We start from the raw sequence: 144,179 nt of genomic DNA, 5'->3' as shown, positions 1-144,179 counted from the left end.
TCATCAAATCTGTCGCCACTTGAATATAATACTTGAGCCTTCTTGTTTCCATTCTCATCCAAGTCACAATCCCTTGTGAGGTGGGGTCCTCTACAATTCTCACATCCTACCCAAATAGCATGGATTGTTTGATCCATCTTTGTCATCCTCCTATCTAAACTATCTAGTTTGGCCATCATTGCCTCCATGTCATCGTTAACCATGTTCACTACCCGCCTACTTACTTCATTTCATGGGTTGTGATATTCTCTAGAATGGTTAGAGAACTCTTCAATCACCGGGGGTGCCTTCTTTGTGAGGGGTCCTTGCGAGTCAAGGAGCTGTCGAGTTGTAACATTGACTCCATCATAGAAGATGGAGACTTCTTGTTGGCTATTAAGGTCATGGTGTGGGCAATTCCTTAGTAGACATTTGTACCTCTCCCACGCCTCATAAAGGGACTATCCGGGTTGTTGTTCAAAGTTGGCTATAGCTTTCTATTATAGAAGGTGGGCAAAACTGGTCAATGAATTCTTCTTTCATCTTAGCCCATGTAGTGATGGATCCGGGAGGGAGTGACTTGAGCCAATCTTTTGCAGCACCCTTGAATGTATTTGGAAGCATATGAAGCAGTTGGGTTTCACGAGGCACATTTGGAACATTAAAGTAATCAGCTACATCATTGACTTCATCCAAGTGTTTATAATCATCTTCGTGGTCTTTTCCGTAAAAGGGGATCTCCTTGATTTGAGCAAGTATGTGACCCTTGAGCTCAAAAGTGGCAGTCGCGGGAATTACGGGTTGCACAAGTCCTGGGCCGGTGTCATCTCGTATCCTCTTCTTCCATTCGCCCATGGGAACTTCATCAATGTTCGCCATGGTGTTGTCAAATTCACCTTCTAGATCGCTGTCTTCTCCAAATTCGCTTTCTTCCCTTTCGGACTCGTTCACAGTGTCTTCCTTGATTGGGTCTTCGTTTGCCAAGGAAGAGTTGCTGGATGCTCCTGATTTGCTGCTCTTCTTCTTGCTGAAAACGGAGTTTAGATTCTTCAAAGGCGAGCTCTTCGAAGAAGCAGATTCTCCAACGACTTTTCCTTTATTCTTCTTTAGGGCGGACTCCGGGACTTCAAGTGGAGGGACTAAAGGCGTATTGGATCCTCGGGTCATGTAAAAACTGCAACCAAAGTAAGAAAAACGCATAAAAAGAACAAAAAGTAAATAAAAAACAAAAGTGTGAAACTGCGACGGACTCGCCGAGTAGCTTCAACTGCACTCGGCGAGTTCAAGGCAGAAACAGAAAAAAAAATTCTAATTAAAATTCTAAAACAGAAAACTATTAAAACTAAACCTAATAACTAAATTACTTAAAAATAACTTTGTGCAAGATAAATCTCACACAAAGGATCGATAAAACTAGAAATTAGTGCTAATTTTTGAACTGTTCCCCGGCAACGGTGCCAAAAACTTGATGTGTGTTTACTCAACTAGTTTTAATCCTACTTTTAATTATAAATTGACACACAAAGACAGTTCACCTATCAATTGTGGTAAAACTAAATAAGTAGGGTATCGAACTCAGGGAACGGAAAATTAATACTAAAAACTAGAATTAACTAAAAACAAGTAATATAAATTAGGGGTTTCTCTAGTTTTGCAAGACTATAAATTTAACTACAACTTGACTACTCAATGAAAAGCTGAAAACACGTAAAAACAAACTAATTCAATGATCAAAAAGGGTTTCTGTTTAGGTTCAACTCTTTTACTCCTATGGTCAATTTTATGATAATACGATAGATTAATTGTTATTGGTTACCGACTCTGGTGATTAGATTCGCAGTCACTATTACTAATCCTTTGAAAACTTACCAATTCAAGCAATGTCCAGTTGATTAAACTAATAGATTTTCTAGGTTAATTATTTTGGCTAAATAAGACTTGTAACTAGCTAATTAAATTTGGTGATTCAATTAACCTCTTGTTGATGGTGTATCACACAAGCTCACACATTAATTTACCCATTCTCTAATTAATCCTAGTTTCATGTTCATTATTCCTAGGCATATAGTATTGTGTTCACATAAATTATATGAGATAAGCAATTAAGAGATGTTCATGCTGCTTAATTACTTAGCACTTAATAGAAAACAGTTATGGTTAATACATGAGGGTCTTTAACAAGCTTAATTTAACAATATCACCAACTAACAATTAATCAAAAACAAATAAATTAAACCATAGGAGCAAAATTGTTTCCCCAAACAGAAACTAACGAAATTAGTTCATGAATTCAGTATGTGAAAGCTCAAAGACAAATTCAAATAATCCCAACATAATTCAATGCAAAAGAAAAGTGGAATATTAAACCTAAATTGCCTTAATCTCTTAAGAATGAAGGATTAGGGTTCTTCAATCGTTTTCCAGAGCTCCAAGGGTTTCTTGATCGCCAATTGTTCCACCAAAGATCTAGAGATAGTCCTCAATTCGGGGTTATGAAGTTTATTTATAGTTTTCTCAAAACAGGGGCTACTCGTCGAATAGCCAACAGACTCGCCGAGTCCCCCTTGAGGAATCCGTATACGACAAGGACTCCACGTGTCGCTTCGCGAATCTTTGTGTCGAATCGTCGAGTAGACGATCCTACTCGCCAAGTAGCTTCAGAATTAGCCTTTCTTCTTCTTTCTTTCTTTCCCAAGCTTCCTTTCATATCTCCTGCTTCCTTTTGCTTTCGAGCTTCTTTTTAGAACTGAAAACATAATTTGAACAATATTAAGTATCTTTTTTGTCCACGATATGCAGTTAATTAGCCAATAAAGGATAAAAATCAAACATAGAAATATAGCTAAAAATGCAAATATCAAACTGACTAAAACACGACGATGAAAGACGTCGGAAGAAATGACATTTGGCACCCGTAGACTTGCAAGTCCCACTGTAGCGAACAACAAGGTGTAGGATAGTCAATCCAGTATAGATCTATACGCAAACTCACGCTCTCCCTCCAGGAGATTCTGGTTACAAAAACGTGACACAACGAAATGGTCGTTGTGTCATGAAGTAGTATCTCACATTATGTTATCTGTAAATCTTGTTATAGTATACTTGATATAGTAATAGTATTCTATGTATAGTATTTCTTGTATAGTATTCTCTATTATAGTATCCTCTGTTATAGTATTCTCTGTCTAATATTCTCTGTTATAATATTCTCTGTCTAGTATTCTCTGTTATATAGTATTCTCTGTTATAGTATTCCCTGTCTAGTATTCCCTGTTATAGTATTCTCTGTCTAGTATTCTCTGTTATAGTATTCTTTGTCTAGTATTTGTATATGATAGTATTCTCCTAAACTATACCTATTATAGTTTACTAGTGATTTCTGTAATTGAATAAATGAAGGTATACCTTTGCTACCCAAAGGTGCTGAACTGATTGATAGTACTTTTACATCTATATATGTATACATAATATATAACTGATATTTAAACGACATTCAGACAAATAACCAATACTCTCAGGTCACATCCAAACAAGGAAAAGGAAATAAAGCGAGTTATTTGTCCTAAGTCCTTTAAACATTACTTATATAACTATACATATATAGACATGCATTTGACAATATATAATTTTAAAAAGAAGTTTTGTAAAACATTTGAAGAGTTTAATAATAAATGTTGATGACTTGATGTCAATTTATAAAACGATTTAAAAGCAGTTTGGTTGACAAGACAGTTTAAAATATAAGAAATCATTTGTTTGAAACACAGTTAAAGTATAAGAAATCCTTTTTTTGAAACACATTTTGAAGTATATGAAATCCTTTGTTTGAAACACAGTTTATAAATCAAATGTGATTGATTATATAACTAATATGTTTTCTATTTGTATTCCCCGTTAAAAGCATTTAAATCATTTAAAAGATAGATTAAGGGGTATGAACTCACCTGTAGTGAGTGATGAGAATGTAAGATTGGTAAAGGATGCTAAGTGTCAAGTGAAGACTTGAGCACACATGGATCCTATTTAGCATATAATGACACATATATATATGCATCTAATTAGTGTTTATAACAAATAATTATTCCAGTAAAGACACCCTAGGACATGTAAAACACTTAGATTCAAGTGTTAGAAGTACAAAGGGTTGCATCTAAGGGGTGTATGGCTACACACTAGTGTTTACAGCCAAGTGGTATGCTCCATGGGAGTTTACGGCCATAAACTCATGATGAAAGGTGCCAAATGGTGTTTTAAAGGGCTTTCAAGCATTGAGGAAGGCTTCTAGGTTCATGTCCAATCCTTAGGTGGAAGTTATGGTTCTTATGCACCAACAATTAGGGTTTACGGCCAAGGGAGATGCTCTTGGCCGTAAACACCTCATGTTCTTGGAAAAGTTTGCTTTCAAGGCCTTAATCCAAACATCCTAACTAACTAACAAGTATAGGAGGTAGATACTTACGCTTTGAAGGCAAAAGGAGGGTGTTTTCGGCCCAAAACACTTAAGTGTTCTTGAGAATCTTTGAAGATCTAGTCTTAAAGATGAAATCCAGGTATGAATCAAAGGGTAATCAAGGATAAGAGGAGTATAATCTCACAAAGTAAGTAAATCACTTACATTCTTGAAGAAAAATGAAGAACTCTTGAAGATAGTTGAGAGAAAAACCGATTTCTAGACTTTGAATTGGTAAAAGTGAAGAAAAATGGCCAAGGTTCATACTTATAGGATGGAGTTTACGACCATCATGAGTTTACGGTCGTAAACTCATGGGTCTTGGCCGTAAACTCCTCATTTGAGGTTTTATGGTTTATTTGATGGTTTACAACTTCAATTGACACTTCCTTTCACTCATTCCGTTGGTGTACTAGGCTAAGAATGCTTAAACAGACTCTAAGCAGTGCTAATAGTTAGCAGAAACAAGTTTGAATTTGATTGAAGTGAATGGTTTGTACAAGATAAAAATTTAGGGTTGTCACATCTACCCATGTTTTACCCCAACATTTTTGTAGATATAAAATACATATACAATTTAAATCATTTAAAATATGTATAAAAATCGTTCATCCAGCATAGATAGCAAGTATAAAGATAATATGCACACATAGCACATAATTTATATAAAATACTTCATATTTATGTGTAAGATGAAAATGACTATGCACTCACCTGAAAAGATGGTGATTCCTTCGACGAAACCTAGTATTATTACCACTAGATTTTAGTCTAATATTTATCGTGACTAATTATTAGTCTTATTATTATTATTATTATTATTATTATTATTATTATTATTATTATTATTATTATTATTATTATTATTATTATTATTATTGCTGTTGTTGTTGTTGTTGTTGTTGTTGTTGTTATTATTATTATTATTGTTGTTATTGTTGTTGTTGTTGTTATTATTATTATTATTACTACTACTACTATTATTACTATTACTATTACTATTACTATTATTATTATTATTATTATTATTATTATTATTATTATTATTATTATTATATAAGCGTTTAAACAACATTTTCCAACCACTATGTACAGACAAGGTCCAGACATAAAACACCGGAGGACATGACCATTTTGGCATATAGCACTTCTGAAATCCAACAACCCTATGTGGCCCTTTAAACCAGATTTCCCGTACAGCGAGTAGTTAAAAAATATTATAATGACACTTATATAACTCATAATAATAGCCCAAATAATTATTATAAGGTCCTAATAATGTTACTATAATCAATTAAAAGCTATATTAAAAATAGTGTAGGCGTAGCTTACTTACAACAGTTTTTCTTGAAAACCGGGCTTTGCTTGGAGCAGCGTTCCCGAGCCGAAAATCTCTTCTTCTCGGAGCCGTCAAGCACTCTGAGGCTTTCTTCTAGCACTAAGGGAGTTCCCTAGGGCTTAAGAGGGGGGGGGGGGTTGGGAGGTTTAGAGAGAGAGTAGAGAGAGGAAAGAATGGGAAAGGTGTGAAGAAAATGAGGGTGAGAGAGGTTATATTTATAGGGTGAAATATGGCTGAACTTGGTGCCGGTGGCAAGACTTGGGGAGAAAGCAATGGCCAAGATTGTGCCACGTCACCCATTTTCGTGCACACTTTCGACTTCTAAAATCCGTAACTTTCACATACGAGCTCCGTTTTTGACGTTCTTTATATCAACGCATAGGTAAAAATAAGATCTACAACTTTCATTTTGACTCTGTCGGCTAATTCTCGACCGATCTTAAATTTAACAGTACGAGGAGATTATACTGTTAAATGTCCATGTAAAATTCATAACTTCTACATACGGACTCCGTTTCCGTCTGTCTTTTTACCGTTGAGTTCCTATTAATGAGATCTTCAATTCTCATTTAGGTCGCATAGGCCAAAAACCGTTCTATCTAAAATTCGAGTTTCGAGTTGTGCACTGCTAAGCCAAATCTTAGAAAATTCATAACTTCCTCATACGAAGTCAGATTTGGACGTTCTTTTTATGCACGTTCTCGATTTAACGTATACTACAACTTTGGTTTAAATTACTAAGGCAAAAAAGTCATATATCGTAAATTAACTATTTACGTCACACAACGTCGTGTCGGTTTTGTCGTGAAACTTCGACAAGTCATAACTTCTTCGTTATAACTCGGATTTTGGCGTTCTTTATATGTCCGAAATCCTTGTCACGACCAATACAACTTTCTTCATCGATATTGGGTTTATCTAATGCTTTATTTTTTACGCTTATTTTTATCCTTTATTTATTATTTCATTATAAACAAGTAATAAGCACATAAATTCATATAGCTCACGTATTACTCAAATAATTCGTCTTTATTACTTCAAAAAGTGTTACAATAGTTGACCTAGACTATTACATCATCTACTACTACTTATCCCTGAAACACGGGCGTTACAATTATCTCCCCCTTAGGATTATTCTGCCCCGGAACCATGCATCAACAAACAGATGTGGATAGCGACTCATCATGTCATTCTATGTCTCCCAGGTGAGATTCGGGCCATTCGAATTTTTCTAAAATACTAGCACTAAATCGACCATCTTGTGTCGTAACTTCTTAGTCTTACGGTCAACGATTGCCTCAGGCTCTTCGATTAGCCTCTTATTCTCATCCATTCTTAACTCTGAGATTGGAATTATGTCGGGAACTTCTCCTGTAAACTTCCTCAAAAAACACACATAAAAAGTTTTATGAATACCATATAGTTCTTCGGGTAATTCAAGCTTGTAAGCTTGGTTCCCAATCCTATGAAGAACTTTGAACGGTCCAATAAACCTTTGACTCAACTTTCCTCATTTCCCAAATCTTATAGGTCCCTTCCACAGTGAGTCTTTAAGCAAAACTGAATCTCCAATTTCAAAAGTCATCGGTCGTCTTTTCTTGTCAGCATAGCTCTTCTGACGATCCTGAGCTACTAACATTCTTTCCCTAATCACCTTCAGCTTCTCAGCAGTCTCATGGACTATCTCGGGGCCCATAAACTGCTTTACTCCAGCCTCAAGCCAACAAGATGGCGTATGATACTTCTGTCCGTACAAAGCTTGATAAGGTTCCATCTTGATGCTCGAGTGGAAACTATTGTTATAGGAAAACTCTACCAGAGGTAAGTGCTCGTCCCAATTCCCTTGGAAATCTAGGGTACATGCTCTCAGCATATCTTCCAGTGTTTGTATCGTTCTTTTGCTCTGACCATCAGTCTGCGGATGGTAAGCTGTACTCAAACACAAATTCGTACCAAATTCTTCTTGTAGATTTCTCCAAACCCGTGAGGTGAAATGACTATCACGATCTGATACAATCGTTAGAGGAACACCGTGAAGTCTTACCACTTCCTTCACGTAATCATTTGCGAGCTTATCCATAGACCACCTTTCATTGACTGATATGAAGTGTGCACTTTTGGTGAAACGATCCACGACTACCCAAATCATGTCGTGACCGTTCTTCGTCCTGGACAATTTAGTCACAAAATCCATGGTGATGTCTTCCCATTTACCCATGGGTATAGGTAAAGTTTCTAAACTCCCATACGGTTTTTGATGTTGTGCCTTAACTCTTGCACAGGTTACACACTCGACAACATACTTTACAACATCGAGCTTCATCGTCGGCCACCACTAGTAGGGTTTAAGGTCCCTTTACATTTTTGTGCTGCCGGGATGAATTAAGTACATGGTCTTGTGCCCTTCTTCCATCAGAAGATCTCTTATTTAGGTACCAAAATCCGATCTTGGAATACCTTCAATCCTTGAATGTTTGTACCGAACACTAACATTTTTCCCAAACGTTATTCCTTTCGGTCATCTTTCTCTGAAGCTTCTTCTTGAGCTTTCCTGGTACTTTCCACAATCGTCGAGACAACTTCTATCCTCAACGCTCTTGGCCTTTTTCTCTCAAGGTTGACTTTTCAACTGAGAGCATCAGCAACAACATTTGCTTTACCGGGGTGGTAAAGTATCTCACAATCGTAATCCTTGAGTATCTCTAGCCAGCGTCGTTGTCTGATGTTCAATTCCTTCTGATTAAAGAGATACCAGAGACTCTTATGATCAGTGAAAAGTTTGCACTTCGTGCCATAGAGGTAATGTCTCCATATCTTCACGGCAAAAACTACCGCTGCCAACTCCAGATCATGAGTGGGGCAGTTCTTTTCACGCTCCTTCAATTGACGAGATGCGTATGCTACCACCTTTTCTCTTTGGGTCAGAACACAACCCAACCCGACTCCTGACGCATCGCTATACACTGCAAAGTCTTCAACTCCATCGGGTAGAGAAAGAATTGGTGTTTCACACAACTTCTTCTTCAGGTTCTTGAATGCTTCTTTGTGCTTCTCACTCCATGTATAAGTAACTCCTTTGTGGGTCAAAGATGTTATTGGAGCAACTATCGAAGAAAATCCTTGGATAAATCATTGGTAGTATCCAGCTAATCCCAGAAAGCTTTGAATCTCCGTGGGACTTTTCGGTCGTTCCCACTTCATCACCGCTTTGATTTTTGTTGGGTCAACCATTATCCCTTCTTGGTTAACCACATGACCCAAGAATTGGACTTCTCGAATCCAAAAATCGCATTTGGAGAACTTTGCATAAAGTTTCTCCCTCTTCAACACTTCTTATAGATGTTTGCCATGCTCCTCCTGGCTTTTCGAGTAGATGAGAATGTTCATAGCTATGAACATTATCACGAATTTGTCGAGGAATGGTTTACAAACCCTGTTCATCAAATCCATGAATGTTGCTGGAGCATTGGTTAGTCTAAACGACATAACCAAGAACTTGTAGTGTCCATATCTCGTCCTGAACGTAGTTTTCTCAATATCCAGCTCTCTCACTTTCAGCTGCTGATATCCTGACCTAAGATCGATGTTTGAGAAATAACTCGAACCTTGCAGCTGATCGAATAGGTCATTAATTCTTGGCAATGGGTACTTGCTCTTCACCATTGCCTTGTTTAATTCTCTATAATCTATTCACATTTTCATGCTTCCATCTTTCTCCTTCACGAATAACACCAGAGCTCCCCAGGGTGATGAACTTGGTCGAATAAAACCCTTGTCCAACAACTCCTAAAGTTGCGTCATAAGCTCCTTCATCTTCGTCGGTGCTAATCGGTACGATGCTTTTGCTATTGGTGTCGTCCCTGGTAACAAGTCTATTCGGAACTCTACTTGTCTATCAGACGGTAATCCGGGAAGATCTTCGGGAAAGACTTTCGGGTAATCACACACCACTGGTATATTCTACACCTCCTTCTTTTCCATCTTAGCATCGATCACAAATGCCAAATACAATGTGCATCCCTTGGACAAACATTCCCAGGCTTTCATCAGGGAGATGATTCCAGAATTCGCTCTCCATTTGTCCTCATACACCATAAATGACTCTTTTCCGAGTGGGTTCACCCTTACTATCTTCTTCCTGCAAAGAATCTCAACATCGTTGGTGCTAAGCCAATCTATTCCTAGAACGACGTCGAAACCCGTGACAACCCATAATTTTTTTAAAAAGTTTTTGCCTTGTAAAGCCCAGCAAGTCAACAAAACTGTAACGTCCCAAAAATCCATGCCAAAATTTTTTCTTTAAATCATTACCAAATCCATATTCATAAAAACATATCATAAGTCATAACATGAATTCAGAGTATCATTTCCAAAACATATTTTCATTATCAGAGTAAAACATCCCAGGCTGACTAATCAATGGTGTGTGCCATGCGATCACCTCGAGCTCTTCCCTCCGCTACCGGAAGTACCTGAAACCAAAACTGAAAAACGTACGCACGAAGCTCAGTGATTTCCCCCAACCTACCACATACCCTGCATAAACACATAATGCACATACTGGGCCACGCCCGCTATTCCGGGCCTTGCCCGCTACAACGGCCCCACCGCTCCAGGCCCCTCCTGGCTTCGAGCCCCGCTCGGATACATATATGTTTTACTTAGGCCTCGCCTGTCACTGGGCCTCTCCCGCTAACATATACTAACACATAAACATATCACAACACACAAGCTAACATATACTAATGAATCCTGTCCTGAGGCCTCGCCTATCTTGGGCCTCGCCCTTGTCCTACTACTGATGAGTCATGGAACCCCGTCCACGATCCTACTGATAGTGAGATACAGGCCCAACCCACACTCAATCTTCCTTAACTTGGGCCTCGCCCCTGTTCTGCTGCTAATGAGATGTGGAACACCGTCCACACTTAGCTATTAGTGAAATATGGGACCTCGCCCACACTCACCTCCCTACCAGGCACACACAAGTATCACACTGACAACAAGTATACTCTATCATGTAAACCATTCCTTAGGCACTCGCCCGCTATCAATGGACCTTGATCCTAAATATCATACTGGCATACAATGCCTAGGGCTAACCCGTGGGTCTTCCTACTTATATCTACATGGGCCGGCATTATGGCCTTAGACCCATTCACACAAAGGGAAAACTCACCTGCACTACTGAACTTTTGCTGATAACCCTCTGACTGCTGACCGACAATTCTCTGAACCGCTGCTCCACTAGCTCCCCGAGCTACCAATATCAATATACATAACACTTAGATCCAAACAGAACTCTAGAAGCCAACTAAGTCCACTCTTGACAGAGTCAAAGTCCTGGTCAAAGTCAACCTTCCTGACTGACCCTACTCGCCGAGTCAACCCATTGACTCGTCGAGTCCTTATACTCAGAAACACACACAATACGCCTCAACTTGCCGAGTCACCCCGTCGACTCGTCGAGTTCGACGATCTCTGAGTCCCATCCTGTCTAACTCACTGAGCACTACTAAACTCACCGATCTAAGTCTTAACCAGAAAAGGTTGAGGTTCTGCGATCCAACTCGTCATGTCCAAGAACAGACTCACCAAGTCCATGGAAATATTCAACAGACTCGCCGAGTTGTTCTTCCAACTCGTCGAGTTCCTGCCTATCTTCATCCAACTCGCCGAGTCCACCCATGTGACTCGCCGAGTAGCTTTAGTTCTTAATCCATACAGTGGCTTTTCGAGCCATGCACGGGCTCCAACTCATGGATCCATTCTTCCAAAGTATATTCCTCACGTAAAGTTGCAAACTTTACGTGAAACCAAGGAGCTATGGGCTTAAAACACTCTAGGGCTAGGGTTTGGGGCAAACATGCTTAACCAACACACTAAACACTAATACTTTATGGATCTCTGGACAAAGATACACCTAGATCTGAAGTAACAACCTCAGATCTGGACTTCTAACTCAAAAAGGCTCCTTATCATACCAAAATGGCCCCAAAACATCATCCATGAGAAGATCTAGAAGCAACAAAGGCAAGGTGACAGATTGTTACCTTCAAACTGATGCTCACAACAAAAGGGTTGGATCCTCCAGCTCCTTAGTGATGAAATCCTACAAATCTTCCTCTTGCAAAGCCCCAAACTCACTTTCTTCCTTCTCTCACTCAACTTAGGGTTTAGAATCGTGTATAGCAGCTTTTTGCCGACAAGGGGGACTAAGGAGAGGACATAAGGTCCTTTAAATAGGGTGCAAACCCTCGGATTAGGGCTTTCCTTGCTCAGACCAGACTCGCTGAGTCCACTTGCCGACTCGCTGAGTCGGTCACTTATTCCATAACTCGGATCCCGCTCCGACTCTTCGAGTTCACCTATGGACTCGACGAGTTAACCCCTTGACTTAGGGTTTTCCTTTCCTTTCTAAGTCTTTCTGATTCTGGGTGTTACAACTCTCCCCCACTTAAACTAAACTTCGTCCTCGAAGTTTCTCTACGGCCAATCTCCCTGCAATCTGCTTTCAACACTCTGCTTGGTAGACCTAACACCCGCTGACTACCTTCGCTGGCCTTCCGCCCAGTCATTCTGACTAACATTAATCCTTGCGTATAATATTCTCGGGTCAACCCTAACCCTGACCATCCTGGGAACAAAACTTACTCAACTGACAAACCTTCTGCTACTCCCCGAGTACTTATTCTGGACACCCTAGGAGCTCACTCCCTTTTCCTTGTGTGTTTTCTGGCCTCCCCAAGGCAACGTTCCATAACCAACTACTTCCTCTGACACTGTGAAGGTCCTATCCTTCACCAATTCCATTACTCCCGCTACTTCCAGTACGGGTCATTACCGCCAGTATCCACTGAACACTTCTCACTACTATAGCTTAGTGCTGAGCACCCCTCCCAACGAATGGTTCAGATAATCCTTCGAGTAAAAGATTCATCCCCGCAACGGTTAGACTCAGACGAGAGCTGCGCAATAGGGTCAAAACCTTCCCTTTGAGATTATCCAACCTGCTGTGATGTGCATGGCACCCCTCGATCAACTAACTATATTCCACCAAAGTCTACTTACCATCACTGCCACTAACTGAAAATTTCTGCCGTCCCTTATCCGCCTTCCGGATGAACTGAAGCCACCCCGGTCCCTATTGATCTATCAATATCTGGATTACCGGCTCCCACCGGTCGCTAGCCCCAACACAAACTTATAGTCGCTCCTAGCGACTTCCGAGGAAACTTAGGCTACCTATTACTACCCCTCTACTCTGCCACTCTAGCGCTACAAGTCCTGGGTCCTCGATCCCCCTAACTCGACCTTAAGGTCCTTACCAGGTCCCACCTGTGCTACCAAAACTCACGGGCCTCGCCCACGGGTCTCACCCGCTTATACTACTGAGCAACCCTGCTCTCAGGTCTCAACTATACTGCTACTCACATACGGGCCTCGCCCACGGTCTCACTTTTCTAGGGCTATGCAGGCTAGCTCCAACTATTCTCATCTACTACCCATTCCTGATCCCCACCTTGATCACTTAGGAGATAAGGGCCTCGCCCAAAATCCGCTAACTAGGAGATACAGGCCTCCGCCCACACTCCGCTAACTAAGCTGCTAGGGAATGCCACGACTTACCCGTAGCCTTGCACACCTTCCATACTCACTGGCTGCTACGACTACCCTGTAGTCTTACAACAATTCCTACCTCTGGCTCGCTGATGAAAAATGTTGCGGCTTTCTCTCCGCTCTACCATGCTCTACATGCTGTCTCTGCCACTGACTATTAACACGAAAGCATCCCATGCTAACCATTCTCAAAATTCTCCTTCCAACTTTCTCGAGTCCTACAGGCGACCCTCCAACCCGAATTCCCAACCAGATACTAACCATCTCGATTACATGAACTATTGTTGGGAAGTCTCTCAAACTCCCAACGCTGAACTCCTCAACCCATCAGTCGATGTGCTACTTTTTTTCCTTCTCAAAGGTCTTGTACTCATTTTGGTTCTGCGTGCTCTTACCCTTGTACACTCAGAGGGTTCTCCCCCACTTTGATCCTGCTTATACCTCACTGCTCAATGGTTGAGAAGAATTCCAAATCTTCACTGCTATACCGCAATCAATCCGCTGAAGAACCAAGCTTGCCATAGCTAGGGGTCTAACCGATCCATCACTCAATAACACCTTTCTGAATCCAGCGGGTCACTACTAAGTTGCACACCAGCATGCTATAGTTACTGCATCCTAAGTAACCTGCTTCCCTAAGGCACCACCCCCTAACTACCACTTTATTATCCAAGGTATGCAGATGGCATATAACTAAATCACAAGCAAGCCGCTCAATTCTAAAATACTCATACCACAAACGATGCAGATCCATAACAATATAATCATGAATAAAGAAAGCAGAAAACGGAACATACATACCTGCAACGTCCGGAGCTGCTCGCGTCTCCATGGTAGTCATCTGAAAAGCCATGCCTCCTACCGCAGGCGCCTTTGCTCGGCCCAGACGGCCGTCTGTGATGCTCAGAGTTGTAGGGGCAGGTGCTATCACCCGTCCTGCCGAAAACAAACTGGGGCATTGGGCCTTCTTGTGGCCTCACTGACTGCAGTGAAAAAATATCAGGTCTGATCCCTGTGTGGTGGTATCAGTACAATCTCTGCTAAGATGACCAGTCTGGCCGCACTTGAAGCAACCTGAATCTCCACCACTACCACTCCTACACACACCCTCGTGCGTCCTGCCGCACCTCCCGCATCGGCCGCGGCTCTGGTAATCCCTCGATCTCGAATCTGACCCCTTGGGCCTTTTGCTCGAACCTGTGGCTACCTGAACCTCATCCGGCTTCCTCTTCCAGATCTGCTCTAAGTCAATCTCTCTCTAGCTCGTGCGATCATATCCTCCAACGTTTTGCAGCTGGACCTGCTCACAAACTGCATGATGTCGTCTATCAACATCTCGTGGTATCGGGCCTTCTTCATCTCCTCATCTGTGACATACTGCGGAACAAGAAGGGACCTCTCCCTGAACTTGGTGGTGATCTCCGCCAGTCTCAGTAGTCTGCGTCAAATCCTGAAACTCCCGTGCCAACTGTTGCACCTCAATAATCAGTAAAAACTCAGCCCTAAGCTTAGCTAAGAAATCGCTCCATGACATCGCGTCCAACGCGGCATCATCACCAATGGCATGACCAACTTCCTCCCACTAATCTCTCGCTCTATCCTTCAGAAGACAGGAGGTGAGTCTGACCTTGTCCCCCTCAGGACACCGGCTCGTATGGAATGCGTTGGCAACATCGGCCAACTACCTGCTGCTAGCGATGGGGTCCCTAGCCCCATGATAATCTGGCGCTCTGCAAGCTTGAAACTCTCGGAATGTCATAGTACGCGCTCCAATCAAAGCCATTATCTCGGTACGAAAGTCTCCCAGCCTCACATCCAAGATCTCCCGTATACCCTCCTTGACCGTGCCAAATATCACAGGAGTCTGATCCAGGATACTGTGCGTAACCTCAGCTGATATCAACTCCGTCATCCGCTCCTCGAGCTGCTCGGCCCCTAAACCCGAGCTTGATCCCTCTCCGGTGCCTGATCCGCCCAGTGGTCTCTCTCGCAATGTCACCATGCTGAAAACATATCGCAATAACTATCAGAATACTCATCACTGCTAAGGGATCATACACACACACTACAAGTTTCCCGGTCTCATCTTGGCCTTTCCCGAATCGAGTACGGATCCTCTGCTTTCAGTAGTACGGGCCCATACTACCTTCCACATCTATCCGTACTTTCCTCAAGAACTGCTTCGACTCCACCAGGTCCCTTTTTTTACTACTACAGCTCCCAACACTATCCCATCCTAGGCTTACCTTAGGGAAACCTCTGACTCAACTCAAACCAGTCCTCAGCTGCTGAAGGCCTCCTTGTGATGCCAATTAGCCATCACCGAATACCATAACATATGACGAGGCTCATATAATCCTTCTAGTAAAAGACTCATCCCTATAACGGTTAGACTCAAACGAGAGCTGCGCAATAGGGCCAAATCCAACACTCTGAGATTATTCAACCCTGATCACATGTAACGTGACGTATTCACCTAATGGCTAACTCCCATCACTTAGAATCCCACAATGCACAAAGCAAGCAGCATTCAGACAAGGGAAAATCTAACCATAACATACTCAAGCAATCATAATCTCATAGCAAGAATCTGTACTAGCATGCGACATAAGATCATAAACTCAGACATAACCTAAACAGGCTATCCTACTACTGTCTAATCAGCACTATCTTGCAGCTCAAAGCACATATAACAGGCACATAAGGCATCCTCCCTAGATCCTTAGTCCTAATCTAACATGCTGTCCTACTAACTGATAATCATAATATAAACTTGTACGGGTATTTTGGGGTACTTACTTGAGTTCGGCTGATTGCATGCACCACACCTTTTTTTCTTATCAAAATTATTTTCCTTTTGAATTCTTTTTGCTTTACTAAAATTGTTTTCTTTCTCAAAACTCGTTTTACAAAACTGCTGACCGACAATTCTCTGAACCGCTGCTACACTAGCTCCCCGGGCAACCAATATCAATATACATAACACTTAGATCCAAAGAGAACTATAGAAGCCAACTAAGTTCATTCTTGACAGAGTCAAAGTCCCGGTCAAAGTCAACCTTCTTGACTGACCCTACTCGTCGAGTCAACCCGTTGAATCGTCGAGTCCTTATACTCAGAAACTCACATAATACGCCTCAACTCGCCGAGTCACCACGTCGACTCGTCAAGTTCGATGATCTCTGAGTCCCATCCTGTCCAACTCACTGAGTTACCACTCAACTCACCGATCTAAGTCTTAACCAGAAAAGGCTGAGGTTCTGCGATCCAACTCGTCGAGTCCAAGAACAGACTCGCTGAGTTGTTCTTCCAACTCGTCGGGTTCCTGACTATCTTCATCCAACTCGCCGAGTCCACCCATGTGACTCGTCGAGTAGCTTCCGTTCTTAATCCATACAGTGGCTTTTCGAGCCATGCAGGGGCTCCAACTCATAGATCCACTCCTCCAAAGTATAATCCTCACGTAAAGTTGCAAACTTTACGTGAAACCAAGGAGCTATGGGCTTAAAACACTCTAGGGCTAGGGTTTGGGGCAAACATGCTTCACCAACACTCCAAACACTGATACTTTATGGATATCTGGACCAAGATACACCTAGATCTGAAGTAGCAACCTCAGATATGGACTTCTAACTCAAAAAGGATCCTTATCATACCAAAATGGCCCCAAAACATCATCCATTAGAAGATCTAGAAGCAACAAAGGCAAGGTTACAAATTGTTACCTTCAAACTGATGCTCACAACAAAAGGGTTGGATCCTCCAGCTCCTTAGTGATGAAATCCTCCAAATCTTCCTCTTGCAAAGCCCCAAACTCACTTTCTTCCTTCTCTCACTCAACTTAGGGTTTAGAATCGTGTATAGCAGCTTCTGGCCGACAAGGGGGGACTAAGGAGAGGACATAAGGTCCTTTAAATAGGGTGCAAACCCTCGGATTAGGGATTTCCTCGCTCAGACCAGACTCGTCGAGTCCACTTGTCGACTCGCTGAGTCGGTCACTTATTCCATAACTCGGATCCCGCTCCGACTCGTCGAGTTCACCTATGGAATCGACGAGTTGACCCCTTGACTTAGGGTTTTCCTTTCCTTTCTTAGTTTTTCTGATTCTGGGTGTTACAAAAACTGAGTGCCAGACTCGTTTCTGCCATCATTTAACCTTGTTTAGAGTCCGTTTGAAGGTTCAAAGCTCCGTACATTCAAGTATTGAGCGTAGGAATGGATCGCGTACACTTCTAGCACCAAAATCGCGCCTTACACTCCAACATTAGGAGTGTACGGCTGCACACCCCTCTCCAGGCCACACACTCGCGTGTGTACGTATATAACTCTGCCTTCTTTCATCCCTTTTCATGCTCCCAAGTCTAGAACTTGATTTCTCTCTCAACCAGCATCCGATTTTCAGCCTAGATCTTCAAGAACGTAAGTGTTCTTCCCTTGATTTGTTGTTAATCTTCTTAAACTAGTTACATCCTTTGATTTCATCCATTTGAAATCATTTTTTGGCTAGATCTTCAAATCTTCATCCATTTCACCAAGAACACCAAGAAAACACACTTGTTCTTGGTGATTTTGAGCCTCCAGATCGTAGGTACTCTTTCCCTTTGCTTGAATCTTTCTTAGAACACTTGATTTAGTCCTAGAAAATTCCCAGAACTCATAATCAAATGTTGTGTGCGGCCGCATTCAAAGGTGTGGCCATACACCCCTCAAAACACCATCAAAAGTCCCCTAAAGGCTTCTATATTGTAAGTACCATTCCCTAAGCTTGTTACTTACTAGATATGATCCTTATAAAATGTCAAAACCATGTTTATCAAGGAGTGTGTGGCCGCACACACTCCATGTGGCCGTACACCCCTTTGTTTAGTGCTTATGGGCCTCCAAAGTGCCTTTCTAGCTTCACCACTTGATGAGCAATTGTCCCACAAGCATCCTTACCGTTGGAATAGACTTTTCTACACTCATTACCATGAGTGTGCGGTCGTACACTCCCTGGCCGCACACCCATGTCCATACACTCCTCAAAGTGGCCGACACTCCTTAAAGTGGCCGACACTCCTTAAAGTGGCCGTACACTCCTCAAAGTGGTCGTACACTTCCTCTTATTAAATCACATGTGATTCCAACACCTGGTCAAAGTGTTTCCTCGTCCAGGTTGCAAGTTATTAGGGTTATCGCCAATTTTTGGGCGTAGGAAGATGGATTAGTGTCTTGGCAGAGCTTAGTGGGTTTTTGTGGAATCTAGCGTTCGCAGGGCGCGAAAGTGTGTCCATGATATGAAGGGTTAGTATTATCGGGTGACTCGTGGTTGATAAGTGGTGCTATTGAGTTGAAAGGCCAATAGTTGGCTTGGAGTAGTGGCAAGGATACCACGCAAGAATAAGCCATTTTAAGAGAGATGTAGAAGTAGGGTTTGTAAGAACCTGAGTTGACTGAGTAACTGGAGTCTGCAGTGCTAGGGGTTTGTTCTGGAACGTATGTTGCAGTAGGCTTCGAGGACGAAGCCTAATTTAAGTGGGGGGAGTTGTAACATCCTGAAATTTCAGAAGTTCAATGAAGGGCCAAAAGTGTAAATAAAATAAGGGACTCGACGAGTAGGTCTTCTTATTCGCCGAGTCGGAGTGGGATTGGGTCGTAGACTAAGTAGCCAACTCGCCGAGTCAGCGGCTTGGACTCGACGAGTTGGTGCTGAAGAGAGAAAACCCTAATCCCGGGGGTTGTGCCCTATATAAAGCACATTACCCTCAGCATCTTTGCTACCCTTTTGAGATCCAAAAACCCTAGAATTGAGTGAGCCTCCATTAATAGAGATAATAGAGCTTTGGAGGAGAAAATATTGGAGAGGGGCTTGAAGATCAAGAGGCTTGCTGCAAAGGAGTGGTGTAGATCCAGGATCTACTTCAGTTGGAGCTTATATTGGAGGTGTTGGAGTTTGGAGTAGCGCTTTGGGTGTGTGCTTCCGTGGTTCGGTTCTTCATTTCAAGTGAGTTATCCTCACTGTACTCAAGGGTCTAAGGCACTAAGGCCGGCCCTTTGAATTGTTGTTTAGAGCTTGTTATGTTTATGTGATGATATGCTTGCTAGTATCCTGGTAGATAGGATGATGATATGAGGATATGCTTTGTTAGCTTAGTATCCTAGAGGAATGGATAGTTTAGTGATGGCTAGTTCTGTTGGGTCAGCACCCTGGTAGTCGAGTAGTGGTTATGAGTATAGACCTGTAGTTGGTCTTGCCTTATGTATGCTGGTAGGAGGTTACCTGTGGTATATGTGTGTTGAGCAGTAGCAGAGGGTATTCCATCCCGGTAGGATGATAGGGCCCTAGTATGTTGATTCTATAGAGTGTTATGTAGTTTCTTGTTATGTATACATGTTTGCTAGTGTAGATTGGCATTCCAACCCGATGGTTGTGGGCCATGAGTATTCCATCCCGATAGGATGATTGGACTCATAGTAGGTTGGCATTCCAACCCGATGGTTGAGGGGCCTGGGGTATTCCATCCTGAGGGATGATTGGACCCATAGTAGTAGTGGTTACTGTATGTATAGGAAGTGGGGCATTCCAACCCAATGGTTGTGGGCCAGGAGTATTCCATCCCGGTAGGATGATTGGACTCATAGTATGTTGGCATTCCAACCCGATGGTTGAGGGGCCTGGGGTATTCCATCCTGAGGGATGATTGGAGCCATAGTAGTTATTGTTGTATGTATAGGAAGTGGGGCATTCCAACCTGATGGTTGTGGGCCAGGAGTATTCCATCCCGGTAGGATGATTGGACTCATAGTATGTTGGCATTCCAACCCGATGGTTGAGGGGCCTGGGGTATTCCATCATGAGGGATGATTGGACCCATAGTAGTTATTATTTTACATATAGGTGTATGGGCATTCCAACCTGATGGTTGTGGGCCGAGAGTATTCCATCCCGATAGGATGATTGGGCTCGTAGTACGTAGGCATTCCAACCCGATAATTGAGGGCCAGGGGTTTCCAACCAGAAGGTTGATTGGAACCGTAGTATGTTGTTCTTTGCTGTATGCGTATGTTTATGTGTATGGGTACTTTGGGGGAGCTCACTAAGCTTTCGGGCTTACAGTTGTGGTTTATTGTTTCAGCTGCTTTAGGAGATCGTGGCAAGGCGAAGGTGTGATCGTACCGCTCCTCATGTTTTATGATCTATGTGATATGGTTCTGGGGGATACTCTGATGTTTAAACTATTTTGCAAACAAGATGTATGAACTTAATGGTTTTTGAATGAAATAAAATATTTTAAATTGGTTGAAATTTTTGGTCGTTACACACGCATTACCCTTTGTGGCATAGTTATGAGGAGACGGAGAACCATATGTTTACTAAGTGTTCGATAGATAAGGAAGTTATCGCTCTTATTAATATGTGGAGTCATGAGTTCCCAACTAACAAGGTTACCATCGAAGATATGTTCCAAACTATTCAGAAGAGAGATGCAGATAATAAGGATAAAAGCAATAGACTTTGAGTGATTCTATTGGCTTTCATATGGGTTTTATGGTGGTATATAAAATGTAAGATCTTCAAGGGCATGATCATGAATTGTAATTCCATTTTCTGGGAAATTAAAACCACCTCCTTTTGGTGGATAAAAAGTAGAGTTAGGAAAGATAGATTTTTGTCATGGGAAAGCTAGAACATCAGTCCCAATTTGCCTTGAATTTCCTTTAACATCTTGCTTGTGTTGCTTTAATAAATTTCTTGTTTTTCAAAAAAAAAACGTTGCTATATTATACTTATTTCACCCATGAAAGTGTCACGTAAATGGGGAGAAATGGAATAATGGGAAGGTAGTATGTTCGGCTTTGGGCATTCTATGTTTTGTGATAGAACCAAAAGTATCCCTAAGTGTCGTGTAGTGCCTTACAACCCCACATGAAAATTTAGTCCTCATTTGGTTTAGGATTTGTCACACCATGGTGTGTTCAAAATTATTTTGTAAAATTAGGTACACCTTATTGTTGAGTCTATGTTTTTTTTTATTGAACTTCACATATTTGACATGTTGGGTGTGATATTATGAATGTAGTGCCGAATTTTATGTTGGTTGGTATGTCCATTGTGGATTGTGATCTTAGCTCTTAACAAGCCATGCATACATATTGCTATTGTTATCATTTATTGTTCATAATTTTATTTAATCTTTATTATTGGTTGTAACTCCTGTAAGTTAGTGTAACGCCATGTTCTGAATCGTTACCCATTTGGGCCTTAGTCTTGAACCAAACTGGGTGATGAGTAAAATGGTCTTTTACCCCATATATGGATTGTGACATCCCCATTTTCACGGCCAGAAAATACTGATTTCGTTTATGCTTTTAAAATAAAATTAGAGTAATCTTTCAAAAAGTGTTGCGAAATTTGTCCCAAAAACTAAATATGATAAACATTTATCAAATCATTTCTTAAAGAAATGTATTTTCATTTTCCTTACAAAAATCGGGATGTCAACATCGATATAGACCAAAAGCATAAACAATATAAAATAGGCCTTACAACAATTATTTACATCTACTTGCCTATAATCCAAAATCTCTCATCATCATCCAACTATGCCCTTGTTCCTCTATCTGTAATATAGAAAACTGAGTGGGTCAGGCTTGGGAGCCTAGTGAGCATATATAGTTTCTAACCCACAATAAATAAATTTATTATGTTTAAACATCAAACAATCAACCCAAATTCTCATCCCCATTATCTTCTTTATTCTTAAAGATCTTAAGAATCATTTGTCCTTCATTCATTCATGCGTAAGGATTATCCTAAGGAATAGGCGCGAAGTCCATCGCTGCCAGGGTTCTTAAATTACAACTGGTGAACACGTAGTTTAAAACATCTGGTAAATACGTAGTTCAAAAATATCTGGTGAACACACTTAGTTCAAAAATACATACTGAACACACTTAGTTCAAAAATAATTAATGAACACACTTAGTTCAAAAACACCCAGTGAACACTTAGTTCACAATACCTAATGAACACCTAGTTTGAAAACACATAGCGAACACTTAGTTCAAAATACCTAATGAGCATATAGTTCAAAAATACCTGATGATCACATAGTTCAAAAACACCGGATGAACAAATAATTCAAAAAAAACACCTACAGATTACGAACCTGTTAACGTTCCACTGGACTATCTAGAAAAGTCTGTGGTCATCATCTATATTCTTCTAGATGACTGGAACATCGTCAACATCGAGACATCTCATCATTTTGTTTCATCACACATCAACTATTTCATCTACCCATGTTACACCCAACATATTTGTAGATAAAAATACATATACAGTATAAAACATTCATTCAATATCCATAAACAAACAACATATATACATATAGCATGTATTTTATATAAAATACTTCATATCTATGTATAAGATGAAAGTAACTATACACCCACCTAATATAACGAGTGTAAGCCTCAGATCGTAATAATTCCGATAATAACTCTTCGATCTAAAATTGCCCTCTTATTTTAAAAAAAGACAATATCATATACTCTTTCTAGAATTATGTTTTGAGTCGTATGCTTTGAAATTTGAATTCATACATGTTATGATGAAAAGAGAACTCTATTTATAGTCATGCGCAGATGCTATCCGGCAAATCAAAATTTGCTTGGTGTCTAAGGAAAATTTGAAGTTGATATGCATGAAAGCTATAATCACTACACGTAGGCTTCTATAGATATGTGTGATGCAACTATCAAGTCTCTATTTTGACCCAATAATCTACACCCACGTTTTTATATTAATAATTGATCTATATTAGTAAATATATATCTATTCCTAATCCGGTAGCTTCCGATCAATATACACTATATTCACAAAATGTATTCATACATTTCTTCAGTTATTAAAACCTTTGAAATTATATATATATATATATATATATATATATATATATATATATATATATATATATATATATATATATAATATGTATATTGTTTAACGTAATACAACTTTCCAATATGTAAATATATATCAATGAATTTTAAATTGATATTATATGTGTCCATATAACACTATATAATAAATAAGTATTTATATAACTTGTAACGCATACGAAGAACGTTTATCATATTTGAGGATTTTAGTTGTTCGATAAAACAAATATTTAATATTATTATTACCCCTTAAACGTCTAACCCTAACTCAAGGGTGTTACATGGATTATTGGATTCAGTTTGGAACCCAATTGTTAATTGGCTGTTATTTGTTTGATAGCGCGGAGAATCTAGCGGATCAACAGTAAGAGATTTATTATGGGTTCAGCTATCAAGGTGAGTCTCCTCGCTATATTATGGGTCGAAGGCACCAATGCCGGCCCATTTGGTTTATGTATATTAGGAAGACCAGGGGTGGCCCTTGGTATTTGTATAAAAGACCAGGAGGTGGCTCCTGGAAATCTGTATGCAAGGCCCGAGTTTGGACTTTGGCAGTTAATTAGGTAAGTAGTTGTAGATTGTATGCTAGTTGTCTTTGTGATGCTTGCATGGAAGACCAGGAGGTTGCTCTTGTCACTTGTCTGTAAAACCCAAGGTTTTGGACCCCGAATTGGCAAGGAAAGACCATGATACGGCTCGTGACATAATGACAAGACTATGGTTGGCACATAACACCTCTTATTGTATGCATGATATGTATGGCTCGTATGTTATGTATGGTATGTGGTATTTTGAGGAACTCACCAATCTTTGTGCTTATAGTTTGTGGTTTATGGTTTGAGGTACTTCCGGTTCAAAAGTGAAGGACCCGGCTTAATCGCAACGTATACACCCGTGTTTTCCACAATTAGTGATTTTGGGAATGAACTCTGATAATTGTTTTTATTTTGAAATACTCTAAATGTTTGAATAAAGGATAAATGTGTGTTTTGATTATGCTTTAAAAATGATATTTTACCTTCGTATTTTGGGATGTTACAGTTAGGGCTTGATTATTTGAGTAACTATAATAAAATTTATTCATTTTATTAAATAATTTAATCATCGAATAAGATAATTGTTAGTGGTGTGTGTTACAAGACTATAGAGGTCATTTTTCATTAAGCGATAAAAGTAAAGTTTATGGTAGAGGATTATTTAGGATAAATAATCTTCATAAAGTTGTAGTAATCATGATGATGATTCCAAAGATATAAGGGACGCTCAAATCAGATTTCGTATGAACAAGTTATGATTGTTTAAAGTTTTGCATTCAGTCATTTACGAATAAGTGTGTTGTAAAATACAATCATAGATAGGTTGTTTATTAGCCTAAACAATCTAAATGAAATCGTAGTAACCATAAAAGCAAAAACATGCACATGGAGAATATCAAATTTTGACTTCGTATGACGAAGTTATGATTTTTCAAAATTTCAGTGCAATAGTGTGGACACTGAAATTGAAACTAAAATTGGTTGAGTGTTATCCAAAACAAAGTAAATGAGAGTTAAAGATATGGTGAACACAATTCCATCAATATAAAATAGTCGAGAACGGAATTCGTATGAAAAAGTTATGATTTTTATATGAGTTTTAACAGTCTAATCACTTTAAAAATATAAAATCAAAAATAAAGTTAGAATTATTCAACAAAGTCTAAAACAAAGTAGAAATTGAAAGTTGTAGTACTCGATGATAGCTACATGTGGATATAAAGAACGTCAAAAACAAAGGTCGTATAAAAAATATATGATTTTTAGAAGAAAAATAAAAATTTATGTGCGCGGCACGGGTACAACGCGTACACCTTCTAGAAGAGGATACTTTGATTTTATGATTATGTTTTGGAATAATGTTTTGTATGACGTAAGGTTTATGAAAATGTTTTTTTTTTTTAAATTACCATGATTTTTGGGATTTTACGGTAACCAACCAACCCCAGAAAACTCCTAATCTCAGACGGAGACTTCGGGACTTCCCATTGCATCACTGCCTCGATCTTGGCCAGATCGACCGGAATCTCGTTCTGATTGACAATGTGTCCTAGAAACTGGACCTCTCGTAACTACAACTCACATTTGGAGAACTTGGCATAAAGCCTCTCCTGTCTCAATACCCTAATTTAAGATGCTCCTCATCCTACTCCTTAACTTGGCATAAAGCCCCTCCTGTCTCGGTACCCTAATCTAAGATGCCCCTCATGCTGCTTCCTAGTCTTGGATCAGACCAAAATGTCATCAATGAAAACAGTAACCGACCGTTCGAGCATCGACATGCATACCCAGTTCATCAAATCCATGAATATTGCATGTGCGTTGGTGAGCCCAAACGAAATCACCACGAACTCGTAATGACCATAACGAGTTCAGAACGCTTTCTTCTCCACATCCTCCTTCCGGACTCTCATCTGGTGGTAACCTGACCTCAATTCAATCTTGGAGAACCAAGATGCACCCTGTAGCTAATCAAAGAGGTCATCAATCCTAGGGCGTGGGTAACGATTCTTTACCGTCAACTTATTCAATTCCCGATAATCTATGCACATACGATGGGACCCATCATTCTTCTTCACAAACAAAATCGATACTTCCTAGGGTGAACTGCTCGGTCCGATAAACTTCTTGCCCAACAACTCCTGAAGCTGAGAGGAAAACTCCTGCATCTTTGGTGGTGCAAGGCGATATGGCGCCTGAACAAAAGTTAAAGTACAATGCTAAAAATGTGATGATTTTAAAAAATCAATGTAAAATGGAAAGTTTTTGTAAGAAGAATGTTTTAGCTGTAAGATATTTCAAAGTAAAATACATAAATGAGAAAAAAAGAAGTTTGATGTTTCAATAATGATGTTACTGAAAGAAAAGTTAAAGATAAATGCTAAAAATGGGATAATTTTTGAAAATTAAATGTAAAGGGCAGTTTTTTCAAAGTAAAATACATAGATGAGATATGAGAAGTTTTGAGATAAAATCTCTAAAGATCGACAGATTCAAACAGGTAATAGAAAACAAGAACACAAGAATGGATCAAAATATGCTTAATGATTCAAAGTCACGCCTCAGAAGAGCTCGATGAAGAATTGCAACTGTAGAGGCGTGTAGGGTTACAAGGCTATTTCCAAGATTCCAAAAACACGGTGCATGCATGCACCTTAAAAACCCTAACCCTAATAATTAAAGACGGGTGGACAAGCCCAAGCCCGTTTACATAAATTGACAATTTAATAAAACACAATAACGCAACACTAATTTCGCAACAATCTCCCCTTTTACGTCAATTGAGACGAGAGTCCATCAAGGCTATGTTCGATTCTGTATATCAAAGACTTTCGGAATAATGTTCAGCAGAACCATGTGTACCTAGATATACTATTGAATCATATCCGAGAAGCACTTCTTGTCACCCTTTATGTTGCCCTTGTATCTGTTGACGAGGTCCAAAACGTATTCAAGACACAAAGTGGTGTATAAGTGTTTGTCGTCCAAAAAGAAACAAAATTTTTGAAAGTCTGCATCATTTCGTTCCTCCAGTTGAAAGGCCACGCACCATCCGTTCTTATGTATCTTCCCAAGCTTCATCTTGTCAAAACCATCGGGGTTATCATTAGGAAGAATACTTGGTTTCCTTCGCAACACAACATCTATTTCAACATCCATCTGCCCAACCTCATAAATGTAAGAAATTATCATATGTTTGAGGTGAGCAATGATAGGTTCATACTTCTGACCATCCCTCAGCAAATAATAGTAAAGCACGATCTAATCATATGGGTTAAGGCATTGCAGATCAGCAAGAGTGAATTCGCAGACCTGACTGGACGAACCTCTCGCAACCTTAAACTTTGCATTTGGGAAGCTATCAGTTTCGATTGGACCAGTGACCTTCACTGCCGTAATCTTGCTCACACTTCACATCTCATATTGTTGCTTCATATGCTTGAGGTATAAGGAGAAGAGTAAGTGATCAACACCACTATCCGTTACAGGGGCATTCAACACTTTCACAAAGCTACGAAACTTAAAAGCTTTTGGAGTAATTGGAAGGTCTAGTTGCAAGTCTTGAGAATTTTAAAGATCAAACGACATAACCGGTTCCAACCAATACTGACTTGTCATATCAACAACTTCATTCAAGATTCGCTTCATCGTCCACACTGGAAACAAGTTGGGGGCTCATATAGAGCCCAAAGCTTGTGGAATCCTAGGAACCTACAGGCAGGAGGATCCTATTGTTAGCTCTTGTCATTTGGGATCGAAGTTGAATAGTGCACAATGTCTTCAGAAGGGTCAACCACAAGAATGGATTGTCGTGAAAGTTTCGCAAGCCCTACGCGAGGAGTTACCCAACATCATTGGGCGTGTCATTGATAGAGTGGTCACCAGGTTCGAGGAGCGAGCCTCAGTTACTCAGGCGGTTCATGGGCTGGTTGAGGTAACCTAGGAGCAGAAGATTAGTTTAGATAGGCAGTTGGGAAAGAGGAAGCAGACTTCCAGTCTGTCTCGGCGATCTGAGTAGTTGGTCGCTGCCATTGCTGGTGTCAGAGGCCTGAGGGGTCATAGTGGTTACACAAAGGGCGAAGGGGTGCATGGGGATGAGTGCAACAGGTCTAAGTGTGGCAGGTGCGGGTTACCAATGCTTAGTGGTTGGGGCAACCCAGGTTTCATCGTAGGTACTTCAACAAAAATAGGCATCCGGGGTTTCTCCAGGCGACATTGCGGGTATGTATCTTTTGCTTTCTTTCAATTTTCTCTGTATTTTGTTGATTGGAATCTTGCATCGGTTTGGGTAACTGTATCTCTGGTTTATTTCTCTACTTATGTTTGAGTTATATCTTCAAGAAATGTTATATGTCATTTGCATACCATGAATCGTTAGTGTTTTTGTAAAGGGTTGTTTCTCTTATAGCAGGTTGGGATTATTCTATGTTATCTCGGTGGTAGTCGGAATCAGTTAGGGGCATTGTGTGGAAGGTTTATGGGCATGATTCAGCGGGATAGTTGTATAATATCGACATGATCTAGTGGTTTTACCAATTATGCTTGGATTGGTTTTTGGAGTTGTTGAGGGAGGTGGTTTGTTGTTGATATTTTGGTTGGAGCATCCGTCATTTGGACTTCAAGATTTGAGTGAGATATCAGGTTAAGCATCTGGGATCATCAGCGTTACAGGGATTCAGGAAGTGTTTAGCCGGTCTTCAGGGGTTGTGCAATCTTTTTAGTTGGCTAGTGAGGGATCATTAGAAAGAATAAGTGCTGGTTGTCAGCGGATCGATGGTTGGGAAGTGAGAAGGATTGGGAATTCTTCAATTCTCGTGTGTTGTGAGAATTTAGTCGAATCAAAGTTGAGGAGAATCATCCACGGATAGAGCTGGCAAAAATCGACCTAACCCAAAATTAGCGGGTTGGGTTAAGATTTTTAACCCATTTAAGTTAAATGGGTCAACCCGTCTAACCCATTTAATTAAATAGGCTGGGTTGAGTAAAAATTATCAACCCGTTTTCAACCCACCAACCTATTTAACTTTAGTATATGATTAATTTAATATTTATTTGAATATTATCATGTATTAATCGAAGTATTAATTTATAAATTAAAATGTTATATTATTATTTGTGTTTTAAAAAATGTAATCTTAATTCTCATCTTTTTTTCTTATCCCCAAAAATACAAGCCACTCTCCAAAATCCTTTTGAAATTAAATATTTTTTATGTTATTTGATCAATTTATTCAAATTTGTAAATTGTGATTGTGTTTTTGTTGTACTTCGAAATTTTATTTATGTTTGAAACTGATTTATATAGCTTAATCATTAGTTAATGTATTTAATTTTTTGATTTCAAATAAGTAAACCTAAGTTTAACTCATTTATTTCATAGGTTGGATCGAGAACTACATAAATGGGTCAACCTGGTGGCAATCCATTTATTTATAAGGTTGGGTTGGATTGGAAATATCAACCCATTTAAATAAACAGGTTGGGTTGGGTTGATATTTTCAACCTAATTAATAAATGGGTTGACCCCGAAGCCAACCTAGGTCGACCTCTTGTCAGCTCTATTTAGGGATTCAGGAACATAAGTGGTTCTGAATCTAGGATGCGTTTTGCATCACCATCGGGGAGGAAGGCAACACAAGTCGCTATTTGGATTGAGGATTGTATGAGTTGGAAGATCGTGAAACTCACCAAACATTAAGGTCGCATTCTCTTGGTGCTAGATAGAAGGCTTTGGGGAACCAGGTTGGGATTCCAGGTGTGGCTCGAGTTCAGTGTTAGGTGTGTCAAACCCAACAAATGATAGGGGTACAATAGACTCCAACTACACTGCTTTAATGCACTAAAAAGTAGTACAAGGCAAGCAGGGTCGAACCACAGAGACACGGGATAAAAGTCTATACCTCTTTGCGCAAGATACTTTGGTCACAAAGGGGGGTTTTTTTTGCAAAATTCAAATAATGAAAATAAAAATCAACTTTGGAACGTGCAGAAAATGAAATAGATTTGTGAACAAGTTGTAAAACTGCTTCTAGTTCTAGTTCTCAATGTTGTCATTTAACCTGATTGTGACTTGATGTAATTTGTGATTACTATTCTAAGTTGGTACTGAAAGGTATTAACACGCTCTAATACCTCTCGCTTGCCAAATTATCAAACCAAAACATGCTCTTCGACTAGACCTAGCTTTACTAATTCAACCTAAACACGCTCTTAGATTGTATTGAAAAATTGCATTAAGTTTTGTACAAGCTTCCCAACAATGTTCATTTCTTCTCATACGCTCGGAAGTATGAAAACATGTGATATATGTTTTACAATAAGAAAACTTATTGCTTGTTACCAATTAGTAACGCAATAGAATGATTAGGTGCCCTAAAAGTTAATTAACTGCACAAAAATTCAATTCATGAAAGTGGCCAATCAAACACAAATCAAATTCAAGGATTCTAGTTTAAAAAAAAACATAATCACTAGAATAGAATCACGAATCAAACATCAAATCATATGCTTCAAGTCAAGCAATCAACATGTTTTGAACAAGAACTAGAAACCAGGGTTTCATAGCCACACATGGCTAAGAACAAATCAAACAAGAATAAAGATGGAATTGGAAATTTTAATGCTTACAAAAATGAAATCAAAAGTGTTTGCAATGATTAGGTCTTCTCAAAAGCTCCTAGAATTCTCCCAAAATCACCCAAGATCGCCCCTAGTTGCTCCAGAAACCGTCCCCTGCAAAAAAATGACGTCTCCTCCTGTTTTAATTTATGTTCACGTGCATGCCATGAGGTCATGCGTTTTTGGCATGGCCATGCCTTTTGCCCATGTGTTTTTGGCATGGCCCATGCTTTTTGCTAAAACACAAATAAGTCTTCATTGTTGGCTCCATCTTCGGTCAAACTTCACCACGAGTCATGTTGCTCAAGTATGAGATGATAAAGGACAAACACGACCCGTGTCGGTGTGACAAGAACCACGTTTCAAATGTAGTCCTTTACTATGATGACAATGCAACAATGACTTGGGTTATGTCTTCATGTTTTCTGCCATGGAATGACCGGTTCATCTTCTCTTCATGCTCCAAAGCTCCATGCCTCCAAGTTCCATCCTCCATGCTCCAAGCTCCACGGTCCATAATGCCTGCAAAATAAATCAAAAACGGTGAAGTACCAGGCATTCTTAATGAAATATGCAATTGCCCAAATAATTAACAAAATGCAAGAATTATGAAGTAGAATGCTATGAAATGACATAAATAACATGAAAAATAGGTGCATAAAATGCGCCTATCATTCAGCTTGGGCGTTCGGTCGAGTGTGTGCTCCACTCTGGGTGCGTTCGATTTGATAGATTAGGGTAAGGTAGTGGGCCGCAATTATGATTAGTGTAGAAGTGTTGTAAGACTGTGGGGTGGCCCGTAGCATTCACTAGTGGTCAATTGGTGTAGAGGTGTTGTAAGATTGCGGGGTGGCCCATAGCATTTACGAGTGGTCAGTTGGTGTAGAAGTGTTGTAAGACTGCGGGGTGGCCTGTAGCATTCAGTAGTGGTCAGTTAGTGTGGGAGTGTTGTAAGAGTGTGGGGTGGCCCGTAGCATTCAACGGTGAGATTATGGTAAACCTGTGTTTTGGTCGTGGTTTTCTTCGGATGGTTTAGGCCAGGATGGGTCAGGTCGCAAGGTTGTAGGAGGGCCACAATATGTTTGGAATCAGGTTATGGTAGGTCGTGGGAGACCGGGGTATGAGGAAAGACTATAGTTGGTCTTGCAGCGTTCAGTTTAGCATCGGGTTAGTGTCGAGATGGTTTGGATAGTTAGTGCCTATAAGGCTTTTTGTCGGAAGTCGCGAGGGGCTACTATGTGGGACTCTTTTTGCTCAGCAACAGGGATGAAACCTGGTATTTCAGATGACTGGCTGACGAATTAGGACCAGGGAGGTCTCGGTGGATTTTGGAAAGCAGCCGGGAGGCAACATGCTGTTTCGGGCAGTTTCAGTGTTTTGGGCGATATTAGTGATTTGGGTCTCGTGTGTGTGTGGAGTAACTGGTGGATTGGGAAATGCTAAGTCACTCGCAGTGGGATTAAATAATCTCAGAGTAATTGATTTGACCCTGTTGCACAACTCTTGTCTGAGTCTAACCGTTGTAGGAATGAATCTTCTACTCGAAGGATTATCTGAGCCTTCTTTCGAGTATAAGTGTTATGTAGCTGTTTATGGTCAGTGACTTTGTTTTCCTTTGAAGCGGTAATGTGTTCGGGGGTTGGAAGTATTTGTTTGGTATGAAACTCTATGAGGCTGGCACGATGGCGGTTCGGTGTGGGAGTTGGGCATGGAGTTGTTTCAGCATGAGCGGTATGTCAGGGAGTTAGACCCTTATAGATTCTAGTCTCAGAAAGGTAGAAGTGTGTGCAGCGGCTGAAGGTTTGGATGTCGTCCTCAGGATAAAAGTTTCGATTTTGGTTTTGGTTTTAGTTCCCTAGGGAAGATCATTTTGTGCGTAATATTTTTGTTTATAATTGTCAGGTTTGTCGTTTTGGTATGAGTGTTAATAACGAGCGATTTCGAGGACAAAATCTAATTTAAGTGGGGTAGGGTTGTAACACCCGAAATCTAAAAGGTTAACTGTGGAATTAGGCCAATGTCAAGTAGAACTCGGCGAGTTGAAGATGAAGAATCATGAGGATTTAATTGGTCTACTAGACGAGTTGAGGAGCCTTAACTCGGCGATGGTGAGTAGAGGTTGTTTTGGTCGCGAGGTTAATGAGATAACTCGACGAGTTGGGCGTTGTTTAGGAAACCCTAACTTTGGGGTTTTGCACCCTATTTAAACACCTTAAGTTCCAAGTGTTGACCTCATTTCCAACCTCCATAGCCCCTAATCCTAATCTCGACACCCTATAGCCTCCTTGAGTGTTGTGAGCTCATTGTGGGTGTGTCTTGGCGTGTTTAAGGCTCATTGAAGGAAGAGAAGCTTGGTGCAAGGTGGTGGTTCAAGTAGGAGCTTTCAGATCTTGGTTCTCTGTTTAATTTTCAGCATATTTTGGGTATATAAAGCTCTAACCTTGCTTAGTATTGGCTTAGATCTCTTCTTAGGTTTATTTGTATGCTTTTAGCCACGGATGCGTGGTTGTTGAGGAAGTAGAAGTCCAAAGTGTTTATCCTTTCCAGATCTATGATCTTCATGAGCTCTTTTGGCATAAAGGTGCCAACTTTATGATCTTAAGGGCTTCATGCATTCAGTAAGTCCTTCTTTTGGTCTCTTTTAAGCCTTTGAGCTTCTTCTAATCATGAATAAGTGTAAAGTTGGAAAGTTTACATGGCTATCTAGCCTCATATGGTCAGATCTGCATCTTGGAGTTGTGTCCTTGTAGAATAAGTGCTTAATGATTAAGTCCTTACCCTTTTAAGTTTAGGGTTTGGGTTTTGAACCCATTTTAGTGGTTCTTAGGGGGTAAAGTTGGAAACTTTACCCTTTTGAGGCAATTTCAGTTAAGGTCTGGGTTAAGAAGGCCTTAGTTTCGAAAATGTCGACTTAATGAATTAAGAGGTTGGATTTTTGGTGAACTCGGCGAGTTAAGGGGGTTTTGCTCAATCTTTGCAGTATAATGAAGAAACTCGGCGAGTTGGGCCAACTTGGGCCGTTGACTTCAACTTTTGACTTATGCCTTTGATCAAGTTTGTCCCAAGGGGTGTTTGAAACAATCTGAATTGTAAAATATAGGCTTAGGATAAGGCCCGCATGGGATTGGGCCCAATTTGGAAAATTAGGCCATTAGTGGGTTTTTATGGATTTTGTGGTTTTGAATCTTGTTGGGCCAATGGTAAAATGGTCATTTCACCCCAAGTATGGATTATGGATCATGGTTTGGAACCCAATTGCGAATTGGGTGATATTTTGGTATTGTTAGCTCAAGAAGTTGTCAGGGCAACAACTAAGGATTTCTTGTAGTGAGTTTCAGCATTCGAGGTGAGTTTCCTTATCGGGTTTAGCGGGTCGAAGGCACCAATGTCGACCCATGTTTATGTTATGCTAATAGAATATTAGCTGTCTTTGTGACTCTTGCATGTACCTGTGTTTATATACTTTTGGACTAACGTTCAATGTCGGGTGAAGACCAATGACTATTTGTATGCTGTGTATATTACATGTGTATGTGTTTATATGCTTTTCGAGCTCAGCTCGATGACCGGGAGGGGCCCACTATATGTTTATTGTATGATTAGTATGTGGTATTTTGGGGGAACTCACTAAGCTTTGTGCTTACGGATTGCAGTTTTGTTTCAGGTACTTCAGTTTTCAAATGATAGAGCACGAGACAATCGCAGCGCATACACCCGTGTTTTCTGCAATATGTAATCTTTAGGATTGAACTCTGATAATTGTATTACTTGAAATACTTTTCAATGTTTTGAACAAAGTTACAATAATGTTTTGATTATAATAAAAATGAAATTTTTACCTTGGATTTTTAGGCTGCTATAGATTCACATGTAATTTACATATGAATCTCATGTAATTCACATATAAATCACAAGTGAATCACATATGAATTACATGCGATTCACATGTAACTAACATATGAACCTCATGTAATTGACATATAGATCACATATGAATTACATGTGATTCACATGTAAATCACATGTAATTTACATATGAATCTCATGTAAGTCACATATAAATCACAAGTGAATCACATATGAATTACATATGATTCACATGTAATTCACATATGAATAACATGTAATTCACATATAAATAACAAGTAAATCACATATGAATTATATGTGATTCACATATAAATCACATATGAATTACTTATATATGCACACATGAATAGGGGAGAAAGTTGACGGAGGAAACCATAGATTTTTGCCTAACTTAAGTAATAATTTCTTGTTTTCGATTGATAACCTGTTTTACAATTATCAGTACATATTTTTTTCTTTTATTTCAACATTATCTTTTGCTATGTCAATTCCATTCCATCCTATAATCATTGGAATTTGAACATTGGACTTGATTTGTTTAAGCTTTTGAGGCATGATTCAAACTTCGGTTTCAATTCCGATATTTTGTTATTATTAGATATTTAGATTACACTATGTTATGTTGGTTTTGTTTATTATTTTAAAGAATTTAATTTGATGTTGTATTGTAGGAGGCATAGTAGCATTGGGAAATTTTGATGGCTTACACGTATGTCATCACGAGCTTGCTATCCAAGCAGCAAAAGCAGACACTCCATTCCTTATGTCATTTACTGGAATGGCTGAAGTTCTTGGCTTGGAACCTAGGTATATGATTTTACGCCTTTTTTACACGAGAGCAAGTCCCCCTCCTTTGTTTTTGTGAGTGTTCATGCATTAATAAAAAAAATTATTTTTCTTGTAGATTTGGAAAATTTTGTGGAAATTATTAAACAGGTGAAAAGTGATAAATTGAAGAACATATGGAAGTCGTGACACGAAGAAATAATAACACTATGAATCTTTGTAACATTTTTTGTTTTTTATATTTTATTTTGTATCGAATAAAATACTTATATTAATAGTGTTTATGGATTCGTAAATAAAAATGAGATTTTTTTATGATTTACTTATGAATATTATAGTATAAGAAATATATATATATATATATATATATATATATATATATATATATATATATATATATATATATATATATAACTAAAACGTTGATTGTTTTGGTTAAAAATTTTAATTTTTTTAAAAAATTCATATTTTCTAAAAAAACTTTGAAAAACCTGCATATTTTTTAAAATTTGAACCTTTTTTTTATTTTTGAAAATTTGATTTATTATTTTAACTTTTAGATATATTTATTAATATTTCCAATAACACAAAAAATTGAACATTAAATGATATTGGTGAGATGTAGACCATTCCCTTAATGAGTTAAATTATGAGTTTGGATATAAATGTAGTATTATAGTTAGAAACAGATATATACGTAATTTCAAAATTTATAAGGATATAGACGTAATATATAAAGTTTGTAAGGATATAAATGAAATTCTCCTTTTTATGCTATATTAGACTTTCAAAGTCCATAGAATAATTATTTTCCTTGCACCATAATGATTTAAAGATTCTTAACTTTTCAACTTTCAAACTAATATGTAATTATATTATTAAGTTACATATGTTATTAAATATAACACATGATCATATTAATGGTATACTTTTGGAATTGTAAATATAATTTATTTAATTTGTAAAAGTCCTTTTTTAGAGGGAAAAGTCATTTTTAGAAAAAGATAAAATGTAAAAGATGTTTGATAAATGTATTTTAAAAGCTACTTTTAAATTTTTGATACAAGAAAAAACTGATTTTTTGAAAAAGTCAGAAAAACATAACTTTTTGTAACTTTTCCAAAAAAGACTTTTGTCTCTCAAAAAGATAAGTCAAATACCTCCTAAGTAGTTATGTAATCCTTTAACAAATATAAACATACTAAATGTTAAAAAATGTATTCGAGCATGACGTAAAAAAAACAAAAAAATTATTTCAACAAAACGTCAAAAAGCTCCAATGTTTGTCCAAACAAACATCCATAAGCATGTTCATAACTAAGACTTGGGAGTTGGGAAGGACAAGAAATTACCCGGTGGAGATTCAAGTTCAGCCATGTCTTGTGGTGCTAGTTTCACAAATAAAGCTCCAATGTTTTGCTGAAGGTTTTCAATTTTAGTGGTTCCTGGTATGGGCACAACATCTTTCCCCTGGTGGTGAACCCACGCCAATGCTAGTTGTGATGGAGTGCACCCTTTGTTTACTGCAATCACACTAACTCGTTCGTACAACATTTTATTATTCTCAAGATTCTCAGGTAGGAACCTTGGTAGATTCTACAAAAAGAGCAAGTGTATATATATATATATATATATATATATATATATAAACACAAGCTCAAACTCAGTTTAATGATTTTATATTATAATTGATAAAGAATCTGATTCAATTTGTTTTATGCAGACCTGCCGAAAATCGCCCTCTGCCAAATTCTCAGCCATCTTTGAATCCTTTTATTAGTTTATCAATTCATGATCAAAACAACAAGATTCCAACACTCCACCAATCAGCAGCCTTGTCATGGCCTTTACCAAGAATAATTTCAGGTGACATGTATTCTACTGTTCCACATAAAGAATTTGATCTTGCATTTTCATCAAACTCTTTTGCTAGCCCAAAATCCGTAAGCAATGCCTAAATAAATAAACTCACATGTTTAATAAAAGAACTGTGTGTGTTTGTGAGAGAGAAAACAAAAAAAAGTACATGTCCATCCACATCAAGTAGTATATTTTCAGGCTTAAGATCCCTATGCATTATCCCATTTGCATGAAGGTGAGAAACAGCTGAAACAATCTCTGCAGCATAAATACGTGCCAAATCCTCTCTGAAACAATCATAATCATGAGTTCTTAATCAGTTTATTTTATTTTTAAAGTAACAAAAACAAATAAATAAATAAAACTCACCGAAACAGTCCATGATGATATAGCTGGAAAAAAAGATGTCCACCATTCACAAAGTCCAAAACGAGGTAAAGTCAATATTTTGTCTGAAGATTAAAAGAGTGAGCATAGACAGATACAAAAAAGGTAGTTTTGGAATTTAGAAAAAAAAAGTACCTGGAAAGAGTAACGAAGCTGGACAATAAAGGGATGATCAATCTTTGTCAAGATATCTCTCTCTGCTTTCATATACTCAGCATGATTTTTCTCCACAATCTTATCTTTTCTCACAACTTTCATTGCATATATTTCCAAACTATCTCTCTTTCTCACTTGATACACTTTACCAAAAGCCCCTTGCCCCACAACTTTCATGACTTCAAAATCTTCAAGCCCTATGGTTTTCACCTTACAACCATTTTCAGAATCTTCTTCTTCAATCTCTTTATCTATCACATCACTGAAATCCTCCAATGATTCATCCGTTTCACATATGGTTAACTTCCTTAGATTCAGCAAGTGGCTTACACATGGCGTGGGACCCACTAAAGAATGTGAACGGCTGTAAATGACCACAGGGTCATCGCTTGGAATTTCAGAATTGCCAGCTGGCAGTGGGAGAGGACCAAATGTATCAGAAAAGTCCAATTCAAGAGTATCTGATGTTTCATTGGGAGGGTTTTTTGGGAATTGGAAATAGTTCTTGGAGGATTTGAATGGCTTGTTTTCAATTAAAGCAGTTAATTGAGAAGAAACCATTGTGGAAATTGGAAAACAGAAAGGAGTGTTTTGTTCGCGTTTGTATTAGTATTACAGACTATGGATGGAAAGATACTAAGATTCGAGCTGATGAAAGGCTTCTACCAATGGATTTAACTAGAAGGAAGTTCAAGTAAACAATTGGATTTTCAAAGAAATTTGAGAGAATGCTGATTTCTGTGTGTGTTGGAATCACCAAAAAAGATTCATGGAAAGCATTAAATCTAAGAAAGAATACGACCTGTGAGGTTCAAGAAAACCCCATCCGTTTACCTTCAATCACCAAAGACCACCACTTCTTCATTCTTCTTCCTTCGATCTGTCCAAACCCCAAAGGTCCTCCGATTTCTACCGATGACGGAGTCTAAGAAGCCAAGGAAGGCTCACCGGGAACCAATAATTTCCTCCTCCTCCTCATGAATAGATCGATCATCCTGATCTACCAGTCGTTACTTGCCCTACTCCATCAGACTAGTTGAGTCCCCTCCCTACATGTAATCTGCTGGCGACAAGGAAGAACAGCCAAGGAGACCGTCGGAGCACCTCCCCCCCAAGCTGTGGCGGACAAGAGAAGCGTCGCTGCTTCTCCCTTCTCCTTTTGTCAAATCGATCCCGCACCAGAGGTGCTTCCCCTTTCTCGATTGATTTCCATCATCGAGCCACCATGGCTGCTTGCGTTCCCATCTTCCTTTCTCGATCAATGAACCACGACCACCGGACCAAAACTCCCGCTACCTTCTTCATTCTAACTCCCCTTTTTCGATTTATCTGTGGGGAATAAGAAACAAACGAGAATCAATATTTGGATTCTAATATTGAGACTTGAGAGTATAATACTTAATTAGGGCTTTTTCTGAAAATTTCAACATCGAGTGGGGAATAAGAAAACTATTGGTGAGTATTCTCAATAACAGCAGAGAGATGAAGAAGGTGAAATTACAGCAACGATGAAGTGGATGAATGGAAATCAGAAGCCCTTTTTCTTGATTGAGATGATGAAGTCGAGAGATGGAGATGAAATCGTAACCTTCGATCTTTGATTGAGAAGTTGCACAACAGTGTGAGGAGAATGAAAGATGCGTGAAAATGCTTAGGGCAGGGAGGGTAGTGGGCTTTTCTAATTTTTTGGCTTTTCTTTTCCCGCTTGTAACTAAGGAACGCGCGTTCATTAAAATTATAAAGCGACACATATAGAGGGCGCGCATTTAAGGTACAGCGCCCTCCGTGTTTTTAATTTTTTTTCTTTTGACACTAATTTAAAGGCACGCAATAATGCGTGACCTAAATCCTTAAATTTTCTGAAGAGATGACACTTTTTTAATGTCACTCTCGTTTGCGTAACATATATTAATGAGTGTTGTAATTTGCGCGTCGTAAAAGGCTATTTTTCTAGTAGTGTCATATCATAAACACAACAACCATGCATATCGAGTCTACAGTGTGACTGGTCCGCCAGCACCAGGCCTTCAGTCCACCCAGTCCACTATCTCTCCGAGTCTACAGTGTGACTGGTCCGCCCGCACCGGGCCTTCAGTCCACCTGGTCCACTCTCCTTCCGAGTTTACAGTGTGACTGGTCCGCCCGCATTGCCTTCAGTCCACCTGGTCCACTCTCCGAGTCTATAGTACGAATGGTCCACTCTCCGAGCCTTGGCACATCTGGTGTGCCCTCTTGGGGCCTTCAGCCTATCCGGACCGATCGTCGGGCCTTCGGTCTAACCAGTCTGCCCTGGGTATGTTGGCCTACAGCAAAAATTAGGACCCTCTTGAGTCCAGCTGCCGACTCACCGAGTTGGTCACTTAACACGTGACCAAAACCGCGACTTGACTCGCCAAGTTCATCCATCGACTCGTCGACTCGACCTTCCTTATTTACACTAAGAACCCTGAACTTGCATTTCTGAACTTGGTGTGTTACAATTCTCCCCCACTTAAATTAGGATTCGTCCTCGAAGCCTGCAGCAACACATCCTAGATGATACTCCCACTACACAGCTCCTGGTCTCAACCGACTCAGGTTCCTCCAAACACTGCTATCAAACCCTATGAGTCCAACTCTTCTCTCACAGAGTCATGACAACTGCTTCAAACCAGCCGCTAGTTTCTCTCTTTGATAACGACACTTATCAACCAATGATCACCCGATGATACTTCCATCATTCCAAATCACATAATCACTTGTCTCTTACAAACTAGATATCACCCTGAACCACCGGGTCCTGACCCGGTACCAACTGCTATCCCTTTCCTCGCTTGACATAACTTTATCGAATTTACTGCTAGGACTTATCCCGCTTCCTTTCCGAATCCAACTCTTTTCTTTCTGTGCTGACAGGATGACACATCCTTCATCTCTAGAGCAACTCCCATGAGCTCTCCTCTGCAATCACATACACATGCTGAACCTGATTTAACATCCTCGGGCTGGAAAAACCCGACATACTGACGATACCTCCAGACATCCCTAGGATGAATTACCACTGCATACATAACCTCCTGATCACAACCATACTGGAAGTCCAAGGCTCCATCCTTGCATCCATTCCGAACTCCTCTGGTTCTATACCACCAGAAATTCTTCCATAACCTCAATAGACACCCAATCCGGACGTGCTTCCATACCACTGGCACAATAACAGTGCTCAACAACCATAATTGAAATACTCTCAATCATCCATTCTCACTACTGCTTTCACTTCCGTGAACCAACACTCCTCCCCAGAGTTACATACCTTTCCCTTTCCTTATCCAAGTAAATCTACTTGCCAACCTTGCCACTTCAGACAAGTGCCACAATGCTCACACCCCACTCTACACTATCCCTTGTAGAGTAACCGCTACTCCATGCATCGCACATGCTCTGAATCTGCTCGCAAGGACTCTCGGGTCCATGCACTGCCTTCTACTAACATGATCAATACCCGGGGCAACATACTCAAATCACTTTCCACATACAGATCTATCAACACTTACAAAGTCTTCAACATGACTGGACCGCCTTACCATGCCTTCAGCCAATCCGGACCACTCTCAGAACCTTCAGCATGTCTGGACCGCCCTCCAGGGCCTTCAGCCTGTCTGGACCGTTCTCTGAGCCTTCGGCCTGACTGGTATGCCCACCGGCCTTCAGTCTTCCCGAATCGCTCAAACTATCATACATCATCCCAAACTATTCCTCATAGGAATCTCTCCCATACATACTGTTCTAGCCCTCTAGGGGTTTCGAACTCTAACTCCATTCCATATACTCAGATCCCGGCCTAATCCTAGTTCTCACAACAACCAATCACCCTTTCCGAAATCCTTGGTCTGTACTCCGCCCCATCGGCCTGTCACTTACTCATACCAGCCCACACTCTTGGCTGACTGAAACACTGATGGATCCCAAAAAACTAATCAAACTCTAACGCTTATCGATCCTCCTGAGAATTTTCAAATCTCCTCCACTTAGAGCACTGAATTCCAACCACCAGTGACTCATCCGTCATAAATCAGTCATCCCTACTCAACGTACTCCTCTTATCCATGAACTGATTTCCTTTGCAGTGAGCGACCTTCATAAAATCACTCCTCCGGCATCGTACATCTCGAACTCTAAGGAAGTTCGACTCTCCGCTGAACACTTCTCAAATCGCAATTGCTATACCTGACATCCAGACCAAAAAGCCTAATTTCCCACCGACAATCCCCATGGATGATAACCAACTAAGACTCCTAATACCAAAACCCTCAATCATATGATAAACCCGGCGAAAGGACGGACGAATACAATACCATGAATCATGCGAATGAGACTAGCAGATATACAATACTCCATAATAACCACAAGATAACAAGATAACAAAATGGAAACATACCCGCAGCTGCATCTGGCTCTGCCCTGATCTCCTCGGCAGTAAGCTGAAAAGCTCGACCCTGAGTCCTCGGAGGCTCCGCTTCACCCTGGCCCCCGCCAGTAGTCCTCAAAGTGGTCGGTGCTGGAACCTGCACCGATCTAGAAACGATTTGTGGACAGTTGGCCCTAAAATGACCAACCTAATGGCAATGATAACAAATCCTCAAATCCTGAACCGGGGCTGACTGCCGACAATCCCTCGCATAATTCCCCTCTCTCCCACACTTGCGGCATGCACTACCAGACCTACAAGCTCTAGTATGAACCTTCCCGCACTTCTCACAAGTGCGGCCGCTCTGACTGTCCAACCTAGAATCAACGGTCTTGGACCGTTTTGGTGCCGGCTGCGACTGCACTGGGGTCTGCCTCTGATCTCTCAATTGCAACTCAATCTCCAACTCACGCCGTCGAGCGGCCTCCTGCAACTCCAGCAAGGTCTCGCACCTCTGCGTAGACACGAACTGTCTGATATCCCTCTTGAGCATACTCAGATATCGATACATCTGAGCCTGCTCTGAAGCAAACTCAGGGCAAAACATCGCCCTATCTGTGAACATCTTGGTGATCTTCGTCACCGACTCTGAATCCTGCTTCAGCTTCAGGAACTCCTGATCCAACCTCTCTCTCTCTCAACTTGCGAAACATAACGAGTACTGAACATCTCCCAGAACTGATCCCATGTAACCGCAGCCCGCTGCACATCAGAATACGATCCCGTAGTCAACCTCCACCAATCCTTTGCCCCGAGCCTTAAAAGGTTCAGAGCACACCTCACCCTCTGATCCGTTGGGCATGAACACGTGAAGAAACAACCCTACACGTCCGACAACCACCGCATAGCAATGATCAGATCCTAAACTCCATCAAAAGTAGGGGGCTTCATATTATCGAAGTCCCGATACTGAAAACCCCGACCGGCTCCTCCACCTGTCGCTGCTACATCCGCGGCAGTCGTCTCTGCAAGAGCCGCATAACGCTCATCAAAATACTCAACCATGGCAGTCTTGATCAACCCAAACATCTCCGGCATCTTCGCCCTGAACATAGCAGCAATCTCATCATGCAGGATCTCACAAATCTTGGCATCCAACTCATCCGTACTCATCTGACCAATGACCTTGGGTGGCGTTGATCCACCCTGACTGCCCTCTCTTGATCCCGATCCTGATCCCGATCCACCCCCAACATGCCTGGTAACCACCATACTGTAAATACACCGCCAGAAAATCAGATGCTTCCCCAATAACCCGAGAACCAACTCCCAACCCAACCCTAGGGGTTGTGACTTCCTTGATACGCGTATGGGTCCTGTGCTTTCAGTAGTATGGGCCCATACTACCTTCCACACCTACCCATATTTGTATCAAGTATCACCACAACACCCTAGCGATAAACATATACATGGCAACACTCAATCCTCACCTCTAGAGGAACTGCTAACAACCTCACGTAACAGGGAACCCTAGGCTAGCAGGCATCATATAATCAGGCAATTATACCATGCAATTCCTGAAGATCCCTAGCCTAGTACTAGCATGCTGTTCTAACATATCACATAATCGAATAACTTATATAGTATTTTGGGGTCTACTTACTGGCTCTGGCTGATCGTACCTCCGCATCCTCCTCTACTTATTTTTGAAAACCATTTTCCAATTTCACTTTGAAAACTCTCCTCGATTTGCGACTAGATTCACATGAATGTTCCTCCAATTCACTCAAACCAAGGCTCTGATACCAACTTGTAACACCGTGAAAATTTACAACCAATTTAAACTTTTCAAAAACAACCCATATTCATTAAGTTATTACAAAACAGTTTTCAGTTCATTTATTATCAGAGTATCCCAGAAACATCAACATAAAACTAAGGAGCGGTACGATCACACCTTCGGCTTGCCACGATCTCCTGAAGTACCTGAAACAATACACTGAAACTGTAAGTCCGAAAACTTATTGAGTTACCCCCAAAATACCAACTAGGGTGCAAACGAGCCAAGCTACTCGTGAGCTACTCGAGATCGGATCGTTAAAAGGTCGACTCGAAACCAATTTTAAACGAGCCCGAGCCGAGCTCAAGCTTAATTTTAAGCTTGTTTATTAAACGAGCTCGAGCTCAAGCCTATGTCACTAAGCTCGATTAGGCTCGCGAGCCTAAACGAGCCTTTATATAATATAATTTTTATTATTTATATATATTAAAATAAAAACATATTAGGGGAATTATAAATTTAGGGTATTAGTAAACGAGCTTTTTAACGAGCTCGAGCCGAGCTTAAGCTTATTTAGGCACGTTAGATAAAGATGAGTCGAGCTCGAGCCCGAGCTGAGCTTGTATAACTTTTTACGAGCTCGAGCCGAGTTCAGTAAAAGAAAGCTCGAATCGAGTCGAGCTCGAGCTCGAGCCTCATATAACTTAAACGAGCCCAAGCCGAGTCTGGCCAAGCTCGGGCTTAGCTCGGCTCGTTTGCACCCTTAATACCAACCACAATACCACATACATATCATATCATATCATAAACAGAACAACCATGCATATCGAGTCTACAGTGTGACTGGTCTGCCTGCACCATGCCTTCAATCCACCCGGTCCACTCTCTCTCCCCGAGTCTACAGTGTGACTAATCCGCCCGCACCGGGCCTTCAGTCCACCTAGTCCACTCTCCCTCCGAGTCTACAGTATGACTGGTCCGCCCGCACCGGCCTTCAGTGCACCTGGTCCACTCTCCGAGTCTACAGTACGACTGGTCCACCCGCATTGGGCCTTCAGTTTATCTGGTCCACTCTCCGAGCCTCGGCACATCTGGTCCACCCTCTTGGGGCCTTCAGCCTATCCGTACCGCTCGCCGGGCCTTCGGTCTAACCGGTCCGCCCTTGGTATGTTGGCCTACAGCACAAAGCAGGACCCGCCTCAACCCAACCCCATTCCAACAACCATGTGCACATAAACATATAATCATATAGCAATTCACGACTAATCAACCGATCTAGTAGATCACATAACATAGCAACATCCTAACCAGGATACCGACCTAACCGGTAACTAACAGAGCATCATCCTATATACCAGGATACCGACCTTAACCAGGTCTCTAACATATACCAGCCTAACTACCAAGATGCAGACATAGCAAAGCAATAACATAACAAACAACTACCCAGATTCCCATTCGATAAAGGGCCGACCTTGGTGCCTTAGACCCTGTTGATGTTGATATAGTGAGGATAACTCACCTGTAACTGCCGACTAAAGAATAAGATCATGCTCCTCCGACCACCGACACGAACTCCACCACTGAACATTACCAAATAACCAATATCCAATAAATACCAATAATTACCAAAGTACCCCTGGAAGTCAACTGGTCAACCTGTGGTCAAAGTCAAAGTCCTCAGTCAAAGTCAACCTTCCTGGTTGACTCTACTCGCCGAGTCAACGCGTTGACTCGTCGAGTCCCTATACTCAGAAACTCCCAATCACGACTCAACTCGCCGAGTCACCCCAAGACTCGTCGAGTCCAACAATCTTCGAGTCTCATCCTGTGACATCCCCAAAATCACGGGCAGAAAAGACCGATTTTGTTTATGCTTTATAAAAATTAGAGTACTTCATTTTATAAAAAGGTTGCGGAATTTGTTCCCAGAAAAACATGGTTAAATACGTTATTAAAACATTTTCGAAGAAACGTATTTATTTCATTTTAAAACGTTTGGGATGTCATTGTTAATACCGAAACATAAGCATAAACAGAACTTACAATGATTTACACTAGTGATCTACATCTCTTTAAATCTCTCAGTGTAATGTCACTTCACTTCGTCACCTGTGATATACATAAACTGAGTGGGTCGGGTTGGGAAACCTGGTGAGTACATAGGGTTTTCAACCCACAATAATATAATTATTATGTTCAATCAAACAATCAACCCAATTACCCATCCCCGTTATCTTCTTTACTCTTAAGGATTTAACCTAAGAGTCGTCTATCCTGCATTCGTTTATTCCGAAGTCCCTTACTTCCAGGGTTATAGGACTGGCACTAAATCCATAGCTGCCAATGTTCGTTCATAAAGCACTAATTCCATAGCAGCTATAGTCTATTCATCGGGTACTAAATCCATAGCTACCAGTCTTTATCTAATAGGTACTAAGTCCATAGCTACCAATGTTCAACAGGTACTAAGTCCATAGCTACCAATTCCTACAGGTACTAAATCCTTAGCTACCATCGTCTAACTAATAGGTACTAAGTCCATAGTTACCAATTCCCAACAGGTACTAAATCCATAGCTACCAACGTCTAATAGGTACTAAGTCCATAGCTACCGGTGTTTCTCCCATAGACACTAAGTCTATAGCTGCCAATGTATACTCACGTCATCTTCTATCTCTCATCATTCATCTACCCATCATCATACCCAACATATTCGTATATATAAAATACGTTATACAGTTTAAATCCTTTAAAACATGTATAAAATGTTCATCCAGCATAGACAACAAGTATTCAGATAATATGCACACATAGCACGTAGTTTATATAAAATACTTCATATCTATGTGTAAGATGAAAGGGACTATGCACTCACCTGAGTAGGTGGTGACTCAGTACTCGGACAACGCTTCGATACTCTCAAAACGATATTCCTTCGATAAAACCTAGTACCAATACCACTAGGTTTTAGTCTAACGATAACCGCGACAAATTAATTAGTCTAACTATTATTAAGCGTTAATAACGCTCAATATAACTCATAATAATAGCCCAATTAATTATTTTAAGGACCTAATAACATTCCTATAATTATTTGAAAGTTATATTAAAAATTGCGTAAGCGTAGCATACTTATAGTGAATATTATTGAAAACCAGAACTTAATTGGAGCAGCGTTTCGAAACCGAAAAACTCCTTTTTCTCGGGACTCCGGGAGCCTCGGGGCTTCCCTAGGGTGCTAAGGGGGTTTTCTAGTGTTTTGGGGGGTTTAGATGAGCTAGAGAGAGAAACTAGTGAGAGAAAGAAGTGGACTTGGAGTGAAAAACTCGGAATGGCTCGCATGCTATTTATAGCCCCCAGCAGCCTCGGACTACGCGACGCGTCCAGCAGCTACGCTGGGCGTAGTCTCGGATAAGGGTGCCAGCTTCACACCAGCTGGCTCGCAACATTGGAAGAGGTAAGGAGAGGGTACGCGGGGCGTACTGACCTCGGATGCGGGGCGTATGCGAGGACGACGTGTCGGCCATCTGAAGCGACTTCAACGATCATCATCGGACGGCTGGGAAAGCGCCACGTCAGCGAATTCGTATCTGATCTCGCAAAATCGAGTACAAACTTTAAAAATTCGTAACTTTTGCGTACGACCTCCGTTTTTTACGTTCTTTATATCCACGCGAAGGTGGGAACGTACTCTACAACTTTCGTTTAGACTCCGTCGGCTAATTTTGGCTCGATTTTAAATTTTATATTATTAACGGGCCGGGACAGGATTGGTCCGTTAAATCCTCATAACTTCTTCATCCGATGTCCGTTTTTGCCCATCTTTTTCTCGTTACGCTACTCTTAACGAGATCTTTGATTCTCGTTCAGGTCATATTGGCTAAAAACCGCTCGATCTAATATTCGAATTTCGGGCTGTACACTGCTAACTCGAAACTTCGAAAAATCATAACTTCTTCATACGAAGTCAAATTTGGGAGTTCTTTTTATTGATGTTCTTAGTTTAACATATTATACGACTTTCATTTAGATTGCTAAGGCTAAATCTCGCTCTATCGTAAATTCATTATTTACGCTTTCCGGTATCGTGCCGGTTTTGTCGCGAAACTTCGACGGGTCATAACTTCTTTGTTATAACTCGGATTTCGGCGTTCTTTATATGTACGGAAACCTTCTAACATACTCTACAACTTGGTTAAGATTATTTATTCTAATTAATCTTTTGTCGAAAGTCGTTTTCGACCCCTATTGCCTCTAATTTGACTAGCCCAGATTTGCGGGCGTTACAATTATCTCCCCCTTAGGATGATTACGTCCCAGAATCATCAACGAAACAGGTTCGTATAATGACTCCATACGTCATCTCTTCTTCCTAGGTAATAATTATAACTTCTACATTCCTTCAAGTCTATCTCTTAATCTCATTGACTATAAGAGTATTCGATCGTGCACCTGCTCTCTACCTTAGGCTAGACTCCCAATTATGACCTTCAAGTCACAATCTCAATCCTTACTGGACACGAACTTGAGATGATTTCTTTTATTACTACTATGGATCGATGTGTCATATTTTAATGACTTATCATCGTATGTTGCAACACTTAGACTTAGGTCTCTTAGAGTTAAATTCTAAAACAAGCTATGCCTTCCTTCATATTCTAATGTGATATAATCACACTTTAACATTTGGCATTTCTAGCTACCAACTTCTTTAACAACTAGCGCGATATTTCTATTGATCGCTTTGCTTTCACTCGTTTGGTTTAAGTCGGACGCTACATCAAACTTGGTTCTCTGAACCGCATAACCTACTCATCGTAGTCGGACTCAATGGGATATGACCACTAGGGTCGGAATATCAACAATCTTCTTAGTCATTACCGAAACGATGGTAACAACACACTTGAATAAAACGAAATCAATTTCTAGCTTCTTGGTAACCTTGTGACTTTCCCTGATCCAAGTGTGAGTCCTGTGCTTCCGGTAGTATAGGCCTCTACTACCATTCACACCTACTCATACTCGTCCCAAGTATTGTCTCGCAGTTTCCCAAGTCACTATGCAGTAAATCACACAATCATTCAACACATCAGATAACAAAATGAAGGTTTTATATTATTTCTTGAAACGATTACGTAGGTGTTCAAGTTCACCCTAGACTATGCCTCTACTAGGCTACATCATACAAAATTATGGCTACTGCATAATCTGATCTTCGGGTAAGAAGTCCTCATTATTGATTCCTTGCATGGTTCTCTGCTTCGTCAAGGATCATGTGAAATGCCCTTGGCCTTGGTGGCGTTTCTGGTCTTGCTGCTTTATTTTTCCTTGGGCAGTCTCTAGACATGTGCCCCTTGCCTCCACATCCGTAGCATACTTTATCATCATGTGTGCAGTCCCTGGAATAGTGACCAGTCCTCCCACACTTGTAACAAGTCACTTCCTCGTTGCACTTCCCACCATGCTTCTTCTTGCATTTATCACACCATCTCGCTTCACCTCCATCTCCTCCTCCAAGCTTTGAGAATTTGATTTCCTTGTTTGACCTCGAAGATCCTTCAAACTTCCGCTTCTCTCCTACCTTATCTTTTTCTAGACCCTTTTCTCTTATCTGGGCCTCTACGTTCTTAGCTGCCCTAACAGCTGCTTTCAAGGTAGTTGCCATTTTGACTATTGGGCCAAAGTCAGTGGGCAATCCGTTAGCAAACCTATCAATCTTGGAGAGTTCAGTAGGCACCAAGTAGGGGAATAGCTTCATCCTCTCGGTGAATGCGGTGGCATACTCATCAACACTCATCTTCCCTTTCTTCAGGTTCCGAAACTCGTTGTTTAGGTCTATCAGATCTACCTCCGAGCAGTACTGCATTTTCAACTGTTCCAAAAACTCTTCCCATGACATCCTTAAGGCTTCTCCTCATGGCATCGTATCTGCCAATAGATTCCACCAGCTCAAGACTCCAGTTTTCAGCTGTCTTATTGCGAAGACAGTCTTCTGTTTCTTGTTACAGCTGCAGCTCTCAAACACCATCTCCATCTCAGAGATCCAATCCATAATCTCAACCGGATTCGGGCTTCCTGAGAGACTTGGTGGTTTCGCACCTAAGAAATTCTTGTACATCCGCCCATCCTTGTTGTGTCTACCTTCTGGGCCATCCCTTTGCTCACCTTGAGTCCCTACTTGACTCACTTGGCGGCTGTAGTTCCCTTCCTCAGATTGCTCGGGAACTGGCTCCGTCGGTTCAACATGTACGGTAGGTTCGTCCCTATTTTCGTGGAGCATCCGTCTCATTTCTTCCCTTTGTTCAGCTAGCATAGCCTGAATCATGGCTTGAACTCTAGCCATGGTGACTGGATCAGGTGCAACTTCTTCAACAACAAGTATTTGCTGAACCATTGGGGGTTGGTTCCTATCTCCATTTGCGTTTACGTTTCCGCTACGGGTCCTTACAATCTTGATCTACACACCGAATAAGGTGAATCTAGATCTTTACTTAGGATTGACGGTTAAATCATCCTTATCACTTCGAAACGTTTATATGCTAGTTCTAATACCGTAGTCGTACGTTTAGAATCCTAAACACATAAGGTTTCCAGATCCGGTCGGCAACAGACCATAGATCCGAACAATTAACAACATATCATGCACAAAGCATTTAGCACATAAAAGCATTTTAGGCACCATTCCAAAAATCAGCTATTGCTCAAACCTCACAATCATCGCTTAACATTCTAAGTTTAAGTCTAGAAATAAATTCATATTCCTAGTTCGCTTAAACTAATGCTCTGATACCAACTGTGACATCCCCAAAATCACGGCCAGAAAAGACCGATTTTGTTTATGCTTTATAAAAATCAGAGTACTTCATTTTATAAAAAGGTTGCAGAATTTGTTTCCAGAAAAACATGGTAAATACGTTATTAAAACATTTTCGAAGAAGCGTTTTTATTTCATTTTAAAATGTTTGGGATGTCATTGTTAATACCGAAACATAAGCATAAACAGAACTTACAATGATTTACACTAGTGATCTACATCTCTTTAAATCTCAGTGTAATGTCACTTCACTTCGTCACCTGTGATATACATAAACTGAGTGGGTCGGGTTGGGAAACCTGGTGAGTACATAGGGTTTTCAACCCACAATAATATAATTATTATGTTCAATCAAACAATCAACCCAATTACCCATCCCCGTTATCTTCTTTACTCTTAAGGATTTAACCTAAGAGTCGTCTATCCTGCATTCGTTTATTCCGAAGTCCCTTACTTCCAGGGTTATAGGACTGGCACTAAATCCATAGCTGCCAATGTTCGTTCATAAAGCACTAATTCCATAGCAGCTATAGTCTATTCATCGGGTACTAAATCCATAACTACCAGTCTTTATCTAATAGGTACTAAGTCCATAGCTACCAATGTTCAACAGGTACTAAGTCCATAGCTACCAATTCCTACAGGTACTAAATCCTTAGCTACCAGCGTCTAACTAATAGGTACTAAGTCCATAGTTACCAATTCCCAACAGGTACTAAATCCATAGCTACCAACGTCTAATAGGTACTAAGTCCATAGCTACCGGTGTTTCTCCCATAGGCACTAAGTCTATAGCTGCCAATGTATACTCACGTCATCTTCTATCTCTCATCATTCATCTACCCATCATCATACCCAACATATTCGTATATATAAAATACGTTATACAGTTTAAATCCTTTAAAACATGTATAAAACATTCATCCAGCATAGACAACAAGTATTCAGATAATATGCACACATAGCACGTAGTTTATATAAAATACTTCATATCTATGTGTAAGATGAAAGGGACTATGCACTCACCTGAGTAGGTGGTGACTCAGTACTCGGACAACGCTTCGATACTCTCAAAACGATATTATTTCGATAAAACCTAGTACCAATACCACTAGGGTTTAGTCTAACGATAACCGCGACAAATTAATTAGTCTAACTATTATTAAGCGTTAATAACGCTCAATATAACTCATAATAATAGCCCAATTAATTATTTTAAGGACCTAATAACATTCCTATAATTATTTGAAAGTTATATTAAAAATTGCGTAAGCGTAGCATACTTACAGCGAATTTTATCGAAAACCGGAACTTAATTGGAGCAGCGTTTTGAAACCGAAAAACTCCTTTTTCTCGGGACTCTGGGAGCCTCGGGGCTTCCCTAGGGTGCTAAGGGGGTTTTCTAGGGTTTGGGGGGGTTTAGATGAGCTAGAGAGAGAAACTAGTGAGAGAAATAAGTGGATTTGGAGTGAAAAACTCGGAATGGCTCGCATGCTATTTATAGCCCCCAGCAGCGTCGGACTACGCGGCGCGTCCAACAGCTACACTGGGCGTAGTCTCGGATAAGGGTGCCAGCTTCGCACCAGCTGGCTCGCAACATCGGAAGAGGTAACGCGAGGGTACGCGGGGCGTACTGACCTCGGATGCGGGGCGTATGCGAGGACGACGTGTCGGCCATCCGAAGCGACTTCAGCGATCATCATCGGACGGCTGGGAAAGCGCCACGTCAGCGAATTCGTATCTGATCTCGCAAAATCGAGTACAAACTTTAAAAATTCGTAACTTTCGCATACGACCTCCGTTTTTGACGTTCTTTATATCCACGCGAAGGTGGGAACGTACTCTACAACTTTCGTTTAGACTCCGTCGGCTAATTTTGGCTCGATTTTAAATTTTATATTATTAATGGGCCGGGACAGGATTGGTCCGTTAAATCCTCATAACTTCTTCATCCGATGTCCGTTTTTGCCCATCTTTTTCTCGTTACGCTACTCTTAACGAGATCTTTGATTCTCGTTCAGGTCATATTGGCTAAAAACCGCTCGATCTAATATTCGAATTTCGGGTTGTACACTGCTAACTCGAAACTTCGAAAAATCATAACTTCTTCATACGAAGTCAGATTTGGGCGTTCTTTTTATTGATGTTCTTAGTTTAACATATTATACGACTTTCATTTAGATTGCTAAGGCTAAATCTCGCTCTATCGTAAATTCATTATTTACGCTTTCCGGTATCGTGTCGGTTCTGTCGCGAAACTTCGACGGGTCATAAATTCTTCGTTATAACTCGGATTTTGGCGTTCTTTATATGTACGGAAACCTTCTAACATACTCTACAACTTGGTTAATATTATTTATTCTAAATAATCTTTTGTCGAAAAGTCGTTTTCGACCCCTATTGCCTCTAATTTGACTAGCTCGGATTTGCGAGCGTTACCAATCCTGCTCAAATCACCGAGTTGTCCCTCAACTCACCGAGACACGACTTAACCAGAAAAGGCTAGGGTTCCACTACCAAACTCGTCGAGTCCAAGAATAGACTCGCCGAGTCCAAGGCAATCTTCAACAGACTCGCCGAGTTGTTCTTCCAACTCGTCGTGTCCATGCACATATTCATACAACTCGTCGAGCACACCCATGTGACTCAGCGAGTCTATTTACTTCTTATTCCATACAGAGGCTTTTCAATCCATGCAGGGACTCCAATCCATAGATCCACTCTTCTACAGCCTAACCCTCACATAAAGTTGCAAACTTTACGTGAAAGCAAGGAGATATAAGCCCAAAACACTTCTAGGGCTAGGGTTTAAGACAAAGGGCTTCACCAATGACTCTTAGACATGAACTTTATGACCTTTTGGGCCATGACAAGTCTAGATCTGAAGTAGCAACTTCAGATCTAAGCCTCAAACTCGAGATAGCTCCCAAACAAGCTAACGAATCCCAAATCATCACCATTCATGAATCAAAAATAAAATAGCTTAAGGAGGAGGTTCCTTACCCCTGAAATGTGCCCAAACAGAAGTAGATTCCAGATCTACCCAAGCCCCTTGATGATGGCCTCCAAATCCCCAAGCTTCTTACACCAAAATTCTCTTCCAAGCTCTAATTCTTCATCAATGGAGTCACACACACGAGATGAGGGTTTCTGGATCTCAAATGGGTAGCAAAGAGGTTGAGGGTGGCTATAAGGTGCTTTATATAGGGCACAACTCCCAGAATTAGGGTTTTCTCCCTTCAGCACCAACTTGTAGAGTCCATCTGCCGACTCGCCGAGTTGGTCAATTAACACGTGACCAGGACCGCGACTCGACTCGCTGAGTTCATCCATCGACTCGCCGAGTCGACCTTCCTTATTTACACTAAGAACCCTGAACTTGCACTTCTGAACTCGGGGTGTTACAGATTAATTATGATTTATTAATATATTATGAGAATAATATATTAAAGGAGAGATCATATTGTTTAAATAATATTAGTCAAGAATTAATAAAGGATTAATTTTGTGGCTAAAAGAGATTAATTAAACTTAGGGGACTGGAATTGTAATTATAAGATAATTGCAATTGGGCTATGGATCACCTTGGAATAATAGGCTGGACGAATTCTATGGGGAAGCCCATTAGAAATCGTCCAAGGCATGTTCCAGAAGGGGTCCATGGGCTGCTTAGGGCTTAAGCAGTCAAATTAGGGTTTCCTTGTTATATAACACTAATTGCCTACCTATTTAAAGGCCCCTTAAGACCCAAAAACGTGGCCAACCTTTTCAAGAGGGTTTCTGGATGTTTTTGGAGTTCTCATTCTCTTTCTTCTTCATCTAGTTGCTTAGTGGTGTTTGTGACTCCATTAGAGGTGCAACACTTGAGGCACTAAGCTTTCTGAAGCCAAGGAATGGATTGTTATTGCTATATAAAAATCAAAGGTTAAATCTAAACCCTATTTTATGTTAATATGATTAATTGTATGCTAGATCTAGGGTTTATAGCTTTGGATATTCAATTGCATGTTCATTAGACAAACTAGATCCAAATGCTATTAGGGTTTGCATGTACACCATAGGAATGATGTAGTGCTCAAAACCCATCAGTGGTATCAGAGCCTAGGGTGTTTTTCTATTGTATTTGATGCAAAATTATGTTTTCAAAGCTAAAAAATTGTGAATTTTGAATCTAACCTGATTCACGTTGTGAATACAGTGTGTTCACCTCATGAATTCAGTCTGTCAGCAAATTTTCGAATTATACCAAACTCATGTCGTGAACACAGTGTGTTCACCTCGTGAATTCAGTCTGACAACATGATTTCGAAAATTTTGCCTTAATTTGCTTTGGATAATTACCATAAATTGCTTTATTCAAATAAAAATAAGATTTTTTGTTATGGTAATTGATATCCTAATCAAATTAATGGATAATTGTCAAAATTAAGATAATTATTTGTTTTATTAGATAAAGATTGATTATTTGTAATTTTGATTTGAATTATCTTGTGAAAAATTAAATTAGGTCAAATTTAGATAATTAAAATTATTTGATTAATTTAATTATTTGTAATTTGATCTAGATAGTTTTGAAAAGTTTCAAAACTTGCCCTCAAGTTTTGGAATTTAATTTTTTGATTAAAAGTTTAATTTTGAAATATTTAAATTCTAAACCCTAATGTTTTGAAATGTTTCAAAACTTGTCCTCAAGTTTTGGAATTTAAAATTTTGATTAATAGTTTAATTATGTAATGTTTAAATTCTAAAACTCTAATATTTGGAAAAAGTTCAAATTACACCCTCATGGTTTTGTTAAGTTAATTAAAAGAGAAAGTTAATAAAACCACCTAGTATTTTAAAAGTGTAAAATACACCTTCTACTATATATATATATATATATATATATATATATATATATAATATGAGTAAGAGTCAGCCTTACCGTTAGTAGGCCTCATTCACGAAGCTGGTTTATAAGGGGTGTTTAAGATAATTGCATATAAAATGACGATTGAATGGGTATCCACTCTTACCTACCGCACTCTTAACTAGTGGAGGGTCGTTAGTCGAACGGGTAGGATAAGACAGAAACCTTCTATTATAAGTATAATGAAGTACAAAGTAACTAAATGTTTTTCAAATTCCCAAATCATATTTACTTTAGGCAAAATGTGAAATTGTATGCTAATCCATGGAATGACACTTTGTACCCTTGCCGTGACGCTGGTGGAGCGTGTGTGGTTAACCGACACACAAATTTGGGTTTGGCATTGGTAGCGAAGGGTGACTCGATGTTTATCATAGATCAATGGAGCGTGTGTGGCTAACCGACACATTGATTAGGTGATAGTAGCATTGAGTGCACCATATACATTCGCATGATTATTCACACCTTATTTGCGATCCTCGGCATCCCGGTCATAAATGAAGGGCATAATCGAGATTAAACATGCCATTGAAAAGTTCAATGAATCTCAAAAGATCTAGGAGTTTCAATTTATTTAAAACTTAAATTTCTTTTTCGTTTTTCATGGTGGAAATTGGTAAATCGTCATTTACCTACCTTCAAATACTCTGCAACTAGATTACGGAATCCCTCTTCTAGGTTGTAGAGTATTGTGTTGGATCCTAGCCTTGATGTTTCATTTGGGTGTAACATCAAGGATTCTAATCGACTTGACTTGAATTTCTCCCGTTTTGTAGATGTCTGAATCTAACAATGGTCTTCCTAAATCCCATGGAACAAGTTTTCCAAATGAAGATGATATTTCACGATATGATCGAGGAACCAGAGATCATGCTTCACTTCCTACACCTCCTCCAATTATTCTACCTGACCCACAAGTTCGAAGGCTTGAAAAGTTCAAGTTCACTCAAGCCCTTTTGGCAAGTAAACACGAAGATGGGAAACCTATGTGTGCACACGTCTTAAAGATGAAGTCACACATCGACAAGTTAAGGATGTTGGGTGTCGAGATTTCAGGTGAGTTGGTTGTTGACTGGGTTCTTCAGTCGCTTCCTGAATCATATAGTGAGTTCGTTAGAGAGTACTATATGATGGATCATGACGTGACCCTCATTGATCTCACATATTTGCTTATAGCTGCTGAATTAGCAATGATTTGGCGCGCTGGTCAAGCAAATTTGTCTTGTGAATCAAACTCCCAAACTTCAACGGACATTGAAAATGGTGACATTGGAGATCCAGAAAAGGTAAATTCTGAGATAGTTCCTTGTCCCATTCCAAAAGAGTCCATTTTCTTTTATTGCTAAGAGAAGGGGCATTGGAGACGAAGCTGCCCAAACTACCTGAGAGATCTAAGAGATGGGAGAGTCAAGACGTATGGCTCTACTTTAGGTAAAATCCAATAACTAACTCTATAAGTTCCTATTCTTTGATTTTCAATACATGACGTGATAAGATTAAATTTTGATGTTTTGTAGGATCGAAGAAAAGAGATGAAGCGTAAGGGAAGAAGTAAGCTGAATCTGATCGTAGAGAAATGGATTTCGATCGCATTGCTTGAGGATTGGATTTTTGAGCTACTACTTTAGAGTTAGAATAGATTGCTTAGAAATTGAAATAACATAGTTTTCATTTGAATTGCATTATAAGGACAAGTTTTTCCGCAATAAAATGAATTTTGATTTCGTCTTATTTATTTATCCTTGCAGTGGCATATGTGAAAATGGATGTTTATGTATTTCTAATTTTAGCAATGTTGAATTGGATTTGATTCTTGATTATGTTATTTGTGAAATGTTTTACCAAATATGGAGAGTTTCTCATCGCCTAATTTTGAATTGGACAGAAACTTGGAATCATGCAACCTGCATTGTGTGATGAATGAAAAACTTTCATATTTGGAAATTAGACTAATTCCTTGACATAGAGTCAAGTGAAGGGCTAGGGATCAGGTACACTTGGTTATGCGCTGTTCAAGTCCACCACAAAGAGAGATAAAGTATTCGTCATGATTTTCTAAAGTTTAGTAAATATGATTATACTTATAAGATTGAGTGTAATTTTGGGTTGATTGAAAAGGTTTCAATAAATGGTAGAACGAATAAGAAGAATCAAATAGGCAGAAAGATAAAAGTTTCTCCATTCTAAGAAGAAGGGAGAGTACCTTTTATTGTGTTTTATGATAACTCTTAATGATTAAGAACCATATCTCAATTGATCCTATAAGTGAGTCTTAGTGCATTTGTATGGCTAAGAAGAGGAATCGAGAATTATGGAAATGGTTAAATCAAGAAGCCAATCATACTTCGTTCCAATATCAAGTCTTAAAGTCATACTCCAAGATTGTGACATTGAGTGACACGTCTTTAGTAGGTCTATAACACTCAACAAATGTGGAATTTGGAAAAGTTTTCTTATTCTTTCACATTTGAAATTGGTAAGTTGTGATGTCTTGTAGAAGACAAAGACCAACTAGGACCAATTATGTGAAGTGTTTTTGTCTTGATAAGAACTATACTAACTCTTGAATATTTGTTTTGTCTAGGAAAGTTTCCTGACTAGAGAATCGTGTATGTCAAGAGGTCAGTGGGAGTTTTAATGATCTTGAAAAAGTTTCAAGAACAAATCAAGAATAAACCTTATCGATCATCACTAGCACACGACTTAAGGTTTACAACCTATCGTGTTAACATAATCTTGTTTCTATGCCATTCTAATTTGTTTAATTGTGCATGTGAGTTCTCATTTGAATGCATAAAGGCAAAGCACCTTGATCAATGGAAAGTACATTGATATGTAGGGGTGAGTTGTTGAACGACTTGGAAGACATGGTGGGCATTCGTGCTACATGAGGAAATAAATCAAAATTAAACAAGTTCAGTCCATATAAGTTTGGATTTGTCACAAACCTTGTCGTACAATGATGGTTATGACAAATTCACATGGATAGGAACACATACACCATAAAATATAAGTGTCATAAGGTTTTTCTCCTTCATGAAAATGATTGTGAGGAAATACTTTCACTAAGAGAGATTTTAAGGAGATAGCGGTTATATAAATTACATTCTCAAAGTCGATTATGATTACGACATCCCTTTTCATAGTTCGAATTGTGAGATTTGGCGATTAGTCTGAACGTTGGGGACTTAGTAATATAAGTTCTGAATTAGTTTAGACACACATGTGAGCTATCTAAGGAAAGGTTTATGAGTTTGAGAAGCTAAGATAAAGGCTTATCGAATCATCTAGTATTAGAAATATAGACTTTGGAATTCAATAAGTATTGTTTTCTAGAAGTTCAAGTGTTTTCTGAATACATGTCAAAGCTAGTGGGAGCATACGTGTTATGCTTGTAAGGAGATAATCATCATGTTAGTGGGAGCATGATTATTATTTTTAGTATTGCGAGGTAGCAATATTAATTATAGAAAAACAAAGATTCACTTTGCAAAGTTGTAGAGGTTGAAAAGTTGTTTTACTATAATTAAGGGAGAAAATATTATACTTTGTTTCAAAATCTAAAGCTTAGATCGAGAAATATTAATAAATTTAGTCAAGGATACATAGTGCCAAAATTCGATTATGATTATGGCATCCCTCTTCATAGTTCGAATTGTGTGAACATGGCACATAAAATATTATGGCAGAAGACTGATAAAGTATCATGTCTTTATGTGAGACATTATGCATCGTGTCCTATATGCTTCGGGTATAGGATCGATTGCATATGCTATAATATTTGACCGTTTTAAATTTTTCCAAATGCCTAGGGCATTAAGAGGGAAAAAGGGACTAGAATTGGTTTTGACTAAAATAATTAAACAACTATCAAAGGACGATCCAAAGTTCGCTAAGGATTGGTTGCTTATGAGTAGTTGGAAGTATAGTACTGGATGAACCATATCGACGTTATTATGAATAGATAAGTTTCTATTTAGAATAAGTTGTCATATGGAAAAATATGGAATGTTTCCATATTTGGGAGTTGGAAATTAAGAATTTATGTCTAGATTAGTAAATTTTATGCAAAAAGGATGTTCAAAGGAATGTACTTTGACTGAGAGACATCACATCTCTAGAATTGTTCTGTAATAGTTTCTGATAGAGCACTTTGTGATTTCATTAGCCGAGTCTTTGTGACTTTTGTGCTGTGGCTTCACGAAAGGATCGTTGCATAAAAGTTAGAATCTAACATATTCTAATAGTGGAAGAATTTTAGATTCTTACACTAATGATAAGGATTAGGGATTGTGAAATGAGTTCATTGGAAAAGTTTTTCAATTGATATATTTCAAAAATTGTGAACCATAGGAAACCAAAGTGTGCACGCTTGGAGCATGGGACAATTATGGTTATAATTCAAGTACAAAGTTGATTATCCGAAACATTAAACAATAAATAATGAGTAATCAATATGGTGACTAAATAAAAGGTGTTTTATTTATAATCAAGAGTTTAGGGCCATATAGGATTGAGTATTATCGTTGTGTTTCACTTTGCATGTTTTGACTTCCAGAATAACTAGGTTATTCGAACATCCATAGTCGGTCATACGTTGGAAGTAGGTATGAAGGAAGACCATCATGAATTTGTCTGTAGATTGTCTAAAGTGTTTAGACATAGCACAAGTTTGCTGCAGAGTTCATGAGTGCTTTGATAAGATTAAAGTATTGGATTAAACCCACACTCACTTGAATCAATTCATGGATTTATCATGGGTGATTAGTGAGACGATAACATTGTATATTCTTGAAACCGAGACGTGTGAGTTGTTATTTGCTGGTCGGTTGCACATTGATGATAAACAAACGCACCAGTAACTTGGTGTTATAAAATTGATTGTTGTGTGTGATTCGATTAGTAGGTGCAAGCAAGCATTTGAGTCAAAGTTTATCCATTCCTTTTACCCAAAGTGGGATAAAAGCGATATCTGTGGGCCCCTCGATGATTTAGTGATGACACCCTAAGCGCTTGGCCAAGTCGGGACTAAGTTGATGTGTTCAATTGTAGTCAGTTATCAGTCGTCATAAATCAGATGTCGGGAAACAATACATAGACAGAGAAAATGATTTAAATCCATGTCTCGTGTCTATACGATATCTTGAGAATGGAGGAATATATGGTCCTTTATCTAAAGGACACGCGTATCTGATAAGATCAGAGTTGACAGCGAATTTTGAAAGCTACGATTGCTGATCAGGTTCTGAAGTTATCCAAATAGTTATTAGACTTATCCAAGTGGGAGACTGTTGGACTAGTGTCTAAGTCCATAACTATTTTGGTATGTACTTGACCCGATTACGATCATGGTCCTTTTAGGTTGCCTTCACCATAGCAATATGTAGGATGAATTAAGGAGAGAAAGGATTAATTATGATTTATTAATATATTATGAGAATAATATATTAAAGGAGAAATCATATTGTTTAATTAATATTAGTCAAGAATTATTAAAGAATTAATTTTGTGGCTAAAAGAGATTAATTAAACTTAGGGGACTGGAATTGTAATTATAAGATAATTGCAATTGGGCTATGGATCACCTTGGAATAATAGGTTGGACGAATTCTATGGGGAAGCCCATTAGAAATCGTCCAAGGCATATTCTAGAAGGGGTCCATGGGCTGCTTAGGGCTTAAGCAGTCAAATTAGGGTTTCCTTGTTAGATAACCCTAATTGTCTACCTATTTAAAGGCCCTTTGAGACCCAAAAACGTGGTCAACCTTTTCAAGAGGGTTTCTGGACGTTTTTGGAGTTCTCATTCTCTTTCTTCTTCTTCTAGTTGCTTAGTGGTGTTTGTGACTCCATTAGAGGTGCAACACTTGAGGCACTAAGCTTTCTGAAGCCAAGGAATGGATTGTTATTGCTATATAACAATCAAAGGTTAGATCTAAACCCTATTTTATGTTAATATGATTAACTGTATGCTAGATCTAGGGTTTATAGCTTTGGATATTCAATTGCATGTTCATTAGACAAACTAGATCCAAATGCTATTATGGTTTGCATGTACACCATAGGAATAATGTAGTGCTCAAAACCCATCACATTCATCCCGTCTTCCACGTGTCAAGCCTTAAAAAGTGTTTATCCGATGAAACCCTTATGATCCCTCTTGATGAGATCGATATCAACGAGAATCTTAATTTCATGGAAGAACAAGTCGAAATAATGGACAGGGAAGTCAACCGAACGAAACAAAGTCGCTTCCCGATAGTGAAGGTTCGCTGGAATGCCAAGCGGGGACCTGAATTCACTTGGGAGAGCGAAGATCATATGAAATAGAAGTATCCATATCTCTTTCCCTGGTCCATAATTGTATTCATTTTAGAATTTCGGGACGGAATTTCCTCTACCGGGGGAATGATGTGACAACCCGGACCTTATTCTGTCAACGTTAATCAAATTTCGTTAAATAAAATTTCGAATATTATTTGTTCCGTTAAATTCTTATGGTTTAGAAAATCGTTTTATTTATTTAAATAAGATTTGGAACCAAAATCACGTGAAAACCCGGGTTTTTCTTCGAGAATCAACAAAATCCAGTCAGATTGGTGTTCACGGCCGTGAACCCGATCACGGCCATAAACTATTCATGGCTGGGTGGACCCCTACCACCGACCATGAACCCAACATATATATTCATGTTCCTACCCTCATTTATGCTTTTCTGGCTGAAAACACACTTTCTCTCTCTACAAACCCCACCTGAAAACCCAAGTTTTCTCTTCATCTATCACTCAATCCACCTTAGAACTCTTTTGGAGCATCAAGCATCTGTCTTTTCATGAAATCGAGCATTGTTTTTCTTGAGTTCACAACCGTAAACCCTTCAAATCTTCAAATCTTCAAGAGCCGAAATCAGTTCACGACCGTGAACCCATCAAACCTTCATATGCCGTGAACCATTCAAAGACCGTAAACCCTTCAAAGGCAGTAAATCGTTCACGGCCGAGAACAGTTCACGACCGTAATCCCTTCACAGCCGCAATCAGCCCTAAATCGTGAATCTTGGTTGCAAACCCACCTTTCCTCCTCGATCAAGCCTCGGTAACATTCCTCAACCAAAAACAAGTGTTTTATAACACTTTAACTAATAGATTTACTAATTTAAATACAAATATGTGTTTAATTATTATTAGGATTCCGTTAGCTTCATGTACAACAAACTCGAGGGTCATCATTTCCAGTCTTGTTGTCCGACACTTACACGCAACCAACAGTGAGTTCATACCCTACGCTTTTACTGTTTTAACGTTTTCAGGGAGAAATACAAGCCAAACACAAATGATTTTGTGAACTTATACAAAAGAATTTCAACATGTTTAAAACTTATGCTATTGATACAATCAAAATATTTCCACATTTTATAAAATATTCAGATATTTCATCCCTTTTGTAACATGCTGAGCATAAGGGACGTTTTCAACTTACAACCAAAATTGCATAGTTTTCAGATCAATACATGAACCAAGTACATAACAAACATGAAACTATAAAAGGTATAGTTTGGGATTTCAATACACCATTTTACAAATTCAAGAACTGTACATCATAACAAACATATAAACTATGGTAGAACTAGTTTATGGCATACCATATTATCTTTCGGATAACAAGAGTACCTTATTAAATAATTATTTAAGTATAATTATTTTTATTATACAAGACATACATTCAGATTCAAGTACAAGAGACCATAACACTACACGTAAACTAGTTACTACAGGGTTGTGAGACATCACTTCAATTGTATCCTTCGAGGTGCGGGCTAAATCAATCATAGTATATCCAAAGTCTCCTAGAGGGAGAGCGTGAGATTTATGAATAGATCTATTCGGGGTTGACTATCCCACACCTGAACTGCTAGCTACAGTTAGGCAGGCATGCCTAGGGTGACAAATGTCATAACGTCCGACGCCTGAAGAACGTCGTAGAGGTCACTAGGTCATATCAAGCATGGTTATATGAACTCACAACAGTATAAACTAACCTTTGTTTACGGGATTACATTCTTCGCTAGCTTTATTTTAATTAATAGAACTACTATGCATTACATTGGAGGATTCCAGGGGATACAATACATGGTTTTATTTTAAGTAATGAAACTACTATACATACTGGTGGTAACCAGAGTTTTCCAACAAAACATTGTATACATTACTAGTGATAGCTAGGGTTTTCATACAAGGGGTTTTTTCATTTAAAACAACGATATACAATACAACTAGTGGTAACCAGGCATACAAGCTAATACATCATACACTATTACAAAATACAGTAACAAACATATATGTTAGAAAATATTGGATTTTCTTGGGAAGCATACAAACATTTTTACATATTCAATGACAGGTTTTCATTACAAAAACATTTTATGAACTCACTAACTTTATGCTGATACTATTCTCAGGAAATCAGTAGACAGGTACTCCCATAGCTTTTGAGAAGACGGAGCGTATAGAGTCATGTCTTTTATATTTCGTCATACTTTTGATGTATACAAGCTATGTAACAAACATATGTAAATATCTATATTTCAATGTAATGGTTGTGTTTACTTTGATTATTATGATGCAATTGTTGTGATACTGAACATGACGTCCTCCACCCCCGAACGTTTCCGCCTTTTCGATTTGGGGGTGTGACAAACAACAATCTTAAAGGTTAGTTTTCTTATCTTATGGATTAGTTTGTTCATAGAAAACTTTTGTAGATTAGCCATTCATAGTATGTTGCAATATCTGAAAGACATAGATCCAATTAGGTTGCATACACCCTAATCAATTGAATTGTTTAATTTGCTTTCCACTTAAGGCATTGTAGTTGTAACCTCTATAACCCATCATGATCATATTGGTGTTTCTTGATCACATTTAATAACAGGAGGGGTATACATGATGGCGGTAATGGTGATGAATGTGGTGGGATGGGTGTAGTGTATGGAGTTGATTTCAAGGGGACAAAGGTAGTGTCGATGGTGCTATGTTTATCGGATACTGTTTGTATATGTATGGGGTGTATGTGAAGATGGAGAGACAGAGAGAGAGATAGAGAGATAGATAGAGAGAGAGAGCGAAAACGATGAAGTAGAACAACAATTGAGTATACTATGTAGAAAAATTGGTGTTAACCCATAATTATGACTACATGAGATTCAACCTTAGCCACATATTTCTAATTTGTCGCTCTAACACTTCGGCGTACCAGGGCGACGTGAGAGTTAAAATCATAAATTATTATTCAGTGTTGCCTATTTTTTCTCTCACCACCTTCCCACCACCAAAACAGACACCTCTACCATCACTACAAGCACCTTTGCCACCAACCAACCCTAACATTGCAACCTTAGTCACCTATACCACCACCACCTCTACCACTATCACCTCCTCTGCCACCAACCACCGTAATCATATATGATTACTCAATATGTGAAAAAAAAACATATTTTTATATAATAATTTATGATTAGGCATATATGTATAAACATTCATAATCATACCTGGCTACTATCGGTATGCTGGAGCGTTAGAGCGACAAATGAGAAATATATGACTGATGTTGAATCGTAAGATCTCTATTTTTTTTTTTTAGAATTTCAAGTGAACCGTCCCACGTATCCGGTAAAAATTTTTTTGATAGGAAGTAAAAAATTTTTGCATATTTTTTTGGTGAACAAAACCAATGAATCACTAGATAAATAAAAAATATCGTGATTCATAAAAAAATTCCCGAAAAAACAATTCGATAGTTCATTTTTACGATGATTTTGTTGATATTCACAAAAAGTGTCATAAAAGTGATTTTTTTATTTACTTAAAAAATAATCACGAAGGTGCTCTTTTAGGAACTTTTTATTATGAATCATCTAATGAGTCATTTTGTTTGTTTGCTAAAAGAATACGTACATAAAAAATTTCTTACCTTCCTACCAAATATTTCCTTCTTATTTGATTTTGGTTTTATATATATATATATATATATATATATATATATATATATATATATATATATATATATATATATATATATATACTAGCCGTTTACCCGCGCCAAGCGACGGGTGCAAATTGTTTTTTCAGAAATTAGTTTCTGGAGGTGATCAATTATTTTGCGCAAATAGTTTTCTACATCTAAACAGTTATCAATAAGAATTATTCTAGCAGAAAAAGATTGCATTTTGTTTTCAGAAAATAGTTTCCTAAGCATAGAAAAGTTCCAATTTTTCGATAAATAATTTTCGAATGACTCTTATTTTTATGTCGACTAATATTCGTTTTAGCGATTAAAGTTTGGGTAGGTGTTTAGTGAATAGTTTTTACACAATATGATAGCACTCGGGAAATGCAGTCATGACGCAGACCTCTAAGTATCATCCGATGTGATTTTTTTAACCGAAAAACTGAATTGGAAGTGGTTGGAACCGAGAGATTGCAAATAGATTGACGTTAATAACGTCGAAGAGATTATCTATAGTTATCCGAACTGGTTTGCATTTGAAAATATCATAACATTGACATATTTTTAATTTTATCCCATTTTGAACCAAACATAGTATTTAACTGGTTTATTCATGCACAATGTGTATAAATTCGCCTAATATCTATTATAAAATATGTCAACTTCTTTACACTATATTAATATGAAACTCCCTTGGCTTTTCAATTCTTTATTCTTTTCAAATAATGATTCTAAATTGTTTAGTTGATGTTAAATAAGTACAAAGAAAATAAAACATTCTACTTATTAATATAATTATTACTTTTAAAATTAGTTAATAATAAGAATAATTAATAATAAGTGATTTATAATGAATAATAATAAGTGGTTTTATAAGTTTTTAATGGATCTTCTTCAATATTTTTGTAATAGTAATAAGTGGTTTTAAAATATAATAATAATGAGAAATATACAGAAAAATGTTTCAAAAAAGTCCTAATTTTTTTAATAGAAAAGTCTCATTATTTTTTGAAAATCACATAATCTGTCATTTGCTGTTCAAATATAAAAATGAATTTATTGTTAATTTGGGCAAAATGTAAAATAATCGGGAATTTTCTGTTAAAAAACTTTTAGGACTTTACTGAAACTTTTCCCAAAAGTTTGGAACTTTTCTGTAGATTTCCCTTATTGATTTGGGTAATATATTTTAATTTTTACTCATAATAACAACGCACTATGATTACAATCATTTTTACCATGGATTTTTTTTTCAACTGTTTTTGGTTATTATGATACATGTTATGAGTTTGATTTCCTTTATAAGGTTAAATAAGTTCATGTAAGTCCCAAAATCTGCTTGTGTATTAATCAGATCCAATTGATGGTGCGGAATCCTAATCAATTGGGTGATTTCAGATAAAAATAGAATAGAATGAGAAGAAGAAGAAGAAGATGAATCTATGATGTATTCAATGTTGGAATGAAGCTCCTTACACATAGATTCATACACACACACACACACACTCTTCTCTTTAACTTTCTCTCTCACCTTACGAACATACACTTAAGCACCTAGAGAGTTCTTTTCACCTCACCCACCTAACACCTATATATACATGGGCCACAAACTTTAGGACGGACCGAAAACCCAATGGACCAAAAACCCAATGCTAGATCGAAAACTCATGGGTTTTCGGTCCAAGCTACAATTAATCCCAATATTAGTTTTCGGCCTAAATGATAAAACAATAAATGCTTAGAAAAGCAAAGTATAAACCAATTTTAGACCCAACAATCTCCCCCTTGGTTTATATCTTTCTTTTCTAATTGACCCAACAAGCTCCCCCTAAAAAGTAGCTGACACTTCTTGTCAATCTTCATTGGGAGCTTGGCTTCAGCTATTATCTTCAAATTCTTCACAGCATCAGGATGAATATATGAATCTTCTATGAATGACTTCATCCTGAGCAGTTGGGCATTTCTTCAAGATTTGACTCTGAACGCACATTGGGTGAGGAGGCTTCTTGAAAAAGATTCTTGAAAGATAGCGCTTTCAGCTTGAGAATCTTTAGAGAGAACTAACAGAGAGAAATAATCTTTTGGATCACTTCAGCAGGTTCAAGTTAGCAGCAGACTGATTGAGGAGGTTTCCATGCAATCCGTCACATAATCTTCAAGAACAACTTCACCTTGCTTCTGGTGTTGAAGGATTGAATGTCGAAAGAATAATCTTCATTTCTTGCTCCTTCGAATGAGAATTCTTCGATGCTCACGGATGAAGCATTGGCTTAGAAATTTTCGACACAATCTCCATGAGTCTTATCTATACATGCAATCAATTTTCAAGACAAAACAAAAGTAAAAGAAAATTTAGCACACAAAAAAAATATTTTTGATTTTTTGAATTTTTCTGATTTTTGTTTGTTTTTTTTTTGAACTTTTTTAATTCTCCCCCTAAATTTGTGCATAGAGGAAAACTATGACAAATTTAACAGAAACAAAAATATTTGGGATCAAAGTTATGAGACAGTCTGAACTCATTTATCAATACCTTCACCTTTATGAATAGATCTGGTGAATTGCTGGTATTGTGGTCCACTTAAACACAAATGAAATCGACAAAAAATTTCTAAATAAATCATTTAGCTGACGACGACCATGAATATTGTTGTCCACTTAAATTAAGCAGCGAGATCTACATAAAACCTCTAATGATTCAATTTTAGTTGCACTAGAACGTGTTCCCCACTTCCCGATATACCATGGTTATCAAGAACTTCCAAGATACTCCTTACTTTAGGTGAGCAGACAATTATAAAAAGAGAGGATAGATTTATAATACACATTGTTAATTAGAGATTTAGAGGGATTGAGAATTAGAAGGTTGCATATGCTGTGAACCAGGTCGGATTATGAATCACGCAAAGGAGACATCATATGGCTAACAGACAAGAAGAATATCATATATAAGATTCATAGAGACAGAGTTGCATATGTTGCAGTCCAGGTCAGATTTTTCGATCACATAGAGGAGGCAACATATGACTAACAATAAGAAAGAAAGAAAACAATTTTCTACAAACCTACTTTATCGAAATTCCCCAGTCGCCCTATCAGAACCAGAATTAAGGACATAAGTCCGTACATCAAGGAAAAGTTGAACCACAGTTCTAGATGTGTATTAATTTAGTGTATCCCGTGGGTTCCCGTGTTTATCTCACTGCTCAATCTACCCAAGCGTTGTATGGTCAGTCCAAACAATCTTATCCAAATCCACAATGCCAAATCCTCCGTGCCTACCAACACATTGAACACAAAGTCTAGACAATTCAGATTCAGTCCCTTACACAACTTTTAGACTACCCGTTATCACTTTCTTGATATCACTTCCCTTTTTGTTTTTTTTTTAATTGCCCTTTGACTTAAAAATTGAGAAAGTCAACCTTTAAATTCAAATTTAAAAAGTCAAACCGAAAATCTAAATTTGAAAATTTAAAAGTCAAATGAGAAAATCAAAGTTTAAAGTCAAAGGTTAAATTTTAAAAGTCAAAGTCAAAATTTTAAGTAAAAAGTAAAAAAAATAAATAAAAGTAAAAAATTAAAAATAAAATTTTTGGGTTTAAAAAGGATTTTAAAAATAAAATTTTGAATTCTTGGGTTAAAAATGTCAAAATTCGAAAGTTGGAACCGAGAATGGGGTGTTTTGAATTAAATTTCGAGGGATTGTGCAAAGGATCGGCTAGTCGAGATGGTAAGGCGCGCTGACTTGATCAACTACAGGTCCCGTGTTCGAACCCCGACACCCCCAAATCCGTTTCCCTTTTTTTTTAGATGCGAAGCCTGCTGCTTGCGAAGATAGCTGCGAAGCGAGGACGAAGCCGCGAAGCTGAGATCGATGCTGCGGAGCCGTGAACAAGAGGCGAGACCGAGAACCCTTGTGAACCGAACACGTGCGAGGCTTGGACCGAACACGTGACCGAAAGCTCGTACCGAATACTCCGATCCGACCGAAAACTCAGGCCGAAATCTCGGATTGAAAACCGGATCCGACCAAAAACACCTCGAAAATCGCTGTTCACGACGAAAAACATCGTTTTTGCCCCTTTTTGCTCCAAAACTCGATCAAAAACTCGTTTTTAGGAAAAACGCGAAATACAAACCCCCCTTATTTTGCCAAAGTCTATCCAAAAACGCAAGAATCTCTTCAAAATAAGATCAAATAAGCTCCATATCTGAAAAAATGATTGATACAACCTTGCTCTAATACAAATTGTATGTCCCCAAATCTGTTTGTGTATCAATCAGATCCAATTGATGGTGCGGAATCCCAATCAATTGGATGATTTCAGATCAAAGTAGAATAGAATGAGAAGAAGAAGAAGATGAATCTATGATGTATTCAATGTTGGAATGAAGCTCCATACATATAGATTCATACACACACACACACACACACTCTCTTCTCTCTAACTTTCTCTCTCACCTTACGAACACACACTTAAGCACCTAGAGAGTTCTTTTCACCTCACCCACCTAACACCTATATATATACATGGGCCACAAACTTAAGGCCGAACTGAAAACCCAATGCTAGACCGAAAACTCATGGGTTTTCGGTCCAAGCTACAATTAATCCCAATATTAGTTTTTGGCCCAAATGATAAAACAATAAATGCTTAGAAAAGAAAAGTATAAACCAATTTTAGACCCAACAGTTCATGATATTTAATAGACAAAATAGCAAAAATGGTCCCTATGGTATGCATTTTTTTGGAGTGTTAGTCCAAACCCCGACTTTTTTTGGTTCGTGGTTCTTTTGAGCCAGTTTCATTGCGGATTTGGTCCCTCGGTAAATTGAAATGACTGTAATGCCCTTGGGGTATTTATTTTCTATTTTTCTTTCATTTCTCTTTCTCTCTCTCTCTCTCTCTCTCTCTCTCTCTCTCTCTCTCTCTCTCTCTCTCTCTCTCTCTCTCTCTCTCTCTCGTCTTCTTCACAAAACAAGGAAAACTGAAAATCAAGTAAGAAACCCTTGATCCCTTTTACGTTCCAATTTCCAAGAAATAATTAAATTGAAACCAAACAAGCAATCCAGAATCATGTTCATCACAAATCTTTTAGAAATCTAAAATCAGGTTCGTGTCTCCAAAAAAAAGAAATTGAACCAAAAAACCCAAATCAAACTATCACGGATCTTTCACGCAGCCAAGAAGATGGACATGACGAGAAATGGATATCTGTGGTGCCCTTCTATTTTTTCCGTATGTTTTTTTTCTCAGAGTTGCAGATGACATATCGATATGGTGTTTGTTGGCTGATGTAGATCGATCGGTTGAATCACACAAGAACCAAGACCTCGATTTTTCCTTTTGACTTATTTTTTCGAGCTGAAATTGGTGCCTAGCTGATGAAGAACGATCATTAAAGTGTATGAGACGGTGATGGTGGCGTGTAAAGATTATTGTATGCCGATGAAACCCTAGTTACACTAGTGTTGAATTCTAGTGAAGACGAAGGTATGGGGACCTAAGAGGGATTTGATAACATATTGATTTAGGGGTATTTACATCTCCCGCTTGTTTGTGCTTCCATCAGACCTTGTTATTGCTCCAATTTCCAACTAATGGAGAACTTAGAAAAAGATGAGGAACATCGATCTACCTGCCAAATCCAACCACCCCAACCTCGAATTCGAAGTCATGAATCGTAATGTCAAGCAAACCGACCCAAACATCATATATGCTGTCAATCTTTGTGGAAAGAAATAATTTGCGCCTGATTCATAAACAAAAGTCCAAATATCAAGATCGACTTCCTTGATCGTTAATCTGATGTTGAACAAGTTGAGAAACGATCTAGAGAGAGAGAGGCTTTTCATTTTTTTAATTATTAAAATGAAAAAATAATTATTAAAACTTAAAAAAAATGAATTTAGAAATAGAAAATAAATACCCAGGGATATTAAAGTCATTTTAGTTTACGGAGGGACCAAATCCACAATGAAACTAGCTCAAAAGGACCACGAACCCGAAAAAGTCGGAGTTTGGACTAAAACCCCACAAAAATACATACCACAGGGACCATTTTTGCAATTTTTTCTATTTAATAAAGTAATATATAACACAAAATTCTAGTGAAGGCGAAGTTATGGGACCTGAGAAGGATTCGATGACATATTGATTTAGAGGTATTTACATCTCCTGCTTGTTTGTGCTTCCATCAGACCTTGTTATTGCTCCAATTTCCATCTAATGGAGACCTTAGAAAAAGATGAGGAACATCGATCTACCTGCCAAATCCGACCACCCCAACCTTGAATTCGAAGTCATGAATCGTACTGTCAAGCAAACCGACCCAAACATCACATATGGTATCAATCTTTGTGGAAAGAAAGAATTTGTGCCTGATTCATAAACAGAAGTCCAGCTATCCATATCAACTTCCTCGATCGATAATCTGTTGTTGAACAAGTTGAGAAACAATATGGAGAGAGAGAGAGCCTTTTCATTTTTTTAATTATTAAAATGAAAAAACAATTATTAAAACTTAAAAAAATGAATTTAGAAATAGAAAATAAATACCCAAGGATATTAAAGTCATTTTAGTTTACAGAGGGACCAAATCCACAATGAAACTAGCTCAAAAGGACCACGAACCCGAAAAATTCGGAGTTTGGACTAAAACCCTACAAAAATGCATACCACAGGGACCATTTTTGCAATTTTGTCTATTTAATAAAGTAATATATAACACAAAATTCTAGTGAAGACGAAGGTATGGGGACCTGAGAGGGATTCGATGACATATTGATTTAGGGGTATTTACATCTCCTGTTTGTTTGTGCTTCCATCAGACCTTGTTATTGCTCCCATTTCCATCTAATGGAGACCTTAGAAAAAGATGAGGAACATCGATCTACCTGCCAAATCCGACCACCCCAACCTTGAATTTGAAGTCATGAATCATACTGTCAAGCAAACCGACCCAAACATCACATATGCTGTTAATCTTTGTGGAAAGAAAGAATTTGCGCCTGATTCATAAACAAAAGTCTAGATATCAAGATCAACTTCCTCGATCGATAATCTAATGTTGAACAAGTTGAGAAACGATCTAGAGAGAGAGAGAGAGAGAGAGAGCCTTTTCATTTTTTTAATTACTAAAATGAAAAAATAATTATTAAAACTTAAAAAAAATGAATTTAGAAATACAAAATAAATACCCAAGGATATTAAAGTCATTTAGTTTACGGAGAAACCAAATCCACAATGAAACTAGCTCAAAATGACCACGAACCCAAAAAAGTCGGAGTTTGGACTAAAACCCCACAAAAATGCATACCACAGGGACCATTTTTGCAATTTTGTCTATTTAATAAAGTAATATATAACACAAAATCAAATATAAAGTAGATTGAAATTATAAAAAATGCAATATAGGTCAAATAATGGAATTATGCTTTGTTATAATGGAGATATGGGGATCAATCCCTTACATCTCTATTGCTTCATTATTTTGATGTGACGAAATTTGGAGTCCAACAAATACAAAACATAACATAAGAAACACATGATCCTTGAAAGAGCACCAAGGGAGGACCAAACCCCAAGAATAGAATTGAACATTTTTTAGCGTAGTATAGTATCAACAAAAACACCACCAGGAAAATTAAGATCAACCCAATTAAAATGTGAAACTTTGGGCTTTTGAAAAGGAACATAACAATAGAAAAAAAAAAAAGATCAATAGAGTATTCACATCATTCAATCGAGATGGATGAGATCAAACTCCAAACTTTATCAAACCAATCTTGAGAGCAACCACCAGCAAGGACCAAAGGCAAACCATTTAGAGAGCAATGGACTTTAGACTTCCACAGGACACATGACAATAGCAAACAATCAGAAGAGGATACAGAGCACTTCAGCACTTCATGCATTCAAGCTTGGTAGATGAAATCAAAAGCCAAATAAAAAAACAGCCAAGCTTGAGAGCAATTTCCAGCATTAGAAACATCAGTCACCACGAGTTGGTCTTAAAATGTGAATCATGAGCTGCTTTCTGGAATAAAAGCACCTGAAAAAATAGAATAATTTTTCCTTAAATCCCATAATCCCATATTAAAAAAAAAAACCCTTCAACAATTAAATGCATCATTTAACATAAAAATAGGGCAAATTAAAGGAATTAGCATTATAGCAATACCGCAATATACTCTGCCCTTTTTAGAATACATCCATGGCCAAGAGGCCTAAAATAATCAAGATTTTTAACGATTGTGAATATAAACTTCTTTTTGGATACAAGTGGTTGAAATCAACTTTAGACTTCAAAGTCTTGTTTAGAATTTAAATTACTCAAGAAAATGACACCTAAAAAGCTTTGCCTTTATGTTTTGGATTAAATTATCACAACTCCAAACTATGGAACTCAAAAGGTATGTACTTTCATTTTGGTTGTTGCATACTGTAAGTAGATGCATAATCTAGTTATGAAGACCTAATAACCCTACATTCAACTTCACATCATCAAGAAAAGGTGTAGTTTCAATACTTACAATTATATGCAACGGGTTCCATTACAGATCAGTTTTCAATTGGAAAAGTAGTGGTCTGGCCTTAAAATCAAAATGCCAATATTTTTTCCTGCAACATTAAGCGATTGAGCACCAGAATGTGCCAAAATAAAAACAAAACCAGTAGGAAATGGAACACACTAAATTCATATACGTGAGGTAATATAATATCAATCCCAATGTAATGGAAAAATTATTAATAAAAAGAAATACATATCAAATGAATATTGTTTGTACCTTGTTGAACCTCTTCTCCTGCAGCACATTCCCCCTCCATCTCCATCAATCTGAAGCAGAAAACCAAAAACCCTAGATTATTCTCATATAATTAACATTTATATCTCCATCAATCGTGTGTGCTCTCTCCAACTCTATCTCTCTCGATCGGGAATCAAACAACAGAAGCTATGCCAAATCCACAAAATCAAACCGCACATTCTTTGTCAAAAGTCAAACACGAAAATGGTTAATAGTAGCAAAAATTAGAGAAAGTAATTACCGAATAAAAGATGTTACAGATGAAGAATTACCTCTCATTTGATATGAAAAAGATGCATTAACAATACGTCCAATTCCATCAGATGATTCTAATTAGCTGTTCAATCCAAATATGAACTCAAACAAATTTCTAAATTGAATTTAGAATACGGGATTTTAAATATGAAATAAATAGCGTTGCCATTTTCTCAAATTGAAATTTGAATACGAAGCAGAATAGCAATAAATGTGTGCGTATATTTGGGAGATATTCATGGAAACCATTTTGAAATGACCAAGCTAAGAAATCGGAAGAGATTGAGCGGGAAGCCATAAAATAGGTAAATCAGATGACACATGGAAAATAACGTAAATTAGAAAACCTATAAATTGGCATGTGTCAAATAACGTAGCTAGAAAAGGGACATGTGGCATTTTTTGGTTTTGTTTATTAGGGGAGGTAGAGGTAGATTAGCTTTCAATAATGATTTGACATTTATATTGCCAAATCATCATTTATTGAATTCCACATAAGCAAAAAGTTAAGGCCACTGATTCTTCTATGGCCCATTGAAATGAGTCAGTGGTGTGCTGGAGTAAGGTTAGTATGGAATAGAAACGGTGGAGGACACCATTGTGATCGAAAAGCGGATGAAGCAAGGAAGTATGACATGTCGGAACACACGGGTACATAAAAAAAGTCACAAAGACACCAAATCCTCCATTATGGTTGACTGATTGATAGATTCAGTCTGTGTATCGATCTATTGTTGATTAGAGAGAGAATGATATAGAGACGGAGAAGAAAAGGGGGGAAGCGGTAGGAAGAGACCGTCGATGCAAAGAATAGAAAAGCCACTTTTTTTAAACCGGTAATGAAAAGTGGTGGAGAACGCCGAACTTCTTGGAAGCAAAAACGGCAAGAATCGATGTGTAGAAGTAACCGACGAATCATATATTTTTAGCCAAAATCGGACATATAAACCAAACCATAAAACCACCAACTTGAAACTTATACAATAGATAAGCCAATTTAAAATTAATTGTATACATAATTACAAAATCAATCTTCTATAATTTTATTTATTTTCGTTTTATTTTATTATCATTGACGTTGAGTAATTTAGTAGAATGACTTATGTGATTTTTCTATAATTTTATTTATTGTCATTTTATTTTATCATCATTGACTTTAAGTAAATTAGTAGAATGACTTAAAATTTGGAGTAATATCTATGGTTGACCTCTCATACACATAAAATAAAAAGAATACTTTGTCCTTATTCATTTTATTTTTTATTTTCTATTGGGATAATGACTTAAAGGGTAATATATTTTTCGATTTATACACATTTGGTCACTGAGTTTTTTTCGTCCACATTTACCCCTTCAACTTGTTAAACTGTACACATTCAATCCTTGTGACCGGTTATTCCATTTTAGCCGGGAAAAATGATTTATTAGGGTAATATATTTCTCATTTTGTACACATTTAATCTTTAATATTTTTTTATTTTAAAATAAGTCTCTTTTTGTTTTTGTATTCATTCAGTACTTATGAATGATTTATTTAGGGTTTTTCTCATGACATCTTACGTTAGACTATCATTGATGAGGTGTTTGGGGTTGTTGATGCTTATGTCCATCGCGGTCTCGACTGCTTGATTGCTTAGCTCTTGTGGTTTGGCTTAGGTTTTGTGTTCCGAACGTCGTAAATTTTTCATACGATATCTGATTTCAATGATCTTTATATCCATGTGTTCAATTTTTAAGTCTGCTATAACTTTTGTTAAGATTACTCCCGTTAAAATATAATATGTTTTTACTTACGATTTTATAAAAAAACATCCATACATGCATTCATAAAAAATGTATGGATATAAAGATCGTAAGTAAAAAATATATTACTTTTTAACGGAAGTAATCTAAACGAAAGTTGTAGTAGACTAAAATACAAACGCATAGATAGAAAGATCTAGGAATGGAAACGGGCGGGTTCGGGGTGGGGCATGGTTTCCCAAACCCGCCCTGGTATCTTTCGGGTATTTTATCGGGGCGGGACGGGTCGGGGCGAGGATAACCCACTCCCTGCCAACCTGATAAAAACTCGTTAACCGACCCGAAATAATCAAGTTTTGGGTTTCCCCGTCGGGTTCGGGTTTTTGTTTGTTATCCCTATAATAATCGTTAAAATCCGAGATAGTATGAAAAACTTATGATGTTCAAAACACATGAGACATGACCTAAGCAACCAAGTAGTCGAGATCGTGATGGACATAAACATCAAAACCCTAAAACACCTTGTTAATGATCGTTCCACGTAACATTTTGTGAGAAAAACCTAAATAAATCATTCATAAGTATTGAATGAGCACAAAAACCAAAATAAATTATTTTGCAACAAAAAAGAAATTAAGGACTAAATGTGTACAAAAATATTAAGGACCAAATATGTACAAAGTGAGAAATATATTACATTTATGATTTGCCGTTCTAACGCTCCAATGTATCGACAACAGTACCGTATGCATAATCATAAATGAATATGCATATATGTCTATTCATAGACTGAGTAATCATATATGATTATTACAGTTGGTGGCAAAAAAGGTGGTGTTGACAGAGGTGTTGGTGGTATAAGTGATATAATTGACAGTGGTGGGGTCAGTTGGTGTCAGAGGTGGTGGTAGTGGTGGTGGCGGTGGTGGTTGGGGTGGTGGTGGAGGAGAAAGGAACGGGTGACGCTATATAATCATTTATGATTATAACACGTTTGTCGCGTCGGTACGCCGGAGGGTTAGAGCGACAGACTTGAAATATGTGGCTGAGGTTGAATTTCAAGATCTCTATTTTAATTTTAATCTTAACAGAACCTCTCTCTCTCACTATATATATATATATATATATATATATATATATATATATATATATATATATATATATATATATATATATATATATCAAAGTTAATGATAACAACATGATTATTTGTAATAACATATCATATACCATATGTTTATCAATATTTTAATTATATTATTCAATTATATCGACACAACGAACATACATTCGTGTGTATATATATATATATATATATATATATATATATATATATATATATATATATATATATATATATATATATATATATATATATATTGAGTGTAATAGAGACCAAAGTATTTTAACCATATTCATTTGATAGCCCTAAAACTTTTTAATTTCTCTTTTAATTATTAAATTAAAATTATTATTATTATTATTATTATTATTATTATTATTATTATTATTATTATTATTATTATGTTAACTCTTTATTTTTCAATTTGGATACTTAACTTATTTGTTTAAACCAGATATAAAATATTATATTTCAATTCTACCACATTAAAACTATTAATTTAATATACATATAACATGTTAATTTAAGTATGAGGTGAAATTTAAAACATAAATCAAAATTTTAAATGGACTTTAAATCTGTTTGTCCAAAGACTCCTTTTAAATTAGTTTATAAAATTTAAGTATAATATTAAATACTATAAAACTTAAATTAAAATACAAGCCATATTTATTTGAAATCCTAAACTTTTTCAATTTTTTTTTTAACTTAGGAATTAAACTCTATTATTATTTTATTTTAATTTTAACTCTTCATTTTAAATATTTTCAACTTTTATCTTCAACTTTAAATCTTACTGTCCAACGATTACTTTTAAACTTTTAAACTTTTCTTTTAATTTTGGGGCCATAATACCATTGTTTGTTAATGTTGTAATATAATGGTAGCCGTTGGGCCGTAATACCATTGATGTATGTTGTTTAATGATATTGGTAGTATTAATGGTTGTAATGCGATTTTTGTATGTTAAATGACAATAATAACCTTTGTGGATGTAATTCTATAACCAGATGATTTTAATAGGCCTATGTGGATGTAAACCATAACTTATATTGTTGATTGATTGTGGCGAGCCTTTGTATCAAAAAAGAAAAAAAAACATAAATTGTCACTATGGTTTTCTCAGATCTGAAATTTAGCCCCCATGGTTTAAAAACATCATAGATTGTTCCTATGCTTTCAAAACTTTTGACAATTGGTCTTTATTGCTAACTCTTTTAAGTTTTGTAGTTAGAAGGACATTTTCGTCATTTCACTACCACATGAACCATTTATGATGTTTTCTCTTATTTAAAAATGAAATAATACACACTTATGAACACATATACAAACACACACCCTCTCCCACTAGATTTTTTCGTTTGTTCTTAAAAACGCACACTCATAAATCTAAAATTGTTTCTGCAGCTCAAAAGAAAACCCATAAATTTTATCTATAGTCGAGTATGTATGTTTCATTTTGGAAATTGATTTTTGTTTATTCATCACCATAAATCGATTTGTGCTTATTCATCCCCAGAAAGCGATTTATGTGTGTATGCTTTCATTTTCTAAAACAGAAATGTGTTAAAAGACCCCCATTGCATATTATTTTTTTTTTTTTCATTTTTTTTAAAATAAGAGAAAACATCATAAATGGTCCCTATGGTAGTGAAATGACGAAAATGTCCTTCTGTTAACAGATAAAACTTAATGGAGTTAGCAATAAAGACCAATCGTCAAAAGTTTTGAAAGCATAGTGATCATCTATGATATTTTTAAACCACGAGGACTAAACTTCAGATTTGGAGAAACCACATGGACCATTTATGATTTTTTTTCCGACAAAAGAACATAGTTGATAATCGTTGTATTTTTTTGAAAGGATTTATGTGAGTTTGTATACATCGACTTTGATTTAATCTTTATGATTAAATGATGCTGATATTATGCGTGTATGCTGAGAGATAAAAGAATTGTTAACCTGAGTTGTTTTGTAAGTTAAAAATGAAAGATAATTGGTATACTTTGTATTAGTTTGCCGGGTTTAACTTATTTTATGACTAAAAAAATTAACTAATTTATTTTATCTATGGAAAATGTTATATAAACTCCCTCATTTAATTAGTCCTTTTTTAAAACATACATCATATTTAATTAGTCTCATCTTTATTTTTCACACATAAAATACAAAAAATTTATTTCATCATAGTTATAAAAAGAAAAAAAAATTAATAATACATATACGTAAATAACCGACAAAGCTGTATCTAAATAAATATTGTAATAACTTAAACATTTTACAAACATAAGTAATTTAAACAAAGCATATAGTGTATGAAGCAAACACTCTTTAATTTTTTCATATCAATTCCAACCACAAAACCACAAAAAAAATATGAAATATGCCCGTAAAACCATAAAAAGTACATGAGCATTTTAGGAACAAAAAATAAGCTCTACATAGAGAAGCGGCCCTCCAATAAACCATTTTTATTGATCATCATAAACCCTAGTTCCAAGCTTTTAGCTACTTCGTCCCTTGATTCTAGGTAGAACATAAATTTTAGAATTCTTTGTTCAAGAATTTCAGCCCCAAAAAGCAACATAATAGCAAAATAAGATAAACCCCGTTTTAATTTTCAATATGGACTATGAAAGTTGAACAAATAAGTATGCAACAAAAAGCATGGAATCTTACAAATCGATCGCTTTGCTTACTGTGGGGTTGAGTACATACTCGTGTTAGCACCTCTACCATCTATTGTTGCTCGACAAACATAATTAAATCTAATCATAACGATTAAACTGGAAAATAGAAGTGTGTGGAAGTCAACAAATAACAAAGATTCCACAAATATGTGTATCCAGTTCAATAAGAAAAGTCAAAAAAGGTCAACCTCATGGCAATTATATGTTCTTAAAATTTCTCATCATAATCGACTGATGCAAACCTCATATATCAATAAAGCCGATGATGAATAACAATAATATGTTTTCAAAGTTGATATTAGTTTATGAAGAATCCAGTTGGATGAAGATATAAAATCTAAATAGCATAAATAGATGAAGTAGAAACTATGTTTTCAAATAGAAGATTGCAAGCTACAAAAACACCACACAAGAAATTAAATTGCAAAGTTCAAAAGGAACTCAAGTTTATTTGAAAATTTTTTTGCTTTGGAGAACTGAAGACCAATAGGAATTACAGAATAAATTTCCAAGAGTATTCCAAGCATAAATCAGAGTAATCAAGTTTATTGATGTGTTATAATCTTTGAAGAAATATACAACAATAAACAATGATTAATTCTTATCTGAATCCAAAACAATTTGAACAACTAGGGTGAGTTTAATGGTACACCATGTACAAAAAAATGATTCTTTATCGCCTTACAAAGCCTATTTCCATTTATTACAAGCAAAGATAAACAAAAAAAAAGCAAGCATGTGATAGGACTTTAAACTATCACCAACATATTTTATAAACTTCATATGGAATTGATAAAATTAAAGTTTTAGTTTATGAAGAATCATGTTGCCTTAGTTGAGGTGGAAGCACCCATAGCTCAAAGCCCTACAACAACATAATGATTTTTTTATTGGAAGAATGTCTTTGTTATCTTGTTTCTTTTCTTGGTGAATTCAAGGTTATTTTGAATGAGCACACACAGATCCTCTTTTTCAGAATTTGAAGTTTATAAATTGCAATATTGTATGTTGTATGATTTATTATCTTAGTATCAGAACAATTGAAGTGAAAAAAATTGTAATGATAATGGCCTCCTAGCGTCCTTGCTGAAACGTGTCATAGTATTTTTAAATATACATTGTGCTAATATAGAAAACAAAAGTAAACTGCTATAAATGGATGATTTTTCAAAGTAAATGCATTGATAAAACAAATAGTTTGATGTTTAAATGTTATAACAGAAAGAAAATTGAGAGTACAATGCAAAAATGGGATGGTTTTTGAAAATTGAGAGTACAACGTAAAATGCTGTAATTTGATGATTTTTCAATGTAAAATGCATGGATAAGGAAAAAAAAAAGGATTCAAACTATCTCGTTTCGTAGAAGGGTTTTCTGCAATCGACATTCCACAATATAGTTTGTTTTCTAAAATTCTAATATAACCGATTAATATCTTCTCTATTCCAATTGTGTGTTATTGAAATTGTGACCTGTTGAAATCGTTTGTTGCTACTTTACTCGTTACTAAAATCTTGTGTTACTTTACCAAAATCATGACTTAAAATCGGGGGACTTCTTAAAATCGTGCCATACTGAAATCATGTGTTATTGAAATTGCATTTTTGCAATAGTAGACATTTGTTTTGTTTTGGATATTAAGCTATAAATAAAGTTGTTTTGGAATGAATGTTTTTTGGTTTTAGCAATCCATTTTACATGTGTTGTAATGCATAACTTATAGCATAATCTTAATATCGTAAATGAGTAGAGTAAAAGGGTTGAAAATTCGTTGATCCGGGTGGATAAGGGTATGAGTTTAATTACTCATAACCATACAGGTTACAGGTCGGGTTTGGATCAGCATTTGAAAATTGCTTAATGGGTTTCGTCAATCCGCTAAAAATGGGATGTTTTTTGAAATCCAATGTGCTGATAAAACGAAAAATCAAAGTACGATGCTAAAAATGGGATAATTTTTAAAATGCAATGTGGTAATAATAATAAAGAACTAAAACTAGAATGTTATAATTTGAAAAAATTTCAATGTAAAATGCATAGATGAAAAAAAATAAAAAGTCTGGTGTTTCAAATCCTTAATCCTTGACTCCGTGCTAAAACCACTATATGATTCATTCATACACTTAACATTCTAAATTCCTTTTTTTCTTAAATCTAAATATCACCATATGTCCATAACTAATCATATTTGTGGATCATTACCGGATAAAGTCTTAAACTAACACGTATAATAATGTGATGATTTTTTAAAGTAAACTAGATATAAGATTAAAAAAAGTTTGTTCTTTCAATGTTGTAACAGAAAGGAAAGTGAGTACAATTGTAAAAATGAGATGATTTTTAATAATTGCAATATGCTAATAATATGGAACTTAAAGTACAATGCTACAATTGGAAGATTTTTCAAAGTAAAATGCATAGATGAGAAAAAAAAGAAATTTAATGTTTCAATATTGTAGCAAAAAGAAAAGTGAAAGTACAATGCTAAAAATGGTATATTTTAAAAATGCAATGTGCTTATATCAAGTGTAAGTAGAATGCAATAACTCGAAAATTTTTCAAAGTATAATGCATATATAAGAAAAAAGATGTTTCATGTTTCATTGTTGTTATAGAAAGACATGTGAAAGAAAAATGCTAAAAATGGATAGTTTTTTAAAATTTAATATGCTAATAATAAGAAAATAAAAATTTAATAGTGTACCTATATGCATCATTTATTATCATTCACACCTAAAGTGATTAAAGTAGAAGAATCATACTTTTCTATGAATTTTTTAACATCAATATGCTAATAATACGACTAAATCTGGCTTTATACTTTCTCTATGAAGTTTTTAACATCAAAGTAGAAGAATCATACTTCTCTTGTCTAATCATGACACCCAAGGCTTACATATACCAAAAATCTTCCTGCTACGACAACTTTATGATTTATTAATATGCTTAAACTTCTAAAGTCCTTTTTCTCCTCAATCCATATATCACCATATGTCCATATTTCATCATATTCCTAGATCATTACCGAAATAAGTCTAAAACTAACACCTATTATCCATACTTAACCTCATCATACTAATCATATCCTCAAAGCACATATACATATAAGATGCTTAAATATTCAAATGGAACTTTTCAATATAAAGATCCAATCTTCTTGTCATTTATCTATTTGCTAGGGTATTACCATGATATAACATAATCACGGTATCATTAAAACATTGGTTAATTCTCATGTAATACATATTTCATCTTTTGTGCCATCATTCTAATCCTAATGTATTCCTACAATAAAGCTATGCTTCATGTAAATAAATCTTTTGTCATTTGTTCATTCTTAGCATCCCCTTGATTGGTTAATGTTTCTTCCAAAATAATATGCATAGTTGAGGAAAAAAAAGCTTGATGTTTCAAGGTTGTAACAGAAAGAAAAAAGTATAATGCTAAATATGGGACGATTTTTGAAAATATCCTCTAAGAACATATACATATGATGCTTAAATATTTAAATGGTACTTATTTGTACAAAGAAAGAAAATTGAGTACAATCCCCTTCATTTAACATGTAATCGTTTAACATGTAATAAACATTTCATCTTTCATGTCATTTGTTCATTTATAGCATCCCCTTCATTGGTTCATGTTTATTTCAAAGTAATGTTGTAAAAGAAAGAAAATTGAGTACAATCCTAATAATGGGAAGATTTTTGAAAATACAATGTGTTAATAATAAGAAAACTTAATGTAGAATGATATAATTGGATATTTTTCAAAGTATAATGCATGGATGAGAAAAAAATAAAAGTTTGATATTTCAAAGTTATAACAAAAAGGAAAGTGAGTACAATGCTAAAAACGGGATGGTTTTTGAAAATCCAATGTTTTAACATAAAGGAAAGTTAAAACAAAATGCTAAAAATGGAATAATTTTTAAAACTGGAGAGTGTTAATATTTAGAAAACTAAAAATAGAATGCTTTAAATGGATGATTTGTTAAAGTTAACTACAAAGATGACATCAAAAAAGGTTTCATGTTTTAGCGTCGTAACAGAAATGAAAGTGAAAGCACAATGCTAAAATGGGATGATTTTAAAATGCAATGTTTAATATTTAAAGACTGAAAGTAGAATGCTATAAATGGATGATTTTTTAAAGTAAACTGCATAGACAAGGAAAAGAAGTTTTATGGATAAGTGTTGTAACAGAATGTAAAGTGATTGTACAACGCTAAAAGTTAAATGATTTTTGAAAATTCAATGTGTGAATAATAAAAAACCGAAGAGTGTAATAATGATGATTTTTTAAAGTAGTTACATAGATGATAAAATAATGTTTGATGTTTCAATGTTGTAATAGAACTGAAAGTGAGTCCAATTCTAGACAATGAGATGATTTCTAAAAAATGCCATTAGCTAATAATATGAAAATGGATAAAAGAATGCTACAATTGAAAGATTTTTCAAAGTAAAATGCATAGATAAGAAAAAGAAGTTTGATGTTTCAATGTTGCAACAAAAATAAAGTGATAACAGAATGCTAAAAATGGTATCATTTTTTAAAATGCAATGTGCTTATCATAAAAAAACAAAAAGTAAAATGCTATAATTGGAAGATTTTGCAAAGTAAAATGCATAGATAAGAAAAAAGAAGTTTCTACTTTAAACGGTGTTACCAAAAGGACAAGTGAAAGTAAAATGCTAAAAATGGGATGAGTTTTTGAAATTCAATATGCTAAATATAAGAAAACCAAAATTTAACAATGTCCTTATATGTATCATGTATTATCATTCATACCTGAAGCGATCATTATATATCATGACATTAAAACTAAATTTAACTTGTACTTTTTATATGAAGTATTTAACATCAAAATAGAAGAATCATACTTCTCTTGTCTAATTATTTTAATTATGACACCCAAGGCTTACATCATCCTCGACTTACAAATAATCTTAAGAATATGATACGTTCCTACCCTTCAAATCCTCAATCATTGACATCCTGCTAAGACCACTTTATAATTTATTCATATACTTACATTTTAAATTCTTCTTTTCGTTAATCTATATATCATCATATTCCTATATCATTACCAGATAAAGTCTTAAATTAACACCTATTATCCATACTTAACATCATCATACTAATCATATCCTCAAAGCACATATATACATACATGATGCTTAAATATTAAAATAATACTTACTAGTATAAAGATCCAATCTCGTTGTCATTAATCTATCTGATATGTTATTATTATGATAAAACATAAGCATGGGATCCTTAAAACATTGGTCGTTTCACATGTAATACATATTTCATCTTTTCCTTAATCCATAACTCACAATATGTCCATGATTATCCATATTCCTAGATCATTACTAAATAAAGTCTAAAACTAACACCTATTGTCCATACTTAAACTCATTATACTAATCATATCCATAAAGCACATATACTTATATGATGCTTAAATATACAAACAATACTTATTTGTACAAAGATCCAATCTTGTCGGCATTAATCTTTACTATGTTATTATTACAAAATAAAGTCTAAAACTAACACCTATTATCCATACTTATCCTCATCTTCCTAACCTTCTTGTTGTTAATCTATTTGCTATGCTATCATAATGAGAGAACATAATCATGGGATGATTTTTGAAATTACAATATGCTAATAATAAAAAAAATTAAAGTAAAATGCTATTATAGGATGGTATTAACAAGTAAAATGCATGGATGAAAAAAACAAAAGTTTGATGTTTCAATTTTGTAACAGAAAGAAAAGTTAGATTACAACTCTAAATGGAGATGATTTTGAAAAAAATGCAATGCATTAATAATATGAAATCAGAAAGTAAGAAAACTGAAACTGAGACAGAAAGGAAAGTGAAACCAATGCTAAAATTGAGACGATTTTTTAAAATACAATGTGCTAATTATATAAAAACTGAAAGTAGAATGCTATAATTAGAAGATTTTTCAAAGTAAAATGCATAGATGGGGAAAAAGAAGTTTTTATGTTTCAAAGTTGTGACAAAAAAAAAGTGAAAGTGTAATTCAGAATTTTCATACTATGAATTGAATATAAAAAAGAAGTCTAGGGTTTCAATGTTATAACGAAAAGAAAAGCAAAAGTACAATGCTAAAAATGAGATAATTTTTGAAAACGCAGTGTGCTAATAATATGAAAACTAAAAGCAGAATGCTATAGTTAGAAAACCTTTCAAAGTAAAATGCATAGATGAGAAAAAAGTAGGTTCATGTTTCAATTTTATTATAGAAAGACCAGATAAAGTCTAAAATTAGCACCTATTATCCATACTTAACCTTATCATACTAATCATATCCTCAAAGCACATTAACATATATGATGCATAAATATTCAAATGGTACTTATTAGTACAAGGATTCAATCTTGTTGTCATTAATCTATTTGCAAAGTTATTATTATGATAGAACATAATCATGGGATCCTTGAAACATTGGATATTTTGAATGTAATACATATATCATCTTTCTTTTCATAATTCCAATCCTAATGTAACAAAAAACAAATTGAGAATACAGCGCTAAAAATGTGAAGACTTTTGAAATGACAATGTGCTAATAATAAGAAAAGTAAAAGCATAATGCTATAATGTGATGATTTTTCAAAGTAAAGTACATAGACGATAAAAAAAAGTTTGATGTTTCAATGTTGTAACAAAAAGGAAAGTGAAAGCATAATGCTAAAAAGGAGAACATTTTCAAAATGCAATATGTTAATATTTAGAAAACTGAAAATAGAATGCTATAAATTGACGATTTTTCAAAGTAAAACTGCATAGATGAGAAAAAATAAATTTGATGTTTCAATGTTGTAACAGAAAGATAAGTGAGGGTACAATGCTAAAAATAGGATGATTTTAAAAATTACAATGTGCTAATATTTAAAATAAGAATGTAGAAAGCTATAAACGGATGATTTTTTAAAGTAAAATACATGGATGAGAGCAAAAAAGTTTGATGTTTCAAGGTTGTAACATAAAGGAAAGTATAAGTAAAATGCTAAAAATGGGATGATTTTTGAAAATGCAATGTGCAAATAATAAGAAACTGAAAACTAAATGCTATAATTGGAAGGTTTTTTAAAAGTAAGATGCACTTATAAGAAAAAAAAGTTGGATATTTCAATGTTCTAATAATAGGAAAAGTAAATGTACAATGCTATAATCGGTAGAGAGAATTTTCTAAGCATCCACTTAAGTGATATACTTTAGATAAGGGTAATATGAGAAAATCAGCAAAATAAAGAGCATGTATTTAGTATAGGGGTATTTTTGGTATTCACTTAATATAGTGGGTTATGACATAAGAGGGTAGATGGAAAGAGTGCATGGATCTGGTCATTGTACCCTTCAAATCCTCAATCCTTGACTTCCTACTAAGATCAACTTATGATTTATTCATACTCTTTAACATTCTAAATTCTTCTTTTCCTTAATCTATATATCATTATCAAATAAAGTCTTAAAATAACACCTATTATAATGAACCGAGAGTACATATACATATATGATGCTTAAATATTAAGATGGTACTTATTTGTACAAAGATCCAATCTTGTAGTCCTTATCTTTTTGCTATGTTATTATTATGAAAGAACATAATCATGGGATCGTTAAAACATTGGTTATTTCACATGTAATACATATTTCATCTTTCTTGTCATCATTCTAATCCTACTGTATCCCTACAATAAGACTATGCTCCATATCCCCTTAATTGATTCATGTTTCTTTCATAGTAAAATGCATAGATGAGAACAAAGAAGTTCCATGTTTTAATGTTGTAAAGAAAGAAAAGTGAAAGTAATGCCAAAAATAGGATGATTTTTCAAAACACAATATGCTAATAATAAAAAAATCAAAAGTAGAATGCTATAATGTGATGATTTTTCGAAGTAATTTGCATAGATGAGAAGAAAAAAAAAAAGATTGATGTTCCAATATTGTAACTGAAAGTAAAGTGATAGACAATGCTAAAAATGAGATGGTTTTTAAAAATGTAATGTGATAATATTTAAAAAACTAAAGTAGAATGATATAAATGGATGATTTTTCAAAGTAAACTGCATATATGGGAAAAAAATGTAATGTTTTCATGTTGTAACAAATAGGTAAGTGAATGCACAATGCTAAAAATGAGATGATTTTTAAAAATGCATAGTGCTAATATTTAAAAAACTGAAAGTAAAATGCTATAAATGGATGATTTTTCAAATAAATTGCATATATGAAAAAAAAAGGTTTGATGTTTCAATGTTGTAACAGAAAGGAAAGTGAGTACAACTCTAAAAACGAGATGATTTATAAAAAATGCAATGCGCTTATAATAAGCAAATGAAAAATAGAAAGCTACAAATGCAAGGTTTTTCAAAGTCAAATGCATAGATGAGAAAAAAGAAGTTTGATGTTTCAATGTTGCAACAAAAATAAAACTTAGAATAAAATGCTAATAATGAGATGATTTTTGAAATTCAATGTGCTAATAATAAGGAAATTGAAATTGGAATGCTTTAATTAAAAGTTTAATGTTCCAATGATGTTACAAAAAAGATAAGTGAAAGTACAATGCCAAAAATATGATGATTTTAAAAATGCAGTGTGCAAATTATAAGAAAACTGAAAATTGAATGCTATAATTGGAAGAATTTTAAAGTAAAATGCATTGAGAAGAATAAAAAAAGTTGGATATTTCAATGTTCTAATATTTTAAAAAAATGGGTTGATTTTTAAAAATGCATATGTGCTAATAACAAGAAAAGTGAATATACAATGTTATAATTGATAGATTAATCAAAATACAATGCCTTAATAAGAAAAATAATGGAAGTCGCAAAGTTGTAGTAGAGAGAATTTTCTAAGCATCCACTTACGTGATATAGGCTAGATAAGGGTAATATGGGAAAATCAGCAAATAAAGAGAATGTATTTAGTTGAGGGGTATTTTTGGTATTCACTTAATATAGTTGGTTATGACATAATGTTTATTATATGGTAGAAGGAAAGAGTGTAGGGTTATCTATGTTTCAGATCTGGTCTGTACCTTAGGAAAGACTAGGCTCAAGAATCACTAGCAAATTATTAGGATTTTCTTGTTTATTTTGCTACTTTTGAGTGAATCATTCATACACAGAAAAAGCTTTTGTTCTTTTTTAGTCAATTCATAGCAACTGGAATGGGAGCAATGAGAAAATTGATATTGAAAAAGAATAACAAAAGCAGGACATGACATACCTTGGACTGAATATGAATATAATTGGTGGCATAAAATTCCTTCTTTGTCTTTCAAAGTAAAATACATAGATGAGAAAAAAAAGTTGCATGTTTGAATGTTGTTACAGAAAGACTAGTAAAAAGTAAAAATCTAAAAATGAGATGATTTAAAAAAATGCAACATGCTACGAACAAGAAAACCAAAATTCATCATATTCTTAAATCATTACCAGATAATGTCTAAAATTAACATCTTTTAACCTCATCATACTATCATATCCTCAAAGCACATATACATATATGATACTAAAAAATTCAAATGGTACTTATTAGTACAAAGATCCAAGCTTGTTGTCGTGAATCTATTTACTATGTTATCATAATGATAAAACATAGACATGGGATCATTAAAACATTGATTATTTCACATGTAATAACGATAAAACATAATCATGGGATCCTTAAAACATAGAACATGATCATATTTCATCTTTTCATGTCATCATTCCAATCCTAATGTATTCTTACTTTAACGTTATGCTCCTTATCCTTACACTAAAAGTTCACTCATAAAACTTTCTAAATATATCTTTAGATTGGTTCATGTTTCTTTCAAGGTAAATTATATACATGAGAAAAAGAAGTATGATGTTTCAATGTTGTAACTTAAAGAAAAGTGAAAGTACGATGCTAAAAAATGATTTTAAAAAATGCAATGTGCTAATAATAGGAAGACTTTTCAAACTTTGATGTTACAATGTTGTAACAGAAAGAAAAGTAAAAGTACAATGCTAATACAGAGATAAATTTTGAAAATCCAAAGTTCTCAAAATAAGAAAACCAAAAGTAGAATCCTATATATGGAAGATTTTTCAAAGTTAAATGCATAGATGAGATTTTTTTTATTTTCAATACAGTACCAGAAAGAAAACCGAAAGTAAAATCCTAAAAATGGTAAGATCTTTTAAAATTCAATATGTTAATACTGAGAAAACTTAAAGTAGAATGCTATAATTGGATATTTTTTCAAAGTAAAATGCATGGATGTGAAAAATAAAAGTTTGATGTTTCAATTTTGCAATAGAAAAGAAAGCGAAGGAACAATGCTAAAATGGGATGATTTTTGAAGATGCAATATGCTAATAATAACACAAAGAAGAACTAAAGTACAATGCTAAAATGGGATGTTTTTTCAAAATTGAATATAAAATGGAAGTTTTTGATAGTAGATTGTTTTAATTTTAAGCTTTTTTCAAAGTAAAATGCATAGATGAGAAAAAGAGAAGTTTGATGTTTCAATGATGTTACATAAAGAAAAAGTTAAAAAAAATGGGATGATTTTTGATAATTGAATGTAAAATGGAAGTTTTTAAAAGTACAATGCTTTAATTGTAAGTTTTTTTTCAAAGTAAAATGTATAGATGATAAAATATTAAAATACAACGCTAAAATGGGAGGGTTTTTGAAAATCGAATGTTAAATGGAAGTTTTTGAAAATAAAATGCATTGATTGAAAATCGAATGTAAAATGGTAATTTTTGAAAGTATAATGCTTTGATTGAAACTTTTTTCAAAGTAAAATGCATAGATGAGAAATGAGAAGTTTGATGTTTCAATGATGTTACATTAAGAAAAAGTACAATGCTAAAAATGTGATTATTTTAAAAAACTCAATGTAAAATGGAAAGTTTTTGAAAGTAGAATGTTTTAATTGTAAGATTTTTCAAAGTAAAATACATAGATGAGAAAAAAAAAGGTTTGATTTTTCAATGATGTTACAGAAAAGAAAGTTAAAGTACAATCCTAAAATGGGATGATTTTTGAAAGTTGAATGTAAAATGGGAAGCTTTTGAAAGTAGAATGCTTTATGTCTAATTTTTTTCAAAGTAAAACACATAGATGAGAAAAAAGAAGTTTGATGTTTTAATTATGTTACAGAAAGAAAAGTTAAAGTACAATGCTAAAAATAGAATGGTTTTTGAAAATTCAACGTAAAATGGAAGTTTTTGAAAAAAGAATGCTTGAATTGCAAGTTTTTTCAATGTAAATGCATAGATGAGAAAAAAAAATAAGAGTGATGTTACACAAAGAAAAAGGTAAAGTACAATGTTAAAAATGTGATGATTTTTTTAAATTCAATGTAAAATAGAAATTTCTGAAAGTAAAATGCATAGATGAGAAAAGAGATTTTGATGTTTTAATGATGTTACAAAAAGAAAAGTTAAAGTACAATGCTAAAAAAAGGGATGATTTTGAAAGTAGAATGCTAGAAGTTTTGATGGACAACAGAATGCTTTAATTGGAATTTTTTTAAAAAGTAAAATGCATAGATGAGAAAAGTGAAGTTTGATGTTTCAGTGGTGTTATAGAAAGAAAAGTGAAAGTAGAACGCTAAATAAAAATGGGATGATTTTTGAAAATTCAATGTAAAATGGATGATTTTTTTTTGAAAGTAGAATGCTTTAAAGGAAAGTTGTTTCAAAGTAAAATGCATAGATGAGAAAAAGAGAAGCTTGATGTTTCATTGATGTTAGATAAAGAAAAGTGAAAGTAGGATGCTAAAAATAGGATGATTTATGAAAACTCAATGCAAAATGGATGTTTTTGAATGTACAATGAGTTAATGGGAAATTTTTTCAAAGTAAAAGTAAAGCACAATGCTAATTGTAAAAGAATAAGAGAAGCAGGACATGAACATGAACACTGAATTTATGACACACAACAAAATATAGAGTGGTTTGGTGGTAAGCATACCTGGAGTATGAAATGAAAGCATTTTGCTATTTCTGGATCCCCACTATAAAAATACACATGTTTAGTATCACACAATTTTTGTCAATGATTCAAAAAGAATGACATAAATTATCATTAACCTAAATCATTACCAAATAAAGTCTAAAACTAACACCTACTATGCATACTTAGAATACAACTTTAAAAATGAGATGATTTTTAAAAAACGCAATGCACTAATAATATGAAATCAGAAAGTAGGATGCTATATTTAGAAAACCTTTCGAGGTAAAATGCATAGATGAGAAAAAGTTGAGTTCATGTTTCAATGTTATTATAGAAAGACAAGCGATAGTAAAATACTAAAAATGATATGCTTTTTTCAAGTGTCCCTATATGTATCGTGCATTATCATTCATACCTAAAGTGATCATTATATTTCATGTCATTACGACTAAATCTAGATCATACTTTTTCTATGAAGTATTTAACATCAAAGCAGAAGAGTCATACTTCTCTTGTCTAATTATGACACCCACGACTTACATAATCCTCGACTTAATCAAATCTTAAGTGTACCATCCATTCATATCCTTCAAATCCTCAATCCACCTACTAAAATCACTTTATGATGCGAGAGCACATATACATGTATGATTCTTAAATATTCAAATGGTACTTATTTGTACAAAGATCCAATCTTGTTGTCATTAAACTTTTTGCTATGTTATTATTATGATAGAACATAATCATGGGATCCTTAAAACATTGGTCACTTCACATGTAATACATATTTCATCTTTCTTGTCATCATTCCAATCCTAATGTATCCTTACAATAAGACTATGCTCCATATCCTTACACTAAGTGCCCACTCAAAATAAAATTTCTAAATACATTTCTTTATTATCCCTACATTCTTAGCATCCCCTTGATTGGCTCATGTTTCATTCAAAGTAAAATGCATGAGAAAAAAGAAGTTTCATGTTTCAATGTTGTAAAGAAAGAAAATAGAAAGTATTGCTAAAAATAGGATGATTTTTTCAAAATGCAATATGCTAATTATAAGAAAATTGAAAGTAGAATGCTATAATGTGATGATTTTTCAAAGTAAACTGCATATATGGGAAAAAAAAGTGTAAGGTTTTAATGTTGTAACAGAAAAGAAAATAAAAGCACAAAGCTAAAAATGAGTTGATTTTTAAAAATGCCTAGTGTTTATATTTAGGAAAACTGAAAGAAGAATGCTATATAAATGGATGATTTTTCAACGTAAATTGCATATATGAAAAAAAAAGTTTGACTTTCAATGTTGTAACAGAAAGGAAAAAAAGTGCAATGATAAAAACAGGATGATTTTTTAAAATACAATATGTTAACAATAAGAAAACTTAATAATGCAATAAGTGGTGATTTTTTAAAGTAAACTACACAAATGTTTCAATGTTTAACAGAAAGGAAAGTGAGTACAACTCTAAAAATGAGATGATTTATAAAAAATGCAATGCGCTAATTAATAAGAAAATGAGAAGTAGAAAGCTATAAATGCAATATTTTTCAAAGTCAAATGCATAAATGAGAAAAAAGAAGTTTGATGTTTCAATGTTGCAACAAAAAGAAAAGTGAAAATAAAATGCTAATAATGAGATGTTTTTGGAATGTCAATGTGCTAATAATATGAAAATTGAAAGTGGAATGCTTTAACTGGAACTTCTTTCAAAGTAAACGTACAATACCAAATATGGGATTATTTTAAAAATGCGAGTTGCAAATTATAAGAAAACTGAAAATTGAATGCTATAGTTGGAAGATTTTAAAGTAAAATACATTGAGAAGAAAAAAAAAAGTTAGATGTTTCAATGTTCTAACATTAAAAAAAAGTACAAAGCCAAAAATGGATTGATTTGTAAAAACACATATGTGCTAATAAAAGGAAAAGTGAATATACAATGCTATAACTGATAGATTATTCAAAATACAATGCCTTAATATGAAAAAGAATGGAAGTTGCAGTAGAGAGAATTTTATAAGCATCCACTTACGTGATATAGTCTAGATAAGGGTAATATGGGAAAATCAGCAAATAAAGAGAATGTATTTAGTTGAGGGGTATTTTTGGTATTCACTTAATGAAAAAGAATAACAGTAGCAGGAGATGACATACCTTGGACTGAATATGAATATAATTGGTAAAAGAAAATTTCTTCTGTCTTTCCCATAAAACATGTGACAGCTTCTACAAACACATACCACAAAACATAACTCATAAGTCATACATAATCAATGTAATGAGTAAACTTTTTTAAATTAAAATGTTGTAATAAATAAGAGTTTGGAAGCATAACTTTAATAAAGGAAAAAATGAAAATGTAATTTAATAACAAGAAAATAACAGAAAGTGCAATCTCTTTTCTTGCATATAAACCCAGGAAATTAGATCAAAACTGCTTTCTATTTGGATAAATATTGATTTATTTGGTTTCAGGTGGCAACATTCTATAAAAAGAGTAAAATATTAGTTTGTGTTCATGAAAATTAGTAAGGTACAAACAACCTAGAATTGTATTCCATAACCGAAATAAAAAAAATATATCAAACCCAATAAAGCATAGAAACTAAGGTGTTACAAGAATGAAATAATGATTACATTCATAAACTAAGGTCTTAAAAACGCAGAAATATGATGTAATAAGATGAGAATAATTATTAGGGGCAAGATCAAACCTTGGATAAAGTGCGAATGAAATTGTGAAGAGCAGACAATAATACTCTTGCATCACTCATCTTCAGTGCTTCAGCAAGGGAGATAAAAGATTATGTTGTTGCCCTTGTGCATGATATCATACAATAAAAAAACTATAGTTGTGATGAATGGCATTCTAAATGCAAAAACTTGTAGACTTAAATAAATATATTCACAACTTTTATTTTAATAAGTCATTAGCACTTACTAGACAATTATAAGCAAAGAGATTAAAAAAATAGAACACCCATAACAGGATTAAGAAAACAGAAGCTTCTCAATTGATGCACAGCCAACTCAAGGTTGTCATTAATAACACGTTGCATGGCATGTTCAAGGGATTCACTTGCATTAATCAAACCATGTAGAGAGTTTCTATTTTCTATGCTGTCATAATGATAAAACATAACCATGTGATCCTTAAAACATTGATCATATCACATGTAATAATGATAGAACAAAATCATGGGATACTTAAAACATAGAACATGATCATATTTCATCTTTTTGTGTCATCATTTCAATCCTAATGTATTACTACATTTAGGTTATGCTCCTTATCCTTACACTAAAAGTTCCCTCATATCAAATTTTCTAAATATATCTTTAGATTGGTTCATGTTTCTTTCAAGGTAAAGAACATATACGGAAGTTTTTGAAAGTAGAATTCTTTAACTGTAAGTTTTTTCAAAATAAAATGCATACATGAGAAAAAGGGAAGTTTGATGTTTCAATGATGTTACATAAAGAAAAGTTAAAGTACAATGCTAATAATGGGATATTTTGTAAAATTGAATGTAAAATGGAAGTTTTTGAAAATAAATTTCTTTGATTAGAAGTTCTTTAAAAGTAAAATGCAAAGATGAGAAATGAGAAGTTTGATGTTTCAATGATGTTATATTAAAAAAAATGTTAAAGTGTAATACTAATAATGCTAAATCTATGATGATTTTTGAAAATTTTGTGCAAAACGGAAGTTTTTGGAAACAATACTAATAATGATTGGAAGTTTTTTCAAAGTAATTGCATAAATAAGAAAAAATAATTTTTGATGTTTCATTGATGTTACAGAAAGAAAAAGGTAAAGTACAATGCTAAACATGGGATGATTTTTAAAAATTCTTTGAAAAAATGGATGTTTTTTAAAGTAGAATGCTTTAATTGGAAGTATTTTCAAAGTAAAATGCTAAAAGTGGGATGATATTTGAAAATTCAATGTAAAATGGACGATTTTGAAAGTAGAAAGCTTTAATTGGAAATTTTTAAAATGCATTAGCTTCAATGATGTTTACAAAAAGAAAAGTTAAAGTAAGGTGTTAAAAATTGGATGATTTTTGAAAATTCAATGTTAAATAGAAGTTTTTTCAAAGTAAAATGCATAGATGAGAAAAAAATAAGTTTGATGTTTCAATGACGTTACAGAAAGAAAAAGGTAAAGTCCAATGTTAAAAACGTGATAATTTTTAAAATTAAATTTAAATTGGAAGTTACGGAAAGATGTTTAAATTTTCAATGATGTTAAAGAAAGTACAATGCTAAAAATAATATTATTTTTGAAAATACATCGTAAATTAAAAGTTTTTGAAAGTTAAATGCTTGATTCGGGTGTTTTTTCACAGCAAAATGCATAGATGGGAAAAAAAGAAGTTTGATGTTTCAATGATGTTACATAAAGATAAAGTTAAAGTACAATGCTAAAAATGGGATGATTTTTGAAAATCAAATGTAAAATGGATGCTTTTGAAAATAAAATGCTTTTGATTGGAAGTTTTTTCAAATTAAAATGCATAGATGAGAAATTAGAAGTTTGATGTTTCAAAGATATTACAAAAAGAAAAAGTTGAAGTGCAATGCTAAAATTGGGATGATTAATGAAAATTAAATGTGAAATGAAAGTTTTTGAAAGTAAAACGCATATATAAAGAAAAAGTTGAAGTGCAATGCTAAAAATGAGATGATTTTTGAAAATCAAATGTAAAATAAAGAAAGAGTTAAAGTACAATGATAAAAATGAGATAATTTATGAAAATTGAATGTAAAATGGATGTTTTTTTTAAATTAAAATTCATAGATGAAAACAAGAAGATTAAAGTTTCAATGAGGTTACATACAGAAAAAGTTACACTTCAATGGTAAAAATGGGATGATTTTTGAAAGTACAACGCTTTACATATAAGCATTTTTCAAACCAAAATGCATATATGAGAAAAAGCTAACATACAATGCTAAAAATATCATTGATTTTTAAAATGCAATATGCTAATTATAACATAAAGAAAAATTTACAATGCAATGCAAAAAAAGGGATGATTTTTGAAAATTGAGTATAAGTTGGAAGTTTTTTGAAAGTAGAATGCTTTAATTGTAAGTTTTTATTAAAAAGTAAAATGCACAGATGAGAAAAAAAAGTTTGATGTTTCAATGAGGTTACATAAAGAAAAAGTTAAAGTGCAATGCTAAAAATAGGATGATTTATGAAAATTGAATGTAAGATGGAAGTTTTTGAATGTACATTGCTTTAATTGTAAGTTTTTTTTAAAGTAGAATGTTTACATGAGAAAAAAGTTAAAATACAATCCTAAAAATGGGACACTTTTTTGAAAATCAAATGTAAAATGGAAATTTTTTAAAATAAAATGCTTTGATTGAAAGTTTTTTCAAAGTAAAATGCATAGATGAGAAATGAGACGTTTGATGTTTCAATGATGTTACATAAAGAGAAAGTTAAAGTCAATGTTAAAAATGAGATCATTTTTCAAAAGTGAATGTAAAAGTGGAAGTTTTTACAAGTAGAATGCTTTAATTCGAAGTTTTTTTAAAGTAAAATGTGTAGCTGAGAAAAAAAAAGTTTGATGTTTCAATAATGTTATATAGAGAAAAGAGTGAAGTACAATGGTAAAAATAGGATATTTTTGAATGTTGAATGCTATAATTAGAAGCTTTTTCAAAGTAAAATGCATAGATGAGAAAAAGAGAGATTTGATGATTTAATGATGTTACATAAAAAAAAGTTAATGTACAATGCTAAAAATGTGATGATTTTAAAAAACGCAATGTAAAATGGAAAGTTTTTGAAAGTATAATATTATAATTGGAAGTTTTTTCAAGGTAAATTACATAAATAAGAAAAAAAGAAGTTTGATGTTTCAATGAAGTTATATAAAGAAAAATTTAAAGTGCAATGGTAAAAATGGGATGATTTTGGAAAATTGAATGTGAAATGATTGTTTTTGAAAGTACAATGCTTTAATTGTAAGTTTTTTCAATATAAAATGCATAGATGAGAAAAAGTTACAGTACAATGCTAATAATGGGATGATTTTTGAAAATCAAATTTGAATGTAAATTGGAAATTCTTGAAAAAAAATGCTTTGATTGAAAGTTTTTTCAAAGTAAAATGCATAGATGAGAAATGAAACGTTTGATCTTTCAATGATGTCACATAAAGAAAAAGTTAAAGTGCAATGCTAAAAATCAAATGTTTTTGAAAATTGAATGTAAAGATGGAAGTTTCTGAAAGTAGAATGCTTTAATTGTAAGTTTTTTTCAAAGTAAAATGCATAGATAAGAAAAAGAGAAATTTGATGTTTTAAAGATGTTAAATAAAGAAAGAGTTAAAGTACAATGATAAAAATGTGAAGATTTTAAAAAACTCATTGTAAAATGGAAGTTTTTAAAAGTAGAATGCTTTAACTGTAAGATTTTTCAAAGTAAAACAAATAGATGAGAAAAAAAAAAAGTTTGATGTTTTAATTATGTTACACAAAGAAAAGTTAAAGTACAATGCTAAAAATATGATGGTTTTTGAAAATTGAATGTAAAATGGAAGCAAAGTAGAATGCTTAAAAAGCAAGTTTTTTCAATTTAAAATCCATAGATGAGAAAAAAAATGTTTGATGTTTCAATTATGTTAAAGAAAGTACAATGCTAAAAATGGGATGATTTTTGAAAATTCAACGTAAAATGGACGATTTCGAAAGTAGAATGCATTAATTGGAAAAAAATTTCAACGTAAAAATGCATAGATGATAAAAAAAGATGGTTGATGTGTCAATGATGTTACAAAAAGGAAAGTTAAAATATAGTCCTAAAAAGGAGATGATTTTTGAAATTTGAATTTAAAATGGAAGTATTTTAATGTAGAATGCTTTAATTGGAGGTTTTTTCGATGTTAAATGCATAAATGAGAAAAAGAGATGTTTGATGTTTCAATGAAGTTATAGAAAGAAAAAGGTAAAGTAAAACGCTAAATTTGTGATGTTTTTTAAAAATTCAATTCAAAATGGAAGTTTTTGAGAGTCGAATGTTTTAATTGTAAGTTTTTTCAAAGTAAAAATGCGTAGATGAGAAAAAAAGATGTTTGATGTTTCAAAAATGATTCCGAAAGAAAAATGTAAAGTACAATTCTAAAAATGGCATGATTTTTGAAAATTGAACGCAAAATGTAAGTATTTTATTGTAGAATACTTTAATTGGAATGTTCTTCAATGTAAAATGCATAAATGAGAAAAAGAGATGTTTGATCTTTCAATGATGTTATAGAAATAAAAAGCAAAAGTTGCCATGATTTTTAAAAATTCAGATTGAAATGAAAATTTTTGAGTATAATGCTTTAATTGTAAGTTTTTTCAAAGTAAAATGCATAGATGAGAAAAAAAGATGTCTGATATTTCAAAGATGTTACAAAAAGAAAAATGTAATGTACAATTCTAAAAATGGTATACTTTTTGAAAATTGAATGTAAAATGAAAGTTTTTGAATGTAGAATGCTTTATTTGAAAAAATTTTCACTGTAAAATGCATGAATGAGAAAAAAAATGTTTGATGTCACAATGATGTTATAGAAAGAAAATGTTAAAGTATAAAGCTAAATTTTTGATGATTTTTATAAATTCAATGTAAAATGGAAGTTTTTGAGAGTGCAATGTTTTAATTGTAAGTTTTTTAATTGTAAAATGCATAGATGAGAGATAAAAGATATTAGATGTTTCAAAAATGTAACTTACAATTCTAAAAATTCGATGATTTTTGAAAATTGAATGTAAAATGAAAGTTTTTGAATGTAGAATGCTTTAATTGGAAGTTTTTTTCAATGTAAAATGCATAAATAAGAAAAAGAGATGTTTGATGTTTCAATGATGTTGGAGAAAGAAAAAGGTAAAGTATAATGCTAAATTTGTGATGATTTTAAGAAATTCAATATAAAATGGAAGTTTTTGAGAGTATAATGCTTTAACTGTAAGTATTTTCAAAGTAAAATGCATAGATGAGAGTGCAATGCTAACAATAGGATGATTTTTGAAAATGCAATGTGTTAGCAGTAATAAGAAACTGAAAGTAGAATGTTATAAAATGGGATGATTTTTAAAAATTTATTGTCTACAGGATGTTTTTGAAAGTTGAATGCATAGATTAGAAAAACAGAAAGAAAAAGTACAATGCAAAAAATGGGTTGAATTTTTAAAAAATCATTGCAAATGGGTGTTTTTGATAGTAGAAAGCTTTAATAGGATGTTCTTTCAAAGTAAAGTGCATAGATGAGAAAAAGAGAAGTTTGATGTTTCACTGATTTTACAGAAAGAAAAAGTTAAAGTATAATGCTAAAAACATGATAATTTTAAAAGGAGAATGCTTTAATTGGAAGTTTTTTCAAAGTAAAATGCGTAGATGAGAAATGAGAAGTTTGATGTTTCAATGAAGTTATATAAAGAATATCTAAAGTACAATGTTAAAAATTTGATCATTTTTGAAAAATCAATGTGTAAAATTAAAGATATTCAACGAAAAATGTTTTAATTGGAAGTTTTTTAAATATAAAATGCAAAAATGAGAAAAAGAGAGGTTTCACGTTTAATTGATGTTACAGAAAGAAAATCGAAAGTACATTGTTAAAAATCGGATGATTTTTAAAATTCAATGTAAAATGGAAGATTTTGAAAGAAAAATTATTTAGTTGGAAGTTTTTTCAAAATAAAATGCATAAATGAGAAAAACAAAGGTTTGATGTTTCAATGGTGTTATAGAAAGCAAAGTGAAAGTACATTGCTAAAAGAATGATGATTTTTGAAAGCTTAATGTAAAAAAAGAAGTAATTGAAAGTAGAATGTTTGATTTCAAGACTTTTCAAAGTAAAATGCATATATAAGAAAAAAAATAAGTTTGATATATCAATGATGTTACAAAAAGAGAAAGGTAAAGTGCATAAGTTTGAACTTAGAATGCTTTAACTAGAAGTTTTTTCAAAGTAAAATGCATAAATGAGAAAAAAAGAAAATTGATGCTTCAATGATGTTACAGAAAGAAAAAGGTAAAGTACATTGCTAAAAATAGGATATTTTTTAAAGTAGAATGCTTTATTTGGAAGTTTTTTGAAAGTAAAATACATAGATGAGATATGAGAAGTTTGATGTTTCAATGATGTTATAGAAAGAAAAGCAAAAGGAAAATGGTAAAAATAGGATGATTTTTGAAAATCGAATGTAAAATGGAAGTTTTTTTTTTTTAAATATAATACTTTAAATGGAGGTTTTTTCAAAGTAAAACGCATAGATGAGAAAAAAAAAAGTATGATGTTTTAATAAAGCTACTGAACGAAAAATGTGAAGTATAATATTAAAAGTAGGATGATTTTGTAAAATTCAATGTATATGAGACAATTTTGAAAATAGAATGCTTTAATTGGAAGCTTTTTAAAAGTAAAATGCGTAGATGAGAAAAAGGAAATTTTGATGTATCAATGATGTTACATATAAAAAAAAAGTTAAAGTAAAATACTAAAAAAGGAATGATTTTTGAAAATCGAATGTTAAATAGAAATTTTTGAAAATAAAATGCTTTGATTGGAAGTTTTTTCAAAGTAAAATGCATAGATGAGAAATGAGAAGTTTAATGTTTCAAAGATGTTACATAAATAAAAAAGTTAAAGTGCAATGCTAAAAATGAGATGATTTTTGAAGATTTAATGTAAAATAGAAGTTTTTGAAAGTACAATGTTTGAATTGTAAATTTTTTTAAAGTAAAATGCATAGATGACAAAAGTGAAGTTTGACGTTTCAGTGATGTTTATAGAAAGAAAAGTGAAAACAGAATGCATAGATGAAAAAAAAAAGTTTGATGTTTCAATGATGTAACAGAAAGAAAAGTTAAAGTGCAATGCTAAAAACGGGATGATTTTCAAAAATTCACTGTAAAATGTTCGATTTGGAATGTAGAATGCTTTAATTGGAAAATGCATAGATGAGAAAAAGAGAAGCTTGATGTTTCATTGATGTTAGATAAAGAAAAGTGAAAGTAGGATGCTAAAAATAAGATGATTTATGAGAATTCAATGCAAAATGGATGTTTTTTAATGTACAATGATTTAATCGGGGAAGTTTTTTCAAAGTAAAATTAAAGCACCATGCTAATTGTAAAAGAATAAGAGCAGCAGGACATGAACATGAACACTGAATTTATGACACACAACAAAATATAGAGTGGTTTAGTGGTAAAACATACCTGGAGTATGAAATGAAAGCATTTTGCTATTTCTGGATCCCCACTATAAAAATACACATGTTTAGTATCACACAATTTTTGTCAATGATTCAAAAAGAATGACATACCCAGCACTGAATATAAATATAATTGGTGGCAGAAAACTTCTTCTCTGTCTTTCCCATAGCATGTGATGATAGCTCCTACAAACACAAGTCATACATAATCAATGTAATGGGTAAATTTTTTTAAATTAAATTAAAATGTTGTCATAAATAAGAGTTCTGGAAGCATAACTTTAATAAGGGAGAAACTGAAAACACAATGCAATAGTACAATCTTTTTTCTTGAATATAAAACTAAGATGTCTTATCAAAATTGCTTTCTATATATATATTTGGATACATATTGATGTAATTGATTAAATTTTTAAAACACCATGGTTTCAGGTGGCAACATCCTGTAAAAAAAGTAAATTAGTTTGTCTGATGAAAAAAAAAAGGCAGAAACAACCTAGAATTGTATTCCATAACCGAAAGAAAAATAAAAATAGGTCAAAGCGAATAAAGCATAGAATCTAAGGTTTTACAAGAATGAAATAATAGTGATTAGATTGATCAATTAAGGTCTTAAAAATGAAGAAATATGATGTAATAAGATGAGAATAAGTATTAGGTTAGAGAGCATAAAGTGGATAACATTAACAAGAAAGAATCATATACCATTAGCTTTTCTTTCTTTAGGTTGTTTGAAAACTGGCTCCACTGGAAAATGCTATATTCCTAGTTTAACCAACCAGTAAGTTTTGGGGAGGTGACATGGCAAGTATTTGACACGTCATCAAAGGTAAATATAATAAAGGTCATAGAATTGTCAAATGCATAGACCCCATGTCACCAATAACTTACTAGTTAAAGGACCTTATTGGAATGATTTTTTTTTCTAGAACATATGTAAAAAAAAAAATTGATGACACAGGTGGATTGTAGCAATTAGGAGCAAAATCATAGACCTTGAATAAAATGTGAATGACATTGTGAAGAGCAGACAATACTACTCTTGCATCACTCATTTTCAATGCTTCAACAAGAGAGATAAAAAGATTATGTAGTTGGCCCTGTGCATCATATCATATAACAGTTAAAACCATAGCTGTGATTATAAATGGAAAAAACTTGTACAGTTAAATAAATATATTCACAACTTTTGTTTTTAGAAGTATAATATTAGCATTTATCAAACGAAGCTTCTCAATGAAGGCATGTTCAAGGGATCCACTTGCATTATTCAAACCATGGTATTGAGAGTTTCTTAATTATCTGAAAAATGAAAACAATACACAATCAATCACACATGAACAAAACAGAAAATGTTTAACAATGAACCTTGCTAGTAATATAAGACAGATTTCAAGCTAGTATGGCTATAGTTCTCATTAGAATTTGGAGGATTAAAAAAAAAAAGAACTAACTTAATGAGAATGACACCTTCAAAAAAAGTGCCATTGTTGCTTGAAACACTTTTCTCGACAATATTTATAGTAGAAACTATTTCTTTAATACCCTTGCCTTATCCACTACCATTAGAAGCACCCTGCAAAAGTAAAGGATCAATAAGTTTTTCAGCAAATAAAAAGAGAAAAATAAAAGCATATTCATATCTTCAACCAAAGGAGCAGTAGGGAAATGCATGCTGTCCACCAAAATAAAAGGCACCAGAAAATCAGATAGTGAAATAGCTTGAATACTCTAGAAACAAAACCATAACAAACCTGGTGTATAATATATGTGGTAGTTCACCTTGATTTACAGTATTTTGTTGAGATGAAGCAACAGAAATCAGGGTTTCCTTCAATTTTCCTAACCCTGTCCTTCATGTCCAAATCAAGATTCTTGAAAAATATCTAAAAGGGAAAACCAACATGAGAATATGTACAAAATCACAATTATACATGTGCTACACATACATAGATTCAAACATACTTCAATTGAAAACATAAGAACTGAAATGTGGCATTGCATGTATTTCAGCAACTAATCCAAGAATCCCCATAGTCCAAGGATTAGGTGGTTGATATCATATATCCCATATAAGTCTGAGAAGATGAAGAGAAACAAAATATACCTCTATAATTAGCAATAAACGCTCTTCAGAACCTATCTGTATGAGCTCAGAACTTAGAAGAACCTGTTGCATTCCCAAATAACAAATTAAAACCAACAAGGTTCAAAAATACATCAAGATTGTGAAATTGGGAAACAAATAGTGGAATCAGACTGACCCTACGTCCACAAGGACCATCGCCTGTGAGAGGCGTCGATTTGGGTGAAAGCAGACATGTCGAAGAAAAAAGAGGATGAAAATCACTCGTTATTTCTCTGCTTTGCTTCAAGATTCTGGACGTTCGATTAGCTGAGATCAAACCAAAGAATATTTCAAGTCTTCTCTTCAGTGGGGTTGGAGCGTATAAGTTGATATTTGGGGTGAGAGGCTTCGATTTCAAGAAAAAAAAAAGGCGGAAGAGGAGAAGTTAAGTGACGCGTTGTTTCAAGAAGGGAAAAGAAGAGGGAAGCAACAGGCTAGCTGGGCATAAGATTAATAAAAAGTTAAAGTACAATGCTAAAAATGGGCTGATTTTTGAATTCATGTAAAATGCATGTTTTTAGAGTAGGATTCTTTAATTGGAAGTTTTTTTCAAGGTAAAATGCATAGATTAATAAAAACTGTGATGTTTCAATGATGTTATAGAAAGAAAAGTTAAAGTACAATGCTAAAAATGGGATGATTATGCTATAATTGGATTTTTTTTCAAAATAAAATGCATACATGAAAAAGTGAAGTTCCAATGATGTTAAGCAAAGAAAAAGTGAGTGCAATGCTGAAAATGGAATGATTTTTGAAAAATCAACGTAAAATGGAAGTTTTGGAATGCTTTAATTGGATTTTTTTTCAAAAATAAAATGCATTGATGAACATTCAATGCAAAACGGATGTTTTTTGAATGTACAATGATTTAATGGGAAGTTTTTTGAAAATAAAATTAAAGCACCATGCTAATTGTAAAAGAATAAGAGCAGCAGGACATGAACATGAATACTGAATTTATGACACACAACAAAATATAGAGTGGTTTAGTGGTAAAACATACCTGGAGTATGAAATGAAAGCAATTTACTATTTCTGGATCCCCACTATAAAAGTGGAAATATACATATGTTTAGTATCACAAAGTGGTAAAAGAAAATTGAAATTGAAAAAGAATAACAGCATCAGGAAACGACATAGACATACCTTGGACTTAATATGAATATAATTGGTAAAAGAAAATTTCTTCTCTGTCTTTCCCATAACATGTGATGACAGCTCATACAAACACATACCACAAAACATAAGTCAAAAGCCGTACATAATCAATGTAATGGATAAACTTTTCTAAATTAAAATGTTGTAATAAATAAGAGTTCTGGAAGCATAACTTTAATAAAGGAAAAACTGAAAACACAATGCAATAGTGCAATCTTTTTTCTTGAATATAAAACTAACAAGTCTTATCAAAATTGGTTTCTATATATTCGGATAAATATTGATGTAATTGGTTTCAAGAAATTAACTTTTGGAGATGTTGGTTTCCAGATGAGGTTGGGGTTTGAAGGGGCCCACCATGGTTTCAGGTGGCAACATCCTGTAAAAAGAGTAAAACATTAGTTTGTGTTCATGAAAATTAAAAAGGCACAAACAACCTACAATTATAGTATTCCATAACAGAATCCCTAATCTAATAAAAAAAATAGGTCAAACCCAATAAAAGTGTAAGTTTAATGCAACAAAGGAACTTCCCACCTCTAGTAATTCGGTTAATAGATTAAAACCAAAAGGATTCAAAAATACCTCAACATTCTGAAATTGAGAAACAAATGGTGGAATTAAACTGGCAAAGAGAAACCATCTGTCCACTTCCGCTGTGAAAAGTGGAAAACCAGTCATTAAATGGCATGGACACCTGGTTTTACAAGAATGAAATTAATAATGATTAGATTGATAATTTAAGGAGTTAAAAATGATGTAATAAGATGATTATACTTATTCATTGAGTTTTGGTTCCACTGAAAAAATGCTCTATTCCCAGTTTAACCAACCGGTAAGTTTTGGTGAGGTGGCATGGCATGTATTTGACACGTCATCAAATGCATACCAACCATACACCATGTCACCAAAAAGTTACCAGTTAAACCGGTCAACAAGCGAATCAGGTGGATTCTAGCAATTGGATAAAGTCTGAATGACATTGTGAAGAGCAGAGAATACTACTCTTGCATCACTCATCTTCAGTGTTTCAACAAGAGAGATAAAAGATTATGTTGTTGCCCCTGTGTTGATATAATAGTTAAAACCATAGCTGTGATTATAAATGGAAAAAACTTGTACAGTTAAATAAATATATTCACAGCTTTTGTTTTTAGAAGTCTAATAATATTAGCACTTATCAAACGATTATAAGCAAATAAATAGCTACCTTTTGGACATTCATAAAACACCCATAACAGAAGCTTCTCAATTGATGCACATCCCAACTCAAGGTTGTCATCAATAACACGTTGCATGGCATGTTTAAGGGATTCACTTGCATTATTCAAACCATGGTATTGAGAGTTTCTTAATTATCTGAAAAATGAAAATAATACACAATCAATCACACATGAACAAAACAGAAAATGTTTAACAATGAACCTTGCTAGTAATATAAGACAGATTTCAAGCTAGTATGAATATAGTTCTCATCAGAATTTGAAGGATTCAAAAAAAAGAACTAACTGAATAAGAAGAATGACACCTTTAAAACAAGTGCCATTATTGCTAGTGAAACACTCTTCTGGACAATATATATATCTTTAATACCCTTGCCTTATCCATTACCATTGGAAGCACCCTGCAAAAGTAAAGGATCAATAAGTTTTTCAGCAAACAGTTTTTAATTATCTAGTTGGCAGTTGCAATGAAAACAGAAAAAATAAAAAGCATATTCATATCTTCAACCAAAGGAACAGCAGAGAAAAGGAGTAACTGCCTTCATGTCCAAATCAAGATTCTTGAACAATATCTAAAAAGCATCAACAAATCAGATAGTGAATACTCTAAATACAAAAACATATATAGACAACAAACCTGGTATATAATATGTGGTAGTTCACCTTGATTTACAGTTTTTTGTTGAGAGATGAAGCAGGGAAATGAAGTGGAGCAGCATGCAGCATGTTATCCACCAAAATAAAACGCATCAGCAAAACAGATAGTGAAATATTCTCAAAACAAAAACATCTATACACAACAAACCTGGTATATAATATATAATATATAATATATGTGGTAATTCACCTTGATTTACAGTATTTTGTTGACAGATGAAGCAACAGAAATCAGGGTTTCCTTCAATTTTCCTAACCCTGTCCTTCAAAAGAGATGAGATGTTCCAAATCCCAATAGCTTGAGAGTATAATCTGTGACTACGCTACCTTCTTAACCTTCAGTAGCAGCAGCCTGAATGAAAAACAATAAAGATTTTAAATTTCTATCATGAAAGATTCAAAAAAAAAATTATTCTGCTACCTTCATGAAGACATCGATATCCGGATCAGGTTTTATGTTTGCATCTCCCTCTCTTCTCGACAATTCTGCCAACATCTCTATAATTTTTTTTTTGTACAATTTATGTTACACAAAACTTTATAATCTTCAAAAAGAAGAATGAAATAGAAAATTAGAATAAGGAAATAATCTGAAACTAACCATAACGTGAACCAACTCCTTGGCATCTTGCTGAAAAAGTATAACAGCAGCAGTAAATATAAACAAAATTTCTTCTCTGACTTTTCCATAACATGTGACAGGTCCCTGATCTAATAAAAAAACAGGTCAAACCCAATAAAACTGTAAGTTTAATGAAACATAACAAGTTCACACCTCAAGTAGATGTTAAATTAAAACCAACAAGGTTCAAAAATACATCAAGATTGTGAAATTGGGAAACAAATAGTGGAATCAGACTAACACAAAGAAACCCTCCGTCCACTATGGACATCACCTGTGAGAGGCTTCGATTTCAAGAAAAAAAAAAGGCGGAAGAGGAGAAGTTAAGTGACGCGTTGTTTCAAGAAGGGAAAAGAAGAGGGAAGCAGCAGGCTAGCTGGGCGTAAGATTAATAAAAAGTTAAAGTACAATGCTAAAAATGGGCTGATTTTTGAATTCAATGTAAAATGCATGTTTTTAGAGTAGGATTCTTTAATTGGAAATTTTTTTCAAGGTAAAATGCATAGATTAACAAAAACTGTGATGTTTCAATGATGTTATAGAAAGAAAAGTTAAAGTACAATGCTAAAAATGGGATGATATTTTGAAAACTCAACATAAAATGGACGTTAATGAATGTAGAATACTTTAATTAGAAGAGTTTTAAAGTAAAATGCATCGATGAGAAAAAAGACAAGTTTGATGCTTCAATGATGTTACAGAAAGAAAAGTTAAAGTCCAATGCTAAAATAGGATGGTTATTGAAAATTCAATGTAAAATGGAAGTTTTTGAAAGTTAAATGCTTGAATTGCAAGTTTTTTCAAAGTAAAATGCATAGATGAGAAAAAAATAAGAGTGATGTTTTAATTATGTTACAGATAGAAAAGTTAAAGTACAATACTAGAAATAGAATGGTTTTTGAAAATTCAATGTAAAATGGAAGTTTTTGAAAATAAAATGCTTGAATTGCAATTTTTTTCAATGTAAGATGCATAGATAAGAAAAGTGAAGTTTGATATTTTAATGATGTTACAAAAAGAAAAGTTAAAGTACAATGCTAAAAATGGGATGATTATGCTATAATTGGATTTTTTTCAAAATAAAATGCATAGATGAAAAAAGTGAAGTTTCAATGATGTTAAACAAAGAAAAAGTGAAAGTGCAATGCCGAAAATGAAATGATTTTTGAAAAATCAACGTAAAATGGAAGTTTTGGACAAAAGAATGCTTTAATCGGATTTTTTTTCAAAAATAAAATGCATTGATGAACATTCAATGCAAAACGGATGTTTTTTGAATGTACAATGACTTAATGGGAAGTTTTTTCAAAATAAAATTAAAGCACCATGCTAATTGTAAAAGAATAAGAGCAGCAGGACATGAACATGAACACTGAATTTATGACACACAACAAAATATAGAGTGGTGGAAAATACCTGGAATAAGAAATGAAAGTATTTTGCTATTTCTGGATCCCCACTATAAAAGTGGAAATATACACATGTTTAGTATATATCACAGAATTGATAAAAGAAAATTGAAATTGAAAAAGAATAACAGCATCAGGAAATGACATACCTTAGAATTAATATGAATATTATTTGGTAAAAGAAATTTTCTTCTCTGTCTTTCCCATAACATGTGATGACAGCTCCTACAAACACAAACTACAAAACCAAAAGGTGTAAGTTTAATGCAACAAAGGAACTTCCCACCTCTAGTAATTCGGTTAATAGATTAAAACCAAAAGGATTCAAAAATACCTCAACATTCTGAAATTGGGAAACAAATGGTGGAATTAAACTGGCAAAGAGAAACCCTCTGTCCACTTCCACTGTGAATAGTGGAAAACCAGTCATTAAATATAAATAGCGTAGACACCTGGTTTTACAATAATGAAATTAATATAAATTAAGAAGTTAAAAATGAAGAAATAAGATGAGAATAGTTAATTATTAGGAAACAAGTTCAGAACAGAACAGGATGCTTAGTCACCTGTTCCATCCAAGAATCATAGAGTTTTGGTGACATTCTATTCCAAGTTTAACCAACCAACCGGTAACTTTTGGTGAGGTGACCTGGCATGTATTTGACATGTCATCAAAGGTAAATATAATAAAGGTCATAGAATTGTCAAATGCATAGACCCCATGTCACCAATAACTTACCAGTTAAAACAGTCAACAAGCGACTCAGGTGGATTCAACAATAATACTCTTGCATCACTCATCTTCAGTGCTTCAACAAGAGAGATAAAAGATTATGTTGTTGCCCCTGTGTTGATATAATAGTTAAAACCATAGCTGTGATTATAAATGGAAAAACTTGTACAGTTAAATAAATATATTCACAGGTTTTGTTTTTGGAAGTCTAATAATATTAGCACTTATCAGATGATTATAAGCAAATAAATAGCTACCTTTTGGACATTCATAAAACACCCATAACAGAAGCTTCTCAATGAAGGCATGTTCAAGGGATCCACCAGCATTATTCAAACCATGGTATTCAGAGTTTCTTAATTATCTGAAAAATGAAAATAATACACAATCAATCACACATGAACAAAACAGAAAATGTTTAACAATGAACTTTGCTAGTAATATAAGACAGATTTCAAGCTAGTATGGATATCATTCTCATCAGAATTTGGAGGATTCAAAAAAAAAAAGAACTAGCTGAATGAGAATGACACCTTCAAAACAAGTGTCATTGTTGTTTGAAACACTCTTCTGGACAATATATATATATATATATATATATATATATATATATATATATATATATATATATATATATATATATATATATCTCTTTAATACCCTTGCCTTATCCATTACCATTGGAAGCACCCTGCAAAAGTAAAGGATCAATAAGTTTTTCAGCAAATAAAAAGAGAAAAATAAAAGCATATCCATACCTTCAACCAAAGGAACAGTAGGGAAATGCATGCTGTCCACCAAAATAAAAGACACCAGAAAATCAGATAGTGAAATAGCTTGAATACTCTAAAAACAAAACCACAACAAACCAGGTATAATATACGTGGTAATTCACCTTGATTTACAGTATTTTGTTGAGATGAAACAACAGAAATCAGGGTTTCCTTCAATTTTCCTAACCCTGCCTTCATGTCCAAATCAAGATTCTTGAACAATATCTAAAAGGAAAAAACCAACATAAGAATATGTACAAAATCACAATTGTACATGTGCTACACATACATAGATTCAAACATACTTCAATTGAAAACATGAGAATTGAGATTTGGCATTGCATGTATTTCAGCAACTAATCCAAGAATTAGGTGGTTTATACGCATGGTTCCAAAACCTATAGCAAGGGAATTGAAGTGAAAAGAAGAATACCAATAACCACAGTGATTTTGAGAATAAACATAAATCAATGGAGTTACATACCTTGGAGGTAACGGGAATTATCCCAATCATTAAACCCTTTCATAAGCCTACACAGGTTAATAAGTAAACTTATCATATATGGCACCTAGTCAAGAAGATGAAAAGAAACAAAATTACAGATTTTTCAGCAATAAACGCTCTTCACAACTTGTTTGTATGAGCCTGTTGCATTCCCAAATAACAAATTAAAACCAACAGGGTTCAAAAATACCTCAAGATTGTGAAATTGGGAAACAAATAGTCGAATCAGACTAGCAAAAAGAAACCCTACGTCCACTATGACCATCGCCTGTGAGAGGCGTCGATTTGGGTGAAAGCAGACATGTCGAAGAAAAAAGGGGATGAAAATCATTCGTCTGCTTTGCATCAAGATTCTGGACGTTTGATTAGCTGAGATCAAACCAAAGAATATTTCAAGTCTTCTCTTCAGTTGGGTTGGAGCGTATAAGTTGATATTTGGGGTGAGAGGCTTCGGTTTCAAGAAACAGAGGCGGTAGAGGAGAAGTTAAGTGAAGCGTTGGATCAAAAAGGGAAAAGAAGAGGGAAGCAGCAGGCTAGGTGGCGTGAGATGTACAGTTATTGATCATCGGATGGAAATTATGAGAAAGGGTAATGTGGGTTTATAGAATGGATAACTGAAGAAATAATGGAGAGCATGAGAAAGAGAACGTTTGCCCTCCGACATCATCGTCTTCTTCCCGCTGTCACCAATTTCTTGAAATCAATTTATTTTTACTCTTGGAGCACCAGAGGAAAATGGTTAAGATCCTCTTAATGTCAACAAAACGAGTGTTCTGAGGAACAAAATTGAAAAAGTGGTTACGAAGAGGAAGAAGAAAGAAAGAACGATGAAGAGTTCAGGCAGGACTGGCACTCACTTTGTAGTCAAACGAACCGTTCGTGCCCCAACCGAAACGCTTGAAGATCATGAAATTATTAAGAATCTTACGCATTAATTAATTGCCTATTATTAACCAGCCATATTAACGTTGGATTGTTTTTTATTTACCAATAATTATAATTATTTATTTTTTTATTTTAATGAAACATTTTATTATTTTGTTTGACTATTTTAAATTAATAATTATTTTCTATTTTATTTTTTAATAATAAAATCAACTTTTTTGATTTTATACCATCCTAACTTAAAATTATCATGCGTAACCAGTGAAATAAGTATTTTTAGTATCATCACTGTGATGTATATTATTTGTGTAAATACATTAGCATAATCAATAGATACAAATATGCATATGTGTTTTATAAAAACATAAATATCTTAATAGTAATAAAAGATATTTAACTCATCAAACATTAGAAAATATTATTGCAAACTCTTTTTTTTAATTAAGTAAATTATTTTTCAAAATATTATACACTAAAAATGAAGTTTAGTGGAAGTCTATTTATAGTAAACACCGAACATTATACCTTGCATAACCCTCGACTCGTAATACAATCAGAATGGGATATCCACTTACCCATGATAAATTTTCGTATTGCTTCACCTTCGTAAATGTTTCTATCAATCAAAACGGTTCTCCCCCACTTAGATTCAACTACAACATGCCAACCTCCTAACTTCTCTGCCCTACCACTGTCATCCTGAGCTTACTCAAACCAGATCAACACCTTGTTATTCCTGAATAAAGATAGTTGCCTCTAAAGCACCTTCCCTTGATACAATTCCAAATCCTTGAAAAATCTCAACTGATAACAAAGAATGAATAACCCATAGTCATAATAGGCAGATAACTAATCCATCAAATCTTTTACTAAGAGATCACTACACCTAAAGAATTGTTAATTGATATAACTCGAGCGCCTTCCATAACCTCAACAACTGAATCGACCCATACGAAAATGTACCACCTATACACAGAAGTTAATAGCTCCTAACACTTCTTACCCTACTAACGATAACAATTGATCCAAAGAAATCCTTGCCGAGAGGCTCTCGAACTGACGCCTACGACTAACTCAACTGACTATTCTTTAACATGACTCCTGGTATGCAAAATGGCATGTGACAGTTCCTCTAATAATCATACCCAAGTAACATAAAGGAACTACGATCCATAGGTGAAGACTCTAACTAAACATATTGTCTCTCTCACACACACAACCACATGATCATAAGCGTAAATAATGAATGCATAAAGAAAGCGAATATAATGCGTACCTGCAACAACATCTAATGGAACTCAGGCCTTATCGACATGCAACTGAAATGTCGAACTCCTCACTACTAGAGCCTCCGTCTTTCCCTGGCAGCCGTCAGTGATCCTCGAAGTTGTTGGGGATGGTCGACGCATGTACGTAGCTCCGATGCGTCCGAGATGATCCACCCATATGCCCAACGTACTCGGTGTACGCCCAACACACTGGACCGCCTCGCAGTACGCCCAACATACGAGGACATTACGCCCAACATAACCCCGATGTCCAGCCACTATAAATAGAAACCAAGGGCTTACGGATTTTATTTGGAAAATCTATTCTCTCTCACTCTCTACTACTTCTCTAGCTAGTTTTAACCCCCCGAGGTCCCGATATCATTCCCTAGCACCCAAAGCAATCCCGGAGCGCCGAAGTTTTCAAGAAAAACAGCTTGTCGAGTCGAAACTCTGCCCCTGTGGAGCCCGTTTTTTGAGAAAACCCCCCGGTTTTATCGGAAACGATTGCTTTACGAGACGAGGTGCTGCCCAATTATCGTCTTAACAAGTGAATGTATAGTCACTTTCTTCTTTCACATAGATATGAAGTATTTTCTATAAAATACATGCTATGTGTAATTATATGGGTTGTTTATTTGAGATGGGTGTTGAATAGATATTTTATACAAGTTTTAAACTGTATATGTATTTTTATCTACAAATATGTTGGGTAAAACATGGGTGGATAAAATTGTCATTGTGTGTTAAAATGATGAGAGGCCTTGATATTGTTATTGTTTCAGTCATCCAGTGGAGTATAGATGACGACTATGGACCTTTCTATACAGTCTAGTGGAACGCTAGCAGGCTCACAACCTGTAGGTGTTTGTGAGCTTAGTGTTCAATGGTATACTCCATCCCCCACATGGTTGCCTTATTTGACATAAATTGTTGAGGAATCCCCTAAAGCAGTGTTGTCACCCCGATGAAAATCCTTAGGCTAGGTCCCTTATGAAAGGTGTTTATGGACGTAAAGTGAGGATAACGGGAATGGGTAATCAGAGTTATTGTTGTTTCATGAAATTAATAAATTTATTGTTGGTTGATGAAAATTAATAAACTTATTATTTGTGGGTTGAAAACCCTATATGCTCACCATGCTCCTAAGCCTGACCCACTCAGCTTTTCATATTACAGGTAATGGACCCCGAGCATAATTGGAAGACAACGAGAGACTTTTTTATTATAGGCCAGTAGTTGTAAATAACTGTTGTAAGGCTTATAATGTATTGTTTATGTTTTTGATCTGTATCGGAACATGACGTCCCTAGGTTTTGTTATATAATGAAAATATATTTCTTTAAGAAATGTTTTGATAAATTTTTATTATATTTTGTTTTGGGAACAAATTCCGCAACATCTTTTGGAAAATTACTCTGATTTTATTTTAAAAGCATAAACTAAATTGGTATTTTCTGGCCGAGAAAAATGGCACCTAAACCCCCCATGAATGTAAAATCTCGACTTGTGGGCCTTCTCCATTAATACTTGTCGAGCCCCACTAGCACAAGGCACCTAAACCCGCCCACGAAGAGTCAAAAGCCCTTGGCTGTCGATATCAAAAGCTGAAATCTGACCGATCACTGGCTTACTTTTCCGATTTTCTTCCTTTATGGCCTCCGACCACACTTCTTTGATAATCTCCAAAACTGGTGTTATCACAATCATCCTCATACACATATCTTGAATCGAGGCACTAACCGTCCTTCGGATCAAGGCGTCGACCACCACATTGGCATTGCTTGGATGATACAAAATCTCACAGTCGTAATCTTTCACTACATCCAACCACCTCCTCTGTCTCACGTTCAGGTTAGGCTGATCCATAATATATCTCAGGCTCTTATGGTATGCGTAGATGGTACACCGAACACTATAAAGATGGTGGCGCCAAATCTTGAGAGCGAAAACCACCGCCCCTAACTCCAAATCATGAGTGGGATGCCTTGCTTCGAGGCTTCAGCTGCCTCGAAGCGTATGAAATCATATGCTCCCTATGCATCAACACAACACCCAACCCTGTAATGGATGCATCATGGTAGACCACGAAATCCTCAACTCCCTCAGGGAGGGTAAGTACCGGTGCCTCACACAATCTCTGGCGAAGAGTATCGAATGATGCCTATTACTCAGGCCCCCAACTAAACACAACATGCTTCCTCGTCAACTTAGTGAAAGGAACATCAACCTTGTAGAAGTCTTGAATGAATCTCCAATAATATCCTGCAAAAACGAGGAAGCTCCAAGTTTCAGATGGAGATTTCGGCACTTCCCACCACATCACCGCCTCTATCTTGGATGGGTCGACCAAGATACTATTATGGTTGATGAGGTGTCCCAAAAACTGAACCCTGCGCAACCAGAAGTCGCACTTAGAGAACTGGGCATAGAGCCTCTCTATCCTCAAAACTCGAAGAATCTCGTGAAAATGCTCCTTGTGCTGCTCTCTGATCTTCGAATAGACCACAATGTCATTCATGAAGATGATCACTGATTGATCAAACATGGGCTTGCACACCCGGTTCAGGAGATCCATAAACGATGTCGGTGCGTTGGTGAGCCCAAAAGGCATCCCCATAAACTTGTATTGCCCATAACGAGTTTGGAAAGTCGTCTTCTGAATATCCTCCCCTCGTATCATCATCTGATGATAGCCATACCTCATATCGATCTTGGAAAACGAAGATGCCCCCTGCGACTGATCGAATAGATCATCAATCCTCGACAATGGTAATGGTTCTTCACTGTCAGCTAGTTCAACTCCCAGCAATCAATGCACATCCAGTGCGAACCATCTTTTTTCTTGACAAATAGGATCGGTGCTCCCCATGGAGAACTACTCGGCCGGATAAACCATTTCCTCAACAACTCCTAAAGCTGAGAGGATAGCTTGTGCATCTCAGGAGGTGCAAGACGGTACGTTGTCTTGGAAATCGGCACCGCACCCGGGATCAAATCAATATGAAACTCCACTTGCCTCGCAGGATGCACACCCGGTAACTCCTCGGGAAAAAAAAATCAGGAAAGTCGCGTACAATAGGAACATCAGAAATGGAAATTGATCCTTTCTCTTCAATCCGAGTATCCACTACATATGCCAAATAACCCATACACCCATGCTGCAAACTCTGCATTACCCTGGTGGCAGAACAGAAGGCGGATCCCGACCTAGAACCTTTACCATAAATGGTTAACACTCCCCTATTTGGGTATTGAATCGTCACCATCTAACGCTTCATATTCAATCAGTGCCCCAAACCGACTCTACCAATCCATACCCATGATCACACAGACATCTCCCATAACATTAGGGGTAAGATCTATCGGATAACCAACACCAAAAATCTCTAACACAGAACCCCGATAGATATCAGTAGTGGAGATCGGATGCTCATCAGGTATAGAGACCCTCAAGGGCCTGCTCAAGGCCTCTCGTGCAATAATAAATCTGCAAAAAAAAGGATGACGAAATAAAAGACCGACTCGCACCCATGTCAAACAACACAAGCGAAGGTATAAAATTCACAAGAAAAGTACCTACATGATCAATAACATAAGCAACATAAATAAATCAATAGAAAATAAAGAAAACATACCAGCCACATGTATGGAGCTACTCTGGCCTCCTCTGATGTCAACTGAAATACTCTCCCTCTAGCCTTTGGTGTCTTGGCCTTCCCCTGTTGACCATCAGTAATACGCAGGGTCACAGGGCCTGGAGCCTAAACCGCCCAAGATGCAAGATGAGGACACTCAACCCTCAAATGACTCGTATGGTCTCAATTGAAGCAAACTTGAAATCCCTTGGGGAAATCCCTATCTAATTTCCTCTCCTTAACACATGTAACAAGTCGTCCCTGGCCGACATGGTCCCTCATGCCCTTGTCACACTTACCGTAAGTGCAGTCCTTCTGGCCTCCAACTCTCAAGTCAGCGGTCTTAGGCTGCTTAGTCGCCGACTGCGACTGTACTGGCTTCATATCTCTCACTTGGGTCTCCTTCTCCTCTCTAGCCTAGGTCTCCAACTCAATCTCTTTCCTCCCGGCATTGGTCTTAGCTCAGCCAATGTCCGATATAAAGTGTTCGCCAGGAAATCACGAATATCCCTCCCCATAATACTCAGATACTGACTCACACGGGTCTACTCAGTAGACACATGCTCATGACAAAACAAGGCCCTCTTGTAAAACATCTTAATGATCTCAATCAGCGTCGATGTCTTCTGCTTGAGAGACAGGAACTACTGGGCCAACCTCTCTCTCTCTCTCTTAGTAAATCTCTCCTAGGTCATCGTAGAATGCTCTACAAGGGTGTAATCAGTTGTCACAAACTTCCACCAATCCTTCACTCCTAAGCGCAACAAGTTCAGCGCGAAACGAACCCTCAGATTCTCCAAACACGAGCAAGTGTAAAAACAACCCTCAACATCATAAATCCATCTCATTGCAACAATCGGATCCTAGGTCCCATCAAACTTGGGTGGCTTCGTGTTGTTGAACTCCCGCTACCACAAAAAATCACCCTTCTGCGGTCTCATAACAACAAAAGCTACGGTGGCTTTTGCAGCCGTAGCAGCCTCTGGGACGACGACATAACTCTCATCAAAAGTCTCAATCAGCATGGTCTTAATAGTCCCAAACATCTCTGGAATAACCCCTCTTATTGTTGTGGCCACCTCGGCCGCAACAATCCTACCGATCTCATCATCATTGGCACTCGGCCTCTCGGGGTTGTTGGAGCCTGAACCTCGGGTAACCACCATACTGAAACACATAAGAAAACCACCAGAATCAGTCTAAAGCGCATACATGAACATCAACATACTCATACAAGCTCCTTAGTTCCATAAGATTCCTCCTTGAGCTGCATATGGACCCGGTGCTTTCAGTAGTATAGGCCTAATACTACCTTCCACACCAATACGTATTTGTCTCAAGTCATCTTCTCAAGAAACTAAGTCACAAGGACTCTATTTCTCAAGATCAGTTATACACTTGCCCTGTTGGTCTCTCAGAACCACAACTAAACATCTATACACTCATTCTATACTACTGCCCAACACTGCCCCGCTTTACAAGATCATCTCCACTGTCCTCGCCTTGGTTTAAAAATGCGTCGACTAGGCGCGCTTAAAGCGCTAGGCGCCAATGCGATCAGTAGAAGCGCTTCCGACCTAGTTAGGAGATGCGATTACGTAATGCGCTCGACTCGGGCGCTTTTAGCGATTTTTTTGTACATGGTAAGCGGCGCTTAAGCGCGACTTAATGGGTGACGGGCTTTTAATTAGATGTGGGCCATTAGGTTAAATAAATGAATAAAAAAACTCTTGGAAACCAAGAGTCGCACATCACACGACAGAGATTCATAGGCGACAACACACTTCATCCATCTTTTCCAACCGTTTTCTCCAAGAATTCCAAATCTTCATCCATCTTCTTCAACTCAACTGTACTTCCAGACTTCCAATGCTCGTTCCAGTCTTCCACAGTTCCACTAAACATCAAGGTACTATTCTTTCTTTCATTCTACTCTGATTCTACTCTTATATCATCTCCTAAGTCTTTAACTTTTCATTATGCATTCATGAATCATGATTCATGATCACGATTCACGAATGTAACAGAAACAGAGTAACATACTAAAAGTAACTACTATTATATATTATATAATATATTAATATTATTTACTGATGCAGAAAGTGTTATATATAATTATACATATCGTGTGATCTTTCTTTCCCCATGTATATAACTTACTTTTTAATATAACTTATTGTTTAACTTTAATGTATCATGTTTGTTTCCAGTTACATCTCTTTCATGTTATCACGTATGTGACATTGTGACTTACTTTTTAATATGATGTGTTGTATAATGATTAATGATTATGATGTAATATGTAAATGTATTAATGCTGTAAATTGTAATATGTAATCTGTATATTCTGTAATTTTGTATGACTGTGTATATATGTGTTGTTAAACTATGATGTAATCCGTAAAAGTGTAAATGTATTAACTATTAATGCTTTAATATGTAATCTGTAATTTTATATGATTGTATAGGTGTTGTAATATGTAATCTGTAATGCTGTAATATGCTGTTAAATAAATTGACAAACTGACAATTAAGTGTTTTAACTATTAAAATATTAATTAAGTGTTACTTAACTTTGGTTTTGTTACTATTTACAGAATGGTTTCGGATGACCCGGGTAGGAGATATGGTGTTCAAGATCCAAATATTAAAAACAATTTTACGTGTACTTTTTGTGGACAAGTTACGAAAGGAGGAGTATACCGCCTCAAAATACACTTAATTGGTGGTCATAAAGACGCAAAGAAATGCCCAAATTGTCCGGAGCATGTTCGAGAAGAATGTAGGGCATACATGCAAAAGAAGGGTGAAATAAAGGCACAACAACATATGGAAGCAAATTTTCGGATGCAGCAACAAGCTTATGGATATGAGGACATTGAAAATGAGGAGGAATATGTTATTGAAGTAGGTGGTAGTAACAAGATTCCCCCTCCCAAAAAACCAAGAACAAAAGGCCAAATTGATATGTACTATACTCCTAACCCACAAGACGCAATGAAAGGCAAGAAGAAGGATAGGAAACAACAAACCATCAATGAAGTTTGTCGAAAGGACCTTAGAGATAAAGTTTGTCGTCACATTGGGAGATGGTTTTTCGATGCGGGCATTCCTTTCAATGATGCGACGTATGATAGCTTCAATATTATGATTGAAGCTATTGGACAATTTGGTCCCGGGTTGAAACCACCATCTATGTATGAGTTAAGAGTGCCGATACTTAATAACGAAGTAAAAGATGTTCAAAAACAGCTTTTGGAGCATGAAGAAGAATGGGCTGAAAAAGGTTGCTCTATATTATCCGATGGATGGCGTGATTCTGTGGTGCAAAAAGACATCATTAACTTCATGGTGAACTCCCCAAAGGGTTCGGTATTCAAGAGGTCACTTGATGTTTCCGATGTTTCAAAAGATGCAGATTTGTTGTTCCGTGTCCTTGATAAAATGGTGGAGGAAATTGGTGAAAAGAATGTGGTACAAGTGGTGACCGATAATGCATCAACTTATGTGAAGGCGGGTAAAATTTTTAACTTTCAAACTTAATATCTTATCTTTTATGAAGGCTAATATCTTGTCTAATTTCAACTACTTTTTATGTGTGGGCTTTGTAGGGAAGTTGTTGGAAGCTAAAAGACCAAATCTATATTGGACACCATGTGTCGTACATTGCCTAGATTTGATGTTGGAAGATATTGGCAAACAAGTTCCAAAGGTGAAAAGTGCATTAAAGAAGTCGATTTTTGCAATTGGGTATATATATAGCCATGTGCCTCTTATGAACACGATGAGAAAGTTCACAAACCAAAGAAACTTACATAGGCCGGCTATCACAAGATTTGCAACATCTTTCATCACTTTTGCCCAAATCCACAAACAGAGAGCCAATTTGAGGGATATGGTGGTTTCTAAAGAGTGGGAAACATCTAAGTGGTCTTCAGACGGGAGGGGGGTAAAAGTAAAAACCTACTTTATGCAAGACATGTTTTGGAGAAATGTGCATTATGCTCTTAAGTTGACGGGTCCCCTAGTTACGGTTCTTAGGATTGTTGATGGAGAAAAATATCCGGCTATAGGCTTCATTTATGAGGCCATGGATAGGGCTAAGGAGGCCATTCGTGATAGCTTTTCAAGACCGGATGACTAATAGACAACTTTTGAAATTATAGATCGCAGGTGGGAATGTCAATTACATAGACCTTTGCATGCGGCGGGACACTTCTTGAACCCGGGAATCTTTTATAAAGATGTTAGTGGGGTAGCTTGTGAAGAAGTGGAAAAAGGTTTGTATGATTGCGTTATGAGGCTTGTTCCCGAGCAACAAGTTCAAGACAAGATTTCGGAAGAGTTGGACAAATATCAGAATGCACAAGGACTCTTTGGTAATCCTATGGCTGTTAGACATAGAGAGACAAAATCACCGGGTAAATTTCAACTTATTTTTTTCTTCTAAATTCTAATTTATAATCTGACTTTATGTTTTTGTTTTTGTTTTTGTTTTTTATAGCTGATTGGTGGGGAGCATATGGATCTTCAACTCCTAATCTAAAAAAATTTGCTATAAAGGTTCTTAGCCTCACTTGTAGTGCCACAAGTTGTGAAAGAAATCAGAGTGTTTTTCAACATGTAAGTCTTTTTTACATGTTTTTTAATTTTTACAAATTAATCTGTTTTTTACAGGAAATTTTTTTTATATAATTTTTTTTTATAAAAAAACTGTTTTCTTTGCAGAAAAAATACTGTTTTACAGAAAAAATGTTTTTTTTTCTCAGAAAATTTGTTTTTTTTTTGCTGGAATTTGTTTATTATTGCTGGAAAATATGTTTTTCTATAGCAATTCTGCTTTGTGTTCTTACTTTCTTTGATTTTCTTACTTGTAGCTTCATACGAAGAAACGAAATAGATTGGCACAAGAGAGATTGAATGACATGGTGTTTGTCAAATTCAATCGGTCCTTGGAGCGACGGGCAAAAGAAAAAGAGAACGATCACCTTATCCTACAAGAGATTGATTAAAGCAACGAGGGGTTGATGGGAAGAATGGAAGATGGGAGTGATGATGAGGCGGTATTTGTTGGTGAAGATTTAACTTGGAGAGATGTAGCTCATGCCTCCGGTGCTTATGAGCCTAGTTATCGAACTAGAGCATCAAGAGTACAAAATGATGGAACCGGAACATCGGGCGTTAATAAGGGAAAAACAACCGTTCAACCATCTCATAGACATTTGGTATATGAAGATGTGGAAGAAGATATTGGTGTCTATAGTGATGATGGAGGAGGAGATGGTGTTGTCCAAGTTGACGACGAAGATGATGATAGTTTAGACGATCTCTAGTTATAACTTATTAGTATTTGGGATCTAATATGATACTAGTATGAAACTATGATTTTTGGATATTTTAAGTATTTAAAACTATTTTTAAGTATTTACATATATTTTTATATTTTTTTAAAAATTCTTGGCACATCGTGTGCTCTAGGCGAGCGCTTTCGCTTAGCGCTTAGCGCATCGGCCCCCAAAGGCTTTAGTGCATTAGGGCGCATTACGCTTTTTAAAACCAAGGTCCTCGCCATTTGATTTGTACATACTAATTGTACAAAACAGGAGACTCGATAGAAATTCGAAAAAACGATTCTACCTTAAATCCAAAACCAAACAAGGTACAGGAAGAAAGGCTAAATCAGGCATTCTAAGGCTATAAAATCCTAACTATGTACAATTATATAGCATACACCAAACAGATAGAAATGATAGATTCAATTTCATAAGAATGAACTCCTAGGCAAAAGGCATCACAAATAAGGCAACACTATCAGACCATTCCTACATGATCCTTAGCGTACCACTAACTAGCACGCAACTCTATCAGCTCATAAAATATCAGCTCTACACTGCTTCATAATATAAATTGAGGTATTTTTGGTAAACTACCACTCAAGCTTTGGTTGATTGTACACACTGCGTCACTGGGTTTTTCTCCTGTGAAAATCTTCATTTCTTTGAAAAGTTTTTATGAAAATCTTCAGATCCTTAGTTTGAGTTTGGAATTACCCTAGAGTTCATCCAAATCCCTTAAACCAAGGCTCTGATACCATATTGTAACACCTCAAATTTTAAACCAAAATTTTTCATTTTTTAAATTTCCAAAATATTTTTCATGAACCAAGTCATCCAGAAACATAAGTGTCAAATAGAATCATCATCATAAAATTTCAGAGTATCACAGACTGTCCCTGTAACAAATTTTCCAACAAGTGTGTACAATTAGTCCTTCACCTTCCCGCGATCCTCAAAAGTACCTGAAACACATAAATCAACTATAAGCATGAAGCTTAGTGAGTTCACCAAGACACCACATACAATACAACATAAATAAACAACTATGGGTTATCAGTAACCCTCGGGACTATCAGCAGTCCCAGTGGGCAACAACACACTCTATGGGTCATCAGCAAACCGTGAGACTATCCGCAGTATCAGTTATACATAAACAACATAATACAAAATAACAGTTAGACCCAGCTTGTCATCACAAATATAGGTATTCTACCACACATGTAAGAATAAGTGATGAGACTCACCTGATACTGATGACAGATAAATCTCATACTCAAACTGCCAGAACTAGACTCCACCTAATAACACAATAATTAACCCTAATTAATAATTAAGGTCCATAACTCAACCCGTTAGTCCAAATCCCACAACTAAGCCCCTTAAATGCAAAAATACTATTTTGCCCCTCCCATGGTCTACAACCCTAAATCTTGACCAATGGTCAAAATTCAGCAAAAGTGAACTACCTAACACGTACACTAGGCGTACTTTCCTCCTATGTGGGGCGTAGTCGAAAGACTAGGTGGAATCGGGGTCGGACCAAGCTACGTTGGGCATAGCTAGAAGTATGCGGGGCATATGCCATCTAGCCCCAAAAAACACTCCAAAATGGTCTTAATCATTAAGACATGTATCTAAACACAAATATGAACTTCTTAGGACTACTTAAACCATAAATTCCAAAACTTTAAGCCTTCGCATGGGTGAAAAGAGCTTAATCCTTAAAACTCTAACTTAATCCATACTCAACACTATCAAACTCTTTCATGGCTAGAAAGGGACCATCAAGCAACCATTTTTATGAATCTACAAGACCTAAAATGTGTGAAAGGACAACTAAAATACTCAGGAGTACTCCATACTCACAAAGGTCCAATCTTTAGGACAAGAAGCTCATAAACTCATCCATTGAGATCAAAAAGGAAACACATCAAGGTATGAACTTTATACATTCAAAAGATGCACCGGGTGAAGTAATTTTTGGATCCACAAGCTTTCATGCAACACAAATTTCTTCACTAGTCTTTTTCTTCAACAAAAGGCCACTAAAATCACCACCAAGCTTCAAAATCTTCACTCACAATGGATACACTCGAGATTAGGGTTTGGAAGGAATGGAGGTTGATTAGGGAAGGCCCAAGGGTGAGTTAATGCATTTAAATAGGGGTGAAACCCAAAAATTTAGTGTTTAGAGGTTGGGCTAGTACGTCTGACGTACCATATGTACGCCTAGCGTACTAGCTTGGCTTCCGCGATCCAGGCTCCTCACGAGTACGTTGCGCGTACCTACGTGTATGCCCAATGTACAGACTGAAATTTGGAACTTTACACCACAAAGGACCAAATGTGCCAACTTTTATTAGGTCATGGGCTAAAAATGAAAGTACCTTATAATCGGATGTTACAAACATACACATGCAAGAGTCACAAAGACAACTGGCATCCTACATAAGACAATATATAGGCCTCGCCCAATAAGCAAAACAGGCCCAACCCAACATATAAATAAAGGTCCCAACCATCATACACATACAAGGGTCACAAAGACAACTAGCATCAATTCTAACACAATCCAGTGGGCCGACATTGGTGCCTTCGACCCACGATTATAGTAAAGACACTCACTTGGCTCACAAAGTCGACTAAAGCTCAGCTCAATGTCATGCCGACCATAGCTGACAGCTCTCACTGCCAAATGATGTGTGCTAAACATGTGCTATCAATCCACACAAGGTAAACCCCTAAGTCTATCTTCTAAATCCAACAATCTTGACCAAAAGTCAACCCATTTCAACAAGTCGTCGGTCAAAGTCAAAGTCAAAATCAACAACCATCAATGTCAACCAACTTTCCTCACGTAGTGACCAATCCTTAGTCACGACGTGAGAGTACACTCGACCCAATTCCAACTCGGCTTGCTCTAACTCGGCCAACTCAATCATGTAAAATCCTTTGGGTTGACCTGACAATGTGAACATCCTTCTATCACGTTGTGAGTCCCACAAAACTCAGTAGAAACGGGATCTTTCATGGTCACGTCATGACACACCTTGTGTCACGTTGCGAGTACAGTCTGAAGCATAAATCCAAGATTTAAGTCCTTAATCCATTAAGCCTTTCACTCCAACTTTTCCAAAAGCTAAAGGGAACTCCAAAGGTCTATAAAATGATTACTTTACATACATGTATGCCTCATGCATGTCCTCCATCTATTCTAGTTCAAACATGAAGCGATTGCACCAAAACCATATGCATGGACCCAATCATCAACCAATTCCAAGATCTAAACATTATCATGCTCAAGGGACCCTTAGAATGCATAAAGTTGCCAAATTTATGAATTCTTTCCATTTAAACTTGCTCAAACATGAAAGACATAGGACAACCACTTAGACCTAACCACTTTAAGCAATAAAGTTTGAGCCTTTGACACTTGCAAAGGTCCAGAAACAATATGAGATGATGCTGATGTTGTTTCCTTGTAAGCTCCACCAAAAGAACACATTCTTCTCTTCTTCTTCAAGCCAACAAATGCTCTAAAACGCCAAGAATGACCAAGGGAATTAGGGTTAGGGTTTTTTTTGAGGTAAAAGGGTGTTGGAGGATGGTAATGAACCCTAAAATCGACTTATAGGGGCTTAAATACAAAGGAAATTGACATAAAGTGTATATATATATATATATATATATATATATATTCAACTTTTAAATTTATAACCTAAAAAAACTTAACTAATTATGCACTTATAGGCAATGTACCTAGTTCGTTTATAGAATAGTAAGTAGGTCGGGTGTTGATCATAGGGAATTATATTTATTTAATAAAATAACTACTAAAATTTAAACTAAGAAAAACAACTAGAAGTGGGGGTTTTATCTGATTTTACAAGTTCTAATTAACTTAATTAAAATACTCAACTAATTACTAAAGTAAACAATTAGAAAAACAATTTCAAATCAAGAATAAAGGATATTTTCGTTTAGCTTCGAATCCCTCCTGTTTCCTATGGTTGATTTCAAGACAATGGATTAATTCCGCTAGTTACCAAATAAAAGTTACTAGTCATCATGATCATACTAACTAGCATAAGTCAATTCAATAACTTTAACCCTAAATAACATGCAATTTAAGGACACTAAATTGATTTTAAAGGTAATTTGGACTCTGAATTATAGAATCTACAGACTACTATTCTTTGGTAAAGTCTAGTAATCAAGAAAATATTATGATCAAATACTGCTCTCTAACACAGTTAATAAACTAACTTATCACCTATACTAGGATATGACTAATCACTAGCTCTAACAATTTAGTGATCATAAATAGCTAGGTAAATCAATTTCATGCAATTAACTGCAGTTTAACTACACAATCTTAAGACAAGGAAATAAAGATAGAAACTTTAACATGCTGGGTTTAGATTTATCAAATAATATTTAAAGCTAAAACTAACTTTATCAATCCATCAAACAAAAAATCAACACATAGTAATTAAGATTTCATCTAATCTAAACGAAAGCAAGGGTTTTTAGAAATTGATTTATTTTTTGGATATATATACTTTCCTAAAATCTGACCACCATGACGTGGTGAATAGGCACCACGTCGTAGTCTTCTATTAAATGCCGTATTCTCCAAGTCAGCTTAATGATCGTGAAGTTTCCATTTACTACATCGTGGTGGATGATCGCCACGTCGTGGGAGTTGGAATTCACATTTTAGTACAAACACGAAAGTCGTTTGAAATTTTATCTAGTTTTCATATCATTATGAATCGCCTTAATCAGAGTTACAAGCCATGAGGTATGGCCAAAATACTGACGAGGGGTCAAGCTGTCCAACAACATCCTTTTTGTGTCTTTTTTAGCTCTTCTTCCTCCAAGTATCCAACTTTTCTTGATATCAGTCCTTTTCTTCGAGAATGTCCATTTTTTGCTGCAAAATAAAATTCAAACATTATAAGTACCAAATATCTTTGCAATAAACCAAATTATAGCTTACACTGTATTAAAATAATGCCTAGAAATGTATATAAATATAGCATTATCAGAAATCATAACAAATCATGGGCATGGACTCCAGCAGGTTTCACATTGTGACACCTTGTGTCTCACGTCATGAGGGTGGTCCAAAACACGTTTCTTGTATTTTGCCATAGTCACATCACGACCACCCAATTATCACATCGTTACACTCAATTTTCTCTAAAAATCAACCTTTTGACTCATTAAAACCCTAAATTGATCCATCCTGGAAAACGAATGTTACACTTTTACTTGTTTATATGCGCATAATTTTACACATAAAATCCTAACACATACGGCCACAGAAGAACATATTAGCTGGAGGCCAACAACAAACCCTACGAATCTTACCTAAGTCCCAATCGCTTGGGAACCTGAGGTTCGATAAACAAATTCATGTTGGTTACTATCTACGTGGAGTCCTCCATGGTAACCCCATGAAGACCTGAGATCAAGAACTGTGTCAACTTACTATCTAAGTAGCTTCATCCATGGAGACTGACACAAGCTTCCACTTAAAATACGCAGGGAAATCTACATCGTTCACAAACACTTTCTATAGAGCACCAAACTTTCTTTTCATTTTACTCTTTCTATAAATCTTTAACCATTTTATTTATTTTGCTTCAACTTTTCTATAAACAATAGCTTACTATTTTCTATTCTCAATCACATAGATGCATTTTACATTACTTCTCGCAGATAGCTTATAATTAATCTTTTAACATTAATACACAGATAGACATTTTCCTAAAAGGTTGTACATAAATCTCAAAATACCAATACACATATAGGCTTTTTGCAAAACACATCAGATAATCAAATACATGGTTGTAGACCATAACTATAGATCTCACTGCTCAATCATATAACATACTATATGGAAAACTCAACTATTACACAAATAAGAATTAACTTTTTATAAATCAAGGAATCTTGGGATTTATAATTTAAAACCCTTTGACAACAAAACATTCACATAATCAAAGATTTTCACACCTAGTGACATACTTACTTGTTTTCACATATAAATCATTCACTTGCTATGTATCCATAAAATCCACATGTACTCACCTGGCTAGTTAGTGAAAACTAACTTCCATTATGACCTCTAATTCTATGTTGCCTCTTAGGCCAATGACTTACCCAAACCTGTTTGGAAAACATACGAAGTTCTTTAAAAACCTGTAGAAACTTGATATCATAATTACCACAACCTGTTAGGACCCTTATTTGATTTGATAAGTTAATTGTTGTCTGTCAACGATTACATCAGTGCCATTATCATCAACTGTTGCATCCCTTGATGACATCAGGAAGCTTCATGAAGTTCTGTAAAGTTCAATCCCTAAAGAATGAAGATATGATCCTTATGTGCCGAGGATCAATATAAGATTGGGTTGCCATAACAAAAGACTCTCATTTTTATAGGGTATTGCATTTCCATGTTTATCTATCTTGTATGTTAGGATAGGATCTTACGTCTTTTGTTATACACACACACACACACACACACACACACACACACACATATATATATATATATATATATATATATATATATAGAGAGAGAGAGAGAGAGAGGGGTAGGTTCAAATGTTTTTCACATCTATTGTGTGCTAGAATGCACCAATAGGAATTTAGTATTAATTATATGTATATTAAATGTTATCCATACTTATAACTCAGTTTTATGGAAACTAATTAAATTCGTCATTAATGTCAACAATAATATTCTTTCAGAATGAATTCATATCTAGAAGAATAAGAGTGTGTTCCAGCAGAATGAGAGTATATTCTAGTAGAATACACTCTCATTCTTCATATTCCATGCAACTTTATTCTATTTTAAGCGAGTGAGTCCTGAAACAAAATACGAACTCATATATAAACACCTAGATGCGAATTCATTCTATAAGAATGTTATTGTTGAGATTAATGATGGATTTAATTAGTTTCTATAAAAAGAAAATTATAATTATGGATATCATTTAATATACATATAATTATGGAAATCATTTAATATCTATATTTATTTAATTAAATAATTATTTAATTTACTAAATTCCTATTGGTGCATTCTAACATACAATAAATGTAAGAAACAAAATAACCTAACCCTATATATATATATATATATATATATATATATATATATATATATATATATATATATATATATATATATATATACACACACACACGTTAATAAGCATTTAGCCTTAAATGCTGAATTTTAAGAGGTACAAATCTTTATGCAGTTTACACAATGAATTTAAGCAGTGAAAATTTAAAAATCTTAATTGGTCAGCATACGACCTGGATTGATCTTAACTCGGTCTGCATTTTGTATCCACTCCTTATCCCGCCTAACAACCTCCCCAGTGTATCTCAGTTTTTGAATTGGTCATTTAATTGTTACATTAATTCCAGGAAAAAAAATCTCTCAATGATGGCCATCTTCCATATATCAAGTGTTAGTCATCTCTAGTTGAACTATTTATCCTCATCTCAAATTATAGATCCAATTTCATTTAGCATCTACATAGCCTTTCTCTCTCAATCCATCACATCCTTTCATCCTCCGAATCAGTTAAAACACATCGTCCCCCTTTAATCCTTGATCGATTTATGTTAAATCCAAGTATTTCTCCACTCATTCGCCTTCATAATCTGGATAGTGCCAATCGATATCAATGGTGTCCTGTAGTAACGTGAGTTGTTGTTACATAATAAAATCTCATCTGTTTTATTGAAATGATATGTCATAGGTATGATAGGAAGCATTTTGAAGGTCCATCCACAACCTAATCAGATTTTCATCCCAACTGATTGTTGGGGTCCATGGTACGTCCTTTATCCGACTTTATTTGATTCAACCTAAGTGAATTCATATAATGTGCGAAATGTTGTCCTTTAATGTCATTCAAATCTTTATATAAGAGTTAGATATAATTAGTTCACTCTATCACATGGTTCGTTACAAACAGATTTATCTGTATCCAACAAGCTCTAATTTAGATCTGCTCAAATAAAATTAATTTAAGGCTATATTGAAAAATCTACTTACAGTTGATGTTGTTACTCTTACGACCCTTTATGATGCCTATGATAGGTTTGTTTTGTAGGCTATAAAATGAATAATTTCCCACATGCCCACATGTAAATGAACTTGCATAAGATCTTGAAATCACCACAAACGTCGGCTATGGCTTCTTCTTCTATGACGGTATCATCATTTTTTTATTATCATTTTTTCTGCATGTGATAATGGTGGTCCTTATTATTTTTAAAAATTTCATAGTTAGTTTGAAGATCTCAAATGAATAAGCAACCAGAGATCCCGATAATTCCTTTGATTCAAGGTGTTACTTTCTTTTTTCACCTAATTGAATATGTCAACCCGAGGTTCAGTGGGAGACTCAATCACGTTGGAAGACCTTTTCGTTCTCTTGTATGTCTTGAAGATTTCTATGATGATTATATATTTGTCCCAATTTTGGTTAAATGTATGTTGATAAAACATGGTGCCTTTCAATATCTTTTTTCTAGATCCGTGTGTGTGTGTGTGTTGAATTGTCTCTCTAACTGTGTGTTTGTGTGTTGATGTTGCAGGTGTATTTGAAAGGTTATAGGTCGACTCTTGTGACTGAAGGTGTGCACCTTCAATGCATTTAAACATGTAAGAACTTACACCGATTTTTTATTTTGAATATTCAACTGATCCCTGAATCTTCATCCATTCACCAAGTATAGTTTCATAATGCTTCTCTATCTTTTTGTTTAATATATTTTTTATATTACCTTCTTTGATCCTTCCATAGAAACCCAAGTGATTTCCATTTCTTTTTGGTTTCTGAAAGGTACATACGGGATCCAATAAATCATTTGACTTCTTAAAACTCTCCAGATAATCACATTTTAAATTTGTTTTTGGGTACACTTTTGTAGGGGAAAACGATTACCAATCTGTTAGCCTTTTTGTGTTCTCCTTTTTAATGAGTATTGCTTTATATTGTTTTTGGTATAGCAGAGTATTTCATCTTTAGAATCAAGCTTTTATCATTCAAATTACATAGTATAATCTGGATAATGTATGGGAGATGAGCGGTTATAGTTACTGTTAAGTCCATTAGGCATATTTCCATCACCTTTGATGTAAAATGTATTCTATTTACGTCAAGGTTTATGTATTTTATACATTTAGCATTCAAAATTTGTTTTATAATAAACACAATGTTCCTATTCGATGAATTTAATGGAACCAATGGTGTTGTTTGTGATGATCTCAAGTATTTCACTCAGTTCATGATGGCTCCTTTGCCACTGCGCATACTAAGTATTTATTCTTCTAGCGGTTCATCATTTGGGTCGACACAAGGTTTTTGAGCATCTTAGTTCAAATGGATTGGAGTCAAGTTGATGAGGTTTCCCATGTTTCAAAAAATCTAGTGCTTATTTGCTAAAGTTTGATCAACCTCTTAAAGTACAATGCTACAAATGGTTTGGACTCTAAAGTACAACACTATTTCTATCTATATGTTTTGGTCATGTTTTTTTTTGTTTCTTTATGTAAGACTTTGGCTTCATCAAACACTTTTTTTGCATTTTTTTTTAATTATTGTTCCCAGCTTATGAGATGATGTTTGTTCTTATGTAAAAAAAAGAAATTTAAATGCTATAACAGGTTAGTTTGTCAAAGTATACAATCCTATTCTGTAAAAAATATAGAAGCAAAACGCTATTGTAATTTCATACATTTTCAATTCTTATGTCCTTAAAAAGAATCATGATGCAAGAAATGAGTTGCTGTCTACATTACATGCTTTTGGTGATTTAATGTTTTTCAATATAACTTTTCATTCTTGATTTAGATCATGAATGTTTTATTTAGTAAGCATGTTAGTATTGAACATCTTTTGCTTTTGTCGTTATTTAATTTAGTAAAAGATGACAAAATTCCATTGTAATGTTATTTTATTAGATTATATCCACGTTCAGTACTCTTTTAATATGAAACAAAAACAAATGTGATTTGTTTACATTTTCTATTTAGTTAGAATAATCGTGTATTGTTTTTCTTAACAAAGATATTGCATTAACCTTTTATTTATTTATTATGTTTTTTAGTTATTTCTTAGAATTTTGGAAACCAAATTATCCTAATGATTACTTTAAGTATATTTAATGAAGTTTATAACTCTATAGAAAAAGATTTTGATGCAAGTGACATGTAATATTTTTGTTTAATTATACTATTTCAAGATAAATAAATTAAAAGTCATTGATCGTTATTCTAAAATACATATAACAAATACACTAAAACATACATCAGGCACACAAAAGATTATTTTGCAAAATTTTTACATTTGTTTCATAATTAAATACACAAGCAAAAATTTGAAAACCGAAAGATAAGAAAGTGTGCTCACCATTTGTGATTTAGAATATAACATGTTTCCCAACAATAAGTTAAACAATCAACAATTTCAAAGTAAACCCTTATTAGTCAAACTTATGATAACCAGTAACTATAATTGTAAAATGCTCACCGATTATCCTAAACCACCAAAATGTTGTAAAGAACCACCTCACACCTAAAGGAAACTAATCGACACACTAAAACTATTTGCCAACAACATATCCGCACTCGTCGCTTGGCGCGGGTAAACGGCTAGTGTATGTGTGTGTATATATATATATATATATATATATATATATATATATATATATATATATATATATTGAAAATCCATTATATAAGGGGTTATCGATCAAGAGTGTGTACGTAATTAGAGTTTGTCTTTATTCAAGATTCTTCCATAATTATATTGTGAAAGTTGTTCTAGACTCTTGATTCTTCTACAATTGTCACACGTTCTTGCTTCATCTTTGACAAGATCTTGTTGATATTGAAATATTTTATGAAGCTAAAATAAGTATGACGTATGCATTCTCTAAGAATTACTAAAGATTGAAGAAGGTTGTAAATGATTGAAGAAGGTGGATTTTGTATCCCTCCTAGTAGTCAGGGTAAACAATCAACTTGATTTTAGGGTTCCTAAGGTATTCTTATAGAATGTCATTCTCGAATGGCTGTAATCAAATCGACTTTGGACCATTGAAGAAGATCAAGTGAATTTGTTCAAAAATTGTATAATTAAGCATGCTATGTCATGGGTTTATTTCATTTTAATAACATTCTGTTAGAATATGTATAATTGTATTAAAATGTATATGACTATTATTCTATAAGAATATTTATGAATATACATTAAGATGTCCATGAATATACAAGGATCTTGTTAATTTTCAACTAATTTTTCAAGAGTGTTGTCTTTCTTCAAGAGGTTCATTTAATCAAAATATATATTCTGTTAGAAATATGTATCCTGACATTTTTATAGAATATCATTCTAATAGAATGTCATTTTGACAAAATAAAATCGGATATAATTAAAAATTACGTTAGAATTAAAATTGAATTAATTAAAAAAATCAGGATTTTTAAATCAAGAAAATTAATTATCCGCAAAAATATGGAGTTTTCATTTTTTTAATTTATCTCAATTGACTAAAATACATTATAGTGAAATTAGATACTATTTTTCAATTATTTTTAATTGAATAATATTTATTAATTACTTTTTTAATATAATTAAAATAATTGGTCCACAATCAACCTTACATCCACACAATAGATAGTTAGAATACAATAACATATATATATATATATATATATATATATATATATATATATATATATATATATATATAGAGAGAGAGAGAGAGAGAGTTAGATTCAAATGTTTTTACTATCTATTGTGTGCTTGTAGGATTGATTCTGGACCAATCATTTTAGTTATTTTAATAAACTTATTAATGCATATTAAATGTTAATGTTCTAATTAATGCTCATTATATCTTTAACATCTAATATGCATTAATTATTTTCTTAAAATAACTAAAATGATTGGTCCAGATGCAATCCTACATGCACACAATAGATAGTTAGAACAATATAACCTAACCCTATATATATATATATATATATATATATATATATATATATATATATATATATATATATATATATATATACACACACACACACACGTATGATTAAAGTAGCCAAAATAATAAGTTGAGTGTTTGTTAAAATGTAACAAAATATTTTTATACATCGAGTTCTACTTTATTTTGTTTTTAAGCATCGTACTCTCAGCGTCAACCAATTATAGCGTCCTACTTCCATGACCCACCAAAAATCCGACCCGTGCAACGCACGTGCCTCTTCACTAGTTTTTATATAAATTCTGATTTTTTTATCCTTTTTACGGTTGGATTATATACAAATCTTGATGTTTCTACTGCCCTATTGTAAACGACTTATAAGTCTATTTTGTAGATGTCCCTTTTTCTTTTGTACAAAGGATTCAAGATCCCATAATTATGTGGGCGTACACCTATCTCATATACATAATGTTGCTATTCAATCAAGTATGTAACCTATGTTTTGTTTATTGCTTTGTCTTCATTTCATGTGACCATGTTCATAACATAACTGTATATAAAAAGTAGCTAATTTATAAATATAAAAAAACTTACTTGATTATAATGTTTACAATTAATAATTCCGGTATTGTCTTTGAAATAGTGTGTTATTGTAGGTTAACCGAAACCTGAATGAGTTGACCTGAGGTAGTTATGTATATACTCTACGATTTTACGCATTATTGGTGACAGGTTTTAGCACCAACATCACAATTAAGATTTTTCAGAGCTTTCTGCATGTAACCTTCATATGGATACCTCTCTCATGTATCTCGTTATTTTGATGAATTTTTGTACATATTAATGGTGGCTTGTGATATATTTTGTGCAACGCCTGATCAACTAAAAATTTGGGCAGAAAGGACAACCTACCAAATTGTTTAAGCTGAAAAAGAGAAAGCCAAAGTTCTGTAAATCTTGCACATCAATTAGTAACCAAAACGACACAGAAAACAAAAAACCATCAAAGAAGCACATACATGTTTACTAGCTCTTAAACATAAATATTAGCAATTTATTTTTATAACTTAATAATTATTTATTGGAATATTCAATAATCATTTTGTTACTATTATTTTAAGAAAACCATAAAATTATATATTGTACTAATTACTAAAGATATGGTGTTTTGCAAGAAAGAAAAAAACATAATAAGACACAAATAATTAATATGGCTCGTTCCTTATGACCTATATTCACGGACATAAATTAATTTTATGTTAATTGTCTGTAAAAGTGATTATATTGGAATGTATGCAAAGAAACCATTTAATTAACAAAAGACTATTCCTTCAATAGTTTTTATGTAGAAGAAGATAGTGTTCTAACAAAAAAACAACTATTAAACATATATTTATGCACTCATAATTCAACTATTCTTTGTAAGTAACTACACAATGTATATGTTATTTTGCCAAGAAATGTTGCAACTAATTGGATGTAACTTTCTTGAAACTCCAAGAAATTAAGCTGCTTAATCAAATACACACCACTCTTAACAATAAATAATACATACCATGCATACTTATTTTACAACTAAAATATATAAATAACACTAACAATTTCAACCTAAGTTTTCATTATCTGATGATGAACGTCCAGGGGCTTTCTTGATCTCATCTTCAATGGCCTTCTCAAGCCACATCTCTGCATGTTCCATCATTTCTGGGCTAAGTCTGACCATCAGTATGCAAAACTCAGTTTCATTCAAGAACCCATCTCCATCAAGATCTCCTTCCATCACCATACCTTCTGCATCTTCCTTGCTCATATCTTCCATTCCCAGAAACCTTGAATTCTTTCTCAAACTTTCCGGTGATATCAGCCCTATCTTCTCGTCCGCCAGCAACCGAAAACCGCCACATAGCTCCTCCATGAAGGTGGCTATATCTAGCTTCTCCGCCATCACCGGAAGTAAGTCTTGGTACCCTCTTTCTTCCATTTGTTTGTTTGTTTGGGGGTGGTGGTGGGTTGGAGTTAGAAGAGTTAATGGACTTCTTTATAGCAATGTTTATGAAGCATGGATATGACAAGACAACTTGATAATCGGGTTGGAACTAGGGTAGGTTTGGTTTTTGACCGTAAGTTTATATTCCATAATTATTGCGACTCTTTCAAATACAAAAATAAATTAAAATTAAAAGGTTTGTCTAGAATTTGAATTTTGCAAATATATAGGCACTATTTTTAGAGTAACGGTGGTTTATATCTGTGCAAAAAAATAAACCAAAGTCGCACTTGACGATTACAAATTACAATTTTTATATTAAACATTTAGATTAGATTCAATGTAGAATTAAAAACAGATGGTCTCAATCTGATATTTTAAATTTTATTATATATATTTCTTTTGGTTATTGACAAAAACCAAAACGATGTGGTTTGTAGGAAGCTTCATGGGAAGGTAAGGTTCTCATGTCTTTTGGAAACATTCTCCAAATACATCATCTTCCATTGGTGTCTTCTTCCTTCTTCCTCCTTCCATGAACCTTCCTAGCTTATAAATTTTCCATTTAAACATATAATAATATTTATTATTATCCATTGAAGTATATTGTCCTAACCATATATATGGAGTAAACTCGAAAACGACAGTTAGCATGGTGAATTCTAATGATTTATTTTCGTTACGACTCTATTTTGCCTTAAAATTTGCTTTTCTCATCGCTACTATGGGTGATTTCCGACGTAATGTATTTTTTGAAAAAAAATGGCATAGTGCTAATTTTCCAACGTGCTACTCCTAGAATATTTTTCTGGTCCGCCCCTTTCAACTAAATATCACAAAAAAATATCCGTAAAAAAACCTGTGGTAATTTTTATGATGGATTTACAACAGATTTTTTGACAGCTAGCTGACAAACAATTCCATTGGTAATTACCACTACTAGAAAAATGTCTTTTATGACAATCATTGCATGTTGTAAATAACCATAGATGATAGACAAATGTATGTCATTGAAAGCCACGACATATATATAATTTACCCATAGAATAGTTGACTCTATCTTCAATAAAGGAATGTAAGGATTTGAAACCTTAGCTTGATGTTTGAGTTGTACAAAGCTTGAAGGATTTGTACTCTAGTTGCTCGATGAAGTTCTAAATTCATATTTAGAGTTCTAGATGGAGTTATAGAGTCAATTATACTTTTGTTATTGATCCTTGTGACGATTCCATAGATCTATGGATGTTATGTGAGTAATTGATGATTCTAAAGGTGATTTGCCATTAAAAAGGAACTAAATGGGTTCTAGATCAATGTTAACCTCAAAAATTATTTTGTAAACACTTGAAAGGAGTTAATGGTTTCTATATTTGAAGTAACTGGAAGTTTTAAAGGTGATTAAATATATAATTGAGCATACAAATGTTTTATAAAAATTAAAACCTCACAACTCTATAAATGGAATTGGAATTATGTATCGGTGAGGAAATCATAAATTAAATGATATGATTAGAAGTAATCAAATGTTTTAACTTGGAAAAGTAATCTAATATATGATATTAAGGTCATTAAAATTCATTAGAATTGTAATTGAAATGGTTAAAGTCTAATTGGTTGAGCAAAGTTGTATTTTCTGTGATTTTTGCTCGGAAGCTATAATGCATTTTTCATGGACTTAAACCTTGACATTTAGGATAGGAATTGGGCGTACAACCGGTTGGAAGTTAATGCAAGGTGCTTATATATATTGTTTAAAGGTGGGTAGATCTAAACCAGTCAAACTATGAATGATTAATCAATTTTTGTTAGATCTAAAACTGATACTTTTATTGTTTTGCTTGTTTATATGGATGATATAATCCTTAATAGTAACAGTAATAATGACATAACAAAAGTGAAATAATTTTTAATTCTAAGTTCGTGATAAAGGATTTGGGAAAACTAAAGTTTTTTTCTAGATGTATTATGCTTAACTAAGAGGAAATATTGTTTAAAACTCTCTCTCTCTCTCTCACACACACACACACACACATATATATACATATATATATATATATATATATATATATATATATATATATATATATATATATATATATATATATATATATATATATATATATATATATATATATATATATATATATATATATATATATATATATGCTTAACATGTTTATGTGTATATTTTGGTAAATTACTAATTTTGTTCTTCCAATAAATCTCTAAATATAAATCATTTGGTTCTATTTTATTTGAAATTTCTTGGATTTTAAAAAACCAGTTTGATCTTGGTATTAAATATTTTACATCTTTAATTGTTTTTTTAGACAATGAATTTGGTATAAAGTTGATTTTAACCTGTGTATTCATGAAAAAAAAAATTCAAATATTTTGAAATGATGTGTATCTTATTATAGAAAAAGTTTTAAAAGGTATTTTAACATTGAATATGAGGAACAACATGTTATTTTGAAGTAATTGGTTTCAATATAACGAGTTTTTCTTTGCAAAAAATATGGTTAATTAACCCATTTCAAAACCGAGTGTGAAAACAAGGGATATCCAAAGATATCTAGGACAAAGTTTAATAACCTAAATTGTAACATCCGTTTTTAGTATGAGTTAATTTTTAATTTTTAATTTTCATTTTTGGATGGCTACGGCGTGGTGGAAGCTTCACCACGACGTGACAATGCATTTTTGACCGCGAGGCTTTAATGACCGCCATAACGTGGTCATGTGTTGTCACAACGTGACAGTTATTTTTGGAGAAAACTCTAATTCTTGGGCTTTGGACCCTATTTAAAGGACATGATGGCTAGGATTTCGTGATCATTCAGCTTCCATGTAACATCCCGTTTAAAATAAAATAAGTAAATAGATAAATAAATAAATAATAAATGCTAAAACCCCAAGATGTATTTTATATTTTTATGTTAGCCTTAAATCCGTAATAATTAATCATAGTATTAATGCAAGGGGTTAAATGTTACAAATTCTGGAAACCGGGGGTTAAAGTTTAACTTACGGACTTGAATTGAAAGAATTTTTGTAAGCAGGGGGCTATAGAGTAAATTATGGATTTAATTTGAAAGGGATTTGAGAAGGAGGGGTTGAAAGTGAAAAAAAATGGAATTAAGATTGAAATGGAGCAGGCGAGGCTAAAACCTGTCACCCCCTTCCTTGGCCTCCCATTTAATCGGCCCCAAACCCTAACCCTAAATTTATTGCAGTCGCCACCCTTATCCCTCCAACCTCTAGCCGCCGCCATCTTCTTTGTCGCCATCGTGAACCACCGAAGCGACCACCACCGCTGCTACCGCTGCCGAAAAAGACAATAACCGTTGAGGCCGAAGTCGTGGTGTTGCTGTTGTTGTTCTTTGTTGGGGTCGTTCAACCTTATTTTCTTCGACTCGCTGTCTGTCATGCCACCGGTATTGTCGAATGATAGCGCCGCCACCACTAGTGTCGACTGTTAGCTTCGCCGTTGTCGCTGCTTCGTGCCACTATTCCTTTTGTCGCGCCTCTGGTCCTCGTCCTCCACCAAGAGTGATGTTGCAGCTGCGTTGTGGGTGTTTTCACATGTGTGCGTGTGTGTTTGTTGGCTGGAGAAGAAAAAGGAACCCACCATGGCAGCCGACTATGGTGGCTACCGATGTCCTAACGCCACCAACCACCACCTCGGGTGGTTGTATGTGTGTGTGTATGTGTTGGATTAACGTTTCGTGTGAACTGGAATGCTTTGGATAGTGTATTGGATTAAAATTTTATAACTCTTGCCATTAAAAGTGGTCGTTGCCGCCTCCCGCCGCCATGGACCAACGCCGACCACCATTGCCCAAGGCGGTAGTGGGTGGTGCCCGACTTGCTAAACACTAAATTACCTAAGCATCTAACCTTAGTTCGAGTGGCACGTGTTCGGGTTGGAAGCCCTAATTAGGGTTTAGAAAACCCTAATGTCAAGAAAACCCCAGTTTTGGAGTTTTGTCGGGACCCACGTTGAACTGTTAATTGAACTTTAAATAATGCTCAGTAATGTCCTACAATTAACTTAATGCAGTATTGGACTTAATGAATTAAGTCCCTAAGGGGTTAAGTGTGGAACACTAACCATAGTTATCATTTTATGTGGAATCCTAATCGTCATTTTATGTGGAACCCTAATCGTCGTTTCATGTAAGGTAGTTACTGTTGCAAGTGACTATAACTTGTGATCGGGTATTGACTCAAGTATCTTCCTATAGGTGATTGAAAGTGAGTTGAAGCTGGTAGAGTTCCTCATTACTATGGTGGTTACCTACATGTATATTGAGGTGAGTTTCACCTTACTGTAGTTGTGGGTCGAAGGCACCAATGTCGGCCCACTAGTTTTGTTATCTGTTAGTAAAGGGATGCCTTAGGGACTATATATAGTCATGTAGGATAGACTGATGACTCTTGATCTAAGCTCTCTTACCTATTCCTTGTTTGGTTATGGTTCTAAAGTAGGATCACCTATCTGGGTGACTATCTCACCTCTGAGTATATATGACCATGCATTCCTTAGATTGTTGATATTTAGTATGTTGTTATGTTGTAGTGATCTGATAGATATGTGTTCTAGTATCAAGAATATTGTTTTGCTGTATTGATCTGTTAGATCTATCTCCTGGTATTGAGTATGTTGCTTTGTTGTAATAATCTGTAGAATTATATGTTATATGTGTTTGGTGGTTATCATCTATGAAGTTCCCTTAGGGACTGTCTGTGGTCATGTAAGATAGCCTAAGAACTCTTGGTCTGTATGTTGTGAGGGGACTAGTAGGCAGTACTGAGTTGTATGATTGATGTTGCATGTATTATGTGCCTAGTTGATCCTTGATTGTTCACATGTCGACATGTTGTGTTTGTTTTGGGTTGAGGCGGTCCAGCTTTGTGTTGTAGGCCAAGATACATGGTGCGGGCTCGGTGTAAGCCATAGGCACGGAGGCTCAGGATGAGCGGTTGGATTAAGGCGATAAGGCCAATAAACCCGGTATTGTTGGGCATTCCAGTCCGGTCGTTGATTGGGCCCAAGGGTATTCCATCTAGAGGATGACTGGACCCATTGTATATTGGCATTCCAACCTGGGGTATTACATCCCGAGGATGACTGGACCCGGAGGTTGACTGGGTCCGGGGTATTCCAACCCGATGGTTGATTGCACCTGACATGGTTGATTTTATATGTTATCATGTGGTGGTATTTTGGGGGAAAGTCACTAAGCTGTATGTTTATCCAGTTGTTTATTATTTCAAGTATCATCGGTGTCTATTGGAAGGCGAAGGTAGGAAGTTACACACTCAGCAACAACATTGAGGATTTCGTGTTCATTATAATACTCTGATTTTAATAAATTGTAATTGAGAATAAATGATTTTCTTTAAAATGGTTTTATAATTGATGAATTTTACTTAAATAAAAGCGAAAATTTTGGCCGTGTAAATGGGACGTTACACTCCAACACTCCCTTTTGAAAACCCTAATCAGTTCTAGCCTCCTTGAGCTATTTTTGAAGAATCTTGTGGTGTTTTTGCCCTTTTGAAGGAGAATGAAGCCTCTTGGTGTGGTGGTTCACCTTGCAAGCATCATCTTCATCTTCTAGCATATATTATGGATCTTGGTGAGTGTCCAAGACTTAAACTTTATATTGTTAAGTTGCTAGATCTCTAAATTTATCCCTTATTCTTCATGTCTTGGTGGGTTGGGTTGGATAGATCTCATAAAGTTTTCAACTTTATGAATCTATGGAACATTTGGGGTGTTTGATGCATTGGATATGAAGTAAGAATGGGTTTTTGTATCATGCATGAAGTCTTGGTCATAAAACCCTTATTTTGACCTAATATGAGTTCAAGACATGCATTGGTGTTAAAAACATTTCTGGAACTGATGGGGGTGTCCGATCGACTTGGTTCCTATTCCTTTATGCGAGGGAATTGTCATCGTGAGGATGGATTGATTGAGCTCTAATGGGGTGATGATTGACTGCGAGCATCAGTTAGTGCAGGTTCAAACCCCAGGGGGTGGAGAACTAGTTATCCATGGTGAGGGGGCTCAACGTGCATTAGATCTTTGTTCACCTATAAGAGCTAGGAGGTATCTTCAGTAGTGTTGTTTTTTCTTTTTAGCTTATGTGTTGGATATTAGAGAAGAGGGAAAGAAAATAGTTGATGATGTGTCAGTCTTCTGGGAGTATCCCGATGTGTTTCCTAAGGATTTTCCTGGGGTGCCTCCAGAGAGGCAAGTCGAGTTTCAGATTGATTTGGTTCCAGGTGCGGCTCTGATAGTCAAGGCACCATATCGGTTAGCACCATCTGGGATGCAAGAGTTATCTACACAACTACAGGAGCTATTAGACAATGGGTTAATCAGGTTGAGTAGTTCACCATGGGGAGTACCAATTCTATTTATGAAGAAAAAGGACAGTTCTCACAGGATGTGTATCGATTATCAGGAGTTGAACAAGTTGATGGTAAATAACCGTTACCCACTTCCGTTTATTGATGACTTGTTCGATAAGCTACAAGGCGCATCTTGGTTCTTCGAGATTGATCTATGGTCAAGATATCATAAGATGAGAGTTCGAGATGAGGACATTTAGAATACAACTTTTAGAATTCGTTATGGTCATTACGAGTTTGTGATGATGCCTTTTGGGCTCACCAACACACCAACGACGTTCTTGGATCTTATGAATAGGGTTTGTAGGTCGATGTTGGATAGGTTGGTGTTCGTCTTCATTGATGATATCTTGGGCTACTCTAAGACCAAAGAGAAGCATGAGGATCACTTGCGAGAGTTTCTGGAGACTTTGAGTAGGGAGAGGCTTTATGCTAAATTCTCTAAATGCAAATTCTAGTTGCATGACGTATAGTTCTTAGGATACCTTGTCAACCAGAAGCGTATATTGGTTGATCCGGCCAAGATCGAGGTCGTGATGCAGTAGGATGTCCCGAGGTCTCCATATGAGATTTGGAGTTTCCTTGGCTTAGTAGGGTATTACCTGAGGTTTATTGAGAATTTCTTGGGGATCTCAGTTCCATTGACCAGATTGACGAAGAAGTCAATTACCTTAACTTGGGGGGCTAAACAACATGTGACATTTAAGACTCTGAGGCAGAGACTATGTGAGGCTCCGATATTGACCCTACCCGAGGGTATTGATGACTTTATGGTTTATTGTGATGCTTCGATCATGGGTTTGGGTGCAGTGCTTATGCAACAGGGTCATGTGATTGCTTATGTGTCAAGGCAGTTGAAGCCTCATGAGGCGAATTACCTTATGCCTTATATGGAGTTGGGGGCTATGGTTTTCTCCCTCAATATTTGGCAAAATTACCTTTATGGGGTCCGTTGTACCATTTATACGGACCACAAGAGCTTGAGGTACTTGTTAGATCAGTCAAATCTAAATATGAGACAACATAGGTGGCCTGTGTAGTAAGGACTATGATTGCGAGATTTTATACCACCTCGGGAAGGCCAATATTGTGGACGACACATTGAGTCCCA

At 35.2% G+C, this 144,179-nt stretch overlaps 3 protein-coding genes, 1 long non-coding RNA gene and 1 pseudogene across 31 annotated transcripts; 1 reads left to right on the top strand and 4 right to left on the bottom strand.

Moving 5' to 3' along the window:
- Positions 1–456: 456 nt before the first annotated feature.
- LOC111876801 (serine/threonine-protein kinase AtPK2/AtPK19) lies at positions 457–38,099 on the bottom strand. Its single transcript, XM_052770859.1, has 6 exons — positions 37,505–38,099; positions 37,352–37,374; positions 37,149–37,269; positions 36,928–37,076; positions 658–1,153; positions 457–582 (listed from the first exon to the last, which is right to left on the bottom strand). Exons 1-6 carry the CDS (start codon positions 38,084–38,086, stop codon positions 457–459), a joined length of 1,497 nt encoding a protein of 498 aa, XP_052626819.1. The 5' UTR covers positions 38,087–38,099.
- A 34,795-nt stretch (positions 38,100–72,894) lies between these two features.
- Positions 72,895–74,847, bottom strand: LOC122197291 (uncharacterized). Its single transcript, XR_006190300.2, has 4 exons — positions 74,508–74,847; positions 74,215–74,415; positions 73,960–74,047; positions 72,895–73,478 (listed from the first exon to the last, which is right to left on the bottom strand). It is a non-coding gene; the product is annotated as an uncharacterized LOC122197291 (long non-coding RNA).
- A 4,753-nt stretch (positions 74,848–79,600) lies between these two features.
- LOC111876763 (uncharacterized) lies at positions 79,601–112,340 on the bottom strand. Of its 28 annotated transcripts, none has more exons than XR_008231498.1 (17): positions 110,745–110,777; positions 110,469–110,575; positions 110,218–110,323; positions 110,045–110,127; positions 109,813–109,930; positions 109,628–109,716; positions 109,486–109,528; positions 108,049–108,158; positions 107,869–107,945; positions 107,454–107,799; positions 107,096–107,362; positions 106,778–106,926; positions 106,345–106,660; positions 106,153–106,264; positions 105,556–105,946; positions 105,413–105,455; positions 104,644–104,755 (listed from the first exon to the last, which is right to left on the bottom strand). XR_008231498.1 is itself a non-coding variant. In XM_052770247.1 (14 exons), the coding sequence occupies exons 7-13, from the start codon at positions 110,538–110,540 to the stop codon at positions 80,053–80,055; spliced, it is 417 nt and encodes a 138-aa protein (XP_052626207.1). In that variant the 5' UTR covers positions 110,541–110,575; positions 110,745–110,902; positions 110,970–111,001; positions 111,107–111,209; positions 111,290–111,382; positions 111,469–111,553; positions 111,680–112,340; the 3' UTR covers positions 79,601–79,883; positions 80,037–80,052. The 28 variants fall into 28 exon arrangements, 16 of the variants coding, with proteins under 16 accessions (XP_052626207.1, XP_052626199.1, XP_052626209.1 ...); XR_008231495.1 differs by having other exon boundaries at positions 106,345–106,631; XR_008231496.1 differs by lacking the exon at positions 106,345–106,660 and having other exon boundaries at positions 107,096–107,191; positions 107,299–107,362.
- Positions 112,341–119,770: 7,430 nt separating this feature from the next.
- LOC111876797 (uncharacterized) lies at positions 119,771–122,978 on the top strand (annotated as a pseudogene).
- Positions 122,979–136,128: 13,150 nt separating this feature from the next.
- LOC111876756 (calcium-binding protein KIC) lies at positions 136,129–136,698 on the bottom strand. Its single transcript, XM_023873319.3, has one exon. The coding sequence runs from the start codon at positions 136,634–136,636 to the stop codon at positions 136,259–136,261; it is 378 nt and encodes a 125-aa protein (XP_023729087.1). The 5' UTR covers positions 136,637–136,698; the 3' UTR covers positions 136,129–136,258.
- Positions 136,699–144,179: the final 7,481 nt, after the last annotated feature.

Source organism: Lactuca sativa, chromosome 4, assembly GCF_002870075.4.
Source record: "Lactuca sativa cultivar Salinas chromosome 4, Lsat_Salinas_v11, whole genome shotgun sequence".
Classification (NCBI taxonomy): domain Eukaryota; kingdom Viridiplantae; phylum Streptophyta; class Magnoliopsida; order Asterales; family Asteraceae; genus Lactuca; species Lactuca sativa.
Note: the sequence above shows the minus strand (reverse complement) of the source record. Positions and strands in the feature narration are given on the sequence as shown.

Coding starts and splice junctions, on each gene's coding strand:
- LOC111876801 (XM_052770859.1), bottom strand. CDS start 38,086: ATGGTTTCTTCTCAATTAACTGCTTTAATTGAAAACAAGCCATTCAAA. Junction 37,077..37,148: donor TACTTGATGTGGATGGACAT/GTACTTTTTTTT, acceptor TTATTTATTTAG/GCATTGCTTACGGATTTTGG. Junction 1,154..36,927: donor TGGTGGAGTGTTGGAATCTT/GTTGTTTTGATC, acceptor CTTTGGTTGCAG/TTTTTACATGACCCGAGGAT.
- LOC111876756 (XM_023873319.3), bottom strand. CDS start 136,636: ATGGAAGAAAGAGGGTACCAAGACTTACTTCCGGTGATGGCGGAGAAG.
- LOC111876763 (XM_052770238.1), bottom strand. CDS start 103,336: ATGAGTGATGCAAGAGTAGTATTGTCTGCTCTTCACAATGTCATTCAC. Junction 102,329..102,392: donor ATATTTATATTCAGTGCTGG/GTATGTCATTCT, acceptor GTATTTTTATAG/TGGGGATCCAGAAATAGCAA. Junction 94,282..94,769: donor TCATTCGCACTTTATCCAAG/GTTTGATCTTGC, acceptor ATGTGTTTGTAG/AAGCTGTCACATGTTTTATG.